Consider the following 144,179-nt stretch of genomic DNA (forward strand, 5'->3'; position numbering starts at 1 on the left):
TGAGCTGCAAGTGGGGAGGGGCGGGGCCTCCGGGAATCAGGGGGCGGGGCCAAAGGTGAGAGTCAGGTGCTGGCGATTCAAATATGGCGCCTGCCTGCCGGCTGTGCGGGGAGGACTCGCCACAGGAGCCATGGCCTCCGCCAGCCCTTCTGCCTGGGAGGAAGCCGCCCTCCGCCTCTCGCCCGATTTCAGGCAGGTTAGTTCCTCCCCGAGTGTCCCAGGTCCTTTCAGGCCGCTGCCCGGCGCTGGGCTCAGAGGGAGCGTCCGAGTGAGTCCATGCCGGGCCCTTTGAGAGGAGGTGCTGGGGCTCCCACAGCCTCCGAGACCCTCAGGGACAGTCCCCGCTGGTTTCACAGCCCGAAGGTGTGGGGACCTGTCTCCCGGGCCATGGAACCCTGGGCTAGGGCCTGCTGGGACCTCCTCCAGGAAACCTCCACCATGCAGATGTCCCTCCCGGGTTTCCCCGCGGCATCGGGTGTGGGCCTGCGGCCTGTCTCCGGGATTCAGCCCCGACCCGCCCGCGTCTCCCCCTCCTCCCGGTCTCGGTGCTTCCTCAGTTCCCTGGTTGTGGGGCTTTTGTTTAGCCAGATTTCAGGAGGTTCTGAGCGATGGTGGTTCTGTATTTTTGTTTAATTTTGATGTGGTTGCGGGAGGCGGCGGGGGAAGCTGTTCCCTACGCCGCCATCTTGTGTCTCACTGATTGTTTCTTGAATGTAGTTTTCTAAAGCTGGAATAAAAATGAGCTATGTAAAGTCCCCGACAAATATTTCTAGATTAAGTTTCAGGAAAGTTGTATAATATTAGACCCACATCAGCAGTGAATATAAATTTCTTTTTCACCACACCCTATACAAAGTTGTATTTTTATTTTTATTTCTTTGATTATAGTGAGTGTTGAGTAATTTTTCACGTCTGTTTGTCAGTATGTTCTGTGAATTCCTGTTCAGGTCGTTCACACATTTTCAATATTTTGTTTTATTATGGATTTGGAAGGGTTCCTCATCAACTATTTTTGCCGCACGTGACTATAGTATCCCAAAAGATGACTAGGTATCTTTAATTATTGGGGCGATTTTCAAAAATCATGTAATCAAATTTCATTAAATGTGGAAGGCCAATAGCACAATTTAGAGAAAACAAAGGGATGGAAATTATACTCTTGGAGCAAAAATGATCAAGAATCAGCCTGGCTGGCAGGCCTCGGCAGTTGAGCATCGACCTCGGATCCAGGAGATCAAGGTTTGATTCCCAGTCAGGGCACATGCCCGGGTTGCGGGCTCCATCCCCAGCAGGGGGCGTGCAGGAGACAGCCGATCAATGACTCTCATCATTGATGTTTCTCTCTCTCTCCCTCTCTCTGAAATCAATAAAGAACATATTAAAAAAAGAATCAAATATATTTAAGAGATAGGAACGGCTGATAAAGATATTGAGAAAGGCATGGTATACATTACAGGGTCAAAAGAAATCCTATTCAAAAGTTAATAGTATTCTCCTTAGATCTGGGGTATGAGCGATTTCTGTAATGGAAACATGCATTCAAACTTTTAAGATCCATTCTGCTCTCAGTCTAATGAGTAATTATAAGTAACTAAAAATCACTTAAGGCAAGCAACAAAGAAGGCAAGAGATAGAGGAAAAAGCAGGGTGCTGCAGGAGCTCAGAAAGTTATAATTACTACTGATGACAATCAGGAGAAGGTTCATAGAAGAATTGGCATTTCTACTTGGTGATGGACATTAAGTAGGATTTCTCCAGGTGGTGAACATAGAAAAAGGTCGTCAAGAAAGGCTGGGCAAAAAGCACAGGAGTCACACAAGGGAGGAGGTTCTGACCCAGGCATGCACCCAGGTCCAACCTATCACTGGTGGAAATAACATAAAACAGCACCTAGTAAAATTGGTTATAAATGAAAAGAAATGGGTGAAGAACTATTTTAACTCATTAAAAAATTTATATAAAATACTGAGCATGGAAGATTTAGACTCCATAAAAATAACACAGTAAAACTGGCAATGGCAAAAACTATACAATGAAACATGTAGTCTTAGGTTAGGCTCCCCAGAAGCTGACTCCAAGATGAGGATGAAAATGTAATTTTTTATTTCTATTTCTATTTCTGTTTATTTTTATTGTTGACACTATTACAAATGTCTCCCATGCCCCCCCCGCCCCCCCCCCCCCCCCCCCCCCCCCGCTTTGCCCTCCTCCTCTGGCCTTCACCACACTTTTCTGTGTCCATGGGCTGTGCATATATGTTCTTTGGTTAATCTCTTTACCTTCTTTCTTCCAGTTCCTCCCACCCATCCACCCCCTCCCCTCTGACAGCTGTCAGTCTGTTCCATGTATTTATGCCTCTGCTTCTATTTTGTTGGTCAGTTTAGTTTGTTCATTAGATTCCACCTATGAGTGAGATCATGTGATGTTTGTCTTTCTCTGCCTGGCTTATCTCACTTAGCATAATGTTTTCCAGTTCCCTCCATGCTGTCTCAAAGGGTGAGAGATTCTTCTTCATAGCTGCATAGTATTCCACAGTGTAAATGTCCCACAGCTTTTTTATCCACTCATCTACTGATGGGCACTTGGGCTGTTTCCAGATCTTGGCTATTGTAAATAATGCTGCTAGGAACATAGGGGTCATATACAGGGTGTCCCAAAAAATGCATACACACTTAACAGCTGATAGCTCAATTGATGTCTCTTTCTTTTCAGATTTAACCCACTGGAATTAATAATTATTCAAAGTGTGTATACATTTTTTTGGGACACCCTATATTCTTTTTGTTTAGTATTTTGGGTTTCTTAGGGTATGTTCTCAGAAGTGGAATTGCTGGGTCAAAAGGCAGATCCATTTTTAATTTTTTGAGGTAACTCCATACTGCTTTCCATAGTGGCTGCCCCAGTCTGCATTCCCACCAGCAGTGCACCAGGGTCCCCTTATCTCCACAACCTCGCCAGCACTTGTTGTTTGTTGATTTGTTGATGGAGCCATTCTGACAGGTGTGAGGTGATATCTCATTGTGGTTTTAATTTGCATTTCTCTGATGATTAGTTACCTTGATCATTTTTTCATGTGTCTCTTGGCCATCTGTATATCCTCTTTGGAGAAGTGTCTATTCAGATCCTTTGAGAATTTAAGTAATTTTTTTGAGAGGCCATTCCAGAAAGCCTCAGCGGGGAGTGGGGGAGAAAAACAGGGACTCGGTGAGCCAGTAAAGGTACATCATCAAGTAGTTTTCCACTGGGGGCGAATGGGTTCAATCCCCTCTCCAGGACAACTGGGTGAAAAAGGTGTAGAACATACCTCAGAGTAATCCCACCAGAGGACGAGGAGCTGGGGTGTTTATGCTCCAACTGCCATCTGTCATTGGCACACTAACGCCCAGCACTTCTGGCCCAGGGTGTCCAGGCTGAGAGAAAGCTCACGTGGGGAGTTGCAGGTCTCTGCACTCAGAGGCCAACTCTTGTGTACTGAACAGTGGGTGCCAGCGGGCCTTGGGGGGCCACCACTGCTATCTGCTACATTTGTTACTGACTCAAAACTATCAGAAGAATCAAATCTTTTTTTTTTTTTTTTTTTAAAGTCTTTATTGATTTCAGAGAGAGGAAGGGAGAGGGAGAGAGAGAAACATCAATGATGAGAGAGAGTCACTGATCAGCTGCCTCCTGCACACCCCCTGCTGGGGATTGTGCCCGCAACCTGGGCATGTGCCCCAACCAGGAATCGAACCTTGATCTCCTGGATCCTAGGTCGATGCCCAACCACTGAGCCATGCCGGCCAGGTGGAAGAATAAAATCTTGACAAAACTGAGGCCCAAAAAATTTGTGCCACAGGAAACTGGTAGACATAATTGCCATAAAAGTAAACTCACTTGTAAGAGGTTAAAATTTTTAAAAAATTTTGGACAAATCTTAAAACAAGTCTTCATGGTGACATTTTTATGAATAAACATTATCCAGATGAAAATAATTTCAGTAATTCTTAATACCTTCACAAATTGGTAGTTACAGAATAGTTATGGGAATGTAAAGTACAGCATAGGGAATGTAGTCAATAATATTGCAATAAATATGCATGGCACCAGGTGGGTACCAGAAATATCAGGGGGAACATTTTGTAAACTATGTGATTGTCTACCCACTATGCTGTCCACCTGAAGCCAATACAAAATAACATTGCAAGTAAACTGTAATTGGAAAAAAATTTTAAAGCAAAAGAAAATTTCAATAAAATAAAATAATACTAGAAACATTTAACCTGAATTATATAGAAAATTGATATCAAGAAATTAAATTGATTTGAATTTTCTCAGGAAAATATGTTCTTCATAAAATATCATCCATGCGGGCATGATTCTGATTAGGGTGTTTTTACTCACAAACATGGAGTCACAGTGTCCTCAGGCTCAAAACATGAGCAGGATAGAAACATCCTGTTCTTGAGTAGCTAAAGGCCAAAAACTGAAGAGGATTTGTGCCAGGGGAAATTGCATGGGTAAATGCAGAGTGGAAAAGCATATGGAATGCTTTGGGAATGATGAATTCCTCACTGACAGAGCTATGGGAGCAGATGTTAAGCAAAAAAAAAAAAAAAAAAAAAAAAATCATTCATGAATATTCTGTGGATCTGCAGATTTCTTTGTTGAAAGAGGATAAGAGAAAAATTGGATCTTACAGCCTCCCAGGGTAACTCTTCAGAACTTTTCACTAAAATATCCCCATGACCTTACAGGAAAAGAATAAAAACCCATTAAAAAGACTGAGAGATTGCCCGGCTGGCGTGGCTCAGCAGTTGAGCATTGACCTAGGATCCAGGAGATCGAGGTTCGATTCCCGGTCAGGGCACATTCCTGGGTTGCGGGCTCGATCCCCAGCAGGGGGCGTGCAGGGGCAGCCGGTCAATGACTCCCTCATCATTGATGTTTCTCTCTCTTTCTCCCTCCCTTCCTCCCTCTGAAATCAATAAAAATATATTTTAAAAAATAGAGTGACAGGCAGCATAATGTAAAATTGTGAGCAGCCTTGCAAAGAACCCTAAGGCAGGTGGAGTTTGAGAATACAGCCTCCGGAGTACCCAGGCTTTCCTCATGAGAGAGCAACCGGAGAAAGAGTTTTTAAAGGTGCAGTGCTCTGGCTGCACCCGCCGCATCCCGACTCAGAGATCCAGGCCTTTACTAGCCCGAGGACTGGGCAGTCACCGCTCTTGATCGCGAGGAGCTCTACTGTGAGGAGGCAGTTTTGTTCCTGAGTTTTGCCCCTTTTCTCAAAACCCCTCAGTGCCCCCATCTCTCACCCCCTCTTGCCAACAGCGCTCACCGACCCCCCCCCAACGTTTTTACATTGAAAAAGGACTGCCACAGCAGTCAACTAGGCCGGAGGGAAGGGCAGACTGGCCGTGGTTAGGCGTATTGTCCCTCACTACTCTAGCTATAGGTGGCCGCAGGCATAGGAAGAGCTGTGTCACTGCCACTGGCTTCCAGTACCAGAGAAGGAGACGATGAGAGGAGGGCATAACCACCAGAGCACAGAGGGGTACAGCAGAAAGCCCACTAGAAGCTGCAGTGTAGACCAGAAGTTGTGCCCATCTACTAGCCCCCTGTCCGGTTGCAGATTGATCAAGGGGGTGGAACTGCTACCCAGACGGATAGAAGCCGGGACTAAAGGCGACCCACATGTTTCTCTGACATGCTGAGTCTGTGGGGTCTTCCCCTGTTTATGAACTAAGAGAAAGGACAACCTGGAGTCTGCAAGCAAAGACTATGGGATAAAAGAAACGGAAGACTCAGAGAAAGGAATTATACTTGTGGAAAATTATTTGCTTTCAGAGCCAGAAGAAAAAGTAAAAATTATTAGGCGTCTTCAAAAACTGCACAAGAAGCAAAAGGTCATAGGCAGATGTAGAGAAGTTGAAAAGGTAGTTGACTCAAAGAAACACTAAGAGTGTCCCAAAGGCAGCAGCAGAATGAAAATCCATATGCAGTCAGTAGGGCACAGGAAAGATGGTGTAGAAAATGCCCCTGCTGGTGTGACAGGCGCCCTTGAGCTGCTTCTCCAGAGCGCAGATAAAAATAACAGATCCAGCTCTTCACCACATGCTTCATGCACGCCTACTGTGTGCCAGTCTCCGTGCTGGGCGCTAGACCTAAAGGCTTTCACAGTATCCATCCTCAGCGCGAGAGGCAGTCAGTCAACCCTCAAACACAAATTAACGACTGCAAATCGCTCCGGTTGTTGCCTCCACTGGGAACCGGCTCTGCAAGGACAGCCACATGGGGGAAGCAAGTTCCCATCTTGCGGGTAGAGAAGGTCTCTAAAGAAGCAGTAGAGAGTGGGAGAGAGAAAGGGTGGCCGAGAGAGAAACGACGCAGAGAGAGAGGCCAGGGCTGAGTGGCAGCAAAGCATGTGCAGCGGAGACTGAGCGAGGGCCAGGGCCCCTGTTCGAGGCAGGGCAGGTGGGGAAAGTGGTACAGAGTGTGACCAGAGAGCCCCTGGGGCCAGGCCTCGCAGGGCAGGGCAGGGCCGGGCCGTCTGAGGCTGGGTGAGGAGTTACTATGTTATTCTGCGGGAAATGGAAAGTTACCGACGGCTTCTAAGCAGGTAGCTGGTTTTAAAAGGTTGTCTGGTGCCTGGAGCGGGGTAAGGTTGGAATAGGAAAGCTCGCGGAGGGGGCCAGGGCAGTGTGAAGGGTGGTGATGACCTGGACAGCAGTGGTGGCTGACACGACTGACAGACGTGAAGGGAGTTCACACATGCTCTGGAGGTGACGACTGGTAGAGCTTGGGTATGAACTGGGTACAGGAGGCACTGGATGGGATAGGGGAATGGACGACCCCAAACAATTCCCGGGTCCATTCTGGACACATGAAGCCTATGACGTTGGCATCAATTACCACCGGAGAAATGGGTAGAAGAGTTTGGGGAGGGGACAGCAAGAGCGCAGGTTCAGGCTCATTGCATCTTACATGCCTGCGAGGTGTTCAGAGGGAAGGGCTGAAAACATCGCAGGACACACAGGCCTGGCTGAAGCTCAGGAGAGACGTTGGAAGGGACAGTCACCCGCTATACAGGTAGCACTTGTTTTTTTGGGCTTTATGTACCCTTTCCTTATGAGAACACACAAAGACACACAAAAGCAGAGTGAATAGCATACTGGATCTCCATGTCCCCATCAGAGTACAAGTAATGCGCCATGAAATTGTAAGTCTCCTAGAAAAAGAGAAAAATCCCAACTACTGCAGCCTGAGTGTCCTCAAATGACAGGTGGGACTATTCTAACCGACCTTGTTGAGTTGTGGTGAGAACGGCGTGAGAGTAACCATGTTGACAGTGCGCGGTAACCAGTGTTAGCCGTTGATATTTTGCTGTTTGGGGCTGGGCAGTATTGATCCAATATTGGAGAGGGAAAATATATCAGGGTTAGTGAGTGGAAACAAACTGAGCTAACTTTATAAACTCAGGAGAAAGTGATCAGTTCATGGAGCTCTTACAGAGAGAGCAAAACACAAGCTGCTGGACACAACTATGGCAAGTTCTGGAATTCTTGCAAGCCGAGGACATAAAGAGAGCAAGTGGACTTAATCAAAGTTTCTATAAAGTGTGAACTGTGCACAGGACTCCTAGGTGCCCCGGCAGTGGAGCCCCCCTCTATGGTCATAGCACTGTATTGAGGGAAAATTCACATGAAAATTAAGGAAGTGGTCAAGTGACAGCATTACATGGTCTGGTCTAGTGAGTCAGTCGGGGAAGGTTTTTGCTGAAAACGATGATTTTGTGAGAGAAGCAAAAAAAAAAAAGATTATGAGTAAAAGGTTCAAACTGAGCCTGGGCTCTGGAGCAGAGCTTCTCGAACTTTAATGGGCACACAGGCCCCCTGGGGATGCTGTGAAAATGCTCCTTCTGATGCAGGATGGGGCCCCAGGGCCTGCACTTCCAAGGAGCTCCAGGGCCATGCTGAGGAAGCGGGGATCTCTGCACCCCTGCAGAGCTGTTGCCCCCCACCCTGACTCTGCATGAAGTCTGTCGCTGAGAAATTCTGTAGCGCAAATACCTGTTGGCACTGCTGCTAGAAAGGCAGTGGGACACGGACAAGCAGAAACCCTTTGGGAGCTGGCCTGTGGCAGTCAGTGGCTTAGAGTCCTCTTGTGGGCATGACATGGCCCAGGAGGGCTGAGAAGACAACAAGGAGTCGGCAGCTCCTGGCATTGACACTGGATCGCCCACGTCCATGCCCCCAGGAACTCAATGTTCAGATGTGGAGGAGAGAGAAAGTGATGAGAGAGATGACACATACGAGGACAAAGAACAACAAATTACAGGTGCGTGATGTTCCCGGCCAAGAGCTACATGATGAAAAGTGTTTTATTTTTGAAACTTTTACTTAATGATTTTAGAGAGAGAAGAGGGGAGGGGAAGAGAGAAACATCGATTTGTTGCTCCACTTATTTCTGCAGTCATTGGCTGATTCTTGTATGGGCCCTGACTGGGGATTGAACCCACAACCTTGGCGTATCTGGACAATGCTCTAACCAATTGAGCTACCCAGTCAGGGCATGAAAGATCTTTTAGAAAAAGGTGTTTCTAGGTTTAAGGGAGATCTCCTTTTGTAGACTGAAAGAACTTACCCCATTTCAGGGAAAATTCACTATCTACACACATATGGCAACAAGTTTTATCTACAAAAGAAGACAACCTACAATCACCAAGACAGGAGAAAACAAATCAGCATGTTCTGCACACTTGCTTGAAGCTTTACGTGAATTCTCTCCTTGGGCCTCAGAGCATCCCAATACAGGGTAGTGCTGACCTTTAAGGTGACCAGATTCAGGGGCTCGAACCATGTGGCCAGGATCCCTTTGCTCTCCAGCTGCCTGCGCTCTTTCCATCCTTCTGGGGGCGGACAGGCTCCCTCCAGACGTGGCACAGGCAGCTCCGGCTCACATTATCCTGGCTCAGTAACCCCAGAAGAAAGAGATGGAGTCTCTCCTGGTTTCACTATAGAAGGCCTCCAGTTGTCTTTATGCTATGTGCTCGCCCTTGGGTCCATCACGGTGGCCAAGAGAATGGAGCAAGATAACTGGCCAGGGCAGAATTAAAAGGGTGGAGAGAGAAAACAAATAAATAAAAGAGAGGTTTGGCCAACAAATGCAAAGGGTCCGCGACAGGGAGGTCTATGAGTTGCCCCACTGTACAGATGATGAGAGCAAGGATTGGAGAGGCCTAGTGACTTGCCCAAGGTCATACATCCAGTATACATTGAGGAGGCGAGGATTCAAACCAAGGCAGTTCAATGAGCGCTCTTAACCACTATGCTATAAGGCAACAAAGACTGTTTGGTTTCAGACTTCTCTGCAACATCAGCTTTCAGAAGAAAACAGAGACACAGCTAGACGTCTTGAGAGAAAGAGATTGTAAGCAAAGATTTGTACACGCCACGTTTTTCACAATAATAGCTAACAAATATTAAACACGCACTGTGTGACAGGCACTGCTCTAAGTGCTCTATATATACAGAGAGAGTCATTCATTTCGTGAACAACCCTGTAAGACAGGAACTCTTATTATCCTCATTGTACCTGAGAAAACTGAAGGCCAGAGCAAACTTACTTCAGAGTTAGGACGGAGCCTCGGCAATCTGATCTTCTGAGGCCATGCTGTGAACTGCTCTTCCATGCACCCAGGGTTCAAACCATACCAACACCCACTTCTAACTTTTTTTTTTTTCAGAGAGGAAGGGAGAGGGGGAGAGATAAACATCAATGTTTTTGTTTTTTTTTCCAAATATATGTTTTTATTGATTTCAGAAAGAGGAAGGGAAAAGGAGAGAGAGACAGAAGCATCAATGATGAGAGTCACTGATTGGCTGCCTCCTGCACACCCCCCACTAGGGATCAAGCCCACAGCCCGGGCATATGCCCTGACCAGGAATCGAACCGTAATCTCTTGGATCCTGGGCTGATGCTCAACTGCTGAGCCACCCCAGCCGGGCCAACACCCACTTCTTTAAAAAATTTAATAAAAATATACACCACAATAATAAGAGATCAAAAAACAATACAAAAATGAGATCATGTGGAAACCACAAAGTTAGTTTTTAAAAGTCTAAGTGATTAATCTCTATCTAAACCTAAGATTTTCTTAACAAAGAGAAGATGGAGGAAAGTAAAAGTGAGCTCAACTTGGCTGAATCAGGAGGAACTAGAACATTAACATTTCAGTTTTAAAATTCTGATAATGTAAGAAATATAGGCAACAGAATAAATGCTTTTTAAATTTTTGTTCTCGAATATTTTTTTAGAAGTTTTCTGAATGTCGCTGGTGCCATAAACTCTTCTGTAGGAAAACAATGAAGTATTATTATTATTAAATATGTCTTTATTGATTTCAGAGAGAGGAAAGGAGAGGGAGAGAGAGAGAAACATCAATGATGAGAGTCACTGATCGGTTGCCTCCTGCATGCCCCCTGCCGGGGATCGAGCCCGCAACCTGGCTTGTGCCCTGACTGGGAATCAAACCGCGATCTCCTAGATCCTAGGTCGATGCTCAACTGCTGAGCCACACTTGCTGGGCACAATAAAGTATTTTTTAAAAGAAAGGTAAATAGTAGGGTGTGTTTTTTTTGTAATATGAACTCAAGGATTCAAACTTATTTGATGTGTTTAATCCATGCAGTTATCTTTACTGATGCTCAAATTATCCCAACTGTGACTAGCTGGAACTTTAAGTAGGCTCCTGAGTCCTTTTGCCATGACTCAGTAGTCTCTGAAAGCTTTATTGCTATCAAAAAACTCTGTACAGCCCACCTGGAGGGGCTCAGTTGGTTGAGAGTCTTCTCGTGCACCGAAAATGTTGCCACCAGTTTGATTCCTGATCAGGGCACGTGCCCAGGTTGAGGGTTCTGATTGATGTTTCTCTCTCACAGCGACTGTCTGTCTGTCCATTTCTCTTCCCCTTCCTCTCTCTAAGCATGTGCTCGGGTGAGGATTAAAAAAACAAAAGACCTTGTACGTGTCTTTCCCCAGATCCGCAGAATGTTTAAAGGTCATACTTACGATTCTAAAAGGTGTATATGTGCCTTCCAAAGCACAGAGGATACAAGCAAAGAAAATCCTCATAGGAGAGAAACCAATCATAAAGCAAAAGAAATGGCAAAGAAAATGATGAAACATGATAAGCTAAATGAGTTAGTTATAATGAGAAATATAAATGGATGCTACTCCCATATTTAAAAATAAGCTTTCCCATCCCTGGCCGGTGTGGTTCAGTGGTTAGAGCATCTGCCTGGGCACCGAAGGGCCTTGGGTTTGATTCCTGGTCAAGGGCACGTATCTGGGCTGCAGGCTCGATCCCCGGCCCAGTCGGGGCAGGTGCAGGAGGCAACCAATTGATGTGCCTCTCTCCTATTGATGTGTGTGTGTCTCTCTCCCCCCGCTCCCTTCCACTCTTTCAGTGGAAAAAAATATCCTTGGGTGAGGATGAACAACAAGAAAAATAAAAATAAACAAACTTTCCCAGACTGGATTTAAAAAAATTAGTGCTATGGTATTTAAAAGAATCACAAAATGGCACAAAAAGATCTATGTAAGAAAATTGGGAATATATGCAAAACAGACACACATGAAGGGAAACCAAACATCAAAATACTTAAATTAGAATTTGAGACCAAAAAAACCACACACACACACACACACGACATGGAATAAAACGGCATTGAAATGTATAAAACCAAAATAAGATAAGAAGGCGACTCAATAATACAATTAACATCTTATTTAATGGCTTCCTGGAGGAAACATGCGCGCTAGAACAATATGCCTTTTTTCCATGGAGCACTTATGAAAATTGAATATACAGCTGCACACCACTCACAGTGGCACTTCAACAGGGTTCAGTCGCTGAAGAAGGGACCCAAAAGGACAAAGCTTTCAAATGTGCAGTTTATTACAGGGAAAGGACACATTATAGCAGGAGCCTGAAAATCAGAATAAACGTCGCAGCATATGACTCACAGCAGGGGTCTGGAGAGGCCACGTGCAGGCTGCTATTGTCCCCTTTCTCTAAGGGCCAGGCCAGATGTCCGTGGACCGGGAGCCCGTGCTGTGCGCACAGAACACTTCGGAACCAGGAAGACAAAAATGAAGTCTGCTGAGGTTGTTTATATCTTGCTTGTCACCGAGGCATAGCCCTGCAGAACCCTGGGCGGGGGGCTGGTGACTATCACACCCAGACCAGGTGCAACTCTCCAAGTGCATTGTTATTAATAAGCAATGTTGACAGGCTGGGTCAAACTCCCCTGAAACTCTTTGGACTCATAGTTGCATAGACACGCTATACATCAATGCTTCATGCTTTGACCAGGAGCCATGCCAGCCAGGAGCTTTAATTTAACCAAGCAGCTCAGGTTAATTGTAGACCTGCCGTGATTACGCTTTCGCTTTACAGCACAATAGCAAAGCAGAGTCTCTCACTGATTTCCAAAACACTGCAGCCATACAAACTGTATTTTTGGATCACGCTTCAAAAAATGAATCAATATGATAAATACGAAGTAATCAAAATGCAAATTAAAACAAGGTGCTTTTTTTAGACTATAAGTCTGACGAAAATTAATAAGAATGATCATATCCAGTGTCGATAAGGAATCTAGGGGAATCTGGCCTCTTTGTTCACGGCTCCTGGAAACATACATTTGTAGAATCTTTCTCAGGCACATCTTGGTAATCTCGATCAAAATCCTTAAAAAGGTACATTCTCTTGGCCCAGAAATTACATATTTGGCATTTCATCATGAAGAAATGATTGAGGATATGAGCAGGCAAGAATGCTCATTGCAGCACAGTGGATAATAGCAAAACGTTAGAAACAATCAAAATGTCCAGCAATATGGGGACTGTTTCAGTGAGTCATAGCCATATCCAATTGTTCAAAATAATTTTGTAGAAGTCTGTTTGTAGCAGGATATGTTAGTTGCATATCTAAAATTGTCTCCCCTGCCCAGCCGGCGTGGCTCAGCGGTTGAGCATTGACCTAGGATCCAGGAGATTGCGGTTCGATTTGCGGTCAGGGCACATGCCCAGGTTTTGGGCTCCATCCCCAGCAGGGGGCATGCAGAAGGCAGCTGATCAATGACTCTCTCTCATCATTGATGTTTCTCTCTCTCTCTCCCTCTCCCCCCCCTTCCTCTCTGAAATCAATAAAAATATATTTAAAAAAAGAGTAAAGTTGTCTCCCCTCTTCTATAGTAACAGAACCCAGATACCGTTTAGGGCAACAATGTTCACTGCTCCAGGCACAAAATCATGACAGTCCTGTTCCCACTTGCCAAGCTTCCCTTGAACCCAGGAGCAGCCATGTGATCCAGTTCTGGCCAATGAAATGTAAGAAGTCTGCTGGGGGTTTTGAGAAAGATTTTGCTTTCCTAATAAAAGGGAAAGATGCTGTTAATGCCCATAATCATCTACTGCAGATCTTATAGTAAATGAAAAAAATTAACTAGTTGTTAAGCAAGAGTTGTTTGGGTTTTCTGTTATTTGGAGCCCAAAGAATCCCTAACTGTGGTGGATACTGTGATGTGCCTCACCAGGCCTCCCCCAGGATTCCCAGACACTAGGAGTGCGAAATGCTGACAGTTTTCACCTGCCAGCTATCTCCAGGAATTCCAGGAAGTTGGCTGCCTGGCCCAATGTCATGTCCCTGTCCTGGGAGGCAGTCCATAGGAGTACAAAGGCTCAGCCTTCTTTCTTCAATCTGGGACAACTCTTCAGGGTCCCCACCTCCACAGTTGGAGCCCTTGTAACTACTGCACCATTGCCTAACTTCCCCTTGTGCCTAATCCTACTTTATTCCCAACCCAATGGTATTGATCTTAAGAGCACTTCTTAATAAATTTCCTGCACTCAAATCTTGTCTCGGAGTCTGTCTCCTGGGTAACCCTATCCACAGCATCACTGACACATTTATTCATGTAAAAAGACATTCAAAATATATTGCTAAATGACACAACAACATGTTATAAAGCAGTATGCATGGTGTGTTTTCTTATACCGATTATATAGGGGTGGGCAAAAGTAGGTCAATAATAATAATAATACAATAATTAATAATAATAAAATAAACTCTGTTTTGCAAACTCACAACTGTAAGCCTACTTTTGCCTGGCCCTGCATATCAGCATAGTAAAAATGCGAAGGAAAACACACTAATACAGTGGTACCTCGTTTTTCGAACATCTCCGTGGACAAACATTTCGGGTTACGAACGCCGTAAACCCGGAGGGAAGTGCTTCAGTTTTCGAACCCGCCTCGGAAGTCGAACGTGCCCCATGGCTTCCACGGAGGGCAAGATCCTGAGGCCCAGCTGTCGGCTGTGGATCCCTCGGTTTTCTAACGTTTCCGAACTCGAATGGGCTTCAGGAACAGATCACGTTCAAACACTGAGGTCCCACTGTATTTTAACACCAGGACTTGTGTTTCCAACAATATGCTGGACTAGATGTTTAGAGAAACTCCGTCTAGTTCAGAACACATTAAATGCCAAAAAGTAAGTTTTAATATTTTAATACAGAGTAGTGATGAGAAAGTAAGGAGATTCCAGGGAGGGGGGCGCATAGAAATGATAGGAAAGCACAAATCCTCCCACAAAAGCTAAATATCACATTTACTCTGGAGGTAGCTGCTGATTCCTGGTGGCCTAGAGCCAGGTTTTCATGAGCCATCGCTGTGGGAGCTGGGAGACAAAGCCTAGAGCTTGAGCAGTGGGAGAGGTCAGGATGGAGACCCTCGAATTAAGGTAGGAGAGCCAAAGAGCAACAGCCTTAAGAAGTTCAACTGGAAAAGCCCACCCTGCAGATGGTGCTGGGAGAAGTTTGCTCCATGGGAACAACCAGGCATGAGCAAGTTCACATGGGTGTGGGCCAGATCTGAACCGGGATCTCTGGGGCTCCAAGCCAACCCTATGCCAAAGACAGAGTTCAAAGTGGTCCTTGGCAGAAAACTGACAGAAGAAAACAAAACGTTTTCTTTGGAGGAATGCATTCATAGACTTCATAGAATTACCATATGTTTCTGAACTACAAATTCAGAAAAAAATTGCTAAATCCGTGAGGGTCAGCAGAAATATCACACTTCAGAATCAGGCACACACACTCACACACATAAAAAAAACTATAGATAGTGAGACATTCACATAAAAAATATAACAATGCTGTTTATTGTATATAAAGAACTTAAGATGGGGTTGATAGAATAAGGGCACAGAAGTTATCATGAGGTAGATTTGCAAGAAAATCATACAGGAGTTTATAAAGTAAAAAAGTAACTTAAATTAGAAACACTAAGGATGTTATACAGCAGACAGAACTAAAGAGAAAATTAGAGAATTAGAAGATATATCTAAATAAATGACCGATATAGGGCAAAAGGACAGAATGATAGAAAATATTAATTAGAGGTTAAGAGAAATTAGAGCATAGAGAAGGTCCAAAATACTCTGTATGTTCCAAGTGGAGTTCCAGAAAAAGGCCAATAGCAGAGAAAAAGGCAATAACAGAGAGGGTTTCAGAAATTATGAATGACACTTCAGATGCTGAAACCCAAGAATTCCAAGCAGAGTAATTAAAAGAAATCCACAGTTTAACACATAGTAATAAAACTGCAGAATACCAAAGACAAGGAGTAAACTTTCCAATAAAAATATGAAAAACAATTTTATTTACAATAGCATAAAAATATGAAATACTTAGGGATAAATTTGCCAAAAGATGTGAAAGAGCTGTACACTGAAAACGACAAAGTATTGCTGAGATTGATTAAAGAAGACCTAAAAAAATGGAGAGATATACTTAATTCATGGGTTGGAAAACTCAATATTAAGATGCCAATCCTGTCACATTGATCTATAGACTCAATGCAATCTCAAAGTCCCAGCAGGCTTCTTTTTCTACAGTAAAAAACTGACAAATAGATCAATGAAAAAGAATAGAGAGTTCAGAAATAAATTCACACATATGTAGACAACTTCTTTTTTATAAGGGTGCAAAGGCAATGCAGTGGCAAAAGAATACCCTTTTCAATATATGGTCATGGGGTAATTGGATATCTACATGCAGGAAAAAAATGAGCTTGGATCCATGCCTCATACCATATGCTCACCACATACCAAAATTAATTCAAAATGTAAAATATACCTAAATGTAAAACATAGAACTATAAAGCTTCTAGAAGAAAACAGGGGAAAATCTTTGTGACCTTGGGTTAGGTGAAGATTTCTTAGCTAGGACAACAAAAGTATAATCCATTAAAAAACAAACTGATAAATTAGACTTCAGTGAAATTAAGAACTGTTCTTCAAAAGACACTTGTGATAGAATAAAAAGATGAGCCACAAACTGGGAGAAAATCTGCAAAGAATATACCCGACAAAGGACTTGTATCCAGAGTACATAAGGACTCTCAATATCCAACAACAAGAAAACAAACAACCCAATAAAGATATGGGCAAAAGATTTGACCAGACACTTCACCAAAGAAGATAGATGAGCTTTGGCTGGCGTTCTCAGTGGTTAGAGCATTGGCTAAGCACCAAAGGGTCTCTGGTTCAATTTTCAGTCAAGGGCACAAACCTGGGTTGCGGGTTCACTCCCCACCCCTGGCCAGGGTGCACACGAGAAGCAACCAATTGATGTCTTTCACATTGATGTTCCTCTCTCTCTCTCTCTCCCTCCCCCCTCTCTCCCTCTCTTCCACTCTCTCTGAAAAGCAATGGAAAAAATATCCTCAGGCAAGAATTAAAAAAAAGAAGGTACATGAATGGCAAACTCATGAAAAGATGTTCACCATCATTAGGCCTAACAGGGTTGGGCAAAAGAAGGTTTACAGTTATAAATACACAAAACACAGTTTATTCTTGTATTATTATTAATTATTGCATTAGTTTCCATATGAACAACTGTAACCTGCTCTTGCCCCACCCTGTATTAAACCACATGAGATACCACTTCACACCTATAAGAATAGCTAAATTAAAAAGACTGGAGCTCTTCTCTAAGCACGCCCAGACCTCCCTTTTTCTCAGATGTGTACTTTGCTTCTTTTCTCTTAAGCTTTAAGGGTCCCAAGGAGACTTGCACACAGGGGCTTGCCTGGGATCCTGTCTCCATGGGCCCTTCCTTTGCCTCACTATCCCAGGCTTTAATAAACGTACTCTCATACTCTCACTTTCACCTGGACTTGTGTCTGTCTTGAAATCGTCCCTGCATGAGTCAATAACCTGCAGGTGGCCTGACACTGAAAGGTCCTGGGCCTTGCCTGGGCAAGACCAGCCCTTGGTGCGGAAGCAGCCCGGTAACATATTTGCATCTAAGATAATATACCTTTGAAATGTCAGTAATTTCCTTTTCCAGACTACTCAGGTCACAAAAAAGAAAAAGAAAAAAAGACATGGTATCAAGTTGAGGAAGTTCCACTATATTCATAATTTGCTGAGAGTGTTTATTATGGATGGGTATTTAATTTTGTTAAATGCTTTTTTGCATCAATTATATTATCATGTAATTATTCTACTGTTGATATGATTGATTACACTGATTGATTTTTGAATATTGAACCTTTATATCCTGGAATAGACCTCACTTGGTCCTATTATAAACTTCTTTTTATATATTGCTGAATTCCATCTGCTAAATTGTTTTGAGAATTTTGGTGTGTAAGTTCATGCATGCCGTTCTGCAGTTTTCTTTTTTGTAGTGCTTTTGTCTGGTTTTGGTATTATATTGTCCTCAAAATGAGCTGGAAAGTACTCCCTCCTATTCAATTTTCTGGACTAGTTTCTATAGAATTGTTGCTAAAACTCAGAGAATTTTAAAGCTGGAAGACACCCTGAAATCACTAAGGGCTGACCAGAAACTTGATTGGACTTTAGAGACACCAGAGACCCCTTTTAACACTCTCCAGGCAGCCAAATTCACCTGGAGGCTTCCATTCCTTGGAGGGTTAGCAAAGAATTAAATGGTTTTTCTTGACACGATATAAAAAGAAGAGAGTCGGTTCAGAAGGAGCCAAAAAGTCATTTCCTAACAAAGCTGACAGTTGCTCTCTTCACTGCACTATAAAGCCAGGAAACAACACAGAGTAAACCAAAGCAGTAAGAGCTGCTGAGTCTTTGGTTTTCCCAGAGGCTGACTCGGAGGCAAGGATTCCAGGGCAAGTAGTTTATTTAGAAGGTACAAAAAAACCCTAAACAAACACACACACACAGGGAGTTACTGGGGAAGTGAGACAGGAAGGCAAGGCGGCCAACAGAACAAGTGCATTACCAAGCCGGGCGGCTGAACTGAATCGTGGCGGGGCAATTCCGAGGGCCAGTGTACCGCACACATGCACACCTCAGTTATTCCACAGAAGACAGAAGGAGCTGGGATATTTGTACACCAGCTTCTTGCAGGAAGAGGCAGAGCCAGAGCCACTGCCACTGCCGAGGGGCATGGATTCCTTGGCCCTTCCCGCCTGCCCCATAAAAACCAGCGGAGCCAGCTCCAGCCGCCAATGCCCTAAACAAAAGCCAGTCTGCTTACCAAAAGCAAAAACAGAAACCAAAGCAACTGTTTTACCTGTTGGTTCCAATATTGATTCCTTTTCCAGGTTTTGCATTTGTCTCTTGATCCATCCACTCTTCTCTCTGTGGTTCTTAGAATGTCTGTCTATACTGACAATTTACGAAATCACACTTTCCCAGGTTTAGAAGGATGCGACATGGGCTGAGGGGTTGAGATGGCACAAGCAATGTTATTTCAGCTCCCTTAATAAAATGTGGCAATTATTCCCCCCAAATAAAAAAAATATAAAGATGTTTACCGTCAGTACATCGCAGGAGTCTTCCTAACAATGCTGCTAAATGTGAAAACAATTTTATAGAGAAAAGGAAAGGTGGTCAGGGGCTGGTAAGCTGGAAGTTAGGGATATGGGCAGCACATCTCCAGCACCTGCCACAGCCTGGGAGGGGAATCACATTTGAGACAGGGAGAGAAATTACCCTCCGGATAAAGGCTGGTATGACTTTAGAAGGGAACTATAAATACCATGATTTCATTTATTCCAAAATTACTCAAATGACAGAAATCTATTCCTGGGGGTGACACTGTAAAATTTTTGTCAGAAATCATACTCATTTGATGCTGCGCCTTTGGAAATAATCTGTGAAGGCAAAAGGCACGGGCAGCATGTAGTCTCTCGTTCCCTTTAAATGAATGCAAACCTCGGTATCATCATCTGACCCTATCTTCCCAAGCGTGCTCAAAGAATTACACTGGCTTATTTGTGCTAAATGAGAAGGCGCTCTGAATGAGACAAAAGTAATGGACTGCATGCCGAGAATAACCTATGGATTAATATTTAAAGTTTCTCAAGAGATGATGTCATAACAAACCCCCCTGGAACAGATAGTATAATGGCATTAGTCACGGATTTCCGGAAATGCTGACCCAACAACTTTTAATGCTGGAGGTTTTTTATTTATAGAAACCTGTAATAATCATTGATCCAAAATAAGCTCAGGTTGTATCTGAGTCTTAGTATTCTGAGATGGAATGGTGTAATTTTTGGAATTTAGTTTTTGAGTCTGGTCCATAACTATCATAACTTGATTATTTCACTTTTAGAAGTTTCTCATACCTCTGCAAATGTTAGAGAATATAATTTGACAGGTTAATTTTAATGCCAAAGATTGTCATAATTTAATATTACCAGGGAGAAATGAATATTCACTTTTCCAAAAATACAGGAGGAAATGACTTACTTTTGGAGAACTTTAAAAAAATGACACACATGAATATTTTAAACTTAATGTCGTTTCTATGAATCATAGCTGAATATAATACTGTAAATTTATGGAGTAGGGTTGAAAATTTTTGGTTTGGGGGCAATCTTCATTCTCTCATATCTTCCTGGTCTACAAATCTGAGCATCCCCCCTTACTTTTAAGCAAATAATTAATAGAAGTGAAGTAAGTCTTGTTACTAAAACTTCATTAATTCTATAAACATTATATATAACATAAAATGTTCACTAGTACATTATGAGAATAAGCCACAAAACTATTTAAAATTAAAGCACACTTTAAATATTTTAGCCAAGTTCTGTTCATGAACAGGAAGCCTTCACGTTTGATTTTTAAGCAAATCAACATTTCTTCAAGTTGCCAATATTATTCTAGTAATAATTAGCATTAGTTAGGGAGACTGTAATATTGGTTCGTCATAGGAAAAAGTTATAGAATCTTATTATTCTGTGTCCTTTTTAAAAAAAACTTAAGGTTCTGATTATTTAGAAATATGTATTGAAATTTCCTCTTCTTTTTAAAAATACTTTATTGCTGAGTTCCTACCAACTGTTCCTATGAAATCTGCAATCATTGCCAGTGATATTGGTGAATGTACCATTATTAAAACCAGCCTTGCAAAACAGGTTTCTATACAAGTGGTTATGTAGTTGATAATTTCTTCCGGAAGGCATTGCTGTACTCTGTCTATGTTATTGTCAGGAGTCCCTTCATCAGTTAATATATATTTCACATATAAGGTCTAACACTTTTGGCGATGCTTTCTGAGTTGGCAACCGAGCTAATGCTATAGCATGAACTATAACAATCTGTCCCTCAAAAAGATTCTGTCGGTTGCCTTAAAAATTACTTTGTATTTTTATAACATCTCATTCAGGCATGTAAGAAGTGCTCGATATATGTTTGCTGAATTAGTGTTTTTGTTGTCACTGTTGTTAATAGTAAGGAATGTGCCTCCAGGTCCACCTACTGATTTACAGGAAATGCAGCAGGCAGAAGAACATGTTGAGCTACCCCAGAGGAATGCAATCAGCAGAATCCAGATCATGGGAGATGCCACAGATAAGCAATCCAGTTTTTCCAACAATTGTAAAAGGAAAGAAAAGAGGTAGACAGGGAACCTACAGATTAAAAAGAGGTAAAAGCCATATAAAAATAATAGGTGAAATTAAACCACAGTGTTTATGGATGCATGCTTAGGTGACGAAACCATGAAGTCCTGAAGTGATTACAGTACAAGTCAGAAGTATGGTTGCTCTTAGGAGAGGGGGAGCACATGGAGAGCTTTTGGGGTGGTTGGTTGGCCACAGTTCTTTTTCTGACATGGATGGCAGTTACAAAGGTGTCTTACCTTACAATTATTCATTAAACTGCATGCTTGTTTTATATGGTTTTCTATAGTTAACAATAAAAAAGTTTAAGAAATAAACAACAAGAAATACATATATTTTCAAGTTACCAACATGGCATCAGACAGGTCCAGTAAACACAACATCAAGATCATAGATCACAGTAAAATGCAGTAAAATAATTAGGAAGTGATACTAGCTGTGCTTTTATTTATTTATTTTTAAAATATATCCATTGATTTCAGAGAGAGAAAGGGAGAGGGAGAGAGAGAGAAACATCAATGATGAGAGTCATTGATCGGCTGCCTCCTGCATGCCCCCCTGCTGGGGATGGAGCCCGCAACCCGGGCATGTGCCATGACCGGGAATCTAACAGCGATCTCCTGGATCCTAGGTCAATGCTCAACCGCTGAGCCACGCCCGGCCGGGCTAAAGGAGGTTTTAAGTGTATACATTAGGATAAAGAAAAAATGATCCCAGAAGGAAGTTTGAGACTTATAAAACAGCAACAATGTCTAATTTGGAGGTGAAAAGCAAGATGGTACTGAAATAATCAATAAATAACTTTTAAGATAAGAGGGTAGTGGTGATTAGCACTATAACACCCTTGGGTAGTTCGGGGGGGGGGGGAGGGGGCAGGGTGGAGCTCTTTTGATTTAGATTTTAAGTACATGCTAAAATTTAAGAGTAATCACTAAGAATAGAAAGAGTGTATAACTTCCAAAATAGAGGGGAAAATATGGAATCAAAAGAACAATCTGCAAGAAAACAGGAAAGGGGGGAAAAACATAGAAAAAGCAGGAGAGATAGCACAAAATAAAATGGTCAAGATAATTCCATATATCAACAATGAATATCATAGTAAAGTGTAAATGGTGTAAACTCACCAGTTAAAACAAAGATGTCTTCAAATTGGAGCAAAACAAAGCAAAACAGTCCAGATACTTGCTGTATCCTAGAGAAAATCTAAAATACAAAGATGTTATGTCAGAATAGTTAATGTTAGCTACTGTAACAAACAATCTCTAAAATCGTTGGGGCTTCACACAACAAAGTTTATTTCTTGCTCACATAAGAGCCCATCAGGTCAGGTTGCTCCTCTGGCTGTCACTCTTTCAATCAGTGATATTGGAATCTGGGGTCCTTCAATCCTAGTTCTATCACCTTGGAGTTCTTTGCCTCTAGACATGTAAACAGGGGAGAGAGCACACAGAAAATCATGTATGAAATTGTTGCCAAGCCTAGAAGTGCCATACATCACTTCTGCCCGTATTCCTTGGGTGGCCCCAACTGAATTGCAAAAAGAGCTGGGAAGTGTAATCCTGTGCTCCTAGGAAGAGGAAATGGAATTAGTGAGCACCTAGCCAGCCTCTGACACATAAAAAGGTTGAAAATAAAGAAAGATGCAAAAGCATATGCCAGGCAGACCCTACCCAGAAGAAAGCTAGAGGAGCTCTGTTCACATTGGACAAAATAGTCTTCAAGGCAAAATGCATTATTAGAAACAAGGATGGTAACTACATAAAGATAACAGATTCAATTCACCAGGAGGAGATGCTAATTCTGAAATTATATGTCCCTAATGATATCTTCAAATAACAAAGAGCAAAAAGTGACAGAATGCTGAGGAAAAACTGACAAGTCCACCACCATAGAATTTAACATATACCCTTCTCAGTAACTGATGTCACACAGCCCCCAAATTAGCAGCACATAGAAAATAGAAATAATACAATTAACAAGCTTGATCATAAAAGGGCACGTATAGGGAAAAGTTTTCAATTAGTAATAACTGCACCTTGGATAAACCTCATTGGCTGTGATAAGGCCACTGAGCAATGCTGAAAAAGGGACAAGTGCAGACTCTTGTACCAGTGACAGAGAATGCCCATTTTTCTTTCTCTATCCTGGGCATTTTCTTCCTTAACAGTGCAGAAAACATTTATCCAAGCTGAACATACACTTGACTAGAGAGCCAGTCTCAACGAATTTCCCAGAATCAGTATCACACAAATTATGTTCTCTGATTACAATGCAATTAAGTTAAAAATAAATAACAGAAAGATAAGCAAAGAAAGAAAACTGTGCATGAAGATGTTTACTGTAGTGTTAATTACCTACAATAGTGAAAACTTAGAATCCCTGACATATCCAATGATACAAGTAAATTATGCCTCATCAACCCCATGGGCTAGCATGTAGCCATTAAGATTATTTTTTAAATGGACTATGTTTAAGAGACAATATTAAGTGAAAAAATAAATCTATAGGGGTGGGCAAAAGTAGTTTTACAGCCTGGCCGGGCCTGGCTCAGCGGTTGAGCGTTGACCTAGGATCCAGGCGATCGGGGTTCGATTCCCAGTCAGGGCACATGCCCGGGTTGCAGGCTCAGTCAGTGACTCTCTCATCATTGATGTTTCTATCTGTCTTTCTCTCTCCCTTCCTCTCTCTGAAATCAATAAAGATATATATTTTTTTTAAAAAAGTAGTTTTACAGTTGTAATACAAATAACATAATAATAAATCATAATACTAGAATAAACTGTTTCATGTACTCACAACTGTAAGCCTACTCTTGCCCCCTCCATGTTACTTATGATTACAATCATATGAAAATATGTGTGCATTTAGACAGATTAGAAACATATAAGCAAATTAAAACAATTGTTATATTATAGTGATGAGATTATGTATAATCCTACTTTTAAAATAATTTTCTGTGATGTGGTTACAGTGTTTAATGTGTGTTGAAAGAATCAATAGTAGGCATGTTCTCCAGCAGCTGATGCTAGTTATGTCTTTTTTGTGTGCTAGCTATGTCTTAATGTCGATTATCCCTTTCTCTTATGACAACAGAGTTTTAGTGTGGAACATAACTGCCGGAAACGAGTACATTCCCAGCTTCCCTTGTAGCTAGGGATTACAATGGGATGAAGTTCTAGCTAATGTGAGAAGGGGCTGCCCTTAAACATGGAGTCTGCTCTTCCTGTCCTTTTCTTTCACCTTATCTGAAATTTCCCTTCGCTTTGCTATTGTACATACTATGGGTGGACTGAATCTGATATGCATTTCATTGAAATGGGGACTGCTTCATAATTTAATAAATGAGAATATGCATGACTCATACAGTAAATACCTGTTTTCTATTCAAACAGTGTCCAGTATAAGCTTTGAAAACAAGGGGATTATCTGTCCCATTTTTGGAGATCAAATGAGGATATATTAATATTGAAGAGTACAGGCTTAGTGCTCTCCCTCCCAGGGGCACGCCCGAACCTTTCCCTTCCCCCACAGGTGTGCATCTCCTAAACTCTAAGGGTCCCACAAGACTTGCAACCAGGGGAGCAATGGGCAGTGGCAGCTCCTCCCAGGCTAACCCCTTGAGCCTGTTCCCAAGGCCCCCTTAAGCTCCTTCTATCCTAAGCCTTTCCTTGTTTCACTGTCCCCAGCTTTAATAAACGTACTCCCAAAATTAAAAAAGTACATGTTTATGTTAAATATATTCTAGTGAGAATCATACACATTGACTCCAATATTCTTCATCATTTAAGGGAATGTTTTAGCAGAGAATGAGATCCATTTATAGCCTGCTTGGCCTGAGTTAAAGCAGCAACCAACCTCCATATTTTAAACATTAAACAATATCAAAAATTGTATTTTTAAAGTTAAATAAATAATGTCCTTTGTTTAACTATCACAGCCTCTGGTAAAGTTTGATATCATCCACTACACTGGATCACAAAAATATCAATACTTTGTACTATATCAGGCATGAGAATTTATCAATTAAAAGGATATTGATAAATACTACTCAAAACAGCCTTCATACTTGGAAAATATCCAGAGTACAACATTTGAGCAGATGCAAAATTCTGTCCCGACTGTTTGCAATGCTCAGTAATGATTACATATGCTGTGTCACACTGAATGTAGCAACAAATTCATTATTAATTGTATTATAATTGAGAATAGGTCAATCACAAGCTGTTCTATAAAAACAATATGCTACTAAAAAAAAAAAAAAGACACTGCAGGCTGACTACAGAGCAGCCTTATATTCTGCAAATTCTAATATTTATGCTATGCATGGCTTGTTCAGATACTTTTAAAAAATGAAGGAAAATCAAAATTGAATAAAAGTGCCAGGGATTAATATACTCATCATTTCTCGAACAAAACTGTGTATGGCTAGTTTGAGGGCATCTAGTTAAAATAATCTATTCAGGTTAAAATTCTGCCAGCAAAAAATATTTGTACCCATGGTAATACAAAAAGGGCTTAAAACTCTGTCGCACGTTTGGTTAAGAGAGCACACTGAGGCCGAGTTTGTGTTGTGCTGGTCTTTAGTACTCATACTCATCATTTACAGTCGCACAAGCCAACCAGGCAATCACTTGGTCTTCTTTCAATTGGCTGCTCATTAAAATGGTGGGTAACGATGAATATACAATTCTTGACGCCACGCAAACGGTTCATCTTTGTTTTTCCCCAATCTGTCATCTGACTTGAGTTCCTTAATTTTCACTATGTCAAAAGATGGGGTGGAGAAGACAACCGTTCGTTGTTCCTTGGTATCTGGTCTGCCTGCCCGAGGTCCCTAGGTAGAATTAGAAATGAAAGCAGAAAGTATTTTATAGTTGTTTTTTACTACTTTGTTTTCATATTTAACTTTTGCTATTTCGCTCCACCTCAAAAAAATTTATAGCATATTTTTAAAAAACTACAAAGCAATGCATGAGTACATGTTCATTATAAATATTCCTATGATGCAGGGGTATACCGAGGCAGAATTTACACACTACTGTTTTTTAACTTTATTTTTATTGTTGACACTATTACAGATGTCCTCACCCCCCCACCTCCACCCAGCCCCCGCCCCTCTTCCCTCTGCCATCGCCACACTGTTGTCTGTGTCCATGGGCTGTGCATATATGTTCTTTGGTTAATCCTCTCACCTTCTTTCACCCAGCCCCCCACCCTCTCCCCTCTGACAGCTGTCAGTCTGTTCCATGTATGCATGTCTCTGTCTCTATTTTGTTCATCAGTTTATTCTGTTCATTAGATTCACAGGATGGCTTTTAAGAAGTTCAGATAGAAATGACTTCCACTCTGAGAAAAGCACCATTAGAGACCTGCTGACTCATCAGTGTCAATATACACAGGGTTGTTGGATTTTTTGCCAGCTCATGCTGATGTGAAGCCAAAACAGCTGGTATTAATCAGGTTTAAGAATTTCAAAACTATGCGTTACCAAGAGAAATGTAGCTTCATACTATTCAAGGTATATAACAAAGGTGTTTCAGCCTTGAACTTGTAGGTTAGAATTACTAATAGAATTATTTACAGTTTGCATACCGTCAAAACAATGAATTCAGTACAAGCTAAACTTACAGTGCCCACAGAAGTGTTTGCTCCTTTCTCCATCTCATGAGCTTTTCTCATTTTTTCATTTTTCATTTGCGCTTGCTTGGACCGGAGACCCAGATGTTTAACTAGACTTTGCGGTTGACAGGGCCGATATAAACGTTGGCTACTTGACAGCGATGAGTACCTAGGAAATATTTATTACAGACAGAAAAATTGCACAAAGTAAAAGTTAAATGTACAGCAAGTTCCACCTTTTATTAAAGCATCCTCTAGCAAATATATCAGAGATCTCAGTACTTGCACCAATACTGTGTATATATTTTTAGGCCAAAGTTTTCATTTCTGCTTGAGTTACATAGCACAGCTCTTTATGTGTCATGAAGACACTGATGATAATAATGATAAAAATTCTAAAACGTGGTATCAGTTTTCCTGGAAGATACCATGTAGTAGCCATTTGAATCTTGTTTTTAAACCATATACTAACACAAAAAGATATTAAATTTCATAATGGCTGAAAAAAACCCAAACTTCTAAAATCAGTGTTGGGCTCAGACATAGTTGGTACCATGCCCATAGGATAGTCCCCTTGGCCTTACCACTGCAGGGCACATAGGCCCAACTTCCAACTGCTGGCACTGACCTCACTCAGCCTGAGAGCTTTCTTGTGAAAACAAGAACCCATGTGCAGGGAAACTGCCAGAGAAGTAATACCTCTTCTCCTAAGCAACCCTTAACCAGTGACCAATGGGTGCTGGTGTGCAAATATCCCAACTCCTTTGCCCCCTGTGGGATAACTTGAGTTGCATGCTCTGTACTGGCTCAGGCATTCCCAGGAGAGATTCAGCTCCAGTTACCTACAGTGGGAACCTGCTTGCTAACACACACTGTTTTGGCTGCCTGCCCTTCCCTGTTTCACTTCTCTACCCCGTCTTATCAGTGGTTCCTGGGATCACCTCCCAAGTAAACTACTCATATTCAAATCCTTGTCTCATGGTTTGCTTCTGGGAGATCCCAAACTAAGACGACATTCAAAGGAGGCTTTAGGAAAGTCCTTCCCCCCCTTCAATTGATTTAGAACTTGGCTATTTATTTGGCTCTATAAGGCAACTCATTCTTGGATAATCAGTAGCATGAGTCCAAATAGCAAGGAGTCTAGGGTTATATATGGTGGCAGAGAAAATGACATCATTTATTTGACCTTGGTGGTAATAGGGTTAAGTTCTATATTCAGTGTTTATATGGATGAGTGAGAGAAAATCTATTTCATGATGACAGACTGCACTCTACACCAGGCCATCTGTCTGGCAAACATATAGTCTTGCTCATAAAAATAAATGGGCTAAATTATGTTATTGGGTCAGCAACACTCATCTCTACTCCTGAAAAAACAACAACAACCCTGTGTGTTTGTGTGACAACAGGTCACCAGTGTCTTCTTCAGGTACTAATGGAGTATTTTTCATTTCAAATATGACAGTGTGAAAATGTACTACCAATCGGTCCTCTTTAGTCTCCTTATCTCTTTTTCTTAAGAAAGCAAGCTTAATCTGTAAACAAGACGGGCTAGGTGAGACTCAGTAATGGGAAGAAAAAAGAAATATAATTGGAGCAGGCATATTCTGTTCATGTTATTTCAGATCATAATACAGTCTGTTTTGCTGCAACACACGTTTCTATAATGTGAATTGGCTCACATGCTATTGGTAAAGAAGGGGATAATGCCACTGTAATTTATTTGCAATTTATCCTTGGCAAGGCGAGCCAGAATAGCAACAGCAGAATCATAACCTTCAGGAGAAAGGAAAAAGTCCTTAGCTCTGTGCAGCATGGGCAATGGGAGCCCTCTGGCTGTGTTTATAAAAACAACAGTTAGCACCTGCACCTAGGGCTCTCTTCCCAGAGAGGCACCCCACCCCCACAGCCCACCCTTACTGTCCTCCATCCTGCTCCCCACCTTGGGTGGCTCTTGCTTCTTGGCAAGTCTCACTGCCTCTCATATCCACTTAAGAGGCAACCACTGCCCGGCCGGTGTTGCTCAACAGCTGAGTATCACCCTAGGATCCAGGAGATAGTGGTTTGATTCCCGGTGAGGGCACATGCCCGGGTTGTGGGCTCGATCCCCAGTGGGGGGTGCAGGAGGCAGCCGATCAATGACTCTCTCATCATTGATGTTTCTGTCTCTCTCTCTCTCTCTCCCTGAAATCAATAAAGATATATTTTAAAAAAAAAAGGCAACCACTTCCATCTGCACTATCTCAGTGCCCACTACTTGTTCTAATTAAAGAGTTGCCAGCATCCCTACCCTATTGTACATTTTTTACATATGCCGTGGTGCCTCCAGCCATCCTGAACTGCCTGTCCGCTGGTACAAGTTATCTCCCCCAGGCAGCAATGGTCCTTTTTGCTGCTCTGTTTACAAAGTTGCATAAGTTTTGAGCAGTCTGCCTCACTCCTATTTTTCCCATGTGCCCTATTATTATCTTCCGCGAGCTATTTGGCAGAATGGGAACATTTTCAGAAATGTGCCTTGTATTGTAGCCTCAGTGAGGGACCACTTTTACCTAACTTCAGAAACAATCCGCAGCTGGTTCTGACGCATCTCTTCTGTTCGCGGTCTCTGTAACAGATACTTCATTTCTTTCTTCAGACGGTTTGAGATTACTCCAGACTCTGCATAATCAACTATGTCATACATTATCATTGTCCTGGGAATGTTCCTGAGGCTTAATCTTCTCCAACAGTTATTTCTTCCACCAGAAGATGCAGGGGTCTTATCAAGAAGACTGGAATACTGCAGGGTCAGACAAAAGTAGGTTTACAGTTGTGAGTAGGTGAAACACAGTTTATTCTTGTATTATTATTTCTTTTATAAAAAATATTTTAAAAATTGTTTTTTAGAGAGAGAGGAAGGGAGAGGGATAGAGAGATAGAAACATCGATGAGGAACATCATCCATCAGTTGCCTCCTGCATGTCCCCGACTGGGGATCTAGCCCGCAACCTGGGCATGTGCTCTGACCAGAAATCGAACCATGACCTCCTGGTTCAGAGGTCAATGCTCAACCACTGAGCCACCCAAGCTGGGCTATTATTTCTTAATTATTGTATTATTTTCCATATGAACAAGTGTAAACCAACTTTTGCCCCACCCTGCATATGGAAAAAAAACAATTAAGAATGATTGGTTGTGGGTGCTCTAGAATGGTTTTAGACACATTTCCCAAGGTTCCACTCAAATGTCACTTCATTCAAAAAGCATTCCTTGCCTGGCTGACATGGCTCAGCACTTGATCGTAGACCTAGGATCCAGGAGATCGAGGTTCAATTCCTGGTCAGGGCACATGCCAGGGTTGAGGGCTCAATCCCCAGTCAGGGGTGTGCAGGAGGCAGCCGATGAATGACTCTCTCATCATTGATGTTTCTCTCTCTCCCCCTCTCCCTTCTTCTCTCTGAAATCAGTAAAAAAAATATATATATATATATATATATATTTTTTTTAAAGAGCATCTCTGAATTTTATTGGCATCTCTCTTCTATGACTCTCATTACTGACTACTTGATGTTTTAGCTGTCTGTGTACATCTTAGCTCCTCTCTGGGAAGGCAGAATCCCTGTCACACGGCACCACACCCACTACATATTTCTTTAATGCATAAACATTTTAATGGCAAATATAACTCAGAGAAATTAAACGCAGGATGAGCCTAAAAACTGGTAATAGCTATGTGATCTGCATACCTGGTAGTGCTCCTTCATGACATGCTTGGGTTGAGATGACATTTGCCTAAGCCTTTTTAGAAATAATGAGCTCATCTCTGGTGCTAAGCGGTAAATTTCACTATTTTCATTTGAAATATTTATAGAAATCCCTTTTCTTTTAAAAATATTTAAAACATAAGATTAGGAATTTTAAAAGTGCAAATATGTATAATCAATTGAACCTCATACATGGTCACCTAAGAGAGAGGAATAAAGAAGAGGGATCTATGATGCTGGGAAATGGAATAGCAGCTAGGCAGTCAGGGTGTGCACACGCACGCACACACGTGCAGATAGTTCTCCCTTTGTGCTATTTAGGCATGCATGAATTTCAATTACCACTATTTAGTTGAATAAGCCCAGTCCTCCAACAACATGGTTCAAATTTCAGTTACCACAGTGTAATCGAGCAACTGCATAAAGGAAAACTCTGCTGCTAGCTCCTCAGTCCACAGATCGCTACATAAATAACAGATGTGGATGGTGATTAGTGACCAATCACGTCCCTTCTTTCCAAGTGTGTCAATGACTGGTTACTGGGGATCTGTTATTTACTTCACACACAGACAGCAAAGTATGTAGCTGTGTTGCCTCTCTGTCTCCCAGTGACAAGAAAAATAACAATCAAAAGAGGGAAAAGCCAAAAAAGAAACAAAAAGTGGTAATGCTGGAAGTGAAATTCAAATAGAATGTAAATGGAGTTGCAGAAGAAACAGGTGACTGACTGCGGGGATGTTGATGCTGCCACCATTCAAGGGACTGCACACAGGCAGCCCGAAGAGCCTGGTGACTGACAGTGAACTTACCAACATAAATGAGGAAAGTGGCTGGAACAAAAAGGGTCAAGCTGCCCCGGAGGAAGCAACTCCGGCAAAAAAGACACTTCACAGTAAAAGGACTCTGAGGTATATCATAGCACTTAAAGTCCAAAGGCTAAGCCCTGGCCGGGTGGCTCAGCTGGGCAGCGCATCATCCCCACGCGCCAGGGTTGCGGGTTGAATCCGAGGTCAGGGCACATACAAGCAGCAACCAATGAATGCATAAACGAGCGGCCCGACAAATCGATGTTTCTGTCTCTCTCTCCCTTCCTCTCTCTCTCAAATCAATTAAAAAATTTTAAAGTCCAAAGGATAAAATGTTGCTGGGTGATCCAAACTTAAAAAAGAAGTATGACAACTTGCCAAGGCACAGAGAAGATGCTCACTGGTATTGTAAGTTGTATAAGAACAGAAGACAAGCACTTTAAACTACTCTCAACTGGCTTTTAGTAGCTTTATTGAGATTTGCATCCCTTACAATTCGCCTATTTAAAGTGTATAGTTCAATGGTTTTCAGTATGTTCACAGTTAATAAGTTTAAGTTTTTTACAAAGAAATGGAACACTTTACTTCTCAATGTTTTATAGTATACTAACTAAATCTTTTGGGTTTTATTTTTTTCATTTTCCTATATATGTACAACAGATAGCAAGAGAGCTTCTAATGCTTTGATGAGATTTTTTTGAAGGCATGGAACAATCACAATTTTCCCCATTGATTATAACATTTGCTTTGCATGGTTTCAGCGTGCGTGGTCATTTTTATGGTCCTGCACTACTGTGTACAGTGAGGACTGCCTGTATATTTTATTTCCCTAGAGTGGACTAGTCAGATGGGTAAACATCTCAGCACTGCTCTGTACTTATTAGCTATGTGACCTTGGGCAACTTTTAAAAATCTCATTAAACTCAATTTTTCTCACCTGTTAATGGGTCATATAATTTATAAACTTGAAGATTAAAGGAGATAATATGCATATAAAGAGCTAAAATCTGTGCTGTCCATAAAGGGCTCAATAAGCATCAGTAATCACCATCTCTCTCTCTTCCAGTATGTCAACCTGAGGACTTCTTTTTATGTCACTAATCTTTGGCATAGTCACAATCGGTTAGTATGAGCCCCATGTCCTTGGCAAAGATAGTTGGCACCCCCAAGCTCGACTTATTTCCTGGTCCAATGCCCTAATCTTCTAGGTTAATGCTTTAGAATAAAGAAAAAAGAATTGGGAGTCTCTAAGCACTTTATTAATTTCATGTTTCACACTGAAGCAGATGAGTGAACAGTTAAGGCCATGTATTGTTATTATGACCTAGGATTTTGGGATCCCTTGTTCTTTGGAATGTGTGAAATGGGGTAATAATAGTACCTATCTCTTAGGGTTGTTATGAGGATAAAAGGAGTTGATATTATAGTCATGCACCACATAATGATGTTTTGGTCAACAACAGACCACATATATGATGGTGGTCCCATAAGATTATAACAGAGCTGAAAAACTCCTTTCACCTAGTGACACTGTAGGCACTATATCATCATAGCACAATGCATTGCTCATGTGTTTGTGGTGATGCTGCTGTAAACAAACTTACCGCACTGCCAGTTGTATGAAAGTACAACACATAAAATTGTAGCAGCAAGCTACACCATCTAGGTTTGTGTAAGCGCACTCTATGATGTTTGCACAATGCCCAAATCACCTAATGATGCATTTCTCAGAATGTATCCCTGTTGCTAAGTGGCGCATCACTGTACATTAGCATTTGCTATGATTATTATTAAGGTATCGAGTTTAAGTTCCCTGATTCAGCACTGCTGTCCTATCAGTTATGCAAACCAGAAAGCTAGGTGCCATGTTGGTTACCTTCCTTTAGCTTACCGCCCTGTCACCAAGGCCCACTGCTTTTTAAAAAAATATGTTTTTTATTGATTTTAGAGAGAGAGAGGGAGAGGGAGGAGGGAGGGGGAGGGGGGGAGGGAGGGAGAGAGAGAGGGAGAGGGGGAGAGAGAGAGAGAGAGAGAGAGAGAGAGAGAGAGAGAGAGAGAGACTGATTGATTGATGAAGGGGAAACATCAACATCGACTGGCTGCCTCCTGCACACCCTACTGGGGATTGAGCCCGCAATCTGGAAATGTGCCCTGACAGGGAATCGCACTGGCAACCTTTTGACGCATGGGATGATACCCAACCAACTGAGCCACACTGGGCAGGGCTATGCTGTGTATATTTTACCATAATAAAAAAGGTATTATTCTTGGAGGACAGGGTCAGAAGGCTTTTTGTTATTGTTGTTTGTTTTCAATATCTAAATCTAAATTCCTTACTTTCATGTAATCTTGCACAGTGACAATATCTATTTCATCAGTTATTTTGAACTTCTGGGAAAGACGTTCATCTTCCATAATTTGTTCATAAAATTTCTTTCTCCCCATTATTTTGAAAGCATCAGTTGAGGCCTATAAAGAAAACAGAAAATAGACTTTTAAAATAGTAGTATAATAGCAATAATTATCAGCATACACTTTACATATTTTTCTGAGAAATACATCAAATATTCTTTTTTTAATTTTTTTTTATTCTGAATCCTGCGGTTTTGACTATTTCACTGATCCAAATATTCTTCCTTTCTTCTAGTAGCTTGCTATTCAATATGTGAACTGTATTTACAAAGAAAATATTATATAGGGATTTAGAAAACCACTTAAAATTTGTTTCCATAACCATATCTACAGTTTATTATTATTTTTTTTTTAAATATATCTTTATTGATTTCAGAGAGAGGAAAGGAGAGGGAGAGACAGAAACATCAATGATGAGAGAGTCATTGATTGAGCCCGCAACCCGGGTATGTGCCCTGACCGGGAACTGAACCCTGATTGCCTGGATCCTAGGTCAATGCTCAACCGCTGAGCCACGCCTGGCCGGGCTATTATTATTATTTCTTAATGCTCACCCAAGGATACTTTTTCTATTGCTTTTCAGAGAGAGTGGGAGAGAGAGAAACATCAATGTGAGAGAAACACTGCTTGGTTGCCTCCCGCATGTGCCCCAACCAGGGCCAGGGATTGAGCCTGAAACCGAGCTACATGCCGTTGGCTGGAATAGAACCCAGCACCCTTCTGTCCTCAGGCCAACACTCTAACCACTGAGCAAAACCAGCTGGGGGAGTCTACATAGTTTTAAAATGTAGCTAGAGGAGTAGCTGAGTCTACAATCCTTGGAGGACCAGCTTTTAAATTTTTAATAATTCTCATCCGAGGATGTTATTACAGATTTTAGAGAGAGAGGAAGGGAGAGAGAAAGAAATATCGATGTAAGAGAGAAACATCTATTGGTTGCCTCCCCTACCTGCCCTGACTGGGGATCGAACCCACAACCTAGGTGTTTGCCCTGACTGGGAATCGAACCTGCGAACTTCCTGTGTTCGGGAGGTTGCTCCAACCAACTGAGTTACCTGGCCAGGGCGAGGACCAGTTTTTAAAAGATGTTTTTTACCCCCTGAAAAATATTCTTTCCCCTTAAAAAACCAAACAAACCGATAATGCCATTTGTGCTGTTCATGCAGAGAAAATTTATCTGGTTATTAAATAGGTTGGCCTACGAATTGCAATAAAAGGTGTTACTGGGCCAACTCTCTTTTATGTGTTAGTTAATATATGGCCCCCAAATGGAGACATGTTCGTTTCAGATTGCTCAGACCTCCCTCTTCTTCAGACTTCATTCTCAGTAGCCAAAGATTGGCAAACAAAAGGTTTTTTACATTTGGTACTCAAGGAAAGGACGTGAGAGGGCAAAGATGGAAAAATCACAGAACATGCTGAGGCTCAAATCCTGCCTGGCCCTATCTGTGCCAAACTCTTCCATGCACATCTCTCCTTGGGCTAAGAGCTATACACGGACTGTGAGTAGAGCCTTAAGGACTCCCCACCCTCCTTCCCACTCCCTCTAAGTATGTGCTGCCTCTTCTAGCACCTATCTGTACTACGTGTCTGTGCTTCTGGCCACAAAGGGTATGCTTATGGGAAGGGAGACTGGCGTAGATGAAAATTCAAATACCTTTTCATTCCAGATCAGTCTCTCTTTTCCTTTGTATCTCACAATGTGATGTCGGTGCACGTACGGGAACTCTTGTGTTATATGTCGCTGATACAAGGCCATAGAGGAGTCATTGAGACAGGACTGAAACTCAGAATCTGTTCTTTTTACTCGCCACACAATACAACAGCAAGCCTTGATGTATTTTCTATTTCAATTCTCACTTTTGTTATCTAGAATATTCCTTTTTTATTTTTTAAGTTTCAAAGCTTACAACACAGACACATATGAAAAATAAAATACAGGGTGGGGCAAAAGTAGGCTTACAGTTGTGAGTATGCGAAACACAGTTTATTCTTGTATTGTTATTTATTAATTATTGTATTCTTTTCCATACGAACTGTAAACCTACTTTTGCCCTACCCTGTATTCAAATGGTTGTAGTTTTATTTCTAATGCACTAAAGGGAGAGATAGTTTACTGAAAATGTGATGGAACTGCCCTTTAGGCAGACCGTTTTGGTTTTCCATTGTATTAGCTTCTCTCTGCACTATGCAGCTAAACTAAAGGCAGCATTGGCACATATCTCCATTATGCTTTCCTGCAATTAATTTTCTGTGGGTTCTAATGAACGATTCCCACAGTGCCACTAAAGGTAAAAGCACATAGACACTGAACAGGTCTGGAAAACCATTTAACTTCTGCTTCGAGCATTTCTTTAGATATAATTATATTTGACTTTAGAACAAGTGACTTAAAAAGACATTTCTTGTTAGTTCCTCCCTACTGTACTCCACTCAGCCCCCCCCAGTCTCCCGAAGCCTAGTTTATTTGTACGGTGCCTCGGCTGTGTGGCTCAGCTGTGTCAGGCCCAGCCCAGTCTCTCAGCCAGAAAATCCCTACACCTGGCAGCACGGGGCAGGCTTGCTGCCGCGGGTGACAGGGGTTTGAAGAAAGTTTGCCCTCCAGTGGCCAAGATGTTCTTTCCCATACATCTACTACGTGTGGCTGGTTCAGGAAAGTGCTTCTGGATGGGAAGGGCTGGAAAGAAGAGTGTAGCCCCAAAAGAAAGGGAAGGGTGAGTACTAAGCAAGGATTCCAGGATAGCTGCCAGTCAGACTAGGGCTCAAGAGGCAGGTTCCATTCTTAGTGGGCGACTCAAAGGGTCAGAGGGGGCATCTCTAAATTTGACACCTCCCCTGATACCCGGCCTCAATGTGGCCCAGAAGCCCCCCCAGCCCTGTGGCTCCTTGCTGGCCTAGATCCATAATTGGGCTTATCAAGTTACTCTAACATCTCAAGTCTCTTCCCCGCCCGGCTGGGAATTCTCCCTCACGGAGGCAGTGATGGCTAGTACCTCTGCACGAGAAGTTTCTTGGTTTGAAACAGTTCAATTATACACAGGCTCAGAATTAATAAAACCACCATAAGCGCCTCAAAATGTGCAGAGTACATGGAGAAGTGTCCGAGTCTCAGTTGTGCCCTGACAAGCCTCTCCGAGTTTCAGCTTCCTCACAGGAAAACGGGAACATGTTATCAGGGGCCATATGAGAGCGCACTCAGTGGGCTTCCTGACTCAGCAGTGGTTAAGGGCATGGGCTCTGGAGTCAGGCTCACTGGGTCTTGATGTCACTTCCTTCACTTCCTAGTCATGAGACATTAGGCAAGTTACTTAATCTCTTTAAATTTTTTAAAAATATGTTTTTATTGATTTTTAGAGAGAGGGAGAGAGAGAGAGAAACACCTATGAGAGAGAAACATCACTGATCGGCTGCCTCCTGCATGCCCCCCGTGGGGGACCAAGCCCGCAACTAGGCATGTGGCCACCGGCCATCGAACCGGTGACCTCTTGATTCATGGGTGGATGCTCAACCACTGAACCACACTGGCTGGACTAATACTTAGTCTCTTTAAAATGAAGATAATAACAGGATACATTCTAGAGTTTATGAGAATTAAAGAGTAATGCACATAAAATGTTTAACATCATACTTGATGGTGTTCAATAAGGGCAGCTATTACTAATTTTTTCCTTTTTACATAAATGCATGATCCTCAAAAAGAACAGGATCTTCAATTTAAAATAACAGTTACTGAATGTTAATGTTTAAAAATTGTCAGGCCCTAGCTGGTTTTGCTCAGTGGTTAGAACACTGGCCTGTGGAATGAAGGGTTTCGGGTTCGATTCTGGTCAAGGGCACAGACCTTGGTTGCGGGCTCCATCCCCGGCCCCAGCCGGGGCTCGTGCAGGAGGCAACCAATCAAGGTGTCTCTCTCACATCGATGTTTCTCTCTCTCTCTCACTTCTACTCTCTCTGAAAAGCAGTGGGAAAAAAATCCTCTGGTAAGGATAAAAAAAAAAAAGAATTGTCAGTTACCCAGAAGTTTTCCAGGCCATGGTGGGGGCACCTTTAGGACAGTACTCGTCAAAATATATTGTGCCCACAATCACCTGGGAGTCTTGTTAAAATGCAGATTGCTGATTCAGTGAGTCTGGGGTGGGGCCTGAGAGTCTGCATGTTAATAAGTCCCAGGGGATGCCAGTGTTGTGGGTCTGTAGACCACACTTTGAGTAGCAAGGCTTTAGAATATTCTAAATATAGTTTGTGGACTAACTACAGTGACAACCCTCTGTAAATAAGCATTGCTCTGAAAATAGATCATCAAAGTAGGTAACTGAAACAAGATCTCTTTTTTGTACACATGGCTATCCAATTGTTCTAGCATCATTTGAACTGCCTTGGCATCTTTGAGGAAAATCAATTGATTGTCTATGTGTAGGTCTATTTCTGAATTCTCTATTCTATCTCATTGATCTGCATGTCTCTCTTTATGTTATCACTACACTTCCGGGATTACTGTGGCTTTTTAGGTTTTAAAATCAGGTAATGTAAATTTTCTGAATCTGTTCTTCTCCTCCAAAGTTTGTTAAGCTATTCTACATCCTTTCACTTGTTTTTGCTTTTTGTTTTTCTGTGTGTATGAATATATGAAATATGCCATTGGAAAATGATAAGAAGCCCAGCCAGTGTGGCTCAGTGGTTGAGCATCGACCAGTAATCCAGGAGATCAAGGTTTGATTCCCAGTCAGGGCACATGCCCGAGTTGCGGGCTCAATCCCCAGCAGGGGGCATTCGGGAGGCAGCCAATCAATGACTCTCATCATTGATGTTTCTCTCTCTCTCTCCCCCTCTCCCTTCCTCTCTCTGAAATCAATAAAGACATATTTTTTAAAATGATAAGGAAATGAAACTAGAAATGGCAATAAAAACAAGAAAGAAGCTGGGACAACAACAACAATCTGTGAAACACCCCTCCTTTGTAAGTGAACTTAGATTAAACATCTGAATGGACTAAAACTGACTTATTTCTTTCATATTAAGAAACAAGTAAACTTAGGAAAGTTGGATAAGTTTGCTAAAGACACAGTTTCTACATTCAAAGAGCAAAGGAGCTGAGTAAACTTATAGTGAGAAAAATTCCACTTCTATCAACCATTAATCCAAGTGTTACCAGAGTTTGTTTTGAAGTTAAACTAAAGGGAAAAAGGAACCCTAAACATCCTCTCCAAACTGGGTATGTCCTAATCATTTAAAACCCTTATAATGTTTAGTGAAAAATTCAAGCTGAATGAACAATAAGAACAAAAAATTTAAAAAATATATTTGTGTGTGTATTTTCATGGGCAAAAAATGAAGGCTACACAGCAAACTGTTAACAGTAATCACTCCAGGGTGAAAGTTGCAGCACAGAGAAGAAATGCAGAAGGGCATATTTTTTTTCCTCCTTTTTTTTTTTTTTTATCCTCAGCTAAGAATATATTTTTTCCCATTGCTTTCCAGAGAGAGTTGGAGAGAGAGAGAGAGAGAGAGAGAGAGAGAGAGAGAGAGAGAGAGAGAGAGAGAGACATTGATTGGTTGCCTCCCACATGTGTCCCAACCTGGGCCGGGGATTGAGCCTGCAACTGAGGTACGTGCCCTTGGCCCAAATCCAACCCAGGACCCTTTAGTCCATGGGCAGACGCTCCAACCACTGAGCCAAACTGGCCAGAGCAGGCATACTTTCCTTTTTAAAAAAAATCTCTGCGTGATTTCCTTTTAAAAAAGTTACTTTGTAATTTAAATAAAATTTTAAGTTATTATACAGCATTTTTATGAGTTTTAATATACACACAGCGCTTTCCAGTCACAGCGTCCAAGGCTCTCGTTTGCTCCAGCCTGGGGACAGTAGGGGCCTCCAGGAGCTGACCCAGGAGAATTTCAGTTCCTGGAAAGGCCCCATTACGTAACCTCAGAAAAGCAGCAACTGATGCTATTTTATAGGCGAACTCTAAGCAAGCTCATTCTGTAGATAAATGTGGTATGAACGTAGAATAAACATTTACTTTCGCATTTGAAGTCATCCTATATAAATGAACAAATATGAATGTTTCTGAAACACCATATTCTACATGAAAACACATAATCCACTTGATACATTTCTGAAACTGAGTTACATTTTCTATGACGTAGCCTTACAACAGAGAAAAGCAGTCTCTTTTCCTTTTCTAATACTCTTCGGAGAATAAATGCCACACAGGCTAGAGCTGATCAGAAACTGCCAGGCTGTGTGGTCTTCTATCCTGAATTCATGCCATTACTGATTATTTCAGATGGGCCATACTTTTCATGTAAAACACTTCCAGAAGGCTACAGGAAAATAACCTTTGATTTATGGTTTATAAAAGGCTAAATATGAGAGTGTACACATTTATTTTTACTCATTTATAGTCCTATATAAGGGCCAAAGGAGAAATACCTGTGCTGTAGATCCCTGCTATTAAAAGTGTGGTCCAGCTAAGCCGGCGTGGCTCAGAGGCTGAGCATCGACCCAGGATCCAGGAGATCGTGGTTCGATTCCCGGTCAGGGCACATGCCTGGGTTGCGGGCTTGATCCCCAGTGGGGGGCATGCAGGAGGCAGCGGATCAATGACTCCTCATCATTGATGTTTCTATCTCTCTCCCTCTCCCTTCCTCTCTCTGAAATCAATAAAGACATTTAAAAATAAATAAATAAATAAAAGTGTGATTCACTGTCTGGCAGGTATGGCTCAGTGGCTGAGTGTTGACCCAGGAACCAAGAGGTCACTGGTTCGATTCCTGGTCAGGGAACATGCCCAGGTTTTGGGCTCGATCCCCAGTAGGAGGTGTGCAGGAAGCAGCTGATCGATGATGTTTCTCTCTCATCGATGTTTCTATCTCTCTATCCCTCTCCCTTCCTCTCTAAAAATCAATAAAAACATATATTTTTTAAAAAGTGTCATCCATGGACCAGCAGCAGTGGCAGCACCTGGGAGCTGGGTAGACTGAGGCCCCATCCCAGACCTACTGAATCAGAAAGTTCAGTTTAAACAAGATCCCCAGGGGATTCCTATGCTGTAGACATTTTGCTGAATAATCATGAAACTTAAAAGTATAAGAACGCATATGAAAAAGGATAAACATTTTAAAAGTTCATTTCCAATAATCCAGCGCTGGTTTTCTAAATATGCTACCAGAATTGAAGAAACAATGATAAAATGTCATTAAGACAAAACTGCATCAAATGTTGTGCATAATTTTAAAGCCCTGACCAACTGGCCACTTTAGTCCATTACAGGGGTGGGCAAAAGTAGGTTTATAGTTGTGAGTACCGTTTATTCTTGTATTATTATTATTATTAACCTACTTTTGTCCACCCCTGTATTAACAAACCAAAAATGTAATACAAAGAATACCATTGGATATTTTCTACGGTCTTATATAGTAATTATTCCAAATCTTTTTTAGCTAATAAACAGAGATGCTTTGAAACATATGCTTAAAAAATACTAACTGCCTACTGGGATGTTTAATGGTAAAATAACTTAGTCCGTATACTTAAATGCAATCCAGATACTACATATCTATGTTATGATGTTAAGATATATAAGAAGCTAAATAATATAAAATATACATCGTGAAACATCACCTTACTTGACGGCTTTAACATATTTTTTCCGCTGAAATACTTGTAACCATGGCCTCCAGTATGTAGAAAAATTTTAAACACAATAAAAGGTGGAAATGTTTCACCACTAAATCTGAAATAAGACCAAAAATGTGTCATTTGGCATCAGGTTTGGGGCCCAGTTACTTCTCCCCCGTGTGCTTAAGATAGTTTACATAGTTTCTTGCATGCAGAGTAAAGGCTATGCCAGAGCACAGAACAAAATGGTAATGAAATAGGTTACAGAAGATGAAAGAGCCACATTTACGTGTGTGTGCTCACAACTATTCTCATGTGTGTCAGACTGGACACACCATGGGATGTGAGAGCCACTCTCAAGGCAGCGTTTGGCCCAGGAGTCATGCATGCCTCAGTTTCTTCACATAATAAATGTAAATAAGAACGCATTTGCTCTGGAATTATATACTGAGAAGTTATGAGGACTTAAGAAAATAAATTTCTAAAATTTCTTCATATTAACCAAGTACTTCTTGAAATAAATCAGCGTAGAAACATTACCTGAATCTAACTTTACACGTCATGCTAGGATCTTTAACAAGCTTGGCCTCTAAGGGGCAAACATTCTTCAGTATTTCATGTGTCACACAATATTCCTGAAACAGATGATGGTGCCATAAATGGAAGGTGATACCCTGCCCAGATGCAATTGACTGAGAATAACAGAGGCGGCATAACGTGAACAGTACACCAGACTTGGAGTTCTGAAGACCTGGGTTCTAGTCTTGGCTTCTCCACTTACATCTCAGTTGCTTCACGTAATAAATGTAAATAAGAACGCATTTGCTTTGGAATTATATACTGAGAAGTTATGAGGACTTAAGAAGATAAATTTTGTAGCCTGGAGCCAATGACTTCATGCTTTTGGCCTCCCAGTTCGGGTGTGTGTTCCTCCTCAAGACCCCAGGCACTGTTCTCTCCAGGTATTGTAATTAACTATAAACTTTTTATCTCCTACTCGACTGTAGGCTTAATAAAGGTAGGCGCCGTGTCCTTCTTTCCCACTGTATTCCCAGCATGTGGGACAGGGCCTGGACCACAGCAGGTGCTTAACAACCATTTGATACTGAATGAATCATTGTAAAATGAGGCCGATAATAGTACTCCTCCTAGCTTTTAAGTACTTTTCATATACCACATACCGCGTTAGGTGCCTTATATGCATAACCTCATTGAATCCTTACGGCTCAGCAATAGTCCTTGAATATTATCATTCCCATTTTACAAATGAACAGGCTGAGGCTCTGGCAGTGTCTGCAACTTATCTAAAGGCATGCAGGTAGTAAGTGGGGAAGCCAGGATTCAAATGTTGATCTGTTTGACTTTGAAGTCCCCACTTCTCCCCCCATATGACCCTGCCCAACATTTATGCCTATGACAATCACATAAAAATGTACACCAAAGGGCTTTTAAAATGACAAAGCATTATTAATGTAAGGTAGTAACTTGAAGCATTAGGATAACAGATTTTTAAAAATTATTCATTTCCTTCTTTCTGTTACTAAAAGAATCTAAAATAACAAAACCAGTATTACGATAGTTAAATACAAGTTCCATACGGGAAGACAATGGACAATGAACCTGCAGTGTCCCAAGTTGACCTGGGTGGGTTTTCACTGACATCACAAATGGGTCTGTGGGTCAGATGGTGAGGAAGTATACACACTGCTCAGATTTTATGACTTTTTCAGAGGGGCTAAAATCCCCTTAATGTGACTATTACTAAATATAGACTACTGTCATAATGAGTGATTTTATTAGGAGAATATTTGGTACTATATGTAGGAAGTCCTAATATTCTGCCAGGTTTGCCAGAGTTGTTTTTTGGGGGGTGTGGGGGGTATGCATTTTTTACTCAAAGAGGACCATATTATTCATATTCTTCTGAACTTGCCTGTTTCATTAACACAATATCTTAGCCATCTTTCTACTGCAGAACCATAGGCAAAGCTTTGAGGTTTAACACCAGGATAGCACCAACACTTATTTACCCAGCATCATATGGATGAACATTATATGGTTTACTTTCTTTGCCGTTACAAACAATGCTGCAGTGAAATGGTACATATATTGCAGAAGAGAGTCCTAGAAATGAAATTGCTGGGTGGAAGGTGAGGGCACTTTTCATTCAGAGATTTTTCTTGTTGGATGATCACTGTCTCACATCTTCAAATAAGAAACCGAATTTTACAATAAATATCATGTGGGTTTCAGAAAAAGAAGTAACAGTCACCTATGTTAAAAATAAATCCAGAAATATCCATTTAGGGCTAATCAAAGAAGCAATCTCAGAACCCTATGCAATAATATTGGATTTAAATTGGAGAGAAAAAAAAAGGTTACATGCTTTATCCTTACTTAACAGATATTTTAGCTTGATAAGTAATTAAATCTGTCAGCGAAAACACAAAACAAAATACATACGGCTGCACAAATTGTGTGCTTTAGGAGTTGAAATATTGTCTTGTCCATATGAGATAGCCAGGCTCTTTGTATTGTTAGAGCTGAAATATCTTCATCAGTTCTGAGAGGGGGGGAAAAAGGGGTTAAGATTTGTGAAGTCGCTTTCATTTTCCTAAAATCTTGGGGAACTCTGAATTTATGCTTCCTTCTTCTGCACCTCCCCACCCCCCACCCTAAGGCTGACCTAATGAGGGACATTTGGATGTGGTAATTGGAACTGGTCATTTGCAGAATCTAGTTAGAATGAGGATATGAAATACTTGAGAATATTTCTCTTGAGATTAAAAAAACATCCTGGCTAAAACTTTATCATCAAAAGGCACATATATTATAAATAACGTGTGAGGAGACAAATTTGTTTTCTAAAAACATCCATGACCTAAAATGATTCCGCTGCAGTTAGTTCTTAAAAACACCGTCCAACTGGTTCCAGTGCTAAGAAAATAGAATGTGGAATCGCTGAAGTTTACAGTAGGCCCAATTCTCTTCTGGGAGCAGATGACCATGTTCTGGAAAAGAAACTCCTCTGTGATCTACGCTTGAACCAGGGTCATCCCAGCCAGGTCAGGGAATTACTTTACCTTGATCATGTCCCAGCACTAACTGGTAGCAGGGATCTCCCCCTCCCCAACCCCCCAACCCCATCATTACCCAGTACAGGCTAAAGCGCAAAGAGAGGTGTTGTGTAACTTCACCATTGGCTGGCAAAATGCAGACTACAAGGCGCAGAGTAGAAAAGGCCTGGCGTATGGAAACAAGCCTTTGAATCTGAGCCAATGCCATTTATTAGCTGTCTAGCCTTCTGCAAACCACTTACCTTCTCCCAGTTGTGGCTTCCTCACTTATAAAATGTAATAATAAGACTGCTTCACAGGGTTGTCAGGATCAAAGAGATGTGCATTAATATGCTTTGTAAATTATGAAATACTATAATTATAATAATTATTCAATTTGAAAGTAATTTTAAAACACACAAAAACCCCTATAATTTACAAAATAAGAAGTGTTTGATGTTAGCTAGGTAAATACTGTATGTAAACAATTTAGTTGCAGAAAATGATACAAGGTGAGAAAGGTGGCTGGCTACTTACAGTGATACTGTCTTTGTCTCTTCAGTATTTGACAAAGATATTTTGCGGCCTTTTACCAACCTTGGATGAAATGATTTCTGAACACCAGTGATGGCTACCTTTGTGGAATGATTCATTTTTCTTATAATGAAGCACTCTGAAAGTACATAAATTAAGCATTTGAGGTTATAATCTATATTATTACACTGCTTGGATGAGACTCAAGTGTTCCACTAATTTCAGAACCCCTTAAAAAGGAAGGCATTATGTATCCCTTAATATTGCTTACAGTTTACAGTCTTTGTGTATTAAAAATATTAGGAGGAATGTGGGAAAGACAAGGGGATCTATCCAGTCGCCTTCTAACTGGTCTTCCTGTCTCCAGGCTATTTCTCCTCCTGTTCATTCTCCACGCTACAGCTGGAGTTAACTTTTTAGAGCAATAATCCAACCTTATCACTCCCCAACTTAAAATCTTTCAGGAACACCTCATTTCCTCTAAGCTGAAGTCCAGACTCCTAAGAATGCCGTTCAAGCCTTTTCACAACCTAGTTCCATTCTTTCTTTCAAATCTCAAAATATCAACTTGCATCAACATTCCTCTCTACAATCTGGGAGAACAAGAACTTCTTGCCAAAATCAGTCAATGTTTTACAGCTCTGGACCACTGGTCATGCCATGTCCTCTACCTGGAATGACTCCCCTGCCACCAGCAAACATCAATTCATCCTTGAAGACCCCAGCTAATTGATGCCTCTTCTCTTGTTTTCCACCTCTTACAGAATTGCTCACTCCTGTCTCCAAGGTCCCATAATACTGCATATGTTTTTCTTTTACAGTACTTCTCATATGGCATTATAATATGTTTTCTTGGCTGTCACCCCAACAAGCTTATTGAGGGCAGGAGGCATCTTGCTAACTATGGGACTCCCCAATGCCTAGCGGGGGGGGGGGGGTTACATGCTTGTCTAAAAATTTTCCACCCTGGTTGTGTCATGGAATAACTGAAACTTTGGGCAAGTTTCTTAACCTCTCAGTAACATAGGTCCTGCCTTGGTAAAGTGAGAAGGTGTGTACTAAATGATCTGATTCCATCTCTGTTTTTCTATCCTTTGATGCATTACTCTAATTTGGATGCAGTTCTCAAATTCTTAGGATGAGTTGATGTTTGCTGGTGGCAGTCACTGCTTAGTTTCTTCTATTAAAGCAGAGGCTCTTTATCTTTTCTTTTGGTGTGTGGATGGACCTCCTATGGACAGACTCCTTCCAAGAACTATGCTTTTAAAAATGCATGATTGCCTGGCTGGCATGGCTCAGTGGTTAAGCATTGACCCATGAACCAGGAGGTCATGGTTCAATTCCTAGTCAGGGCACATGCCCTGATTGCGTGCTCAATCCCCAGAAGGGGGCGTGCAGGAGGCAGCCCATCAATGACTCTCTCTCATCATGACTCCCTCCCTTTTCCTTCCTCTCTCTGAAATCAATAAAAAGTATTTTTTAAAATGCATAACATAAAATATAGGATTACAAAAAACTCCAATTATATTGAAATCATTGTTGCAATATTTTCAAAAACAAAATTATAGAAATATGTGTTTTTATGCATTAAATAAAATGAGAGCTCTAATCACTACTGTACTTGTGAAGTGGTAATGAGTAGAAATGTTATCTCAAGAAATTGTCCATGACTAGAACATGATATGAAGATATCTGTGCTTTCTCTATAGCTAAGTCACAGGTACTGCTGATATTACTGTGGTTTGTTGCCTACACTATAATTGAAAGAAATGCTAAAGTTCAGTTGGAGGTTAGTAAAATAAAGTTGTAATTTTTCCCTGTCCAAGTTCACATACTTCCTGAATTAAGAACTCCTGTCCTAATTGATCACTATGCTTCACATTTTTATATACATATGTCATTCCACTTCTAATGTAGAGCCTTCAGAGTCTTCTCAATATTTCTCCTTAGGGCTATAGATGGGGGTGGCATGGAATATACAATTCACTTGAAGAGAAAAGCAGCCCTTAACATCTGGGAGCTGGCCTAGCACTCAGCTGGGGTTTGGTGTTACCCTGGCTTCCTAAGGACACCCAATCCAGAGCAAAGCCCCGCTTCCTTGACCTCACCCCCAAATCACCCAAGGAAGCCCAAATGCTATAATAGATAAATCATCTAACACCCTCTTACGGAGATGCCCCACTGTTTCCCAAAGTGTATGTTTTCCTAGAAGCAATAAGAAATAAACCCAACTTGTTCAACCACAGTGGTGTTCCAAGTGGCCTTTGACTAGAGGGCCGTGACACTAGAGGGCCACCATACAAACCTCCCCAATCTTCCGGATGCCCGCCTGGATGAGTTTCTATGGAGTTAGGAAGTGAAATACATTATGAAATATGAAACACACACCCCCCCCCCATTATGACATACTGTAGCAATTACGCGAGATCACAGGCTTTAAAGGCAAACTACCTAGTTTTGGATTCTGGCCTCCCACTTTCCTTCTTTGTGGCCTTGTACAGATTACTTCTCTGTGCCTCAGTTTCCTCATCTATTAGGTCGGGAATAATAATCGTGCCCACCTACTTTGGTCGTTGAAAAGATTAGATAAGCATGTGTAAGGGGTTTAGGACTGAGCTGGGCACGTCGTAAACGCCACGTTAGTGCTTACTATTCTCGTTAATAACATAACTGTCCTTATTACTTATTTCTACTAGAATTAAGGGACCAACATTTGATTCCCAGCGAGGGGCATACACTTCGGTATATCAAAGAGAAAACAAGGGACTACAGGCCGCAGCAGGTTAGTTTAAGAGCTCAGAAACGGTAAAGAAAAATTCTGAAAACCTTTCGCGAGGAAAATCCAGGCCCCGAAGTCAGCGGCTTCCGGCGCAGAGGCTTCCCGAGCCGCCCGAGGCCCATCGGGCGCCCCCGCCCGGCGGCGGCGCGCAGAGGATTCCCAGCCCACGCCGCGGGGCTGCCAATCAGGCCGGCGAAAGCAGATTCTCAGCGCCGCGAGGCGGCCGGCCGTCCCTCCTCGCTCCGCCTGGTGTCGCCCACGCCGAACTGGCGCTTTCTGGCCGCCTAGCAACCGCCGGCGCAGGGGCGGAGCCTCCGGGAGGCGGGGCTTAGCTTCGCCCGTCGCGCTAAGCGCGACGCGCTGCAGCTTAGCGACGTCGCTTCTAGCCCCACGCTTCCGAACTAAGCTTTCGCGGGATCCACTCGGCTGTACCGCGGTCACCCGCACCCGCAGCCCGTTCGCGGTAGGAAGAATCAGGACCCTAACCGGCCGCCGTAGCCGCCTCTCTGTAGTGGGCGGGGTCTAGGTCGGGGTGACCCCGCCAGAGCCGCCGTTGCCAGCGACATGTTCAAGGTGAGAGCTTGGAGCCCGGTCACTGCTGTCACCGCTCCCTCCCGGTGTCCCGGAGCCCTCCCCGCGCTCTCGTGGGCCTCTCTGGGGACTAGGCCCTACTCGCCCTGAGGCTTTTCCCGCCTCCGGGCCGGCTGCATCTTGGTCCCGCGGTTCATTCACCTGTCCGCTTTGAGCCGGCTGCTGCCGGGCGGAGGCGTGAGACTCCGGGGCGGGTGGGTGGGGCCATTTGGGTCGTTTTCTCGTGAATAAAACACTTTGAAAAATCAAAGTACCCCCGAAAGTATCCACCCTGTCCCCGCTGGTGCCCTCTTGGGTTTGTGGGTAGGGTGAGGCCATCTCGGGGCACTGCGGGGGTTCGTCTTTGGTTGCTTGGCCGGGTCCGGTTTCAGAACCTAGTGTATGAATGGGGGAGGGCCACCCTCTTGAGCTGCTGCAGGATGTGGGGTTTGCTGGCTTAGGAACGGCTGGGCGAGGGGGGAAGCTGGAGCGTTGCCCCCCTCCTTAGTGAACATTATTTAGTATGGACAAGTCGACCTCTTTCTTCACATTTTGCGAATTCGTGTCCTTTGAAAGAAATCGACTTGTACAGTGAAGACTTTGTTCGAAAATCTGCATTTTAACGTAAAGTTGTTATTCTATTAAGAAAGTAAATGGTAGTTTCTATCATGAAAAACAAATCACAAGCTGCCAGAAATTAGTTTGCAAGAAGCATTACACCCATAAACTAATGCTAATGCAATTTCAAAAATACCAAGAAATTTTTTTGAGTTCGTGCAATGTGCTTTGGGTGCATCAGTACAGGCTATAAAATCAGGACATAGATTTCTGCCTTCCAGTCCTGGCACTGCCACTTTCTAGCTGTGTGACCTTGAGCAAGTCACTTAACCTCTTTGTACTTGGTTTCCTGTTGGTGAAATTGGGGGAGTAACATCTGCCTCATAGGGTTGTTATAAGGAATAAATAAGTTCATATGTGTAAAGCACTTGGAAGGGTCTCCGGCACATAGAAATACCATCTAAGCATTCACTTTTATTTTGTCTTCAGGCAGCTCACAGTTTAGTCAGGATGACAGATCCAATAAGCAACTTTCATTCGTTTGATTAGCTTGTGTTGAACACCTATTATGTGCTAGAAACTCAGTTCAGCTTTAGGGTGCAACGACAAAGGATATGCTGTGATCAGTTTACATAGGTATCAACAATGTACTGTGGTAGTAAAAAGGAGAGCAGATCTACTCTGCCTACCTAACCTGGGCTTCTTAACCTGTGGTCCTCAGCCCCTCAGAAGTGTCTGGATAGAATCCAGGGAGTCCCTGATCTCTGGTGGAAAAAGAATTTTTATTTTCACCAACCTTCAACTGAAATTTAGCAATTTCTTCAGTCATGAATGTAGGTAACTGTCTGTTATCTGTTGCTGGAGAATGAGCCACTGCAAGCCAGTGCCTTAAAACAATGATTTATTCTCATCATCTATAGGTTAACTGGGCAGTTCTATTGGCATCCCCCAGTGGCTGAATTCAGCTGGTGGCTACACTACAAGGTGGTCTTACTCCCATGTCTGGGGGCTTGGTACCCCTCAGTGGGCCTAAGTTGAGCTTCCTCACATGATTACTGGGTTCCAAGAGGGCAAGTTTCAATGTACACACTTATCTGCTTGCATTACATTTGCTGATATCAAGACAAGTCACATGGCCAACACCAGGGTCAATGTGATGGGATACTTCATCAAAGCATGGGTGTGAGGAGGCGTAGTTCACTGGGAGCCATTAACTTAATAAGCTACTATAGCAACAAATCACAATATTATTAACAGTACCTGTCACCAAAACCAATGCAAGTCAAACATTTTCACATCACATTACAGTTGCAGATGTCATTTATGCTCATCACTACTTCAAAATTAAAGTAGTTATAGGACTTACTGTTCGATCTTTTTATTTAATGAGCTAATAAGGAAGCACATATTACTATGTCAGATTGGGGGTTTTAAAAATATTTTTGTAACTATTGCAATATAATTGGTATTTTATGCAATTAGAAGCATTACTTTGAGAAGGAGTCCATAGGGCTCACCAGACTGCCAAAGAAGTCCATGGCACAAAAAGGCAAGGAACCCCTGGGGACTTCAGGAGAGGCTTCACCAAGGAGACATTTAAATTTACTTGAAAGACAAGTAGGAGTTCTTGAGGTGGATGAGCTGGGGAACATCAGCACTGGTATTCCATTGGGGGAAGTGCCAGGAACTCAGTTCTGCTGTGTCAAGGGAAAGATAGAGTGAGCTGAAATGATTCAAACATGTAGTTGGAGTAGAAAGACGCAGGAGACCTTGGAGAACACCAAAGTACAAGGAGTAGGCAGAGGAAGAGGGGACACCAGAGATGTTGGAGAAGCAACTTTCGAGAAGTAGAAGCACAAAACAGTGATGTTTAGAAAATTAAGGGAGGAAAGTTTCAAGAAGGATAGGCTGTGTTAGGATGCTTTCAGCTGGGAAAACCCAGTTGCTTAAATAGTAAGGAAAATTATCTCACAAAGTCCAGAGGAAGGGTGGACTCGTGTGGGTCAACAATGTCATCAAGGACCCAGTCTCTTTTCTTGGCTTTCAGCAATAAGTTTGGTTCCCCTATGTTGCAAGATTACTGCCTGTAACACATGCTTTCCCATTCACTAGAGCAAGAGCAAGAGAGGGCAAAACTCCTTCAGTCTGATTGGACCAACTTAGGTCAGGAGTCTGCCCATGACCCTTTAGTGATCGCTAAGGGAATGCCATGCTCTGCGTGGCTTAGACACAGGATCATCTCCAGATAGGGTCACTTTACCTTAATCACATGGGAGAAATGAGTTCATGAACACAGTGGGCGAATGGAGACTGGATATGTAACCAACAGTGTCCATTACAGAAAGATGAGTTAGGTGAGTTTGGAGAAGTGGTCATTGATTTGGGCAATTTGGAAAGTTTTCATGATACGTTTGGGTTTACTGATGGAAGTGAAAGCTAGGTTATATGGCTGGTGACCAAGAGATGTGTAAATGTGCACAATGATCGATAAGCTTGACTGTCAAGGGAAGGAGAGAGAATATGCTAACTAGAGGGACACATTGGGTCAGGATTCTAGAGTTTTGTGGTTGTGGCAGTATTCAAGATCTGGCAGTGTTTATGGCCTAGGGAGGAATTGGGGAGGGAGCGTTTACAAGAGAGAATTCTTCAGCTTCAAAAGGAGGAGAGAGAATCCCTCCCTCCTGTGAGATGGTAGGAGAAGGATGGGAGTGACAGTAGACCACTGGTTCTCATCTGGATGGTGCCAACCCCCTCTGAGTACTTGGGTGGCTCTTCACATCTTTAATTTAGTTGGGTTGAGCATTTGTATATTGAAGTATAATTCTTATAAATCTTTCCTTTTTGTTCTCCATTATGTTACCATCAAGTCAGTCTACTGGTCTCTTTTTTTGGACTTACGTGTGTAAGTGGGTGAGAAGCTTTGAGGGCTCTGCTGAGAGCTGCTAGGGCAGGTCTATCATGATTGCAGCCTGGGAATGGAGACAGAGCAAATAGTAGGATTGATCTGGGTTTGGGCATTATCAGCTTGGGTCACCTAGGACCCAAGGGTGAAGGAGCTGATAGTATAGGTGTTGGTGGAAAAAGTACAGTGTGTGTGACTAGTTATGTGCATATACAATTAAAATACTTGAGCTGTAACCAGTTTTGATTTAGCTATTCATCTTCAGGTCAGCAGAGGGCACTGGTGGATTATAAAACACTTTTGAAGGGCCGCCCAGTATTTGCATTTTATTGCAGGAAGCAGCTTTTCAGGGTGCTGCTCCTGGAAGTGTGGATATCGAGTACATGCACCCAGCCCAGATTCACATTACTAGATTTCATTCATTACACAAATGCTTACCATGTTCCATCTATGGGCTGGGCACTGTGCTGTACCCTGGTGGGTACAAATGAAAAGACTCAGTTCTTACCTAGGAGAGAGTCCCTAAATTTGTCTGCATATCAGAATTAGTCAAGAGACAAATAGTTTCCAGGGCCCTGGCCACAAATCAGGTTTAATTTATAAGTGAGATCCAGGAACCTCTTTCTAGTTTTGAAAAAAACCCCAGGTGACTGAAACTTCCATTTCAGGAGCTCACAATGCTGTTAGCAGCACATACATAAACAGCCCATTCCAATGCAGTGGGGTAAGTGCTCTGATAGAAAAGTGTTGGGGAAATATAAATATAGAGCAGTGTGTCTCAACCTTGACTGCACGTTAGAACCATCTAGGGGGCTTTTATAAGTCCTGATGCCCCAGACCAATGCCATCAGAATCTCTAGGGTTGGGATCTAGGCATCTAGGTTTTAGAGCTTGCAGCCAACTCTGAGAACCATTGACATAGAGGAACAAGCACCAGCAGGGGGCATCAGGAGACTTTGTACAGGAGACCGTGCTTGCGCTGACCTTTGAAGCTGGACAGAAGGTTGAAAAGGCCTTCCAAGTAGAGGAGAAAAGTGCTTGCAAGGACACGGTAGTGAGAATTCAGCACAGCATTAAGACCTTACCGTGTTACTGTGGGCAAGATACCAAAGTTCTCTGTAGCTATGTCCCCATCTGTAAAGCAAGGATGAGACTAGCACCAACCTCAAATTGTGTGGATTAAAGTAACTCAGACCTAAAGTTTAGCATGGTGCTTGGTACAAAGTAAGTATTGATAAATGCGAGCTGTTAGTCACTTTTACTTGGCCTCTTGTAGGAGGCTGCTACAGTAGTGGTTTTTCTCCTTTTTACTTACAGCAGTAGTATGGTGGTGCACATTCATGGGGCTTTCTGAAAGTGTTTATTCAAAACTTGGTAGTTGACTGGATGTGGCAGAGGAGAGAGAAGGACAACTCAAGGATACTGTTTAAGCTTTTGGCTTGGAAAATTCAGTGACTGTTAGAACCATTCATTGAAATGGGAAAGTGGAAGAAGGCCGAGTTTGGTTTGGGGGGAGATGATCATTTGATATTGAAGAGTTTGGGCTTGTTGACATATCTGTGGACAGTAAGAAGCGATATTCAGTTGAGATGGAATCCAAGGGTATGGAGTTTTCATGAGAGAGATGTGGGCTGGAGATGGGAGAAGCCTCAGATGCCTCGGCTCCAGAAGTGAAAGCTGGTCTGCATCAGTTCTTTTACTAAGGACAGAGATGTGACCTGTACTCAGAGCTCCCTACCCAGAGAAGCCTGAGGTGACCTTATCTTAGGCTCTAGGGCATTATTACTATCAAACCTCGAACAATTTGGTACTCAAACAAAGGGGAGAATGTGCCAGTATGAGTGAGTTTACCTCTAAACCGCCTATTGTTAACAACTCAGGAAGTTGTGCTGTGAATATTTTTGTGGTTTTTTTGTTTGTTTTTTTGCTTTTGTTGCTGGCAAAATGGAGTATTAGAACAATTTTAAAACATAAAGAGGCCATCAAGAGTGCTAATACTGCTAATGGTGTGAAAGAAACTGATCACAGGCAATTGAAGAGGTAGAAAAACTGTTGTTGATTTGGATAAATGGAAAGCAGTGGATGCTGCAAGCTTACCTGAAAGACACCCCTGGAACGAGTGCGGAGAGTGATTCGTTTAAGGCTAGTAGGGGGTGGTGCGATAAATTTAAGAAAAGAAGTGTTTGTTTATAGATTAAACAGTACATTAGACATGTACTGTATATAAGAAAGGATAAAACGGAATCATTTGGGGGTCTGGAATGAATTCAATTTATATTATTTCTAATGGGGAAAAATGATTTGGTTTTCGAACAAGTCGCTTCTCGAACAGCCATCTGGAATGAATTAAACTTGAGAACCGAGGTTCCACTGTACCTCATATACTCTTTGTGGCTGTTTGGTCTTGATGCCTTTATTGCCTATCTTACTTTCTTAAATTAATTTTCTTACCATGAATAATATGTTACAGCGGTACCTCGGTTTTCGAACGTCTCCATGGACGAACATTTCGGTTTACGAACTGCTGTAAATCCAAAAGGAAATGCTTCAGTTTTCGAACACGCTTGGGAAGTCAAACATGCCACTTGGCTTCCGCTGAGGACAAGATCCTGAGGCCTCCCTGTCTGCTGTGGATCCCTCGGTTTTCGAACGTTTTAGAACTTGAACGGTCTCCGGAATGGATCATGTTCGAAAACCGAGGTCCCACAAACTGATGAGAGAATTGCACTGCTAAATGGAAAAGGGACATCATATGTAAATTGGAAAAGAAATATTGTAACTTCATTTTACTCAAATATTATTTTAAATGCCACATATTTTGAAAGACGATAAAGATATTTTCCCCTACAATTTAAGCATCTTTGAGGGAATTCTTGAGGCATTATAGTGAGTCCATTTTTACTCACATGACTAACATGAGGCGGAAGGCAATTGTCGTCAGTGAATTTGGCATTCTTTGTGCACATAGTGGTCTATTAGGAAATGAAACCTATTAGGAAACCTTCTCTGTGTACACAGTGATCTATTAGGAAATGAAACCTAGATAGACTTTGACAGAATAGCTCTTCCTCTTAGAAAATATAGATTTTTTTTTTTTAGTTGCTTGAAAAATATAGAAGCATTTGAAAGGCAAGTCTTTTTTAAAAATATTTTTTTATTTCAGAGAGAGGAAGGGAGAGGGAGAGAGAGATAGAAACATTGATGATGAGAGTCATTGATTGGCTGCCTCCTGCATGCCCCCAACTGGGAATCAAGCCCACAACCTGGGCATGTGCCTTGACCAGGAATTGAACTGGGATCTCCTGGATCCTAGGTCAGTGCTCAACCGCTGAGCCACGCCCGGCTGGGCTGAAAGGCAAGTCTTGATGTAAATAGTCCCCTGTGATTGTTTTTTCCCCTACCTATATTCCCTTAACTCAGAAAAGAACAAATGGATTTTGGGGTGCCATTCCAAGAGAGAAAATATATATGTTTTTTGGAGATTTAGGTAAGCAGTGGTAGGTTTCTGTCTGGATGAGGAAGTTCAAAAATATTCAAAACGTGGTAAATTACACGTCATCTGTATTCCAACCGTATGAAACCAGTATAGCCCAACCAGATGAGTCAAAACCTGTCTGAAGAAACAATTATCTCAGTCTTTGGCCCTGAGGTTTCCTCCCTATCTATCAGTCATATTTTTTATTTTTCTGTGTGAATTTTGCAAAATCTGATAACTGTTTTTAATGAGTAGGAAGTGAAACAATTATAGATGAAATGTAGTTTCTTTGCTTTGCCAACCTCATTTTCTGGTGAATTCTGCTCTCCAAAGATAAAATAGAAGTTGATTTTCTGTAAGAAAGAGATAAATGTTAATCTTGAAAACAGCCTCAGTTTTTTCTTTAGTCATCTCTTTAGATCACAGTGTGTTCATAGTGGATGAAGAAGAGCTAGGAAGTATCAGTTACTCCAGTACTGAGTTGAAAGTTTGTCATGAAATAGTTCTGTGTTTGTCATAGTTGGAAGACAGTTTTTTCTTTCTGTCGGCTAAAGTCTGAACTCTAAAATGTTGGTGTGGAACAGATTGAAGTGATTGTGGTTTGTATTGTTGAAGTGTAAGTGCTCCCGAATGTGTACATTCAAATGAGTGCCCATCAAAACTGTCTTTTTGAGAGGACAGATTTAATTATTCTGTCAATATATTTCTCCCAAACACAGTCACTGAGCAATATACTTATTACAAAAATATCACTGATCAAAACATTTTTCCCATCTTCTTTTGGCGTTATCTTCATATTTTGTGGTAAATTCTTTAGAATATCCTCAGGAGCTAGCTCTTTTTGTTTTTTTCATATCACAACACAAATCAATATTCATTGGAAAAACTTCAGGAAATGCAGATAATACTAGAGACTCCCACTATTTATAGAAAACCACTGTTAACATCTTTTCAGACTTGTTTCTGGGCATACTTATATATGTTATATCCTCAATTTGATGTTTTTTTAAAAAAAACTCACATGCCCGGCCGGGCGTGGCTCAGTGGTTGAGCGTCGACTAGCATCCAGGCGATCGGGGTTCGATTCCCGGTCAGGGCACATGCCCGGGTTGCGGGCTCCATCAATGACTCATCATTGATGTTTCTATCTCTCTCTCTCCCTCTCCTTTCCTCTCTCTGAAATCAATAAAGATAAATTTAAAAAACCAAAAAACTCACAAATTCCCCCTTTTTAAACAGATACAATTTTCTAATCTTTCTCATTTTTATTTCAGATATATTGAGACAGATTTTCTTACAAGCTGAAAATTTGATCTGAAGGCATTTAGAAATGGAAGCCATAGGATCACATATTGAAAGTAAATTTCGTGTACTAATTTGTTATATAAATAGTTGCAATAAGTTTTGACTCAGTATATGATCCATCAAGATTACTACTTTGAAGAAAAAATACTTTTTTTTGAGGAGGCATACTGTTTATTTTTCTTTCTGGCTGTATGGATTTTTTTTCTTTCTTACCATCTTAACCATTTTTTTTAGGTTTTTTTTGGTGCTAAAAAGTTACATAATATAAAATTAGCATCTTAATCGTTTTAAGTGTACAGTTCAGTAGTGTTAACTATATTTACACTGATGTGGAAAAGAGCTCCAGAACTTTTTCATGTTGCCAAACTGAAATTCTATACCCATGAAACAACTCCCATTTCCTCCTTCCCCCAGCTCTTGGTAACCACCATTTACTTCCTGTTTCTATGAATTTGACTACCTTAAATACCTCATATAGATGAAATTATTCAGTATTTGTGTTTCATGGCTGGCTTCTTCACTTAGCATAGTGTCCTCAGGGTTCTAATATTCCACTGTACGTATATACCACATTTTTTTTACCTGTTCATCTTTCCATGGACACTTGGGTTGCTTCCACTTTTTAAAAAATCCTCACCCAAAGATATATTTTTATTGATGTTAGAGAGAGGAAGTGGCAGGGGGGAGAGAAACATCTGTGTGACAGAGAAGCATTGATTGGTTGCCTCTTTAACACCCTCCAACTGGAGATCAAACCCATAACCTAGGTATGTTCCCTGACCTAGAATTGAACCCACAGCCTTTTGGTGTACAGGACGACAGACGCTCCAACCGGCCGAGCCACCCGTCTGGAGCTTGCTTCCACTTTTTGGCTATTGTAAATAACATTGCTATGAACATGGCTGTGCACATATATCCTCTGGATAAATACCCAGAAGTGGAATTACTGGATCATATGGGAGTTCTATTTTTAATTTTTTGAGGAAGCTGCGTAGTGTTTTTCTTTATGGCTGCACCATTTTACAATCCCACCAACAGTGCCCTAGGGTTCCAGTTTCTCTCTATCCTTGTGAACACTTGTTATTTTCTGGTTGTTCTTTTGACTATTTTAAGGGGTATGAGGTGAGAAAATACCTAATTTAAAAAGTGTTTAAGTAACACTGAAATAAATTCCTTGAAAAAGTCAAAACAGTACAATTAAGGTAATTATCAGGTTTCCATTGTCTGCTTCCCTCTAACCCCCTTCTCAGAGAAAGCCTCTGTTACCAGTTTGGTGTGTGGCCCTCCAGATTACACAGGATTGTCGTATAAAATACAGTGGTGCTTCGGTTTTCAAGCGTCTCCGTGGACAAACATTTCCGGTTACGAGCGCCGTAAATTCGGAAGGCAATGCTTCGGTTTTCGAACCCGCCTGGGAAGTCGAACGTGCCCCGCGGCTCCCGCTGAGGGCAAGGTCCTGAGGCCCAGCTGTCGGCTGCGGATCCCGTGGTTTTTGAACGTTTCAGAGTTGGAACCATCTCCCGGAACAGATCACATTCAAAAACCGAGGTCCCACTGTATAGGTACTTTACTGAATGCTCCTTTTGGGAGTGAGGGCACATTTTTTGGTATATCAAGAATATGGACTCATTTAGTTTCTCTTTTTATTTTTAATTCAATTTATGACACATTAGTAAGGACAGTGATGTAGCCTGATCTGGGCATAATTGTTGATTGTTTGAATCATTTTGTTTTACCCTAAATTCTTTCACATGTTTATTTTTGTTTTATGTTCTGTTTTTTTTTAGAACAAGAATAACCTCAAATATATTGTTAGTTTTCAAAGACCTTTTTGAAAAAAAATCCATTTCAGATTTTTACTTATTAAATAACTGAAAAGAATCCAATTAAAAGCATTTTGTTTTTAAATGAAAAATGCTTTCACATGGAAATTATTGCAGAAAAGGTTGATTGAAGATCAAAGAGCCGGTGTAGCATGGTGGGTGATACATAATTGTGCCTCATTTCCTGTAAATAGGGGAATATCTAATTTTAAATGGCATTAACTTTAAAATGTCCCCAAATACATTTATTTTACAAAATGATAGATATAAAAATGATCTTATGCAATAACTGTGGAAACAGCTGCACATTTTAATGTGCAGGTTATATAACAGCTAAAATGCAATAATTAAAGCTTTAGATTGCCCTGGCCGGGTGGCTCAGTTGTTTAGAGCATTGTCCCGTACACCAAAAGGTTGCGGGCTCAATTCCTGGTTGGGGCTCATACAGGAAGCAACTGATTGATGTTTCTCTCTCTCTCCCCCCCTTCCTCTCTCTTTAAAAATCAATAAAAATATATCCTCAGGTGAGGATTAAAAAAAAAGGCATTAGATTTATTTATGCAGTTTTTGATACCAAATTATTTTGAGTGGATTATTGTCAAAAATCCTACTTGACCTTAATATTAAAAGGGAACTTTTTGATTTAGGATGTTTTTGAAATTAAAGTAGCAGCCATGGTTTATGGTTGCTTTTATTTGCTCTGTATAGCAGTCGAATCTACCACAAGCTGAAAAGATTGTGGTATGTCAGAAATCATCCTCATGTTCCAAACCTTTGGTTTCTTTTGTTACTTCTCTTTACTGAGCCTGTTCCTAGTGATGCTGAGTCTTAACATCAGCCTGTTGGGTGACTGCGAAAAGATAGAAAGGAGGGTGGCAGGAAGGCAGGCGGAAACTTTCCGATTGTTGATTCCGCCTTCTCTCTGCAGTTTCCCAGAATTTCTTGTTGTGGTATTATTCCGTTTTCTTTGTCACTCCTGCCCCTTGTCTGTTAGTGCACTTACACAGGTGGTGTAATTATTTGTTTATCCGCTTTATTAGGCTGTGGAGGCAGTGACCACATCTTATTGTTTTCGAAGTCTGTTTTCATTAAAGAGTTGCTTTGAAGTTGTCCTTTGACTGTGTGGCTTGTAGGGCCATTAAATGAGGTAGGAAAACTCAGAGAAAAGTAGGTTTTGGAGAAAGAAAATTCATTATGAGGTAGTAATTGAAAAACTTGGTGCAGATGCCCGTGGGGAGTTAGACATACAAGCTTGAGGCTTAGGAGAGGCCCTGGCTGGGAATACTAATGTGGGCATCAATAGCGTAGGGTTGGAGTTAGAAACAAGACTTAGATTTAACCGAAATTGCTTGAAGTGAGAAGAGGAGAGGGTGTGAGGAGACGGTCAGGGGTTCATGAACTTCGAAGAGCCAGACAAAGGAAGACAAGGCCTACAGAGCTTGTAGGATGGAGCTAGAGGAGAAACTTGGAACAGAGGAAGAGAGAGGTTGAGGATGGTGGGGTGGCCACCAGTTTCACGGTGCAAGCAAGGTGCCAGATGTTCGCTGAAGTTTAGATAACTGGGAGGCCTTGGAAAGAGCGGTTTTAGGCACCTTGAATAGTGAAGGGAGGACGGAATAAAGTAGAGAAAACAGTCTCTATAGCTTGGTGTTGAAATATAACACATACAGAAAAGTGTAGAGATCACAAGTGAATTTTTGCAAACCGACCACTCTAGAATCCCTTGTCAATGTAAGAAACGTCCAAACCGGTAGAGAATTTTTACAATTTTATTTTCAAACTGACGATTGCCAGGAAGCCAGATCTCAGCAGATTGAGAAAACGCTCCCCAAAATGGCAGTTTTATCTCTTACTTTTTACATCAGAATCCAAGGAGAGGACTTAAGGGGGTTACATGAAAGTCATTGGTGATAGATTAGGGAGGCAGGAGAAAGCAAAGTGGGGAAATCCTTGAGATTGGATAAAAAGTAGCACGAATAGACACTTTACATTGTTGGGTACAGGATCGTTAACAATTAACATTTACAGCACATAGAGATGGTATGCCTGGAACAAGGTGACAAAGAGGGGTTCTATGGTCTGTGCTCTGGTAGAAGGTTGTGCCCTGAGGGGTCTGGAAAACAGAAATTACCCTGACATTCCAAAGATTTGTTATCATAGATACAAAAAGACAATAGACAGGCGCAGTTAAGGTTTACATTGACCTTTGTCAGGGAAGATCTAGGCCAAGGACATGACTACATGGCATGACTCACTTTTAGTTAGGAGGTTTTCATTTCAGACCATCCTATGTGGTTACTTTAGGTCCCTGAATTTGTAAGGCCTCCCCGAGCTCCTCAGGTTTAGTGTGTGTGTGGCCCCTTTTTTCCCCACACCCTCATGGCCCTTCTAGTCACTCAGTAGCTTGCTAAGGGTATCCACTATTCTACCTCCTAACCGTGGTCTATTTTTAAAATAAATTTGTCAGTGGAGGGAGATGGAAGGATAGGGTGGTAGTTAGAAAGGGAATTAGGGGTAGGAGGTATTAGTTGTGTTTTGTTTAAAGATTTTCTTGAATGTTAAATCCTGTAACTTCTCTAGCTGGTGGCCAGTCACTATTTCTTTTTATGTTTGGGACAGTTTTCATTTTACTCTTTCAGATGTCTTTAAAAGTAAGTATGTTTGGAGTATTTATACAAATTAAGTGGAATAACTGTTCCCTAAGCATCTGCTGTGCAGTAGTGGTTTTCTAAACTTTGCTGAACATGGGAATAGGTTCTTGGGCCCCTCTAAGGTTTACTGAATGAGATACTCTGGGAATCTTTGCTTCTAAAAAATTCCCCGGTGATTCTGAAGCCTCGTGTACACAGTCCTGCAAAGCAAGGCTTACATTTTATCAAGAAGGAAACTGGTATATATTTTAAATGAAAGATCTAATAAGGTAATAGTTCTAGAATTGTGGGAAAATAAAGGGCCACCCTTCTTAAAAATGGGAGAGACTGTATACTGGATTCTCCATAAAGTTGAAAAAGAAAGCAAGTTGTTAGGGTTTTGAGACCCAGCATTATTAAACATCCTAAAGGGTAGCTTATTTAGCTTGAAGCTTTTGTTTTTAAAGCAGTTTTACAGGGACTCAATCAGAAAGAGGTCCGGGAGCCCTGGCCGGGTGGCTCAGTTGGTTGGAGCATCGTCCTATGCGCAGAGAGATTGCAGGTTCAATTCCTGGTCAGAGTTATAAAAAAAAAACAGTGGTCCTGGATCTAGACTTCTGGGCCAGAATTCTGGGCAGTGCACTTTTATTGCAAAACAAGAACTACTCCCAAACCTGGTGTTCAGTTTTCATTAACAATTAAGCCCCCTGTGGAGATACTTTGCTAGGGAACAGAATCAGACAGAAAGTTTAGCCACGTGAGCCAGGGAGCTTAGAGACACTCTCCAGGAGGTTTGCAAAGCTATAAGGGTCACCAACTCATCTTTGTTTGAGCCAAATTTTATTTTTCCCTATAACTATGGGTTTCTTACACCTATATTCAAAACCAACACAAAAACAAACCAATACATTGGGGTCCCTACTTTGAGACCCCCAACCAGCTGAATTCTAGGAGAGGCATCTAGTAACTGAAGGGTACACTCCAGAGGATAGGCTAGATATAGAGCAACACAGCTTCTGGATCTAGTTAGTCTGTTGCTATAGCTTAGCACTCATGGAAGATGCAGCTCTTAACCTAGCGGGCTTGACTTTGATCCTGCAAGCCAAACTCATCTGGTCCAAAGTCCAACATGTCTAATGAGCCTTTGGAAGGTACGTATGTACCCAGTGGCTGAGCCAAACCACCTGCCCTGGGGTAGAGAGTGAGCCTGGCAAACAAGGATTCTCAAGAACTGTCACTTGGAACAGTGAGTGCTTAGGCCATGGGCATGTGCACGTTAGAGGTTCCAGCCCTTCATCAAAAAAGTTCCAGGGGAGAACTCACTTCCCAGGAGGTATTTTTAATCTGGTTGTACCATAATGGGTCTCATGGAGAGAGAACAGCTTTATGTTCATGTTTCACAAGGCAACCCAACAGGAGTACCGACGGGAGAAAAGGTGATAAAGGCCAGAGCTCTGGTGATTATGACCCACATCGAGGTAGCTGGTTAAATCTTTCTTCAAAACACTTAACTTTCAGATCAGTATTCTCTTACTTCCTTGGGGAGTCAAAAGATTGAAGAAAGTGCCTCTGTTGCCCTCACACTTACCTGGGGGTGACCTCTGTACATTTTGACAGCCTTTCCCTTTTTATTTTTTAAAAAAATGTATCTTTATTGATTTCAGAGAGAGGAAGGGAGAGGGAGAGGGAGAAAAACATCAATGATGAGTCATTGATCGGCTGCCTCCTGCACGCCCCCTACTGGGGATTGAGCCGGAAACCCAGGCATGTGCCTTGACCGGGAATTGAACCACAATCTCCTGGATCATAGGTCGATGCTCAGTTGCTGAGTCATGCCAGCCAGGCAAGCCTTTCCCCTTTTAAATTCTGATATTGAATGGATTAGCCTGAGTACTTATTATGAACTCTAAGAAATTTAATGATAGCCACCCGGCAGGGGTCCAGTGTCCACAATTCCCATTTGTGATAACATCTGGTCCAGCCCAGGTGGAATGGGGTGGTCTTTTCCCAGGAAGAGCCCCCTTTGATGCCAGAAAGGAAAGTGAACCCCTCAAGATGTCGGGCAGCACATAAGCATCAGGCTTGTCTGCCTATGGACCTTTTACACAGGCTCCTCCTATGGTTTCCATCACACATTCAGTACCACCTGCTCCTTACCACAGTCAGGTGTGTGGCTGACTCTGTCCTAGGAATGACCATTGGCCTGCAGTTGCCACCCATATGTTGGCATGGATTTGGCACCACTTAGGTGTGCATAGATCCTTTTAGAAATATAGTTTGCATACAGTGAGATGCACAGATTTTAAATTGTACAGATCTTACAACAATTTGAGTTTTGACGTCTCTGTACACCTTCTGTAACCCTCACCCCAATCAAAATATAGATAATTTCTTTCATCTCAGAAAGTTCCCTTGTACTCCTTCTCAGTAAGTCACCCCCCCCCCCTCCACACTTTACCCCCAGGCATCTACTGCTCTGATTTCTGTTACTATGTATTAGGTTTGAAGCCATAGAGTTTAGAACATACAGAGTTTCTTAAAGTCTGCATGGTAAAAGATGTCAGCAAATAATATTTATTTAAGTAAATTAGTACTTCTCAATGGGGCTGGGGGATGCCCCCCAGGAGACTTTTGGCAGTGTGTGGAGACATTTTGAACTCATGCCAGGGGATACTCCTGGCATCTAGTGGGTAGAGGCCAGGGATGCTGCTAAGCCCCCTGCATGCACAGGGCAGCCTCACAGCAAAGAATGATCCAGCAGCAGATATCAACAGTGTCCTGTCGGGACTGAAAAACCCTGAAGTAAAGCATGTACTCTCTGCCCTGGGGAAGATTCACCCAAGTCTCCCGGGATGACCTTTGTTTTGCTTATTTGTTGAGAACGTGCAGGAAGCTAAAAGGGTGACTGCTGGAGGGGGCTTCGTTGGGTGCTACCAACCTGTGGGCACAGTTCTTGCCGTTGAGGGGGAGTGAGGGCAGGCTAGGGGGTAGACTAACAGGAGGAGTGGAAGGAGAACATGACTTGGGCAGTAAAGGGGCAGGCCTAGCACAATATTAAAATGAGAACAGTGGAAAAGAGGAAAAAATAAAGTAGAAATTAATAATCAAAAATCCAATAAATTGTTAAATTTTAAAAATAAAGTTGAGATTGAAAAGAAAAGATGAACAGGAGAATAATTATTAAAAACGTAAAACGTGGGAATCTGAATTAAAGTGAGAGAAGGCCATGAGATGGAAAATGAAATACGTACATAGGATTAAGGATTGAAGGCAGGAATCAAGACTTAAGAAGGTCAATGTAAGGCATTATGTCCAACGAGGATGAAGCTTGGGGTCAGCATGAACCTAAAATGCCTGGAGCTCCAGTCCTGGGTGGGGATGAAAGGGGGGGAGCTACCAGCTATTGCCCATGAGGAAGGGCATCAGAAGCAAAGTCCAGGGTGGGGCCAGCTGGCTCAGTGGAAAGTCCTCAGCTCAAACAGTGCTGTTAGTAGGTCATGGGCAGACTCAGAGGGCAGAGAGCACGAATTCACACCTCCAGATACCAGTAGCCTAGTGCAGGGAGGGACCACACTGACTGGGTCAGCAGTAGCTGGCTAAACTTCACCCTGGAAGCAAAAGAAATTTGTAGCAATATTTCCTTGAAATTAAGACCTTTCAAGATGAACACATAATACTTGCAGGATGTGTTAATTATTTTTAAACCAGTTAAAGTAATAACCACTTTAAAAAAATAACTTCTATCTCTTTGCTTCTGAAATACGGGAATTTCCTTTGTGTGTGTGTGACTTCAGGCATGCATTTATTTTTGTTTGTTTTATCTTTATTGTTGAAAATATTACAGGTGTCCCTCCTTTTTCCCCCCCATTGATCCCCTCCACCCTGCACCTGCCCCCCCCCCCCCAGGCCTTCACCACACTATTTTCTGTGTCCCTGGGTTATGCATATATGCATATAAATTCTTTGGTTAATCTCTCCCCACCCACCCTACCCACCCCCGCCTTCCTTCTGAGATGCGTCAGTCTGTTCCATGCTTCTCTGTCTCTGGATCTGTTTGGTTCATCGGTTTATTTTGTTCATTAGATTCCACATATGAATAAGATCATGTGATACTTGTCTTTCTCTTACTGGCTTATTTCACTTAGCATAATACTCTCCAAGTCACACCATGCTGTCTCAAAGGGTAAGAGATCCTTCTTTTTGTGGTTGCATAGTATTCCATGGTGTAAATGTCCGAGAAGATGCTTGATATGATTTCAATCTTCTTGAACTTGTAGAGACTTGTTTTGTGTCCTAACATGTGGTCTGTCTTTGAGAATGTCCCATGTGTACTTGAGGAGAATGCATATTCTGCAGCTTTGGGATAAAATGTTCTGTAAATGTCTATTGTCGATTAAATCCATTTGATCTAGTGTGTCATGTAGGATCACTGTTTCCTTGTTGATTTTTTGTCTGGAAGATCTATCCAGTAAAGTCAGTGGGGTGTTAAATTCCCCTACTATGACTGCATTGCTGTTGATCTCTCCCTTAAAGTCCTCAAGAAGTTTTTTAAAAAATATATTTAGACGTTCCTATATCAGGTGCATATATGTTTACCAGGGTTATATCCTCTTGTTGGATAGATCTCTTCAGCACTATGTGACTTTTGTTATCTCTTGTTACGGCCTTCAATTTGAAGTCTACTTTGTCTGATATGAGTGTTGCTACCCCAGCTTTTTTTTTTTTCATTTCTATTTGCATGGAAAATTTTTTTCCATCCCTTCACTCTCAGTCCAGACATACATTTCAACAGACATTTTTCTTCTGTTCTGTCTATGTTTTGTGGGTATTACAGAATAGCCTAGTCTTCACAGTACAGGCACTGCAAATCTCAGCACTGGGATTTCCGTGATGCTAAGTCATGCCGAAGTACTTAGAACAGGTCAGCTGCTCCCTTACTTTTCACCTCTCTTCTGTCCATTTAGGCAGGCAGTAAACAGTTCCTGAGCATTTCTTACATGCTAGGCAGCCATGGGCACTAGAAATACCAAGTAAGACATGGCCCTATCCTGAAAGGGCTTTCAGTCTAGTAGGGAGAACTTGATAGACGTAAATAAATGGACAGATAAGAAAAGCAATGACTCTTCCTGCTCTTAGGCAGTGGTACAGAAAGACAAAGCAAGCATAGGCAGAGGACTCAGCATGTGCAAACCCACGAAGCTGGGAGACAGCCTGGGAGAAGTATAGGAAGTTAAGTTTTGTGGGAGAAGGCAGAATGATAGAGAGATGAGGTTAGAGAAGGTTGGGGTGAGATTGTAACGGGCCTTGTTTGGCCCACATGAAAGTCCTAGGTAATGAGTTCCAGAGGATCTCAAATAAGGATAGAAAATAATCAGGTTTGTAGTTTACAAAGATCATTCTTTCACAGTGTGGTGGTTTGAGTCATCAAGAGGCCAGGTGAGCAGTTAGAATGCTGCTAAAACAATCCAGGAAAGAAATGAGGGCCCAAGGGAAAACTGTACAGGAGGAGATAGAGAGGGTGAATTGAGATTATTCAATAGGCAGAATGAAGAGGACTTGACCAATAGAATGGGGGTGGCGGTGAAGGATGACCTCAGAGTTTCTGCTTAGGTTTTCCAGTTGGGTGGTAGCACCCTTTCCCGAGGGAGAAAGTAGAGGAAGTGGGACAGGTCTGGGTCAAGTGCTGTGTAAATGTAGGGGATAATGGAGAAAAAGCTTCCTGACTTGATTCACAGCACACATCCACCCATCAGGCCTAGTGCGGACTTGGAGGCACAGATGAGGTCCTGATGAGTTAGTTTTGGACATGCTTGATCTGGGGAGCTTGTGTCCCATGCAAGTGGAAATATCCAGAAATCAAAGGGTGAGTGAGTTGGTAACTCAGGCTCTGGACTAGAGCTGTGTATCTGAAAGTCACTGGGCATGAATGACTCCCAGTAAGGGAGAGCAAGTCACAGAAAGAGACTGAGTTTAAGAATTGAAATTGAGAGAGACCATCTTTGGATGGGAATGGAAAGGGGAAGCTTCTGAAAGTTTGATTAGCAGAATTACAAAAATAACCTTCACTCTATTCAATGAATTACTAGGTGAGATCATTAAAAACTCCTTCCCTTGTTGATGTGTGTGTGTATCTATACCTATATCTGTATCTGTATCTGTATCTATCTCTATCTATATCTCTTTTATTTTATTTGAAAAGCTAAGTCGAAAAACTTAGAAACTACTGTCTTTGGGAAATTAAGATAAAGGTGACGTGAAAATTAAGTCCACGAGAACCTGTTTTTTAGGTTCTGACTTCCATAAAACTTCAGGAACACATTTATTTCTCATAAAGCACAGGAAGCCTTTCAGGGCAGGAGTGGCTGAGGTTATGAATATGCTCATGTTGTGCACATTCATTTCATAATGTTGAGCCAAGGCTTAAGATTGCTTCTGTGTTTCAGGTAATTCAGAGGTCCATGGGGCCAGCCAGCCTGAGTCTGCTCACCTTCAAAGTCTATGCATCACAGAAAAAGGACTCACCTCAGAAAACTTCTGTGAAGGTTAATGAGGTAACATGCTGTTCATCTTGGGATGTATTTTGAGCATCCAATTTACTTACCATGGGAAGTATACAATTTGTGTATCAGGAAGATATGACATTTTAGAGGACGTTTAATAGGAGGAAATACATTTCCTTATAGTTTATTATTCTTTGTGAAGTTACTAACCTGGCTTTTTCAACAGATAAACTTTAATTAATGGTACTTGGCATAGGGCATAATATTTCCTAGATTTTTACTGGGGAATCTGCTGTGTACCAGTAGATTGTAAGCACAGTTCGGTTCTATGTGATCTGCCTGATTCAAGACTGCTTATCAAGCCAAGAAAACAAATTGATTTTTCCTCCCTCTTAAAAAAAAAAAAAAAAATTAAAGACCTGGCCTCATTTTGCTTCTTCGCCAGATTAGAGGCTTATAAGTAGATGCTTAATGAATACTAAAGAAATAAAACAAGAAATCTTCTCTCCATTCACATCTTTTTTTTTTTTTGTCTGTACTTGCCACTGATAATTTTGGATATTTGATTTCTGTTGCCTGTGAGTAAAGTGACATGGACGTCTGCCTTCAGGCATGAGCAGGGTTACTTGAATGGTGTTTATATAAAACTAAATAGCTTCTCTTTTGCCCTTTAGTCTCTTCTTCTCAGGCCTTGGGGCAGTAGAGTTTTTGAGGGTGAAGAAGGCAGCCAGTAGTGGCTGTGAAGAGTTTCTTCTCTGGGTGGGAAACAAACCTGCTATCCTGCTTTGATTAGCATCAGACTGATCATTTCAACTAAGTAACATGTTCTCCAGTTACTCTCAAGCTTTTATTTTTAACCCCCTCCAGCCTACCCTTTAGAGTAATATTATTCTTTTTCCAAACTAAATCTAAGGCAGAATATCAAATTTCAGTATACAAAACAGACAAAGGAAGGCTGCTTTGTCTGCTACCGGGGGGGGGGGGGGGGGGGGGGGGGGGGGGGGGCCAGTAGAAGGCCTCATAGCACTGCCCTCTTGGCCTTGGCCTTATTGATTAAGGAAATAAGTAAGGTGCAGAGATCCTGTGAAGCAAGGTTTAGGGTACATGTAACCCTTAGAGTCCTGCAGTTCATGAATTATTAGAAATACAATGCTTACAATTTTGGTAATTGATGTTGTTTCATTGCTGTATAGACACTTCTATTTTTTTGTTTTGTTTTTTTAATGTATCCAGCTTTCACTCTACTCCATTCCTGAGGAGGGTCAGTCTAAATATGTGGAGGAGCCAAGGACTCAACTTGAAGAAAGCATCTCACATCTCCGACAGCATTGCGAGCCATATACAAGTTGGTGTCAGGTACAGCTCTTCTGAAAATGGAGTGAACACATTTCTGTTTAGAGTCAGTACTGGAAAGTGTGTATCAGCTGCATGTTTTCAGAAAAAGGCTTGATAAAGCACCCCAAGTTAAGAGTACCTAACTTACACATGTTCATCAGTGTCACCCCTGGGGGGTGGGGCAGAGAGCCGTAGCTCCCTGGCGATGGCTGTTGCCCTAGCTGCACAGAGAATTTCCCTCCCACCGGGTGGGTGCAGCACCATGACTAGAGTGGAGGGCTGGTAGTATCTTGTTGGTCACAGCTATGAAAACACTATTGTCTACCAGTAGAGGATACGGAGCTGGAACTCTAGAGGAAGGAAAAGGGCACAATATAACCATTTATGTCAAGATTGGAAAGTCCCCTCCCACTTAGAGATTCCACAAATCAGTACCACTTTAAACAGTAATGGTTACAGAGCATTTTGAATGCTATAATATGAAGATAAATAACTAAAAGAGGGTAGAATTACATATTTGAGTACTGAACTGTTTGCCCCAGTAACCCAAGAACTACTTAAACAGATTGGATTCTGTCACTGCTCAGGTTTTAGATCAGGCATTTGTCATTATGTTTATGAAGGCATTTCTGTGATTTTTAACATCTAAAACCGAAGTTTACAATTTATAGAATGCTGTCGTGGGCTTTGATACATATGTTTGCTATACTTGATCTTGATTTTGAAAATTGATGGAAAATTAGTAAAAAGCATGTAGATGTGTGTGACATGGTCTAGATTTATTTTGCTTGAAACTTACAAACTCAATTTTCATCCAGAACTTATTTAAAAATTTTAAATTTCCGCTGTCTATGTCAGTGCTTAACCAATTTAGAAAGAAAATAGTAAGCATAGACTCTATCAACAATATGAATTAGGCCATTATACTTAAGTATCATAACCATATTATTGAGTTATATAATACCTAACATCTATACATAATGAGTTGTAAAACACTTAGACTTTATTCTCTTGTTCCAGAAGATTTTTAAGCCATCTGCTAGTGGTTAAGATAAGGTCAGCAAAGTTGTGCAAATATTTTTGTATCATGTAGGCATGACTACTGTTATTTCTCTCTCTCTTTTTTTTGTTTTGTTATGAAAGTACTTTGCCTCTAGCTTTCAACCTAAGATTGCTTTTTGTTTTTTACTTTTTCGTCAGTGCAGCAAAATACCTCTGTAGATGATAAAATAGTTATCAACATGTTTATTTGCACTACTTCTAAATAAATTTTGTGTGATTATAATGGTTTTATTTTCCTGTAGGATAAAGTCTTCATGAATAGAAATATCTTTAATTCTAGCCCCTTTCTTCAAGAACTAATTTAATTTTTTTTATGGTAAAAGGTTATGCCAGCAAAAGAAGTGGGCAGTCACTCTCGACATTAATCTGTAGCTTTTTTTTTTTTTAATGGGGAGCAAAAATCAATAATGAATTTTAATGAAATGATATTCAGTTGTTTTTTTTGTTTTTTATGTCCCTCTCCAAATTTAGCATTTATTATTTAAGTCCATTTAACAGTATTAGGATAACTTGTTCTGACTTGAACTAAATTATATAAAATGAATCCTTTTCCAAGTGGCAACTGGTTCTGATAACTTCTGATACCCACACGTCTCTTTTCTCATCTTCGCTGTAGACTTCTTGAAGGTGGTTACCTTCTAGGTAGTTTTTGGGATCATCTGATGTTCATGTCCAAAGCCTTTTTGTTGTTGTTGCTGTTTTTAAGGGAATATTAACACTTCATTTGCTTTAGGACTAGGGTAACTGTCTTTCCAAAACTTAGATATATAGACTCCTTTGTTACAGTAAAGCTAGTCATTCCTACTTCAAATGAGCAGTTTTTAGATATAAGCTCTAAAATCATGGCAATCAGGAATTAGACTTAATATGAAAGACAGATTTAATCTCACAGGGAAAGGATTGATTATTGAGGGGACTGTTTGTCCATTCTCTTCAATTTTAATAGAGAATGACAAGGCTGGGTTGTTGAAACCACTCTACTTGAAATCTTTGCTTCCTGTGGCAATCATAAGCCATTCTGTGAGCAATTTGCACTGAAGGGGAGATTACAAAAGAAAATAAAGAACACAAAAAACCCAGATAGACACTATGTTTTTGTTTGAAAAGTGTTGATAACATCATAATTTATTCAGTAAAGACAAATATGTTTATTGTTACTTTCTAATCAGCAAATCCTACTCATTCATTTTCTTTTCACCTTTTTAGGAAATGTACTCCCAAACTGAGCCCAAGATGCAAAGTTTGGTTAAGTGGGGGTTAGGTAAGTTGATTTTTAATGAAGTATCATCAGTTTCTTCATTAACATCGGACTCTAACCCGGGTTCCATGGATGGGCTTCAGGAGATCTGTGAATTCCTTAAAATTATATGCAGAATTTTAGAGCTTTGTAGATTTTTCTGGGAAGACAATCTATTGTTTTCATCAGATTTCAGAGGGTTAATGTACCCAAACACTCAGGTAAGTCTCTTCAAGATCATTAGTATTTTGGGGCTAGCAAGTGCAGATATACTGGATTTTTTTCTTTAAATCTATTCCAGGTGCAATGTCCCTAACTCATGGTAACCCACACTGACCCATCAATAGGTTTTCAGAATCAGGAGAGCTCTTTTGCACAGCTATTAATACATTTTATAGAAGTTTAAAGGCAGGAAGAAACTGGGTTGGTGTGCCTAGGAAAGGCCTTATTGCATAATTAGTAGTGTTCTTACATTTTCATTAGTTCTTATTTTTTTCAAATTATAAAAGAAAGTTTATTTAGAAAGTCACAGAGGTAGAAAAGGTGAGCCAGCTGGGCTGCATGGGCTCAGGAACTGAGTTACAGAGGCAAAAGAAGGGCCCTTGGCACTTTGGAAAAAGAAAGGCAGAGAGAATGTGCCTGGGGGAAGGACAGGGGGAAAAATTCAGGCATATGAGAGAGAGAGACAGAGAGAGAGAGACAGACAAACAGACAGACATGCCCTGGGGAAAGAAGGGGGTGTGTAAAGGCATGGGTGTGCTCAAGAGAGAGAAAGTGCACCTTCATTTTGTTTTTTAATTGTTGACAGTATTACAGATGTCCCCTACTTCCCCCCTTTGTCCAGGTTCTTCATTGTTTTTTACTGTCCTTGATTGTTTTCATAAGCATTTATCTCATAGACTCATAAACTGGGTTCACAGTCTATGTTTTGACTAATCTCAGTCAGGAACTGGTAACATTTTATTTCCCTTTTTGGACATCTTGGCAAATCAAACTCTTATTTTTACAAGTGTTTGTTTCCATGACAGAATAAAATAAAATGAGTATAGTTTATTTCTGTGCAAAGATCATGATAGAGTGTTGATGTGCTGATAGCCCTGAAACTACCAGATAAATAAATTTTTCATTTCAAGACAGTCATATTAATAGCCTACCAGTTCTTTAAATTATTCATGCATGTTAATAAGTAACATCTTAATTTTATTAATTTCATAAACACTTATTTAGTGCTTATTATGTACCAGGAACTAGTCTAAATACTTTAAAAATATTAATTTATGGCCTGGCCAGGTGGCTCAGTTGTTTGGAGCATTGTCCCATGCACCAAAAGGTTGTGGGTTCAATCCCCATTTAGGGCACATACGGGAGGCAACCAATCAATGTTTCTCTCTCACGTTGATATTTCTCTCTCTCTCTCTCTGTCTCCTCCTCCCCCTTCTTCTCTCTCTAAAATCAATAAAAACATATCCTCAGGTGAGGATAAAAATATATTAATTTATGTATAATCCCCACAACAACCCTGAAAAGTACTTTATTACCTTCATTTTTTTAAATCCTCACCCAAGGAGTGAGGATATTTTTTCCATCGACTTTTAGAGAGAGTGGAGAGGGGGAGAGACAGAGAGAGAAATATTGGTATGAGAGAGAAACATCAGTTGGTTGCCTCTTGTATGCACTCCAACCAGGGATTGAACCCACAACCTGAGTATGTGCCCTGACCTGGAATCGAACCCACCACCTTTTGGTGTATGGGACCATGTTCCAACAAACTGTGCCCCACCGGCCAGGGCTATTACCTTCATTTTTTATCTGAGGAAACTAAAGAACTCCTGATCTTTTATTTGGTCATATGTGACTGAGGAGATCTCTTCATTGTCACCTGTTATTTCCCATTGATTCAGAGCAGTAGGCATTATTAGCAATATGTCATTTTTTCTTCTCTTAGACTCATAGTCCAAGAGCAAAGCTCTTAAGAAGAAACGTTCCGTTATGAGTTGTGGTGTTGTCTGCCAAGGCAGTCAGTCCATTTCCTAGCAGTCACAGCCAAGTCATGTTACCAGAATCTGGGCTTCAGCCTCAGTGCGGTCTTATAGCATATCTCCTTTCCCATTTCTTTGTGATTTACCCCCTTCGGCCCAGCTCACCAAGGCCATCTGGTTGTCCTATCAACTACTCCGTGTGTATGCCTAGAATTGAAAACACCATGGTAATAGGCAGAAATAAAGGGAAGCAGATGTCCTGGCTGGTTTGGCTCAGTGGTTAAAGCGTCGACCCTAGGACTGTAGGGTCCCGGATTCGATTCCGGCCAAGGGCACGTGCCTCGGTTGCAGGCTCAATCCCCGGCCCTGGTGGGGCTTGTGTAGGAGGCAACCAGTCGATGTGTCTCTCTCACATTGATGTTTCTCTCTCTCTCCCCCTTCCACTCTCTCTGAAAAGCAATGAAAAAATATCCTTGGGTGGGGATTAAAAATAATAATAATGATAAAGGGAAGTAGAAAATTGTCTCAAATGACCCAGGCAAAAAGATGGAAACTTAAAACCAGGTTAAAGGCAAAGTAAAATGCCAGACAAGAATTAGTACCAACAACACAAGCCCTATAGTAGGATTTAAAATGATCACCACATTTCGCAAAGAACCCAGGAAATGGAAAACTGGCATGTGCCTGGTATTATCTGGGGGAGAGAATTATTGAGTATTCCAATTAGTTCAGTTCTGCATAAGTCACTGTAACGGCAAGCATTGAAGATCAAGGCTGATTAAGACAGTGGTCCCAACCACTGCTGCATATAATAAATTATTCATTATTAGTGCAAACACAGAGATGGTCACAGACCACTATCAAAGGTACAGAGGAAGGAGATTAGTTTAATAGAGATTAGGGAGATGGGAGCAGTCAGGGAAGGGCTTCTGAGATAAGCCTCGAAGAAACAGAGGTAGCCACACCAAAACATGGGGGTAAGGCTGTGCGGCATTCCACACAGAGGGCACAGCTCGATCCAGGCCTGGATGTATGACTCAGTGTTGGGTGCGCTGGGAGCTGGAGGCAGATAGGGAGCATTGAAGATGAGGTTGAGAAAGAGATGTGAAGGCTTTTTAAGTCATGACCTAGCTAAAAGCCATTCATTAATTCCTTCAGTATTCATCAGCTCCTAGCAGTATTTTTAATAAATTATCCGTTGAATGAACACCCACTGGTACCACTGAGGAAAGTAACATAGAAGTCTGAGCAGTGCCCCATTAAGGAGTGTATGTGCTCCTTGTTGAGACAAAATACACCCCTGGCTAATTAAACACAGTTGCTGTAGAAGTAGGCGCCAAGTTATGGTACAGAGAAGAAATATGATGGGACTTTAGAGGAAGAGAGGTGTGGGCTGATGAGCATGGGAGAGGCTCTTCTGTGCAATTAGGACTTAAGCTGGCGGTTATTTGGTGGGATTGGCTCAGTGGAGAGGAGAGGAGATGTGGCATCATGCAAATGAGGTATAAGGCATGTTTAGACATGGCCAATAGGCCTACGTGTTGCCTTTATTTTTATTTATTTTATCACTATCAGCAGTGACTATTTCCCGCATATACTTGCACTACTAGTTTCTTTCATTATCCAAATTTATTCTGTTCTTGAGTTCAAATAATGAGTTCAGATAGCAAAGGATACTTTCCCCCTGAGTCTAATGTATTTGGTTCCTTAGTTACAGAAAGCAGGCCCCAAAGCGTCAGAGAGCGATAGATTTACCCAAATCTACAGGCATACCTCATTTTATTGTGCTTCACTTTATTGCCTTTTTTTTTTTTTTTTTTTTAAACACAAATTGAAGATTTGTGGCAACCCTGCATTGAGCAAGTCTGTTGGTGCCATTTTTCCAAAAGGCTCAGATGATGGTTAGCATTTTTTTTTTTTAGCAAAAAAGTATGTTTTAATTAAGGTATGTACATTGTTCTTTTCATCATAATGCTACTGCACACTTAATAGGCTGCACTACAGTAAAAACATAATTTTTACAGGCAATGGGAAACCAAAAAATTCATGTGACTCGATTTATCATGGTGGTCTGAAACCGAACTTTCAGTATCCCTGAGGTACTCCTGTATTCTGTGTTTCTGTGTTTGATAACAAGTTTGGATGGCAGGGGATCCCTGTATTTGTATTTCTCCCCATGTGAATAGAGTCAGGTGTGTAGCCTTCAGGAATATGAAGGGAATCTGACATTACTATACTGTCAGTAGGTTGTCAGGCCAGAATGCTTGAAAATTGGATACTTGGTATGTGAATAGTAAATCATGTTTATCATAGAAAAAGAATGTGTTGAAAAGAAGCATATTAGCAGAAAGCCAAGAATACATTATTTGAAAAGCATTTAATACTATATATATTAGTTAGATTTAAGATTTTTTTTTATAATGAGAAATTTATGGAACTGTTTCCTCATCTGATTCTATTGTAGACAGCTATGAATATCTTCAAAATGCACCTCCTGGATTTTTTCCAAGACTTGGTGTTATTGGTTTTGCTGGCATCGTTGGACTCCTTTTGGCTAGAGGTAGGTACAATTTTGTGGGTTTTTAAAAAACAGCTCATAAGGGAGAGAGAAGATATATAGTTGGTTCTTTCTTTTCATTCATCAGTTTTCAGAATAATGAGTTGGATCCTGAGTATGGCCTTCTTAATATATAATTTATATGGTTGTTTCCTTCAGGATATTTGATTTTAAGCATACATGGAAAGTGTAAAAAACATAAAATGCAAAATTGTATACTCTTGGTTGAAAAAAGAAATTAGTTATCCTTTATAGGCACATTTACTTGTTCAAATTGCTGTTGTTCTTTGGTACAGAAAGAGAGAATGTTTGTTACCCAAAGTCTGTGAAACCTGAGACACTGATTTAAAATGTTTGACTATTAAGATCAGGCTATTAATCACAGTAAGTAGAACAGTGATTTCATAGACATTTTATTAAATTGTTTGATGTGTTATAGCTTCAGTCCTTGAGGATATAAAAAATTTTAAACACTTAAAAGCTAACAAATGCCAACTTAAATATTAGTATACTTCTGGATTATAAAACATTTATAGGAAATAAAGGATGGTAAAACCCTTCACAATAATGAAATGGATCTCTTATGAACTACTTGAATTTTCACTGATTGTGAAATCCAGACTTTACAAAAATTCCTAAAATAGAAAGTTTATGAACCTTGTAATCAGATCCCCATAAAAGATTAGTGTAGAGACTAGTTTGGTACCCATTCCTCCAGTTTAAAAAATCTCTGCTGTACGTGCCTTAACCATAATGTTAGAATCTGGAGAAGCACTATTAGTGCCACTCCCCAACCTGTGGAATGAACTCTTATTGGAGTTTCTGTGCCCTCCTCCCATCTGTGTAAAAATTAAATTTAGAGTTCATTTTTCCTAATCAGCTTGAGAAATAGTTGAACCAATTCCGCCCCCCCCCCCCCCCCCGTTTCTGTAAAGCTGTCCAGAAAAGCATTCCTGTCTTATTTAGATAGTGTTCAGAATTTATGAAGATCCCAAGGCCAGGGTATTGGAATCTTGGCTACTAATTAACATATCTTCTCCCATAATTACAGTTTTGTGTGTGTGTGTGTGATGAGAGGACTTGAAATCTTTTCTCTTAGTAAATATCCAGGATTCAATATTATTAACTATAGGTACCCTGCTATACATGAGCTCTCTAGTCTTATTTTCTGTTTCTTTATCCATTCATCCATTGTCAGACACTTAGGTTGTTCCCATGTATTGGCCATTGTGAATAGTGCTGCAATGAACTTGGGAGTACAGATAACTCTTCGAGATACTGATTTCATTTCCTTTGGGTATATACCCAAAAGAAGGTTTGCTGGACCATATGATAGGGTTTCTTGAGCATATCTGCTAAGATAGTCTGCCTTAGTTGATGAGGATGGCCATGGCTGTGGTGGTGACAAGAGAGGGGAGTGCATGATCATTCAGAAGAACTGGGCCCGGCCAGGCCTCTCAAGATCTGGCAGGTGGTTGTTGCTTGCTCTTGTGGCCCTCTGGTGACTCCCCCCAGCCCTGGCAGCCAGTGGTTCCCCTCTGGCAATGCTGATAGTTACAGCTCAGACCACTGGCTTCTTGGGAGGTGTGGGCATGGAGATGACGGAGGCAGGAGGTTGCATTTCCTTCCTGAAATTCTGGGGTCCCTGCTCATTGTGTGAACCAGTAGGAGCCGGAGGCCCGAGAGCTGCTGCGTATCGGCTTTCCCTGGAGGAGTGAGAAATGGCAGGCTGGCAGGCTTGCTGCCCTTCACTTGGTCCTCAGCTGTGTGAGCCGCCCAGGTGCTGAAAGCTTCGTGTACAGGTGGGATCCCAGGGGTGTGGCAGGCTTTTCTCTTCGGGAGTAATTATATCCTTTCAATCAAGGCAATAGGACAGGGAGAGAAACATTAATTTATTAAGAGTCTAGATTGATAATATTTGTATTCTTTTCTGCAACCCCCATTCCATCTTTGGGGATTTGCCTGTTTAAAGTTAAAAACCAATAAACAGCACTTACACATTATCCTGTGTAAGCGTTAATAACATACATTGCACTAGCATCTATAGGGTGTCCCAAAAATGTATATATACACTTTGAATAATTATAAAGGCAGTGTTTATTAAAATACATTTCATTTTCAAAACTGAGCTATCAGCTGTTAAAGTGTATATACATTTTTGGGACATGCTGTATATGCATCCCATTATAAAAACCTGTGCCTCTCAGTGGAAACTGTTTCTCACATCAAGTTCATTTCAAGTGTATTTTCCTGTTTTACCTACTACCTGTTTTTTTAACCTCATTCTCAGGTTTCTCCCAGCTCTCCGTCCTGTTCAATTCCCCTTTTCCCGAGGCAGCATATCCTCTCAGTCTGGACTGATACTCAGCACAGCTGTTGTCTTGGGACAGGGCTCCATGCTCTCTTGGGTGTGACCCTCTTTTCTCGTTCCATGTCATCATTTCCTTGGTTTGCTCTGCCATGCTGTTGAACTACATGCTTAAGTCACTTTCAAAAAAGCCTATGTTGGAGGTAAACTTTCCAGGTCCTTGCAGGTCTGAAAATTACTTTTTGCCCTCATACCAAGTAATAGTTCTGTTGGGCCTAGAGTTTGTTTTCCGTCACAACTTTGAAGGCCACTTCTTCTAGCATCAGGAATTGCAGATGTGAGTCAGCAACCAGCATGGAAGCTTGCTCCTTTGGAAGTGATTCATTTTTTTTCCTGGAAGCTTTGAAGATCTCTTAATCTGCAGTGCTCTGAATTTCCATGGTGCTGTGATTACATATAGTTTCATTCCTGGTTGAGCATTTTGGTGGCTTGCAGTCTTCAGCTGGAGGAAGAGATCTATCTTGTATTTCTTTGGAAATTTACTCTCATCTTTTTCCTTCCTGAACTCATATGAATTAGCAATTGAGCTGTTTAAACTGACCCTATATGTCTCATATTTTCTTGATTATTTTATTTTATTCTTTTTAATTTTTTTTACTTGGTCATTTCCAAGACCTCATTTTTGTTCTCTGATTGTTCCTTTTTCTTAGAACTCTTTTTTTAAATGTAGTAGCTTCTTGAATTTATTTGATGATACTTAATTACATAATTATAGGTTTAGTTTTGTTTTTAACTTTTGTTTCCTATAGGGTCATTTTTTTCCTTCTTGCTTATCTTGATCTTCTCTCTCTCTCTTTTTTTAAAATCTTTACCTGAGGATATTTTTTATGTTGCTTTTCAGAGAGAGAGGGGGAGAGAGGGGGGCAGGGGAAGAGAAAGAGAGAGAGAAACATCGATGTTACAGAGACACATCAATTGGTTGCCTCCCGCATGTGCCCCATCTGGGGCCGGGGGTCAAGCCTGCAACCAAGGTACATGCCCTTAGCCGGAATCAAACCTGGGAACCATCAGTCTGAGGGCTGATGCTCTAACCACTGAGCAAAACTGGCTAGGGCTCGATCTTCTCTTTTATATTTATAGGCTTTCCTCAAATGACTAGTGATCCTTGGTTGTACAGTCATGTTTAAGAACAAAGCAATTGAAATGACAATAGGAACTTTTGGAGCATAGATGGGGCTTGCTGGCAGGCAGGTTCTACGTCTGGGTGAGCTGAATGGAAACTGACCTTAATATGGGAGGTGCCTACCCTCAGTGCCCGAGTCAGGAAGGCTCTACTCTCAGGCATTTACATGCAGTACACACACACCAGTGATCTTAGTTCTCAACAGAAATCCATGGCGCTTCTTTAGAGATACTCCATCCAGTTTTTAAATTTTTGCCTGGAGAGCCGCCTGGCCACAGGCAGTTTTGCCCTGGACTGGCGTGGGGGAAGGAGAAAGTCAGCTGGCCCATGCACGGAACTTGCATTTATACCCCTGTCTTGATCGCTGGTTGCCCTCTGCACCCTTCCTAGTACCTGCCATCTCTGGGCTGCTGGGACATCCTGTTCCCTCCTCCACTGCAGCCCCTCCCTCCTCAGGACTTAAAGGCTGTGTGTCCTCTTGCTTCCATCCACTCGCCATTTTCTGAAAATTGGTTGATACTTACCTGTCAGTGCCCCCCACACATTTTCACTTTGCTGTGGGCTTGTCTGTATCTTATTCTTACACTGTTATTATCATGGAGTATTAGAAAGAAGAAGAGAGGAATACTTGTGTTCAGTAGGTAAATAGGAAGCCAGTTTACTATAAAAGAACATAAACCTTAGAAGCCAAAATAATGTGTTTTTTCTTTGCAAAACATTCTTTTTTCCTGCTTCCTTGAAAATGGTGGCTCTCTTAAACATTGCGCTGATGAAAGAAGCCAGTCGCAAAGAACATATATTATATGATTCCATTTATATGAAATGTCTGAGTAGGTAAATCATTAGAGAGAGAAAGTAGATGAGTGGTTCCCTAGGGCTGGGGGCAAGAGGAATTGGGGGTGACTGCTGATGGATGTGGGGTTTCTTTTGGGGTTGATGAAAATTTTCTCAAATTGCTTGTGGTGATGGTTGCACACCTCTATGAATATCCTAACGCCACTGAATTATACACTTTAAAACACTTTGAACAGGTGAATTGTATGAATTCTATCTCACTGAAGGTATGAAAATGTAGTGGTCCTTTTTGATATGTTTGATATTGTTGGGCACACTCTGTCAGTCTAGGACCGAAGAAGTTTTACTCAGTGTTAGGCAAATTGTGATGGTAAAGATGGAATCATTTAACAGTGTCCACAACCTTTTATTAATAGGTTCAAAAATAAAGAAGCTGGTGTACCCACCTGGTTTCATGGGATTAGCTGCCTCTCTTTATTATCCACAACAAGCCATCGTATTTGTCCAGGTAAGTTAGACCCAGTAAGTTGTGTCCTTATCAAGCTTAGGTATGTATGGGTTTCTTGCTTAATTTTATTTTATAGCTTTTATAACACCAGACTAAAATTTGTTTGCACATATAAATGAATACAGCAGATTTAAATGTCTTTCTCCACTATGAACTTTAGTTCTGCATTCAGCGTTATATCAGTCATATGGGCCTTCAGAGAATGCACACTAATTTGAATATTAATAAAAGAAAACTTAAGATACTTTTTTTTGCCTATTGACATGGAAGTCCAGAGACTCAAATTCCAAAGTTGATAGTTACGGTCCATTCTCAGTTTGGGTGTATCTGGTCACAACCTGCCCTCCTTGGAGTTGCAGGCCCAGGCCTGTGCTTGGCCCTCCATGTCTTCTCCCTGGTCCTGGAGCTGGCCTCGCTTTCCTTGCTGGGGTACTTCAGGGAGTGCAGGCCCCTCTGCTGGGAGCACCCTTCTCGGGGCTCTCATTTGGCTGCTCCTTTCTCACCCTTCAGGCCTTAGCTTGATGGCATCCTGGCAAGTAGAACACAATGGCAGGCAACATGGTTAAAGCTGATGTCTTAGTCAGCTTGAGCTGCCTTAACGAAATATCACGGACCGTGGGGCTTAAATGACAGAAATTTATTTCCTCACAGTTTTGGAGGGTGGAAGTCCAAGATCAAGGTGTCAGCAAGATTGGTTTCTCTTGAGGCCTCTCTCCTTGGCTTGCAGATGACCACCTTCTCACTGTGTCTTCACATGGCCTTTTCACTGTACATGTGCATCTCTGGTGTCTCGTCCCCACCATACAGTGACACCAGTCATATTGGATTAGAGCCCCACCCTTCTAACTTCATTTGATTTTAAAAGACCCTATCTCTAAATAAAGTTACTCTGTGGGTTAGGGTTTCAACATATGAATTTTGGGGGGAAGTAATTCAGTCCATAACCACTGAACCAGCAGGTCTCAAAGTATGGTCCTTGGACCAGCAACATCAGGATCACCTGGGAACTTGTTAGAAATGCAAATTCTCATGGAACCTGCAGGAACCAACCATGTGGACAAATGAAAAATGCCTTTTGTCTACAAATTGCAGTGATCCTACATAAACATGGAAGTCTCTGTCTGGCTTAGGACAGCTGACTAATTCTGATCGTTCCCCTCCATACAACCTTTAAAACCGGCACTCCAGGTACTGCTTTCCTTGCCACTTCGTTTAATATCTCTGCTGATTGAGTGCACTGGATTATTAATATACAACCAGGTGAGGTTGCTTCTGCATCCATCTTTTTTTTTTTTTTTTTTTTTTAATATATCTTTATTGATTTCAGAGAGAGGGAAGAAGAGGGAGAGAGAGAGATAGAAACATCAATGATGAGAGAGTCATTGATCGAGCCCACAACCCGGGCACGTGCCCTGACCGGGAATCGAACCCCGATCGCTTGGATCCCAGGCCGATGCTCAACCGCTGAGCCACGCCCGGCCGGGCTTTTTTTTTTTTTTTTAACCTGACCAGGAATCGAACCATGATCTCCTGGATCATAGGTTGATACCCAACCGCTGAGCCACGCCAGCTGGGACTGAATCCATGTTAACTGATTTTTGAAAATAGGAGTCCACTGTGCTGACTGCTGCTGACAGTCAGGGTACAGTTAACGTGCTGGAGTTGATATGAAGGGTTTACTCAAGTTAAATTGTACTTGATACTGCTGAAATACAGAAGACAGAAACTGTCCTGTCATGTCTCTTCCCAAAGTCATCATGGGTTTTGGATTTGTTTTAAGTATTTTTTCTTTTACTCTTTTCGTCCTGCATGGCCTTTGGGACATGGAAATATCCAGGGAACACAGTGTAGCTCTGCAGACTTTGCTGCTGTTGGTGGTGTAGTCTTCACATTTTTGTGATAAACACATTCTTTTGTGTTTTCTTTTAATAAAGATTTTTTAAAAATATATTTTTATAGATTTCAGAAGAGGAAAGGAGGAGAGAGAGATAGAAACATCAATGATGAGAGTCATTGATTGGCTGCCTCCTGCACAACCCCTACCGGGGATCGAGCCCTCAACCCGGGCATGTTCTCTGACCAGGAATCCAGCTGTGACCTCCTGGTTCATAGGTCAATGCTCAACCACTGAGCCATGCTGGCCGGGCAGAAACACATTCTTTTGGATAAAAATAAGTAACAAATTTTTTTAAGTTAAAAAAAGAAATGCAAATTCTCAGGCCCCAACCCAGACCTCCTGACTGAACTTAGTGGGACTCTAGGCATAGAATCCCATGGAAAACTGGCAAGAGCAAAGCAGGCTCTAGGTTTTGAGTTCCTGGACAGCTGATAAAGAAAGGGACCAGTTGCCAGAACTTCCATATCACACAAAGACTTGTGGAGGAGGAGGAGCAGTGCTGTCACCACAATTGGGCTCTGAGGGCTCTGAGCCAGGCTGACATGACACTGAGCTCCCTGGAGTCCTCGTGGCAGGGTTGAGTCTAGATTCCTGGATCATGCTACAGTTGTAGATGGGACCCTAGTGGCTCTAGCTATGGGAAATTGATGGCTTTGGTGGCAAATTCCAGTAAGATCCCTCTAGCATGGTCTTGATGTTGTTTGTAGCAGCCCTGGAAGCAGACACTGTTTTGCCTGTTTCAGCCCCAGCTCAGGAACAGGATCATTCTGCCTGCTCTAGATCATAAAAATAATCTAACATCATGTCAGCCTCCTATAGTTTAAACAGTAAATGGTTAGGGTGGGCCTGGCAGCTGATTGAGAAGCACAGGTGGCTGCCCCTTGGAGTAGGTCTTTTAAAAATCTTCTATGCCATAGCATATGTTGAAAAAGATCTTTTGTGTTCACAACCAAGATAGTAGGATGCAAATCTGAGTTGCATTCTAATTTATTTTTTAAAGTCAGTGGGAAGGAGTTTTGTCATTTATTTTGTACCTAGGGTAAGCCAGAACAAAACAATTAACTTTATTTTCACTAGGTATAAAACATTAATGATCTCTTTGGGATGGTGAAAGTGTTCTAGAAATGGATAGTAATGATGGTTGCATAACATTGTGAATGTATTATTTAATGCCATTGAATTGTACACCTAAAATGGTTAAAATGGTAGATTTTATGTTACGTGTATTTTGCCACAGTAAAACAAAACAAGCATCAGTGATTGAAAAGGATTTTCTGATATTATTTTAGTATCATTTGGTTCCTGTTTCACAGTTTAAATTCTTGTGGTTTTTTAATGAATACTCTCACTTTGGACAAGCCCCTTAATCACACACATTTTGTTTTCTGTTCAGTAGTGTTTGGATAAAAGTACCGTAGAAAACCTTTAAAATGATAGTGAATGTTATTTTCCTCTCAGAAATTTATAACACCAAAAACAATTTTGTATATGTGGTGAATGCTCAAAATGGCTCCCTATGGGTCCAAGAATCTTACCTTATTTTAAGAACAGTTGGAGCAACTGAAAGAATATGACTTGTAAGAAACCAACAGGTTACAACAAGCGCTGGCTTTACTAACGCCATGACCTTAGACAAGTCACTTGGCCTCTGAATATTTCCTTATCATCTTTGCTTACTTACCTACCACACACGGTTGTTATATAGAATGGAGATAATTCATGTGAATGTGTTTTGTAAACTAATATGTTATATATGGATAAATTATTATAAAAATTAGGAATAAAAGAATAACTTCAGAAATTTGCGTTACTGTCATGTGGAAGAGTAATCAGCATTCTTTGTCATAAATAGGACCAATGAATGCAAATTACTGGAAGCATGGTTTTTAAAGAAAGCTCAATACTTTGAAAAATGTTTCCAACCACTAAAGCTAGCTAGCCAGAGGTGGACAGGTTCCTTTTAAGGTACCTGACCCCCAAATATTCTTTGACCCTGGCGCCTATATCTTAGGATGTTGTAGAAAGGATTTGGGGTCAGGAGGCAAAATCCCTGTAGCAATTCGAAGACTTTATGTTTTGGGGACCTGGGAAGACTGGGAGCGTCTTCATTGGGTTCACCATTTTTTTATCTAAACCCTAAAATGAATGATTGGTTTTCAGCTTGGCGAATGTGACTTGGTTGGCTGTTATGTGCTAGGTGTGGTAGGTACAAGTCACCTTTCTGCATCTGCGTTTCAGGAATTTCCCATACCAGCAGTTATCTCCTACATTTTTTTCCTTGAAATTGTGAAAGTTTGGAATATACACCTGATTCATGGCAGATTATTTTAAATGATAACTACATACGACCAAACTATGTTTCTTATTCTGTTTTTACTGTTTTTTATTTGCCCATGTTGCACAGTTTTAATGTGTATGTCTCCAGACTTCTATAGCCATCATATGTTTAAATACAGTTCTGTTGGGAAAAGGATAGTGGAGAATTCTGTTCCTTACCAGTCACATATGGACCAGCAGTGAATCTTTTGTATTTTGTTTCAAGGTCAGTGGGGAGAAACTGTATGACTGGGGTTTACGAGGATACATAGTCGTAGAAGATTTGTGGAAGGAGAACTTCCAGAAGGTGAGAAAGAGCTTTTTCATTGTCTTCCTTTTGCTTTAAATGTGTAGTTTCCTAGGGTTTTGTAAAATTCTTGATAACCCTGTCGCTCAAGCTGGCCTTTTCTGTTGATTTGTCACGCCTCTTGCTCAGATTCTCTGACGACCGATGACCGTAGTGGAGGAGCCAGAGAACTTCTGTGCTCTTGCTTCTTAACAGCAGGGCTGAAGAGGTGGTAACCATAAAATGCCTTCCGCAGCAGTCCTAGACCATAATTGCCCCTGTATTGTATTTATAATTTGCTCAAAGTGTAGCATATTATCTGAAAGTTTTATCAAAACTGGATACAAAGGGAACATACCTTGCTCCCCGACAAAGGACAAATAACCAAGACTCCTTGCTCTTTCACTCATTCAGCTTCAGGCCAAGTTCTCTGTGCTGGCTGATGGACAGGTGACAGGGAGGAAGTTGCGAAACTGTAAGGAGGTGTCACCTTTTATCTCTCCTCGCAGCCACATCGATGATTGGATGTTGCCCATGTTTACTGGAATTTTCTCTCTCCCTGATCTGGAGGACTGAGTACAGAACAGGCATCATGTCTCCTCCCAGCGCTCAGAGGCACAGCTAGCTAAGGAAGAGTTAGAACGCTTATATTAACATACCTTCTACATTGTAAACCGAAGGAAGTTTATTTTGACTCCTATCTCAAATCACAACACTCTTTTAAAAATATAAATAACTGTCTCAAAGGTAAAATCCAGAACTTGGAAATCTGGAAGTAATTTATAGAATAAATTAAAAGCCCTCCTCATTGAATACATAAATAATCTTCCAGTGAAATCTTTTTTTATCTTTGTTTTCTTTATTGTTGACACTATTACAGATGTCCCACCTCTGCCCAGCCCCCACACCCCTCCCTCTGGCCATCACCGCTTCCAGTGAAATCTTGACTAATTTTTGTACTGGTTTCTAAAGGAATTAGTCTCTACTGAGCCTATGTAAACTAGCTCTTGAGTAGGAAGTTCTGTATTAATATCAAGTGCCCTTTGGTAATCCCTTTTAAAGAGTGAACGTTCATTGTGTTACTTTCATTTCAATGACATTTTCTTTGGAAGCTTCCTTTCCTGTTTAAAAAATTCCTTAAGTCCACACTGATTTTTGTGTGTGTGTGTGTGTGTGTGTGTGTGTGTGTGTGTGTGTGTGAATCCTTACCCGAGGATATTTTTTCCATTATTTTTAGAGAGAGTGGAAGGAAGGGAGGGAGGAGTGGGGGAGAGAGAAACATCGATGTGAGAGAGACACATCAATTGGTTGCCTCCCTCACTTACCCTGACTGGGGCCAGGATTCAAACATGCAACCAGGTATGTGCCCTTGACCACGAATCGAACCTGAAACCCTTTGGTCCACCAGCCAACTCTCTCACCACTGAGCCACACTGGCCAGGACAAGTCCACACTGATTTTTACATGGGAAAGAAAATAAAAGAATGTCAGGGAAGCTCTACACAGCCCTAGAAAGAAGTATGGAAAGTGAAACCCAGCCTCAGTTCTGAGTGTTCACTGTGTTGTCAGGCAGACACATGCACTCCAAAGCCAAGTAGGTTGCCCCTGGAGCCTCTTGCTTGGAAATAGTTTTTTCTGCTCTGATTCAGCCCAGTGCACAAGCAACAAGACTGTGGTTGGAATGCAAGTCAAACAGGCCAGCATTTTTTTGATAATTTGAAAATGTCAGATTTTAAAGCTACTCAAATTTATATGCTTGCGTTTGGGGAGTGAGATGGTTAAGGGGAGTGAGACAGTCAAGATGTCTAATTAGCTTGTGGTTGCTCTACACTTCTTTCTCTCGCCTCCTAAGCCCTTGCCCTCTTCAGAGTCATGAAGAACTTACATTCTGCCATTTGTTTACTTTCAAAGCATAATTTTCTTGACAGCTGTCTGTTCTCAGTAGGTAATAAAGTCAGTGCTGAGCACATAAACATTTAGCACAAGTTTTAAATGAAAAATAGAAGGCTCTATTAATTCCAGATTTGATATACTTAGAATTCAGGAATTATTTTATAGTGAAATGCCATTGTTTTTTATCGATTCCCCTACCTTCCTTTTGTTTGATTTTGTCAGTTTCAGTGTTTTGTTTTTTTGTTTTTTGTTTTGTTTTATTAATGAGAACAAAGATTTAAGCTACCCTGGAACAGGAATCTTTTAGGGCCCAGGAACTGTCTTTCTCTCTCTCTCTCTCACCTGAGGATATTTTTTCCATTGCTTTTCAGAGAGAGTGGAAGGGGAGGGAGAGACAGAGAGACAGAGAGACAGACAGAGAGACAGAGAGACATCGATGTGAGACAGACACATCAATTGGTTGCCTCCCACACGCGCCCCGACTGAGGCTGGAGATCGAGCCTGCAGCTGAGGTGAGTGCCCTTGGCCAGAAACGAACCCAGGACTGTTCAGTCCAAGGGCCTACACTCTAACCACTGAGCTAAACTGGCGAGGGTGGAAACTCTCTCTGATGGAAATTGGGGAACACTTTATGAAGGAAAGTTTTATTTGTTTCTAAGCTTGTTTGGAAGTTGGTTTTAAAGTCAGGATTCCATTACCAATCTCTATTATGAATTATGTAATTCATAATTGTTTGTACTATAATGATGTAACAGATGTACATGATATTGATCACAAATAGTCAAAGAAATTTTTGGACACTCTGTGTAAAACAAGGCCCTGAAATTTTAAGTGGTATTAATGATGGCTCAGTTCTCAATTTTATTATTTCCCATAGAGCTGTATTACTCTCAAAGACCCTAAATAAGTCTGTGGCATTTTTCTGTTCTGCCATATCCCTTTTCCATTTTAGGAATTCTAAATGTTTGCACTGAGTTCTGTAACAGTGAAGTTTGGATGAGGTTATCTTCCGTGTCAGTCATTGTCATTGGTCGGTTAAGAGAAATTTGTGTGCTTCAGCTAAAGTGAACTCTTTGTCAGAACTGTGAAGCAAAGATGGTTGTGTCCAGAAATATTGTCATTCTAGGGTGGTCTAGGGTTTGTTTTTGTTTGAGATAATAGAACATATAAGCCCTAGTCGGTTTGGCTCTGTGGTTAGAGCGTTGGCCCTTGGACTGAAGGATCCCAGGTTCGATTCTGGCCAAAGGCATGTACCTCAGTTGCAGGCTCGATCCCCAGCCCCAGTCGGGGTATATGTGGGAGGCAACCAATTGATGTTTCTCTCTCACATCTATGTTTCCCTCTCTGTCTCTCTCTCTCTCTCTCTCCCTTCCACTCTCTCTGAAAAGCAATAGAAAAAATATCCTCAGGTGAAGATTTTAAAAAAGTAAACATAGAACATATAATATACGGGTGACCCGTGAACAACACTAGGATTAGGGGCGCCGACCCCCAACCTAGTCGAAAATCAGTGTATAACTTTTGACTTGCCCAAAACTTAGTTGTCTTTCGCTATCTGTGGGGGATTGGTTCCAGGACCCCCTGAGGATACCAAAATCTGTGGATGTTCAGATCCTCTATGTAAAATGGTATATAGATCAATGCGTAGTGTCGGCTCTCTGCATCCATGGACTCCCATCCTTGGATCCAAAACAGTTCAGGTGTTTACTGGAAGAAATCGCATGTAAGTGGACCCACGTAGTTTAAACCTGTGTTGTTCAAGTATCAATTGTATATATACAGTTTAAAATCAAACAATTAAACAACCACACATATACCAATCACCCATCCACCCTTAAAAATAGAAAATTACCAGTGCTTTTTAAGTTCTTCATGGGCCCCTCCATTTCCCCAGAGGGAACTACTATCCAGAATTTTGTTTTTCATTTGTTTTTCTTTAAATTTTTCTCTTAATTTAACCACATATGTATATATTCTAAAACACTGTAGTTGAGTTTGCCTGTTTTTGCCTTTATAATTTAAATATATATATAAACATAAATCAATATATAGAGTTTATCTAGAGGGAGTCTTACTATATGTGCTATTTGTAACTTGTTTTGTTCCCTTAACATTATGTTTATTGCCTGGGTGTGGCTGTAATTTCTTCATTTTCACTGCTGTAGAATATTTCTTTCTGGGAAAATGCCCATGTTGATGGCTAGTTGGGTGGTTTTCATTGTATTGTTGCACACAGACCTGTGTGCATTTTTGTACATGTGCCATGGTTTATTAAGAGTTTTACAAGGCCGAGATTCCTAATCCAGAGGGTCTGCACATCACTTTTACTAGATTGGACATGTGAGTGCTCAAGCACACTTTTATTTTTCTGAACCATTTGGGTTAGTGCAGGTATCATTGCCCTTCCCACCCAGCGTGCCTTTCTAAAGCACATGGACATTGTCTCATGTAATCACAGTTTCATTATCTTACTGAGGAAAGTTAACATTTCATTGTTTACACGAACATTACCTAGTGTACAGTCCACATTCCGATTTCTCCGGTTACCCCAAGAATGTGCTTTCCTTCAACAATTTAATTTTTTTACAGCTGAGGGAATTATAGGGTAAACACCCTTGTATCCATCATCTAGGACAAAAAACTAGAACCTTGCCAGCCACCCCAGAAGCCCCTGAATGTAGCCCACCCCAGTCACAGCCCTCTTCCCCGGTCTAAAAATACTCCTCTTCCTGACTTTTATACTGATAACTCCCTCCTCTTTCTCTGTGGCTTTTTCACCTAAGTATTGATCCCTGTCACTTTAGTCTTGCCTATTATTATTTCTGACTTCATATATCTTTTATGTCTGTTTCTTTTTTCTTCTTTTTGCCTTTTAAGTCACTTTTAATCTACAGGCTCCCCTTCTATTCTTTTATTTTCCTTATAATGAATCTGTTAAAAGAACCTGTCCTGTTGGACCTGTAAAATTTCCAGCAGTTTGGGTTTTGCTAATTGCACACTCAGGGCGCAGTTGACCAAGTTCCTCTCTTCTCTTCTCTGCATTTTCTGCAGATTGGCAGCTGGATCCAGAAGCTGCTTAATCAGGGTTATGTTTGATCCCGTTGACAAGGCAGTAGGTCTATGTAGGCACATACGTCTGGTTTTTTCTTTGCTATTTTGGTGTTAGCGGCTGTTGATGCTCAATGCCTAGACCCATTGGTTCACTGGACTTAGAAAATGGTGTTTTTCTACTTCCATCATTTCATTTTCACATATTAGCTGGAGTACTTTACTAAGGAACCACTTTCCCTCATCTACAGTTTCGTTAGTTACCCAGTTATGGGAAAGACAGGACGAATGCTTGATTTTTAAAAATCTTATTTATCCAGTTATAAAAGTAATGAATTGGTTCCCTCTCACCCTCAGAAGGTCACCAGTTTTTTTAAAATATCATTATGAATTTGTAGATTTAAGCTTTTGGGGTTTGAATGCTTTGTAATTCTTACCCTTATTAAAGTTCAAATTGTCCCATTTTTACCATTAGAAGTTGGCTCTGAGTCTTTTTTTCTAACTTTAAAAAACATGTTTTTATTGATTTTAGAGGGGGGGGCAGAGAGAGAAAAACATCGATGTGAGAGAGGAACATCGATCGGTTGTGTCCTGTATGCTCTCTGACCAGGGATCGAACCCGAAACCTGGGTATGTGCCCCAACTGGGAGTTGAACCGGCAACCTTTCCGTGCACAGGATGCTGCTCCAACTAACTGAGCCACACCAGCCAGGGCAAGCTATTAGTCCTTTTGATGCGACCCAAGTAATCTGTGGTCGCTTCCTCATTTTCTGGTATGACAAAATGGTCCCAGAATTTCTCATTGTTGTTTTAATGGACATTTCCTTGATTACTAGTGAGGTTGAGCATCTTTTCATGGGTTTATTGATTTCTTCTTCTTGAAGTGTCTGTTCATGTCTTTTGGCCTTTTTTTTTTGGCCATTTTTTATATGGGTTGTTTGTCCCTCTCTTAATGATTTATAAAAGTTCTTTATTTTTTCCCTTGATACTAATATTTTTGGTCACATATTTGCAAATGTCTTCTCCCAATTTGAGGCTTGTCTTTTCAGTTTTGGTATCTTTTGATTATCAGAAGTTCTTATGTAATTGCTTTGTTGATTTTTTCCATTATGGTTTTCATTCCTTGACTCTAGGAGCTTAATAAAAGCATGGGACTATTTATTGACTGTCCATTGCTAATTTGAAACTCTTTCAGAATAGTTCCAGTCTGAGTATCAGAGATGGAGGCCAGTTGTAGGTGTTAGGCCCAGGGATCACAGATGGCTCTTTTGGAGTTGTCCTATAATTAGCCAAACACAGCAGTATGTCTCAGTAAATGTCATGTTTAGTTTTTACTAGGTTTTTAAAAGAAGTTACAAGTTACTATTAAAGAATTGTAGAATGACTGTTAGAGTCCAACACTAACTAAAAAGAAAAATCTTAATTCTTTAAAGGGCAGGAAAATATAAGGAAATATATAAACTCGTTACTAACTTGAAAACTGAGTCGAACTTCTGAAGCTGAGTTTTAAATAGTTGTATTCAGGCCCTTGCTGCCTTAGTGGGAATATTAAAGGGAAGCAGAAGCCACCACCCTGTGTAAATATGTCCTGCTTTCTCTTCCTCTATTTGAAATTCTTTAGCCTTCTAAACACACTCCAGTATAGCTATAAGTTATGCTATTTAAATGATTTAAAATAATCATCTTTGAAATAAGCCAGTCACAGGAGAAATATTGCATAATTCCACTTATATGAAGTATCTAAAATCAAACTCAGCAGAAGCTGAGAGTAGAATGGCGGTTGCCAGGGGCTGGGGCAGAGAGAAATGGGGAGTTGTTCAGTGGGTATATAAGATAACTACCTTCTAGAGATCTGCTGTACAACACTATGTCTATAGTTAACACTACTGTATTATGCACTTAAAATTTGTCAGGAGGGTAGATCTTATATTAAGTGTTTTCACCACAATAAAATAAAAACAAAAATAAGAGCCTGGCCGATGTGGCTCAGTGGTTGAGCATTGACCCATGAACCAAGAGGTCACCGGTTCAATTCCTGGTCAGGTCACATGCCTGGGCTGCGGGCTCGATCCCCAGTCAGGGCATGCAGGAGGCAGCCGATCAGTGACTCTCTGTCATCACTGATGTCTCTCTCTCTCCCCCCCCCTCCTCCTTCCCTCCCTCCTCCTCCCCCTCTCCCTTCCTCTCTGAAATCAATAAAGATATATATTTTTTAAAAGTTTAGTAATCCTGAAAAAAATGATCATCTGTTTTGAAAGGTATACACTTTTGGTATCAGAGAAGGTGGACCTGGAGACCAAGAGAGTGGAATCCACAGTGAGTGTGCCAGGCTCTCTCCCTGCCCCACCTCTTACAAGACTGGAAACCTTTTGCAAACTGCTCCAGAGCTCTGGGAAATCGGGGAAGTAGCTCATGGGGGCCGTTTTGAGGATTAAGTGAGATTAGCCATGTGAGAAACACATAAAATGGACAGACTAGCAAGCTAGCCATGATAGATGTCATATGACACTGCACATTTTCACTTCTGCCTGACAAGATAACATCTGATGGAAAAGGAAGCCATAGGGCTTATCCCCATTAATCAAGAGTCCTCCTATCAATGTTTTAGATTTTTATTACTGTGTAACAAATGACCCCAAACTTACTGGCTGAAAGTAATACAAATTTATTATCTTAGACTCTAGGTCAGAAACCTGGTGCTAAATCAAGGTGTCAGCAGGGCTGCAGTCCCTTCTGGAGCGTCTAGGGGAGAATCCTGCTCATTTAGGTTTTTGACAGAATTCAGTTCCTTGCACTTATAGGCCCAAGATCTGTTTTTCTGTCAGCTGAGGGACTTTCCCCAGCTTCTAGAGGTTGCACAATTCCTGGGATCATAGCCCTCCTCCTCCATCTTAAAAGCCAATTACTGCAGGTTGAGTCCTTTTTTAAATGTTTTTATTGATCTTAGAGAGGAAGGGAGAGGAAGAGAGAGATGGAAACATCAATGAGAGAGAAACATCAATCGGCTGCTGCCTCCTGCACGCCCCATACTGGGGAACAAGCCTGCAACCCAGGCACATGCCCTGACCAGGAATCAACTGGCAACTTCTTGGTGCATGGGTTGATGCTCAACCACTGAGCCACACCAGCCTCACTTGAGTCCTTTTTATTATAGAGAGGGAGAGAGAGAGAGAAAAATATCGATGTGAGGGAGAAACATCTATTGGTTGCTTTCTGTACGCTTCCTGATGGGATCAAATCTACAACCTGGGCATGTTCCCTGACTGGAAATTGAACCGGCAGCCTTTCGGTGCATGGGACAACTCTCAACCAACTGAGCCACTCCAGCCAGGCAGGTTGAGTCCTTTTTATTTCCCATTTCTCTGACCCCATCTTCTGCCTCTGTTTTAGACTATAGGAATGTATGTGATTCCATTGGACCCACCCAGATAATCCAAGATAATCTCCCATTGTAAGGTTAGCTGATTAGCAACCTTAATTCCATTACCACCTTAATTCTCCTCTGCCCTGTAAAGTAACACAGTCATAGGTTCCAGGATTAGGATGCAGACATCTTGCAGGGGAGGGGGAGCATTATTCTACCTGCCACATTTAGTGAACTGGAATTTCACTGGAGTCTTTAACAGGTCATTTACCCTTTTATTTTTTATTTTTTAAAATTTATCTTTATTGTTGAAAGTATTACAGATATTCCCCCTTTTTCCCCCCATTGATCCCCTTCACCCTGAATACACCCTGCTCCCAGGCCTTCACCATGGGTTTTGCATATATGCATATAAGTTCTTTGATTAATCTCTCCCTACCCACTCCCCCACTCCTTCCTTCCCACTGAGATTCATCAGTCTGTTCCATGCTTTTATGCCTCTGGATCTATTTTGTTCCTCAGTCTATTTTGTTTATTAGATTTCACATATGAATGAGATCATGTAAAACTGAATCAGGAAGAATCAGAAAACCTGAATAGGCTAATAACAACTGATGAAATTGAAGCAGTAATAAAAAAAACTCCCAGCAAACAAAAGCCCTGGTCCAATGGCTTCACAGGGGAGCTTCCTAATTCTTTAAGTTGTAGGGTTAGATAGTTTACTAAATTTTTTTTTGGCCTTTTGAGGTAGGCCTGCAGTGCTATGAACTTCCCTCTTAGGACTGCTTTCACTGTGTCCCATAGATTTGGGGTTGTTGTGTGTTCATTTTCATTTGTTTTCAGGAAGTTTTTGATTTCTTTCTTAATGGGTTTCTTGTTGGAAACCCATTCATTGTTTAGTAACATGTTATTTAGCCTCCATGTGTTTGAATGTTTTTGAGTGTGTTTACTGTAGTTGATTTCTAATTTCATGCTCTTGTGATCTGAGATGCTTGATATGATTTCAATCTTCTTGAATTTGTAGAGACTGGTTTTGTGTCCCAACATATGTGGCTTATCTTTGAGAATGATGCATGTGCACTTGACAATAATGTATATTCTGCAGCTTTGGTGTGAAATGTTCTGTAAATATCAGTTAAATCCATCTGATCTAGTGATTTAGTCACTGTTTCTGTGTTATCTTTTTATCTGGAAGATCTATCCAGTGGAAATCAGTGGTGTGTTAAAGTCCACAACTATGACTCTATTGCTGTTGATCTGTCCCTTAAAGTCCTTAAAGTTATTATGGATAGCTCCTTATTTATTGCCATTTTAATTCTTTATGCCTGTTTCTCTATTTCTTATTATTACAGCAGTCCCTTTAACATTTCCTGCAATGCTGGTTTGGTGGTGATAAACTCCTTTAGCCTTTTTTTTGTCTGGGAAGCTCTTTATTTCACCATCTATCTTTATTTCACCATGATAGTCTTGCTGGATAGAGTAGTCTTGGTTTCAGATCCTTGTTTTGCATTACCTTGAATACTTCATGGCATTCCCTTCTGGCCTGTAGAGTTTCTGATGAGAAGTCAGCTGACAGCATTATGGGAGCTCCTTTGTAGGTAACAGATTGCTTTTCTCTAGCTTCCTTTAATATTCTCTGTTTTGAACTTTTGGCATTTTAATTATGATGTGTGTGGGTGTGGGCCTCTTTGGGTCCTTCTTGCTTGGGACTCTCTGTGCCTCCTGAATTTGTGTGACTTTTTCCTTCACCAGGTTAGGGAAGTTTTTTGCCATTATTTCTTCAAATAGGTTCTCTAACCCTTGCTTACTTTCTACCTCTTCTGGTACTCCTGTGTTGCTAATATTGTTACATTTCATGTTGTCCCATAGCTCCCTTAAACTGTCCTCTGGTTTGTTAATTGCTTTTTCTTTTTGGATCTCTGATTGAGTGATTTTTTTCTACCCCGTCCTCTTAATTCACTGATCTGATCCTCAGCTTCCTCTAATCTGATGTTTATTTCTTCCAATGTATTCTTTGTTTCTGCTGTCATTCTTAATTCCCTTCATAGTTTCCATATCTTTTCTTCATGCTGTTGAGCATTCTTACAATCAGTATTCTGAACTCTATATCTGATAGATTGCTTATCTCTGTCTCATTTAGCTCTTTTTCTGGAGACTTCTCTTGTTCTTTCATTTGGGGCTTGTTTTTTTGTCTCCCCATTTTGGTGGCCTCTTTGGGTTTGTTTCTATGTATTAGGTAGGCCTGCTAGGAGACTCAGTTTTTTTGGAGGGTCCCTGGTGCAGGCCAATGTCAGACGATGTTTGTGACTAGCCTTGAGTACTCTGTTTGGAGCTATCAACAACCCACGGCTTGAGGTCCTCTCTGTTGGGGCTGGGTGCATTTGGACAGGACCAAGACGCACACCAAAGTCTGCTTTTCCAAGGCCCAGGTCCAGAATCAGATCAGGCAAAAACTCAAAGGACCCTGAAGTCTGCCTCCGGCTGTAGGCTAATTAATCTGATTCTCTTAATGAGCCTCGAGCTATAGAAACTCCTCTGGGTAGGGCGAGAGGTTTTCCAGCAGGGTGGGGCAATCGCTTCCCCCTCTGGCAAAAGCTTCTTGGAAGGTATGGGAGAATGACTCAGCACAGGAATGCAGAGGGGTGCCCTCTGAGCTCTGTCTCCAGAGCCCAAAACCCTGGATTCTCCTCACACTGCTCCAGTCCATTCTTCCCTCCCTCTGCTGGAGCTCAAGGTAAGTGGCTGCACAGGAAACTTTGTGCATTAGCCCTTTAAGAGGGAACCTGTGTTTCCAGCCGTCTCTCCCTGGCAGACAGAAACCCGGCTGCTTTTCACAGCCAGATGTTATGTGGGCACCTTTCTCAGTTCTGGTGCTCTTGGCTGGGAAGCCCAGTGTGGGGTTTAGGCCCCAGAGTCCTCAGTGGGAACCCCCCTGGCTGAGATCTCCCCCGGGACCTTCAGCTGCTGCCTGTGGGAGCCCAGCCAGTGCTCTTGCGCCTCCACACTTCCTACCAGTCTCTGTGCGGTCTCCCCTTTTCCTCCTTGGTTATGAGGGTGCTCCCCAGCTCTTCTGCAGTTGCAGTTGATTATTCAGGGTGATTTTTCTGTATTTTAGTTGTAATTCCTGTTTGGTCCTGGGAGAGTGTCGAGGTAGGTCCACTCCGTCTGCAGCCAGCTTTAATCTCCTCTGTCCTTTTATTTCCTCATCCAAAAAGCTAAGCGGCCTGCCACCTAGGAAAGATAATGTTTGTTGAGCACTTGCTGTGAACTTGGCCCTGGGCGCCGCCGAACTCTGCTCCTGAAGAGTCCATGAGGAAGGTTCTGTTTTTATCCCAGTTTCCAAATGAGGAAACTGCATTTTGGAAAAGTTAAGTCATTGATCAGAGTAATTCATCTGGCGAGAGACTCAGACAGTTCCGCGGACTGCTGTACGCAAGGGTTTGGCTGGAAACCCCTCTTCACATGGCGGCGCATGCTAATTAGAAAGAAATGTTTTGATTAAAACAAACGTTTCAGTTTTGCTAATAAAAATTATCATTCATGTTTGTGGACAAACACGACTTTTCTGCTGTGAGTCTTCTGCTGTAGGGTAGCTCAGTTGACACATAAAACTAACCATCCCAGTGCTGTTTAGCTTACTCCTCTCGCCCTGTGTAGTTCACTGTGGCAGCCACTAGCTGTTGAGTACTTGAACTGTAGCTAATCGGAATCGAGGTGCGCTATAAGCATAAATCCACACCGCAGCAAATGTAGAAGACACACTAGAAATAAAAAGAGTGTGAACTGTCTCATTATTTTTACATTGGTTATATGTTGAAATAATATTTTAGATATGTTGGGTTAAATAAGTGTATTGATTACTAAAAAACAATGAAACCCAATATGTATTTAAATTAGAGTATAAGGAGAATGATCGAGTTGTAAAATATTTTAAATAAAATTATTTTTCTGAAAATGGCTTGTGCTAAATCACAAACTGTCTTTTGAAGTCAGAAGGTTGTTTTTTCTGAGATCATGGAGGTTTCTGCCAAGAGAGATCTGGTTTGTAGTACAGTGGATGGGCTCAATATTTCTTTAGTGAGATACTTGAAAGTCATGTTTTGTTATACTATAAGTGATATGTAACCAAACAAGAACAATTTTCCTAGCAACAGAGTTGTTTTCCTCAACCAGAAGAATGTTTTTATGTGCCCATTTTCTTAATGTCCAAAAGATAAAAAAGCTTATGATTTTAGCATTGTATATTTTTGAGATTAAGATGCTGGCAAGTATAGATAGTAGAATATATAAGAATGTCACTAGAAATATTTGACAAGCATTATGTTAAGGTAATTCAGACCTAAAGTATGTTTAGCTCGGTAGAGAACCACATAGTTTTTATGACAGACCCAATTGTTGGACATGGTTATCTCACCTCCATGAGCCTCATTTTTTTTTACCCTCACCCAAGGATATTTTTTCCATCACTTTTCAGAGAGAGTGGAAGGGAGAGTGAGAGAGAGAGACACACACATTGTTGGTTGCCTCTGGCACACGCCTCAACCGGGGCCGGGGATAGAGCCTGCAACTGAGGTACGTGCCCTTGGCTGGAATCGAACCCGAGACCCTTCAGTCCACAGGCCAACGCTCTAACCACTGAGCCAAACCGGCCAGGGCTCCATAAGGTCTTTTTAACTCCTTTTGTTCTTCATTAATTACATGCCCAAGCTTTTTTCATACAAATGTTTGAATGCCGTGTGTTAGAAGACACTAGGGATATTGTGCCCTCATGAGGCTTATGTATTAGTGAAGGATTCAGACGTGAGTGAAAGATTTACACAGGTCAGGAAGCTCGTGGGTGCTGTGAAGATGAATGAAAGGTTCTTCTCTAAATCAAAGGGCAGCGGGCAGGGGAGAGCCCATCTAAAGGACGAGTAGCATTTAGCCAGGCGGAAATCAGGACTGGTCGGTTAGGTCAAGGGGTACATTTTGTAAAGGTCTCATCCCAGGAATGAGCTTGGCAAGTGGGAAGGGCAATAGCAGGAAGGCCTCTGTGGCTGTGTGTGTGTGTGTGTGTGTGTGTGTGTGTGTGTGTGTGTGTGTGTGAGAGAGAGAGAGAGAGAGAGAGAGAGAGAGAGAGAAAGTGTCTCAGGAAGAATAGAGTAAGGCACACGGGCAGAGAGTCCTGTAGAACCCTGTTCAGAGCAACAAGTAGGCTGGGTACATATGGCCTTGTTCTCCAGAACTCAGTCTTCAAGTGGATATGGTTTGTAGATAGGGTGACCATGTAATTTATCATCCCAACTAGAATACGCTAGAGAGCAAAAGGAGGCGCTATTAATTATGCTAGGACAGTGGGTATAAACCAGTATAACTTGGGCACGCCGGGGTGTTTGATCCCCATGCTCAGAGGCCATTTCTCAACCACTCCAGTAAGCCTGAAGCTGCCTAGAAACCATGCTCGGAACTTATAGGATTAGTCACATGTTTGCGCTTTCTCACCACCCCCCTTCACCCATGGATAGGAGAACCTGCACCAGGTCTGAGCCACAGATCACAGCCCCATTGCCCTCTTAACTGTAGCTTAGTGTTTTTCAGGTTGCCATCTCATGAGAGCTCAGATCCTTGATGTACGTGAAGTCTTACTAACGTGTTTTTAGAATTAAAGTCTTAAAAACATAGAGGAAAGAAAGTAAGGCTTAAACATGTAGCACATAAACTTCGCCCACTAGAAACTTTCCTACATCGCTTCTCATGGATGACATGACCTAATTATATGTTCCCAGATGGCAGTCAGGCAGAATGGGTGTGGTCCGATTATAAGCTCTTTCAGAATAAACATGTTTTGTGATTTGGCCCCTATGGTGGATGATACACAGAGCAGAGCACCTACAGGACGCATCCCCATAGTTATAAAACCTTTAACAATGACCATAGAATGAAGTAGTAAAGGAATCTTTTCACTATTGATTTGATTTTTTTTAACAGAATCAGCTGTTGGCCTGACTTTGTATAGTGAGATTTGATGGAGCTTTATTTCCTGTTCTCCTCTGTGCCTAAGTCACTCTCTGCAGCAGGGCCCTCCAGGAGTCTTAGTAATTCCTTAAGTTTACTGAGAAATGGGTCACTTTGCATTATAATAATATTTAGTGTTTATATCAGCCAAATGCTGAAGACTGGCACTTTGAGGTGTTCTTCTGTTTCTTTAGAAGTTTCACTATTTCTTTTCAAACTGTACTAATATTCTTACTTTTTGTTTTACAAGCCAGGAAATGTGAAGAATTCACCTGGAAATAAGTAGAATACTCCATGTTCTGCCCATTTGAATCAGGTAAAGAATAGGAAAACTCTGTGGTTATTTTTAGCATTGTTAGCACCAGCTAAAATGAGCTGTCTTTAATTAATTTAATTCTATAAATTAATTATAGCAGTTTCAACTTTATATGGAAACATAGGGTCAGGACAATGTTTCATTCCATCTTTAATTTCTGGGTTTAAGTGCCATGACTTATATAATTGTGTTTGTTCCTGAGATTTACCTGGGTTTTTTGGACAAGCCAGAACTTGACAGTTGTGATTTATGATTTCAAACAATTAAAAAAATGCCATTACTTAGGTTTCTTTTTTTCAAACTTCACTATAGTTAGTACACTTGTACTCATCTAATAGTCATTCATTATACATTTGTTGACTGTATGACTGTTGTAGAGAAATTCAAAATTATATAGAGATGTTATTGTAATTGACACAGGGAGCTCATGGGTGTAAGTATTCTGTAAAGATTGAGTAGCCTAAGGCTGGAGAAATTTAGGATGATATCAGATGAAGTCAGAAAATGAGTTTTATTTCTTCTGGTCTCATACTCAATTCACTATTTTCATTCATTTGTTTAATATTTACTCATCGAGTACCTACGTACAAAACACTGATTATATTAATATTATTTTGTGTGCATATTAAAAATTGTATGCTAGCCCTTGTGATTTCCTGGTAATTAGACTGTATTGAATTTGGAAACAATCTAAATATTCAACTGCAGGCAAATGGCTCAATCATGGTATATCCATAAAGAGGAATGTTACTATGTTTTAATAATATTTAATTGCATGGGAACATGTACACGATTGTTAAGTGGAGGAAGAACAGGATAGTATGATACTTTTAAAAAAAAATTTTATTGATTGATTTGAGAGAGAGGAAGAGAGAGAAACAGAGAGAGATGAGTTTGTTGTCCCACTTACCCATGCATTCATGGGTTTCTTCCTGTATGTGCCCTGACTGGGGATCAAAGCCACAGTATTGGTGTATCCAGACGATGCTCTAACCAACTGAGCTAGGGTGATAGTATGATGCATTTTTAGAAAGGGTAAAGACCGGGAAATACAGCAAAATATTTAAGTAGTTCCTCCTTATCCACAACTTCAGTTTTCATGGTTTCAGTTACTTTTGGTCAACTATGGTCCAAAAATATTAAATGGAAAATTCCAGAAATAAACAATTTACAAGTTCTGGGCAGTGTGATGAAATCTTGTGCCATCCTGCTCTGTCCTGCCCGGGACTTGAATCATCCTTTGGTCCTACTTATCTGTGCTGTACCTATAGTACAGTAAGATATTGGAGAGACTATGATCACATAACTTTTATTGCAGTATTTTGTTCTAATTGTTCTATTTTGTTATTGTTCTTGTCAGTCTCTTACTGTGCCTAATGTGTAAATGAAACTTTATCATAGCTATGCATATCTAGGAAAAAGCATAGTATATATAGAGTTCAGTCCTATCCCCAATCTCAGGCATCCACTGGGGGTCTAGGAACGTATCCCCTGCAGGTAAGGGGGACTACTGTATATATCTTTTTATATTAGAATTATAGATGATTTTTATATTTTTTCTTTTATATAACTTTCTGTATTTTTAAATTTTCCACAATGAATATGAGTTTTCTTTTATAATAAAACATTTTTATATTAGTGTTACATTTATTGTAAATTATGGCTGTGATTTAAAATTCATGAAAGCCCCAGGTTTGAGGATTTTCTTTCTCAAGCTCTCTCCCTAATTTTGGAGACCTAGACAATCATATAATCTTTGAATCTGAGAAGGGTCATCTCGCCCAACTCCCAGCCTCAAGTGTGTGTTCCCACTTTTCACCTCCACTGATAGAGAACTCACCTCACAGGGCAGCCATCTTTAGATAGTTCTGATTTTTAGGAAGCTGTTTCTTATACTAAGCAAAAATATGCCTCCTTTTAACTCCTACACAGTGGTCCTGATCCTGCATCAGGGTCCACAGAAAACAAATTCAGATCCGCTTTCACATGACGGCTCTTCATATAGTCACCCCAAGTCAGCAGGTCTCAAATTATGTTATACAAACAAATTACTTGGGGAGCTCGTTAAAAGGCAGAGGCCTAGGCCCCGCCCCAGAATCGGCATCTCTGGCGAGTGGGACCAGATGTGCATCCGATGTGCAGTTAGAAGACAGACTAGAGGGCGAGCAGTGAGGAAGATACACTTGTCCTCCAGAGAGTTTTCACTGAATTATCTTTCTGTACAAGGACAATGAGACATGGCATAAAGGGAAACCGTGTGAAAAATATTCTGGGCCAGCCTAGATGGCATGGCTCAGCGGTTGAGCATCGATCTAGGATCCAGGAGATCCTGGTTCGATTTCCAGTCAGGGCACATGCCCTGGTTTCTGGCTCGATCCCCAGTCGGGGGCGTGCAGGAGGCAGCAATGACTCTCATCATTGATGTTTCTCTCTCTCTCCCTCTCCCTTCCTCTCTCTGAAATCAGTAAAAACATATTAAAAATTCTGGGCCAGAGTTCAACTTATACATAGCCTTGATTTCATTATTTTTTTAGATCTTTATTAGAGATGTATTTTTAATTATACAAGTGATATATATTTATGTAAAGAAAATTTTTTAGATAAATAGTTTTAAACTTGCCTTTTCTTCCTTTCCTGGAGGTAATCTCTTAATATTCTGTTACATCATCCCAGCTGGTTTCCCTGTGGGTGAATATGCCTCTATACATGCTTTTGCTTTTTTGACCGAATGCGATCATAGTCCTTGTATTATTTTAGGAGAACACTGGAAACTCCATGAGGGCAAATATCACAATAGTATCACACCTGAAGAAATTAACATTAACTCCTTAATATCATCTAATAACCAGACAGTATGCAGACTTCCCTGATTGTCTCATTAATAACCTTTATACTTGGTTTGTTTGAATCAGGATCTAAGCAAGATCAGCTCACTGCATTTGACTGATAGGTCTCTTAAATCCCTTTTAAACTGTAATAGGTCCTTCTCCCTCATTTTTCTCTTGGCGTTTATTTGTTGAAAACCTCGGCTTATTTGTCCTTTAGAATTTCCCATGCTGTGGCTGTGGCTGAGCACATCCATTTAGTGTCATTGTGTTTATCTCTTGGTTCCTCTCTTCTCTGCATTTCCTATAAACTGATGGATCTAAAGGCTTAATCAGATTTAGGTTCAATTGTTTGGTAAGAATACTTCATAGACAGTGCTGTGTTTAACTATATGGAATGAATGAACTTGCCTTTTTTCACTTAATATATTGTGTACATCCTTCCCTGTTGGTACTTGTAGATCTACCTCGTTCCTCCTTTAGCTGCATAATAATTTCCTAGTATGGACTACCATGATCTATAGAATCCTTATTAATATAGGTTGTTTCCAGTTTATAGTAATTTTTTGTTAATTTTCACCCGAGGATATTTTTTCCATTGATTTTTTTAGAGAGAGTGTAAGGGAGTGTGGGAGACACAGAGACACAGAGAGAGAAACATCGATGTGAGAGAGAAACATTGATTGGTTGCCTCCTGCATGCACCTCAACCAGGGATCGAACTGCAACCTGGGTATGTTCCCTGACTGGGAATTGGACCCACCACCTTTTGGTGCACAGGACAACACTCAACCAGCTGAGCCATACCGACCAGGGCTAGGCATTTATTTTTTATTTATAAATCCATCCATCAGTTTAATTAGCTCAGGTACACAGCCAGTCAAGAATCTGAATGTAGTATTGATGAAACACAAAACCTTTCTGACATTTAGTTTACCTGTCTGTAAAATGGGAATAATTACACTTTGCTCTTGCTCCTTATGAGCCTCATGGTCATATAATGGTAATGTAAATATTTGTTATGATTTCTCTATGTAAACCTAAAGAATTTTCAAACTGCAAAATTGTAGAGTTGTTTTTATTTTTTCTGGCACAGTTTACTTATTTTTTTTCTTTCAGTTGTAGGTGAACATTGGAAACTCCATACAATAAACCAGTATTTCTACAGAAGAATGGAAGAGAAGTCAGTATTGAATATAGCAACTGGCTTTCTTCTTCAGGAAAACCTAAACTAGGCCTCTTTGTTACCTTGGGTGATGCCACATAACAAAGGGACTAATCTGAAATCTTTTCACCTACAGAATGTACAAGCCTTAGAACTTCTTGTTCTCATGTTGCTATTTATGTACATAATTAAAGTTCCAAGTTAAAAAAAGTTGCTCTGCTTTTTTCTATTCTGATATTATGGAATGACAGTTTAAGTGTATCTAGTGCCTGTGTGTATCTCTGAGTATACATGTATGTGTGTGTGTATATCTGAGTGCATGTGTGCACATGTATGTGGTGTGTGTGTAATGTGTGCCTCTGAGTATACATGTATGTGGGGTATGTGTGGTGTGTATGTGGTATGTCTCTGAGTGTATGTATGTGTGACATGTATTGTGTATATCTCTGAATGTACATGTGTTTGTGTGGGGGGGAGTGTGTGTGAAAACCATTAACTCTCCTTAGAGCAGTATCAGCTGGCAATCTGCAGTCTGTGCCCAAAACAGAGTCGAGTCAAGAGCAGCTCTGGAGCCAAGAGACAGCGCTTCGATAGCCAGCACAGGGAACAAAACCTGTAAGTAACAGCCTGCCTGGCACTGATGAGCAGGCATACCAAAGAAAACAGCGATGGGAGCCCGTGTGGTGTTGCCTCGGGCCCGTACAGAGCTCCCACTTCAGTGCCAGTGGGAGAAGCCTAATGAAGTAGGCTTTGTCTTCTGCTGGTGTGGGAACGGGAATGCCCTGTGCTTGTGTGTGGGGGTTCTTTGTATGGTGGCCTCATGTTCGCCTTTGTGGCCCCGAATGCACAGCTTATTGAACTCCATGTTCCCAGTGCTGGTGGGAATGGCAGGCGCCTCTTTTGACGTGTCAGCCAGCCAGGAAGGATGGGCGGGGAACAGTATGTGAAAGAGAGTTGAGAATTTCCAAACTTCAATCCGATTTGGAAGTTAAAAGTCATTTTTATATTCCTGTAACATCAATTTAATTCCTAATTATTGACCTTCCAGAATTGATAGCAGTTGGTAAGACAGTAATATGCAAATAGAGTCCGGCCGGGCGTGGCTCAGCAGTTGAGCATCGACCTAGGATCCAGGCGATCGGGATTCGATTCCCAGTCAGGGCACATGCCCGGGTTGCGGGCTCCATCCCCAGTCAGGGGCGTGCAGGAGGCAGCCGATCGATGACTCATCATTGATGTTTCTCTCTCCCTCTCCCTTCCTCTCTCTGAAATCAATAAAGATATATTAAAATATATATGTGCGCAAATAGACCGTGCACATGTTAATATTAAATATATTTGACATTCAAAATAGCAGCAATGGTGCCAGCATTGTTACCGGATTAATGAGTTGAAGCACTTTGATGCCTAGAATAATCCTGCTAGTGACCCAGCAGTCTTTTACTTCCTTTTATGCTGAATTACTTTTGTGTTACTATACTAATCATTTCAATATATTAAAGCTGTACCTAAATTATAATATCTCATTATATTGTTATTTCCAGCCTTTCCCATTGGCTTGGCTCCTGCATCACCTCCAGAAAGTACAGATTCCATGAGTTTCCTCGTTCTTGAGATTGCCTGATCTAGAGACGATGAAGAAGCGGTCCGCATCACAGCACGCTCAGGGTCAGTAATCAAAAGGTGTTTGAGCCCTGTCCGGTCTTGCTCAGTGGTTAGAGCATTGGCCCGTAGACTGAAGGGTCCCGGGTTTGATTCTGGCCAAGGGTACATACCTCAGTTGCAGGCTCCATCCCTGGCCCCAGTGGGCGTGCACGTGGGAGGCAACCAATTAATGCGTCTCTCACATCAATGTTTCTTTCTCTACCATTCTTTCGGAAAAGCAATGGAAAAAATATCCTCAGGCCTGGCCCGTGTGGCTCAGCAATTGAGCATCAACCTAGGATCCAGGAGATCGGGGTTCAGTTCCCGGTCAGGGCACATGCCCGGGTTGTAGGCTCAATCCCCAGTGGGGGGTGTGCAGGAGGCAGCCGATCAATGGCTCTCTCATCATTGATGTTTCTCTCTCTCCCTCTCTCTCCCTCTCCCTCTCCCTCTCCCTTCCTCTCTCTGAAATCAATAAAGACATATTAAAAAAAAAGATATGTATTACCTTTATGCCAGTAAAACAGAACAAAATAAATAATAAATTTGATTTTTTAAAAATATCCTCAGGTGAGGATTTAAAAAAAAGGTGTTTGAGTGCCTCCTAACTGTAAGGTATTACTTCCCCTTTTTAACCATTTATTCAATATTGAAACATGGCCTTCAAACCTCTTAACTCCAAAGTGGGTGTAGAGGTTGAGGTCACAGAGCCGGCTCCTGGTGGTACCTGGCCTGTATCTAGGACAGCAGGGGACTCACCTCCCAGCAAGTGTAACTCAGTTACCCTTTATACTATGGTTTTTCCCTTTTGTCGTTTTTGTGTCCAGCACTGCCTTCTTTTGTATTTAATGCGTTTTGCATGCCTTCCATGAACACCCAACTGTAGGGAGTATAAAATTTGCATATCATAATATGTTGCATTTCTCCAGCTCTTTTTACTTTTCAGAGTGCTATTTTACACCTGTTCTTCCTCGGCTTACTCCTGACCTCAGTGTGTTTGTACTGCTTTTCTCTTTCCCGAAGAAATACTCTACTTAATGTTTACCCTTTTCGTTGTTGTTAATCCTTACCTGAGGATATTTTTTCCATTGACTTTTAGAGAGAGTGGAAGGGAGAGAGAGGGGGAAAGAAAGAGAGAGAGAGAAGCATTGATGTGAGAGAGACACATCCATCGGTTCCCTCCCTCACGCGCCCCAACCGGGGCTGGGGATCAAACCTGCAAACCAGGTACGTGCCCTTGACCGGTAATCGAACCTGTGACCCTTCAGTATGTGGGCCGATGCTCTAACCACTGAGTTACACCCGCGTAGGGCACGTTTCTACTTTTTATTCTGTTTCTTATGACCATTTCTCCTTATAATAAAACTATGAATCTCAATCCAGTTTATCTGTCACCTAGTCAACATAGTTCCATTCGAATAACTTCAGGGAGTTTGGAGGGAATGTTCCCTACCATGCAGAGTGATTTCAGCTCATCTGAAGGGACAAATGTCTCAGCGATAATGTGGTAATTGGAGTCCTAAGAAAAATTAGTTTGTAGGAAATCAATATTTAAAAGCAATTGCTTCAGTGGGGAAAAAAGGGAGTAGCAGCACTAAAGAATGTCTTCATCAATCTTGTCGCCTGTGTCACCTCTTGGGACAAATCAAAACAGTAGTAATAGGAAGGAAGGACCCCCCACCTGGGCAGTGGTGTAGCAGGTGCCTGGGCTACTGGGTCAGCAGTTTTTGTCCTAAGTGCGCTGCTGGATCGCAGCCCAGCAGCACTTCCCTGATGGGTCATTGACATTATGTTCCGGTGGCCTAAGGAAAATTCAGAGTCAAGGCAAATGCCTGTGTTCACATACCCAGATGGAAAAATAGGGCTTGTTTGTGGTTTACTACCCAGTCAATGACAGTTAAAGGTAGGCCAGGTAGTATTACTGGTTTTTATTAGTTTACAGATAAAATTCAGAGTCCTTGAATTCAGTGGGAAAAGAGACAGATTCTGTTCTCGTCATTGTCCTGTCATCTTTTGGGGAAGGCTTGACATTTAGAGAAACCAATTTTCTTGTCATTAGTAGTGTCCATGCAGTACGCTAAAGTTTTCACCTCCTAATTCAATGCACCCACCCAGTCTAATGCAAAAACCACTGTCAGGGGGACCAGCAATATATTTGTGGGACTAAACTCCCACCCAAGGCTTAATTTTAATTAAGGTAAATATTTGAAATAATGGTTTCATTCCCCACTGTTTGGAAGAAACTTCCTTGAGGTTCTGGTTTTCGCCCTGCATACCTCCTGTCTGATGTTTTGTTTCCCTTCTGTTAGGGTTCAAATTTCAAGTCAGTAATTAGCTGGCTCATAGTTCTAAAGGTACAATTAGTTCAAACTCCACACATGACCGAAGTTCAGGCTTATTTATGTTTGTGAAATGATAGCCAAGGAAATTTCTGGAGGGAGAAAAAGCTTGTTTTCATAAGGCAAGCGTTTCAGCATTTCACATTTAGTTTGCTGAGCAGTGCCGAATGAGCCGCCTGTATTTCACATTTAAGGGCCACTATGCTCTTAACCAACTCTAGAGCTTTGTTGTTGGACTTTCGCTGGGGCTCTGGAAGGCAGAAGGGTAGCAAAGGAAGTGACTTCTCCCTGCCCACCCACAACCTGTGAAATAGTCTTCAGACTCAGTGTTTGCAGACTCAGTCAATCCTTCCGCACTGGCCTGTCTTGGGAGTGATAGGACAGGACAGGTGGGAGAAAAAGACAAAGGCAAAGATGGAGAGAAATAGGATTTAGAGACTGCTCCGGACACTCAAAAGTGAAGTCCTAGTGAGTCCTGGGATTTTGTTACCCCAAATTTGAGTGTGGTTGGAGGAATGGTTTTAAATGTTTTGTTCACTACAGGGAAAATATGAGCTGTCTAATTTATCTTCTGTATCTCTTCTACATGATAGTGTATCTCTTCAAGTAATGATAGTGTAAGAATACGTACATGACTTTCTCCTGAACCCCCAGGAATACAAGAGGAGGGGAATTTTGAAGATGGCATTAGCACACGAGGAAGGGATGGAAAGAGGGAGGCAGTGGCATTCTGTTTTTTGCAACAGTTAGTGGTAACTGTTTGACTTTTTAAAAATTGTTGACACTATTACAGATGTCCCCCATTTCCCCCCCTTTACCCACCTCCACCCACTACCCACCCCCGCACCCCCCACCCCTAGCAATGACCACACTGTTGTCTGTGTCCATGGGCCGTGCATATCATTTTTAGCTAATCCTGTCACCTTCTTTCATCCAGTCACCCCCACTCCTCTCCCCTCTGATCTCTGTGCCATGCATCCATGCCTCCAGTTCCATTTTGCGCGTCAGTATTTTGTTCATTAGATTCCACATACAAGTGAGATCATATGGTATTTGTCTTTCTCTGCCTGGCTTATTTCACTTAGCATAACATTCTCCAGGTCCCGCTATGCTGTCCCAAAGGGTACAAGATCCTTCCTTTTTTTTTTACAACCACATAGTATTTCATGGTGTAAATGTCCCACAGCTTTTTTATCTACTCATCTACTGACGGGCACTTGGGCTGCTGTTGTAAATAATACTGCTATGAACATAGGGATCCATACTTTTTTTCTGATTGGTATTTCAGGATTCTTCGGATATATTCCCAGAAGTGGGATCGCTGGGTCAAAAGGCAGTTCCATTTTTAATTTTTTGAGGAATCTCCACAATGTTTCCCATAGTGGCTGCACCAGTCTGCATTCCCACCAGCAGTGCACTAGGGTCCCCATTCTCCACACCCTCATCAATACTTGTTTGTTTATTTGTTGATGGAGCCATTCTGACAGGTGTGAGGTGATACCTCATTGTAGTTTTAATTTGCATCTCTGATGATTAGTGACGTTGAACATTTTTTCATATGTCTCTTGACCATCTGTATGTCCTTTTTGGAGAAGTGTCTGTTTAGGTCCTTTGCCCATTTTCTAATTGGATTTTTTTTTTCTGCTGTTGAGTTGTGTAAGTTCTTTGTAAATTTTGGAAGTTAACACCTCATCAGATGTGTCATTAACAAATATGTGCCATACAGTGGGCTCCCTTTTCATTTTGTTGATGGTTTCCTTTGCCGTGCAGAAGCTTTTTACTTTGATGTAGTCCCATTTGTTTATTTTTGTTGTTTTTCCCTTGCCCTGGGAGATATATTGGCAAAAATATTGCTCCAAAAGATGTCTGAGATTTTACTGCCTATATTTTCTTTTAGGATTTTTATGGTTTCGCAACTTACATTTAAGTATTTTATCTGTTTTGAGTTTATTCTTGTGTATGGTGTAAGTTCGTGGTCTGGTTTCACTTTTTTGCATGTACCTGTCCAGTTTTCCCAACACCGTTTATTGAAGAGACTGTCTTTACTCTACTGTACGGTCTTGCCTCCTCTGTTAAATATTAATTGACCATAGGGGCATGGGTTGATTTCTGGGCTCTCCGCCCTGTTCCACTGATCTATATGTCTGTTCTTATGCCAGTACCAGGCTGTTTTGATTACAGTGGCCTTGTAGTATAGTTTGATGTTAGGTAGTGTGATCCCTCCAACTTTGTATTATTCTTTCTCAAGATTGCTGAGGATATTTGGGGTTTTTTTGTTCCATATAAATTTTTGGAATATTTGTTCTAGATCTGTGAAATATGCCATTGGTGTTTTAATAGGAATTGTGTTGAATCTATAGATTGCTTTGGGTAGTATGAACATTTTAATGATGTTAATTCTTCCTATCCATGAACATGGTATATACTTCCACTTATTTGTATCTTCCTCAGATTCTTTCTTTAATGTCCTATAGTTTTCCAAGTACAGATCTTTTACCTCCGTGGTTAAATTTATTCCTGGTACCTTATTTTTTTGTTGTTGCAATAGTAAATGGGATTGTTTTCTTAGTTTCTCTTTCTGGTAGTTTGTTATTATTGGTGTATAAAAATGCCACCAATTTCTGAATATTAATTTTGTATCCTGCTACTTTCCTAAATTCATTTATTAAATCTAGTAGTTTTTTGGTGGAGTCTTTAGGGTTTTCTGTGTACAATATCTTACTTGTGAATAGTGAGAATTTTACTTCCTCTTTTCCAATTTGGATGCCTTTTATTTTTTCTTCTTGTCTGATCGCTGTGGCTAGGCTTCCAGTACTATGTTGAATAAGTGGTGAAAGTGGACACCCCTGTCTTGTTCCTGATTTTAAGGGAAACGCTTTTAGGTTTTGCCCATTGAGTATCATGTTGGCTGTAGGTTTTTCATATATGGCCTTTATTATGTGAGGTATGATCCCTCTATTCCCACCTTGCTGAGAGTTTTTATCATAAATGGGTGCTGGATTTTATCAAATGCTTTTTCTGCATCTATTGATATAATCATGTGAATTTTATCATTCATTTTATTTATGTGATGTATCACATTTATTGGTTTGTGAATATTGTGCCTGCCTTGCATCCCCAGAATAAATCCCACTTGTTCATCGTGTATGATCTTAATGCATTGCTGGATCCGACTTGCTAATATTTTGTTGAGGATTTTAGCGTCTATGTTCATCAGGGATATTGGCCTGTAATTCTTTCTTTGTAGTGTCTTTATCTGGTTTTGAAATTAGGGCAATGCTGACCTCATAAAATGAGCGTGGAAGTCTACCCTTCTTTTGAATTTCTTGGAATAGTTTGAGGAGGACAGGTGTTAGTTCTTCTTTGAATGTTTGGTAAAATTTGCCTGTGAAGTCATCTGGTCCAGTACTTTTGTTTGCTGGGAGTTTTTTGATTACTGTTTCAATTTCATTAGTTGTAATCTTTCTATTCAGATTTTCTGATTTTTCCTGATTTAGTTTTGGAAGATTGTATGTTTCTAGGAATTTGACCATTTTGTCCAGATTGTCCAATTTGTTGGCATATATAATTTGTTGGCATATACAGTGGCACCTCAGTTTTCGAACGTGATCCGTCCTGGGAGACTGTTCGGGTTCTGAAACATTCGAAAATTGAGGGATCCACAGCCGACAGCTGGGCCTCAGGATCTTGCCCTCAGCGGGAGCCGCGGAGTATATTTGACTTCCGAGGCGGGTTTGAAAACTGAAGCATTGCCTTCCGGGTTTGCAGCGTTCGTAACTTGAAATGTTTGTCAACCGAGATGTTTGAAAACCGAGGCACCACTGTAGTTGTTCATAGTATTGGCTTACAGTCCTTTGTATTTCTGTGGTATCAGTTGTTATTTCTCCTCTTTCATTTCTGATTTTATTATTTGGGTCCTCTCTCTTTTTTTTCTTGATGAGTCTGTTTAAAAGTTTATCAATCTTGTTTGTCTTTTCAAAGAACCAGCTTTTGGTTTCATTGATCTTTTATATTGTTTTTTCAGTCTCTATGTTATTTATTTCCACTCTGATTTTTATCATTTCCTTCCTTCTATGTACCCTGGGCTTTGCTTGTTGTTCTGTTTGACTTTTTTTCTTTTTTCTCATATATCTTTTTTATTGATTTCAGAGAGAGGAAGGGAGAGGGAGAGAGAGAGATAGAAACATCAATGATGAGTCATTGATCAAGCCCGCAACCTGGGCATGTGCCCTGACCAGGAATCGAACCCCAATCGCCTGGATCCTAGGTGGATGCTCAACCGCTGAGCCACGCCCGGCTGGGCTCTATTTGACTCTTGAAACCCTGTGCCTGTATAACATTGACACTAATAAAAATGACCAAAAATTTAAAAATAAATTCTAAGGAAAGCAAGGAAATTAGTATTAAAAATCTCATTTAGTTTGTAAACTTTGGTTCCACATGTCAAATGGGCCCCTTCCTGTAATGAATGTAGTATGATACATTTCTTTCCATTTTTTAAAATTTTAGAACGTTATGGTGTATCTTTGTCTCTGTTGCATGTGGGGGTCGTATGTCTAATTCATTTTCTGAATCCTTCTTCAGGAAGGCAACGCTCAGTTACAGCATTGCTCAGGAAGGAGGCTGTGATCTGTTTGGGGGCATGGTCCCTGGTGTTGTAAATCAGGTTGTTTCCATGAAGAAAAGCAGAGACTGCTTAGTGCATTGTTAGCCCTGTAGAGGCCTTTCAGAACTGGAACTGGCCACGGCATCCCAGGGCCTGTCCTGCACTGCACCCCACTTGCCTGTGTTGCTGAGGGTGTAGAGGAAAAAGTGTCCTTTCTGCACCTCTCCTCTCTCCTGTTAAGCAAACCTGGCACTGTTTTCCACTCCTCACTTGGTGTTACTGGCTCTTTGTGGTCTCATTGACCTAAAGATGCTTAACTTATTTCTAATAGATTTCTTTATGTGATTGCTGTTTTCCCCTGGGTCACCTTCTGCTCTTGTTGCTCATTTCAAGTATCAAGATGTGAGATTTAGGGAAAGCCTGCACGCTTGTAAAACCTTTTCACCTTGCTTGTACCCATCTTGAATTCACCATCACTCTTATATTTGTGAAGAACTGAATTTCCAGACATGAAAACCTTTTCTCTCTAAACTCCTGGATCACTTTCTAGACTTCTTATTGCCTTGTACATGTTCTACCCTTGTTAGTTCACACTTGAGCTCTAGTAGACTATAATCGCCTGAGGCCAGGGCAACTATTTTTCTTCTTAGTGTACCCACAGCGCTGACCTAATGCACTAATGTCTACATTGCAAAATGTATGCTGAGTGAATTCTTTAAAGTTCAGATTTTCATTACGATTTGGTTTCAGTCGAGCCTTTGCAGGTACCCATAGGCATTTATTTAATTGCCACCAACCTGAGAGTGTGTGTCCCTGTGTTTCTGACTTCCAAATCTAAAACCAGAGGTGGTTGAGCTAGGTATTCTATAAAGGTCTTTAATCTCTGTGGCTCCCCTGCCCCCCAGATTTATTAAGTACCGATTAAATGCATATTCTGTTATGGTGGTCAGGGGGCAGAAATATGTTTACAATTCAGATACGAAGACAAAGGACAGCAGCATCATGACATACAGATGAACTACTTGATAGCAATTCCAATATTGGTCTTATGCAAAGAAGCACCCAAGGATATTTATCTAAAACATGAATTTAATGTACCTAGGCAGTGGGTTTTTATATTTTTTTTGTACACTAACTTTTTTAGAGAAGGAAAGAGAGTAGTCAGAGGAAACAAGTCTGATAAAACAGGAGCCATTGGCTTTGGATGGATGGTTTTACTTTGACTTAGACCCCAACTCACGCTCTCTTTGCATGATCACTGTTTTCCCTTTGGGACACCTCTGTCCCCAGCAAGTCCAATGAGCCCAGGGTTGGGCTTTTGAGGCCTTGATGTGTTTCTCTAGCTCATTCCTTCATGTTATTGTCTATAGGCAAGATTTAATGTCTTATTACTTTCCATAGAAATTTTTTTTAATTTTTTTTTTTTTCTTTCCATAGGAATTTAAACATCTGGCTAAGGGTAATACTGGTTGAGATCCTGTAGGTCCTGCTTTAATGAAAAGATATGTTTAATTTAAAATTAATATCTGTTTGCATAATAAGGTATACCACTGTCCTTTAAAAATCTTTTAGTAGCTTACACATGCCATAATTAATATAATATAATATAACTAATATAATATATAATATAACATAATATAATAATATATTACTGTTGTAGTATACTTATTTATTCATAGATAGGATAAACTTCAACCCACCAAAATAATGACAAATTTGAATGTTTCCTTAAGTAGTATTTAAATTAGAGCGTGAACCCAGCCAGTGTGGTTCAGCAGTTGAGCGTTGCCCTATGAACCAGGAGGTCACAGTTCAATTTGGGGTCAGGGCTCATCCCCGGTTTCGGGCTCATCCTCAGCAGGGGCAGCCGATCAATGACTCAGCATTGATGTCTCCATCTCCTTCTCCTTCTCCCTTCCTCTCTCTGAAATCAATAAAGATATATTAAAAATAAATAAATTAGAGCATGAGTGAGTGCCGTGGCTGCTGTGCAGGTCATAGAGATTGTGCAATGATGTGATTTACGGCAAGCGCCTGATTTCCTCCTGGGATTCAGGAATTTTGCTAGTTGCTGGGCAGGGTCTGCTTTTGTGACCAGCCCCCAATAAAAGCCCTGGATGCTGAGCCTCTAATGGGCTCCCCTAGGCAGAGCATTGCCCATGTGTGGCTGCGGTTTTTTTCCGTTGAGAAAGGAACATACTCTTCCTAGGCTGGGAGGTAGAGAGCCTCAGAAGCCTGTGCATGGATTTGCGCAGACTGTGCCTGTGTTTTCTATCCTTGCTGGACTTGTCATATACCCTTTGCTGTTAAAAACCTAAGCCATGAGTGCAACTAAACTACAGGGTGTCCCAAAAAATGTATACACACTTTAACAGCCAATAGCTGTTTTGAAAATGAAGTGTATTTTAATAAACACTGCCTTTATAATTATTCAAAGTGTGTGATTACATTTTTTGGGGGACACCCTTTATATGTTGAGTCCTGTGAATCATTTTAGCAAATCGCTGAATGTGTGAGTAATGTTAGGGGCACCCCCCCGAAACAGCATGTTGAAATGGAGTTTGGTTTTATTATGTTATGCCATCTTCCCCTCAGCTTTAGAGGAAAAACATAAATACAAAGACTATTATATTTACATTAAATAATTCCAAGTCACAAGACATTAAAAAACAGTTTTTATTCATCTTCCTTGAGCAAAGAGAAAGTAGTTTTTGAAAGCCACAGAAAACTCTAAGCTCCATTGTTTAGACCAAATTAGTGATTGGATTTTTTTTGATTCTCACAATAGAGTCTTTCTTCCTTCCCTCATGCTATGGAGGCAAGCTGTTTGGGCTGGTTCATAAGTAAATAGGTCATCAACTTCACTCCATTCAAAAGTGACGTACTTATGAAAGCATTTATTTGTCCTACAAAGAGAGCACTGGCTCATTTCAAATATTGTTCTCAGCCTAGATCAGAATGCTAAAGAGCACACATCACATATTTTGTTTTAAACACAATAGTCTCATTGTTTGTGGGGTTGTTTTTTTTTTGATGGTGCCACAGATATTTCCCTGGGAAAGCACTACCAAATAGGTAAGACTTTTAGAAGACTGTGTGGGATCATAGACCCAAATGTACAAGCTAAAGCTAGAACTCTCAGAAGACAACACAGGAATAAATCTTGGTGAAGAGTAAATCGTGACCTTGGATTTGGCAGTGGTTTCTTCGTCGCAACACCAAAAGCACAAGCAACAAAATAGAGATGTTGGACTACCTCAGAATTCAAAAACTTTTGTGCTATAAACAATACTATCAAGAAAATTAAAAAACAACTCACTGAGTATGGAAAATATTTACAAGTAATATTTGATAAGAGACGGTATCCATATATATAAAGAATTTTTATAACTCAACAATAAAAAGAAGTCAATTAAAACTGGGCCAAAGATTTGAACAGACCTTTTCTTTTTCCAAAGAAAATATATAAGTGGCCAATAAGCACATGAAAAAGATGCCCAACATCATTAGCCATTAGGGCCGTGCAAATGAAAACCACAGTGAGATACCGTTTCACATCTGCTAGGATGGCTGTAATGAAAAAGGCAGACAATAACAAGTGTTGGTGTGGATACGGAGAAAACAGCCCAGCAGTTCCTCAAAATGTTAAGCATAGAGTTATGATATGACCCAGAAATTCCACTCCTAGGTGTATACCGAAGAGGAATGAAAACATGATCTGCATAAAAACTTGTACCCAAATTTCCATTGCTTCATTATTCAAAACAGTTGAATAGTAGAAACAAATAAACGTCCATCAGCAGATGAATGGATAAACAAAATGTATTTTCATGCAATGGAATATTATTCTGTCGTTAGGAGAAATGAAGTACTGATACTTGCTACATCGCTGATACTTGATAGCATTATGCTAAGTGGAAGAAGCCAGTCACATATTGTGTTGTAAGACCACATATTGTAAAATTCCATTTATTTGAAATGTCTGGAATAGGCAATTCATAGAGACAGAAAGTAGATTAGTGGTTGCTTAGGATTCTGGAGGGTGGGAGTAGAGTGGAGTAAAAAGTATCAATCGGGGTTCAACTAGAGAAAACAGCAAGTAGGATATATATTGAGAGGTTTATTGCCAGGAGTCGGCTTAGGTGATTGTGGGAGTTAGCGAGGCAAGTCCAAAATCCATAGGGCGGGCCATCACGAAAAGCAGGCTGGGACTCGGGCGTAAGCTGAGGCCGTCCACAAGTGGAATTTTTTCTTCAGGGAAATTTCAATTCTGATCTTAGGCCTTTCGACTGATTGAGTCGGGCCCACTTACTGCTTATGGATTTTGATCACATCTCAAAATAACCTTCACAGAAGTACCTGGATTAGTGTTTGAACACTTGAGGACTGTAGTCTAGCCAAGTTGACACATAAAACTGACCATAAGGGGTTGGGGCATGGAGGGGGAGTGACTGCCAATGGGTTTCTTCTGGGGGAGATGAAAATATTCTAAAATTGTGATGGACAGCTCTGAATATACGGAAAACTACTGAATTGTACTCTTTAAATGGGTGAATAACAAGGTTTGTGAATTATATCTTAATAAAGATGTTTTTCAAAAGCCTGTGTATTTGCAAGCCCATGTCCATAGCAGCACTGTTCACAATAACCAGAAGGTAGAAGCAACCCAATTTCCCATTGAGAGATGAATGGATAAACAAAACGTGATATATATCTGTACAATGGAGTATTAGCCTTTAAAAAGGCAGGAAATCCAAAACAAAAATTTAAAAAATCCTGTCACATACTACAATGTGGATGAACAATGAGGGCATTATGCTAAGTTAAATAAGCCAGTCACAAAAGGTGTGATTCCACAGGTGCGAGGTATCTAAAATAGTCAAATTCATAGAAACAGAAAGAATGGTGGTTGCCAGGATCTGGGGGGAGGTGGAGACAGGGAGTTCTTATTTAATGGGTACAGTTTCAAATTTGCAAAATGAGAAAGTTCTGGAGATTTGTTGCATAACAATGTAAATGCATAGGGTGGGAAAAAATAGGTTTACAGTTATTCTTATAGAAAATAACACAATAATTAAATAATAATACAAAATAAAACTTTCACATACTCACAACTGTAAACATACTTTTGCCCCACCCTGTACTTAACGCTATTGAGCTGTACACTCGGAAATGGTTAAGATGGTAAATTTTATGTTAGATATTTTTTATCACAATTTAAAAGATGAGAAGAAAAAAAAAAACTGTCCTGCATTGCCCAAGCAGCACCCTGTGATCTGAACTCTTTCCTGACACCCTGTTCTGTCTCATACAGTGTTGTACATACTCTGAAATGAGAATGGTGGGATTTCTTAAAAATGTAATCAAAATATACTTAGAGAGCCTGGTCGGGCGTGGCTCAGCGGTTGAGCATCGACCTAGGATCCAGGAGATCGGGGTTCGATTCCCGGTCAGGGCACAGGCCCGGGTTGCGGGCTCCATCCCCAGCAGGGGGCGTGCAGGAGGCAGCCGATCAATGACTCTCATCATTGATGTTTCACCTGTCTCCTCCTTTCCTCCCTCTGAAATCAATAAAGATATATTTAAAATACACACACACACACACACACACACACACTTAGGGAGTTCAAGTGATATTGGCTCAGTTGTTTCTCTTTGTACCTTATTTAATTTCATTAACCTATTTCTTGGAAGCTGATGATATTTCGAGATGATGAGTCCACAGGATAAAAAGCTGAGGTAGAGTTGTTAACATTTATTTCTTGCTGATTAAGACAACTGCTGAAAGCAACTAAAAATCTGGTCCTCAATGATAGAAAGGTGGTGGACAGCAGGGGAGCCCTCCAGGGACGTCCCCTTCACAGGCCCAGCCCTGCGGCGCCCGCCTCACTGCCCTGCTCTACTCTCAGCCCGTCTGGCCCTGTTTCAGGAGGTGAGGGGGAGGAGCGGCCGGTGACCGAAGCGCTGAAATAGGAAGTACTCCCACTTCCTGGTTTACCCTTTTTTCTCTAAGATCTATTTTCACTTGTCACAGTTGGCAAAATACAGCAGAAGGAGGGACAACTAGAACTGGTGAGGCCGGGCAGTCTGGAGGCCTTGTTCCTTCTGCCAGGAGTGCTTTTGCCTGAGCCCAGTGGTTCTCAATCACGTGATTCTACCCTCCAGGCACACTTGACAATATCTGGAGACATTTTTGGCTGCCTCAGCTTGGGAGGGTGGATGCTACTGGCATCTTGTGGGCCAAGTTCCATTGATGCTGCTAAACTTCCTCCAACACATGGGACAGCCTCACAACAAAGAATGACCTGGCCCCGAAAGTCAATAGTGCTGGGGTGAGCAACCCTGCTCTGGACCTTGGCAAGGCTAGCCCCTTGTCATCCAGGTCTTGACCTAAATTGATCTTTGGGTGGGTGGGCTCTGATCAGGCAGCATAAATGTAGTTTTATTTTCCTTGTTGCACTATCACTATATTATATATTTTCTATCTTTTATCTATATCACCTTGCCCCCAACTTACCCTCACGTACAATATAATAATGATTAATATAAATTACAAAATCTGCAAAAATTAAGAGACTTTGTTCCTCCTCACTGCTGTATCCTTAACTTCTTGCATAGTGTTTGGGACCTAGTGAGATATAATCAATATTTGTTTCATTCATAAATGAAAAGAATTTAACTTGCTCTAGTAAGTCGGCCTCCAGCCCGCACCTGTGAGAGTTTCAGCCCTGCCACTGAGGTCGCCAGTCCAGATACCCCCGGGGCATGCCAGCTCCTCTTTCTCTCTTAGTCCTGGAGCCCCGGGCCCCTTCTTACCTCCCCAACCCTTCTCCCATGGTGGGAACAGGGCAAGAGTGAAACTCCCAGGTGCCCCTGGGGAAAGCAGACCTGCAGGGCTCAGGGGAAGTCTCTGGAGCATTCACCATCAGAGGAGTGTGTGAGAGAAAGGACTCAAGGGAAATTTAAAAAGCTAAATGGAAAAGGGTGGGGTGGGGAGTCCGAGAGTGCCTGGCCATGCAACATTTTTGAGTGGGAAAGAAAGGAACTTAAGATTTAGTTGAGTGCCTTTTAGGTACAAGGCAAAATAATCACATTTAATTCTTTTAATAATTCTGAGATGAAGACACTCAAGTCTGGCACAATCAAATAATATATATGTAAAGCCACACAACTAGGAAGAGTTGAGATTTAAATCAAGGGTTGTGTGATTCCAAAGGCCAAGCTTGTAAGTCATTTGGGGAGACCAGATAAGACGAGTTATGTCCTCAGAAGAGCTTCTAATTGGGGGGGAGGTCGGGCAAGCCCACAAATTAGTATATGAAAGTTGTAACAGGTATGACCTCTTCACCAGCTTGGAAGTACACTTGTCACTTCCTTGTAATCAAATTAATTGCTTGAACACCTACATATGCAAATTAGTAGGCAGTCCAGTATTTCTCTCTCTCTCTCTCTCTCTCTCTCTCTCGTACACACACACAGCCACCCCCCAAATTGTATTCAAGAACTCGAGGGGTTTACAAGGTCTGAATTGGTCAGTCCTAAATGAAAGACACACATGTGGTCATTACCACCTGGTCACTACTGAAATTATCATTGTAAGGTCTGGAGTGGTGGCCCAAGGTTATTACCACTCTTCATACTCATATAGCTGATTTATACTCATGGGCCCAGGTGTTGTCCCAAAGGGTGGTTTTAGCTATTATCCCAAGGTGGTTTCAGCCTCGGGCATGTACCGCCAAACCTGTTATGATCCTATATGGCCACAGCTATATTTCTGGTTCTACATGTTCTTGTAGAACCTGGTTATCCCTCCCACCAAAACGTGGAGACTAATTCTCCTCCCTTTGAATATGGGCTGACCTTAGTGACTAACGCTTATCGAAATAGATGCAGCAGAAGTGATGCTGCATGACTTCTGAGGTTGGGTCATAAAAGGCGATGTGGCTTCCACCTGGTTGCCTCACCCTCAGAGCCCAGTCACCATGCAGTGAGGAAGCCCAGATCACATGGAGAGGCCGTATACAGGTGTTCCATTGACAATTCCAGCTACGATCTGGGCAGAACAGCCAGCACCAACTAGTGAACATGGGACTGAGCTAGCCTTCAAGTCTTCCAGCTGAGACAAGAGGAGCAGTGACAACCTGTCCCTGCTGTGCCATGACAAAACTGACGACTCACAGAATCCACAAACATAATGGTTGCTTTTATGCCTCCAAGTCTGGGAAGAATTTGTTTTGCAGCCATTGTAACTGGAACCCCACCCCCACCTGGGAGAGTTGCAGCCCTGCCATTGAGGTCACCAGTCCAGATACCCCGTCTTCATTGTTTTTAAAGGCTTAGTTAAAGGTCAACCTTTGTGTAATCATTCTGTTGCCTCCTAGGGGGAAGTCATCCGTTTTGCCTCTGTTTTGCCATAATGTTCATCATACTGTATTAAAGCTACTGTGTCTGCTTCCCAGGTCAACTGTGAGCTGTCTTAGAGGACGGGCCCACATTGTATCCTTTCTCTTCGCTGGCACCTGATATATGGCAAGGCTAACAGGTCCTTGTATACTCATTCCATGAACCATACACTCAACACTCGAACCCCTTACAGTATCAGATAGCTTCAGTAGCTTTGTTTATGTATATATGTACATGGGGGTGTATGTATGTATTTCTTCTTTAAAAACAATTCCTATATCCATCTATACAATGGGACAGTATTCAGCCTTAAAAATGAATGAAGTTCTGACAGGCTACCATGTAGATAAGCCTTGAAGACATTACGCTAATTGAAAGAAGCCAGACACAAAAGGATAAATAATGTATGATTCCACTTGTATGAGGCACCTAGAGTAGTCAGATTCATGGAGACAGAAAGTAGGCAGGTGGTTGCAGGGCTGTAAGGAGGGGAGTGAGGAGTTAGTGTTTAATAAGGTGAGGCTTTCCGTTTGAGAAGATGAAGAATTCTGTGGCTGGATGATGGTGATGGTTGCAGAACAGTGTGAATGTATTTATGACACTGAGTTGCATGCTTAAAAATTGTTAAAATGATAAATTTTGTGTTACATAAATTTTACCACATCAAAAAATAGACTTCTGTATAAACTGTTATTTCTCAATATCACCTAAGAAGATACAGGACTCATACAGAAACTCAGCCCTAGAAGAAACAATAGAAATACCTTCTGGACAGTTTCACCTCTGCCTAGGGAGCCTTCCTGAAAGAGCCACATGAGAGAAGTCATGTGCACACAATGTGAGCTGCTTCACTTTCTCATCATGTGCCACTCAGCGCCTTTGGGTTGAAAGTTCAGCCTGTGATCCTCTCCACATGCTTCCCGCTCCTGTGGCTTCCTGTGGCTTCCAACGTGCTCTTTGTGGTGACCTTGGACTTGGTAATACTGATTCTGAAGTGGAGTGCTCAAGGTGCCTGACCCCCTAGCTTGAAGGGGAGAATGCTGAACCAGGAGCTAGAAGGCCTGGATTCATGTCCCAGGTATGTGCCTCACTGTTTGTGTGACCTGGACACGTTGTTTCACAACCACGTTCCACCCTCACTCTCCCCCACCTATTACAAATGCATTCTGAATTACATATTTATATAATGCGTGCCTTCCTACCCTTCTCCCCAGATTAAGACTACAGCAGTCCCCCCTTATCTGTGGTTTCTCTTACTGTGGTTTCAGTTACACAGTCAACCATGGTCCAAAAATATTAAATAAAAAGTTTCAGAAATAAACAACCCCTAAGTTTTAAATTGCGCACTGTTCTGAATAACATGTTGGATCTCACACCATCTGTTCTGTCCCACCCGGGATGTGAATCATTCCTTTGTCCAGCATTTCCATGCTGTGTACACCCCCACCCATTAGTCACTTAGTAACCATCTCAGTTATCAGATTGATTTGTGGTGTCGCAGTCCTTGTGTTCAAGTCTCCCGTATTTTACAAAAATTATGGAATAAGGTCCTCAGATGGAACACAGCATTAAGGTCACCCGTATGATCACCACAGGATTACAACCTCTGCAGCAGCACTTCAGTGAGTTAAAAAGAAAGAGAACAACTTCTGATTATAATGTTCTTCCAAAAGGTTTTGGCAAAAAAATCTCCAATTTTCGAGAATCCCCACCCAGCAACATCATCTGTTCCTGGCATCCAGCTATCAACATTGTCGTGGCTCAGTGAGCCAGAGTTACCTGAAGCAGGTGATTCTCTTTCTGATGTATCATCAAAAAGTCATTAGGAGACTAATGCTACTACAGTGCCCACGTCATCCACCTCATTTCATCTCATCACAGGCACTATATCATCTCACATCACAAGAAGGGTAAGCACAGTGCAATAAGGTATTTTGAGAGAGACCACATTCACGTAACTTTTATTACAGTATATTCTTAAAATTGTTTTATTTTATTATTAGTTATTGTTAAGCTCTTACTGTACCTAATTTATAAATTAAACTATCATAGGTAAGCATGCATAGAAAAAAACATAGTATTAATGGGATTCAGTACTATCCATGGTTTCAGGCCTCCACTAGGGGTCTTGGAACATGTCCCCCTCAGATAAGGTGGGGCTACTGTATCAGTCATTCACTCTCTTATTGGAAATCAGTTTAATCAGATTGCAAGGGGGTGTTGGACAATTTTGCCAAATGGAGAAGGCAGGCCTGGAAGAGGTTAGGAGTGAGGGAGGCAGATAGGCCAAGGGGAGTCTTTGGTAAGCAGCATGGCTTCTAGAAGCAGGGGAGAGGAGTCAGGAGCTAGGAGACTACCAGTCAAGTTAAATTACCTTTGCTGTTATACAGGAATATATTATGAAAACAATCTAAGCTGGGATGCCTTTGTGAGGCAGAGGATTGGAACCCTTCCTAGACTGAGTTTCGTGTCTTGAGTAGAGAAGGGGGAGAGAGGACGTAAGTTGAGACTGTTCCCCTAGTTCTGTATTTTCTGAGGTCACAGCTATATTAGTTAGCTGTGAGTAATAGAGACCCCCAAAACTAGTAGCTAAAAAGACAGAAGTTTATTTCTCAAATAAAAGAAGTTTATAAGTAAGCAGTCCAGGGCTGATGTGATAGCACCATGTTCATAAGGGACCCAGGCTCCCTCCAGCTTTTCACTCTGCCATCCCTAGGATATGGTCCTTATCCTTATGGTCTCATATGGCTGCTGCAGCTCCAGCCATCACATCATAATCTCAAACAACAGAACGGAAGAAGAGAGGAAGGAGCACATGCCACCTCTCTCCCAGGACTTCCCAGACCGTCCAGCCATTGCTTCAGCTTACTTGTTGACTATAACATAGCCTAGCTGCAATGGAGTCTTACAAACGTAGTCTTTTAGCCTGGAAGCAGTACCCCAACTGAAAAGAAAGAAAGAAAGAAAAAAAAGGATTCTTTTCATTTGAGAGAGAATTGGAGAGTAGATATTTGGTAGGCAGCTACCACAACAGCCTGAAAGACAATAGCTGGCAAGGTTACTAGGAGATCCAATTCATTCCACCACACACTCCCTTAGCATTTGTTGAGCAGTCATAAAGCAACAACCACTTTCACTTTCAAACTTTTAGCTCCTTTTGATGTGTTGTGTATAAAGACACCCGAACATTGACTGAGTAGGACACGGCTGTGGAGCCTTCCCTCGCTTCCTCACCACTGCTCCTGCACATAGATTTGTGCTGCTTACCCCAACTCGACACACTCTCGTTCTGCAAACAGCTGTGACCCGCACCGAAGGGGAACTCTCAGTCATATGTTGTGGGGGAAGAGAGGAGGTCATGACATTTTAGGCAACACTGTGAACCCAGAAAATATGGAATGCAGTGTGAATATCTATTGTTCCAAACTGAAGAGAGCTGTTTCCCTGAAAAGGAAAAAGTTAGATTTAGTACTAAGAATAGAGCAAGAGAAACATCAGCCCAGGGCCTTCAGCTGAGAAATGAATTTCATTAGAGTCACTGTTATTGTCTATTGTCCCTGTTGGTGGTTCTGGTTGGGCTGAGATCTGATTTCCACTTCAGTTCTCACAGTTGGCATTATTACTTCCCTTTGTAACTTTTGGGAAAAAATTCAATATGAATCAGATTTTGTTTTTAGTTCTCACCAAAGGGAGACTTTTTTTAATACAATGAAAACAGACTCAGACTTAGATCAACATACTTATCACAATGGAGTATCTTTTAGGCGTACTGCTGATCCCTCTGCCTTTCATTGTTTCTGAGTCTGTAATCGCATGACTGACTGTTCCTGTCCTAATTTAGAATGGAGTGCACCTGCTGCCTAAACCCTTTGACTTCCTTTAGCTCAGCCTTCCTTAGTTTTTTGTTTTTCCGTTTTGTAAAATTTACAAGCCCAAGATTTATTACTGGATGCTTCCCAGTCAATGGGACGCACAAAACTCTCACACTTCAAGGGAACACCCAATTTCCTGATTCCCAGTCTTATTTGTTCTTACTGCCAAAGTTTGGATCTTCAGACTTCCCAGAGATTCCATGAGCGATCAAATCGTTTTCCAAAATTTTCTTCCTTGAAGGTACCCAGATTGAAACCAAGATTTTTAAAAATTGTGGCAAAAACATAGAATTTACCATCTTAACCATTTTCTCCCTCTTCTTCTTTAGTGTTTATTTTTTCCCTCTTTTATATTTATTTTTTTTAAATATGTTTTTATTGATTTCAGAGAGAGGAAGGGAGAGGGAGAGATAAAAACATCAATGATGAGAGAGTCATTGCTCGGCTGCCTCCTGCACGCCCCTGACTGGGAGTCGAGCCCACAACCGGGGCCTGTGCCCTGACTGGGAATCGAACAGCGACCTCCTGGATCCTAGGTCGACGCTCAGCCATTGAGCTACGCCAGCCAGGCATCCCTCTTTTATATTTCATTATTCAATTAGGTTACACAGGAAATATTTTAATAAAAGTTTTATTTCTTAGGTTATACAGATGATTTGTCGTTATCTAGTTCAGGATGGGAAAAATAGTGAAGCGAGTAGTTTACCAGATGGCCAAACCAACCAACAAAAGAAAGTATGTGGGGAATGTTTTCAACTCAAGAAAAGAGGAGCTTTGTCTCTAGTGATTAGCCTACAGATGGAAACCACAGCAAGGAATAAACCAGGAAGGTAATGCTCCCAGGGGACACACATACACAAGGGAAAGTGGCTAACAAAACCATCTTCACCATTTTTAAACATGTAGTTCAATAATATTAGATATATTCGCACTGATGTAGAAAAGCTCCTCAGAATTTTTTGTATCTTGAAAAACCAAAACTCTATACCCATTGCATGACAACTCCCTGTTTACTCCTTCTGCCAGCTCTTGGTAACCGCTTTCTACTTTCTGTTTCTATGAATTGACTACTTTAGACGCTTCATATAAATGAAACCATATAGTATTTGTCTTTCGAGACTGGCTTATTTCACTTAGCGTAATGCCCCTGAGGTCCACCCAGTTGTAGCCTGTGGCAGGATTTTCTTCCTTTTACAACCTTTGTTTGTCCATTCATCCGTGATGGACACTCGAGTTGCTGTTACTCTTGGCCATTGTGAATAGCGCTGCTGTGAGCATGGCAGGGCAGATACCAACCTGAGACCCTGCTCTCAGTTCTTTTTGCTAAACACCCAGAAGTGGGATGGCTGGATCATGTGGCGGTTCTATTTTTAACTTTTCGAGGAAACTGCATTCTTTTCCTCTTTCAGCCTTAATGCAGAGATATGTGAGTCTTAATCTCCGCAGGTTCTGATGTGTATGTGCATCAAGGAAACACCAATGTTTCTGGAAGATGCAGAAGAAAAAGGTGGGGCAGAATTCCTATCAAAACGAAGTTATAGCCAAGTCACAGCAGTGAGCCTTTCATTTTGAGATCGGACTCTTGAAAATTGTCAATCTGATTTTCACTTCTTTTTACTAATGTTGGCCTTTTCTCATTAAAGCTCACTTTCCTTTCCTAGAAAGAGTTCTCAGGTAAAGATCACTTTTTAAAGATAGAGATCACTTTTTTCTTTCCTAGCTCTCTTGAATTGTTAGGCAGGTGAAATAAAACTAGACGGAAGTCGAAGCCTCTGCATGTGTGTTGGGTCAGACAGTGCTAGCAGTGAGTTTGATGGCAGGCATTGCTGTGCGACACCCTTACACCAGACCACTGCACACATACAGCATCCTGTCTCCTAAGCAGTCTAATTTTAAACATTTATTTTGTCCTGGGGGACCCAGGCATCAGCATTTTTGTAAAACTCCTCAAAGCTGGCAACCACTGTGCTGAAGACAAAGAGCATATTGCTGCTGCTTTCCCCCCAGCAGCATGATCTCTAAATTTACCATTTTTCAGTTAAATTGACTGGGGTGACATTGGTTAATAACATTATATAAGTTTCAGCTGTTCACTTCTGTATCTATCATCTGTATATTCCATTGTGTGCCCACCACCCAAAGTCTAGCCTTCCTCCGTCGCCATATGTCCGACCCCTTTTACCGTCTTCACCCTCCCTCCACCCCCTTGCGCTTCAGGTAACCACCATTCTGTGGTCTGTGTCTATAAGTTTGTTTGGTTTGTTTGTCCATTTGTGGCTTTCTGTTTTATATCCCCCATATGAGAGAAATCATATGGTTCTTGTCCTTTGCCTTCTGACTTATTTAGCTTAGCATTTTAAATAAAAAATGACAAACTTTCATTTCAAAGTTAAAGTGCCACATAATCTGTATGATCTGTGACGTTTATGGTCTGATAAATATAAGAGCAAGGATCCCTCAAGGATTTTTCTCTCTGCAAGAAAGAACAAATGGCCCAGCCAGGCGTGGCTCAGCAGTTGAGCACCCAGGATCCAGGAGATTGGGGTTCGATTCCCGGTCAGGGCACATGCCCAGGTTGCGGGCTCGATCCCCAGGAGGCAGCCGATCGATGACTCTCATCACTGATGTTTCTCTCTCTATCTCTCCCTCTCCTTTCCTCTCTCTGAAATCAATATATATATATAAAACATTGTCTTTAAAAAAAATCATTTTTCCATCTTAGGAATATTTGCCCTAATTATGGCTTATGTGTTTATTTCTCACATTTGTATGGCACTTAACACTTTTCAAAGAGCTCTAGGCCTCTCCTACTGTGGGTGTCCACTGAGGGTTCCCACACAATTTGCTGTTTGTGGTTCTAGTGAGTATTGAATGCTTGTGACTCACTGTCACTGGAATGTTGCCCCTTATAATTCTTTTTCACAGCCAGCCTCCTGGTCTCCTTCCACCTTTGATGTTAACTGGCTAACCTTGTGCTTCATTTCCTGTTATTTGCAACTTTGGATTTAAACACATAAATGAAGTCAAAACAATTGAAAAGATAGTCAGGTCAGCTATTTTGTTACAGGTCACAGCTGCAGTTCTGGAAGGTTCCAGTGAAACAACTGGCTTGTCCTCCCTCCATTCCGTGAACGGAGGCCTCTCCTGTGGAGGCAGTTACCAAGGCTGGCCAAAGTCTCTCAGAAACCGTGTGATTTGCGTGAGTGGTTAGTTTCTCTACTCTGCATCACACATTTTGTTGCTGGGGAAATTTATTTGATGAAAGTCAAGCAGATGATTTGTTCCAGTTTATTTAGCATGTAAGGCCTTGTCCTTGAGCATCCTTTATCCCTCAGATAACAGGAATAATAATATGGTGCAAATTTGCTACATGTGCTCGTTGACAGGCGAGTGTGTGTGTGTGTGTGTGTGTGTGTGTGTGTGTGTGTGAAGAGGAGGTGTTATAGGCAGTTTGTTCTCTTATGCAGAATTTAGAGTCAGAGGTGCTTGCGTTTGTTGCAATTTATAACTCAGTTCAGAATTCCAAGGTCATAAACTTCAACACCCACCTCACAAGTTGGTTGTGTAGAGTAAAGGAGATAACGTAAGTTATGCCCAGTAAATGTTTCTTTTTTTTTTAAATGTCTTTATTTTATTCTTATTTTGTAAATATATTTTTATTGATTTCAGAGAGAGGAAGGGCGAGGGAGAGGGAGAGAGAGAGATGGAAGCATCAATGATGAGAGAGTCATTGATCGGCTGCCTCCTGCACGCCCCCCACTGGGGATGGAGCCCGCAACCCGGGCCTGTGCCCTGACCGGGAATCGAACCTCCATCTCCTGGATCCTAGGTCGATGCTCAACCGCTGAGCCACGCTGGCCCGGCTAAATGTTGTTTCTTAAGCAACCACGTAGTGTGATCACGTCGTACAAAAACATTCTGGTTTTAGTTTACTTTCTATCACTGGAAAATAATTGAATTGATCAAGTCTTACCTATGACCCTACTACAGGCCAGGGTCGTGCTGTCCTCGATGGCAGGCAGGAGAAAAGGCCATTTAGGACGTAGGTGTGGGATGGATTTAGTAATATGAGGCCGTCTATAAGCAGGGGCTGTGGTGTGAGTTTGAGTGGGGCTGACCCCTACGGGCTGGGGTGGAACTTCAGCTGGGAGTTCAAGGATGGAGACTGAGTAGGAAGGCCGGGAAGGGGAAGCGTCTCAAATCACTGTGCCGTTCCTTCAGTGCTTGGCTCTGAAGCCCACAGGCCTCAGCTGCACTTTGCAGCAGGTGCTCCTCGAGGCACTGAAGACTGCAGCCAACAGCCCCAGGTCTCCGCCTCCAGCCTGTGGACTATCTGGAAACAGTGGGAGCTGTGGAACATGGGTGTACCCAGCCCTCAGCCAACTCTCCGGTTGGGGGAGTTTGGAGAGGGGCAGGGCATCAAGACTAATAATCTTGCCCAGCTAGTGTGGCTCAGTGATTGAGCATCAACCCAGGAACCAAGAGGTCACCGGTTCGATTCCCGGCCAGGGCACATGCCCGGGCTGCGTGCTCAATCCCCAGCAGGGGGCGTGCAGGGGGCAGCTGATCAATGATTCTCTCATCATTGATGTTTCTCTCTCTCTCCCTCTCCTGTCCTCTCTTTCTAAAAATCAATAAAAACATATATTTTTAAAAAGGACTCCTAATCTTACCAGGACACCAGGACCATTTAGGTGGAAGGGAAGTTCTACAAACGAACAAAAAAGAGAAATGGGGAGTGGGCTGGGCCAAAATTGTAGCTACTACAAGCCACGGTATTTGGAATTCTGATTTTTTGCTTTCCAGGCAGAAAACTCAAAATCCAGACTTCCATTAAAAAAAAAACACACACAAAAAAGAAAGAAACCAAATAACTCTCCATGTAGTCCCCTGCACTCTCTACATGATGTGAGGTTAATGTCACTGTCACACCGACCCCTGTGCAATACAGACACTTCCCACAACGTTGGGCATGTTGCTCACCTGCCCGCCCTGCGGCCGGCGTGGGGCCTGGGATTTCTCACAGCCCCTCCCCCCTTGCCCTCCCCCTTCCCTGCCTGCAAGTCCTGTGAATCTATTTTTAAATGCTTTTTCTTTCTCCTCATCTTCCTCACCATATCCTCTTTTGGACTTTTTCTAAAACACAACACTAAGGACGAAAAACTTCCCTGAAAGTTGTTAGGATGTTGGGTGCAGCGTATCCTGGGAGAATTGGGACCCCGACTCCTGGCCCCCCCCCAGACTTCACCCTAAGAGCCCAGGCGGCAGTGTGGAGATTGTGATGATACTGTGATTCTGTTTTTCAAAAAGAAAGAAGTTGGGCTCGAATCTCACAGCATCAGCTGGAACGGTTTCAAAAATAGATCTTCCATATAAATACTCATTAAAAGGTCTTTTTTTTTTTTTCCCAGTCAGGACAAATAATCCCCTTCTAAACCTTTAAAATAATCCTGAAAATATATTTGCTATTGCCCAAATACGCATGCATGTGTTTTATATTTTTCTGTGTTTGTCAAATAGTAAAGGCAAAGGTTTAAGTTCTGAAGATACTGTTCCCTTAACAGGAAATGAAACTGCCAGTGTCCCAGAGAGCAGACAAGTACCTAATTTGATGAAGAAATCTCGCTGATTCACCAAAAGAAATGGTCTGAAGCAAAATCTAGTGACCATTTGTGTGTGAGTGTTTTTAAAATTCATTTCCCTTAAGAAAATAAAATTACTTTATAGCAAAAGTCATGTAATGGCATGATCCACAATTTAAAATGTATTTTAGGAATTTCTGACTTATGTACTGATTAGAAAACACACAAGTCACGACCATTTAACTTTTAGGGGTAGGGCAGTTGGAGGTGGAAGTGGAAAGAGGAGTCATTGTAAAATTTTAAGAACAAAGCAATGCCCAGGCATATATACTACTTTTTATTTTTTGGAGAGGCTGCATTTTGTGGTGAACTGTTTATATTTTTGCTTTAACTCAATGAGAAAGTTGCACAGTTTTGCGCAGCATCAAAGGTTTGTTTTGTTTAAATAACTACTTTGTTGGCTGATAGGTTAGTTTACTTCGCAGTCTCCCTAATTACTTTTAAAATTATAGCTTGTAATTCTTGCAATATATGCTTCATCACTTTGCCCGCCTTATACCCATGACTTGAGTAACTGGAAAGCAGAATACTAGAATTCCCAGCCTCCCTTACTGCTTAGGGTTGCCATGTGGCACATCCCGGCCAGTGAGGTGTAGGTGGAAGTGCTGGAAGATGGCTTTCTTCAGAATTTAAAAAAAGGCCACCCTTGCCCTGGCTGGTTTGGCTCAGTGGTTAGAGCGTCAGTCCCTGGACTGAAGGGTCGCGTGTTCGATTCCAGCCAAGGGCACGTACCTCGGTTGCAGGCTCGATCACATCGATGTTTCTCGCTCTCCCCCTCCCTTCCACTCTCTCTAAAAAATCAATGGAAAAAAATATCCTTGGGTGAAGATTACAAAAAAAACCCACACAAACAAAAACAAATTAAAAAGGCCAGGCTATATGAGGACAGGCTGTGTATTTTACCCTCTGCCTTCCCCCTTTCCCTGTGCAAAAAATGGGCATATTGCTTAGAGGTGCTGGGAGTGACGTTTAAGCTGATTGCTGAGGAAGAGGAGGAGTTAATTAGGTGAAGGGGAACAGGGATCTTCAAGAAATTATGTTAAATAAAGAATGATTGAAGGACTGCATATCTAACATGTCTATCTTGGAATCATCAAAAGCCCACTCAGTGGGCGAGGGGCTATTCCAGCCCCAGTGGCAGAGTTAAGGAAATAGTTGGGTGAATGGGAACAACAAAGAGACTGCTTCCGATTGGAAGCCAGCTGAACTTTTCCGTAAGTGGAGCTTCCCAGCAATGATTTGAGCAACCGTGTTGGTAGGAATTTCCCCATCACCAAGTGTGTTCAGCAGATGCTGACTGATGACCACCCAGGAACAGTGGAAGTGCCTGAGTCCTGCATTCATGTAAGGATTATACCATTTCAGTTTCATTCAAACATTTTGGCTTGAATATGCCCTAAAAGAATTTTGAACACTTGTGTAGCCCCTCACACATTATATTTTGTCTTTTAAATTTTTAAATGTTCCCTCAATTTCAAACTGACATGTTTGTAAAATCATAGGTGAATAGCAAAGAATGTGATTATGCACATACTTTAAATCTGTTCTTATTGCTTCAGATTCTTGGCACAGCTCTTTTAGCTCACTCAACTAATGGAAAATGCCTGCTTTATAACCTAATGGCAAAGCCAGTCCCCACTGTCAAACCAATCAGCCCAATCAAACCAACTTTTAAAGAATTGTGCAAAATGTTAGCCCTCTCCCTGCTCACCATACAATGGTGGACCTAAAGCTGACATGATTCTTGCCCTCATGGAGCTTGTGCTCTAATAGGAGAGGCAGATCTTAAGCAAAGTATTTTATAAATAAACAGTAAATCACAACTGGAAACAATGCCGTGAAGGGTGGTCTGGGAGGGCTTCCTGGAGGAAGTGACATTTAAGCCAAAAGCTGAAAGAAGGGAAATGGAATTCCTTAATGAAAATCCAACTTCATTTTTCAATTTAAATAAATGTGAAATGTTATTTCACGTCTACTTGTAATGCCCAGATAAAGCAGTTTGTCACTGGATTAAGTAAGTTGCCATTTCTATCACTATACTTTTTCAGGTCTTGAGAGAGAAAATTGTCCCAAATCTTGTCTGGGATAGAACTTTTTTATCTAATGTAATTTGTGGTCCTCTTCTGGGAGATAATCAACCATCCTGATAAAGTGCTTGAGCAATCTCTCTGTGGAAAGTTCTGGTTCCCCGCCCCCCAAGCTGACTGCTGACACTCTTTAACCAGTAGTTCCTTTATTGTACCACTTATATCTCTACTAAAAGAGGACCTTTGAATTGGCTTGCTCAGGAGCCTCTTTTTTTGTGGAGTTTAAAATAAAACCTTAGTTTGTGCTCCTAAGCAATCTGAGAAGCTGGTGAAGGGGATCAGAATTTGCAACCCCAAAATAGGCTCTTTGGCATAAGGATTATCTTGAGCTGGTTGTTTTTAAGAACCAGCAGACATGGGAGAATCTCTGAAAACTTGAGTAGAAGTTACCCTTTGTAAGAGACATGGACATTTATAAGGGAATCTCCATTTGTCAGGGTGTCTCCCCATCTGTGCCAGGAAGAGGAGGTGACTCTAAATCTCTAGAAACAAGATCTTATCACTGGAGAAGGCAAAGATTTAAATCTACATAACAACCTTACCCTTGTTTACTGTGCTTTTCCTGGTAAGCTCCTATAACTGGTTCCCCGCCCCAACATCTTTTGTCTTTAGCTGGGGATAGTATTTAAGGTGGAGGCTGGGGCCATTTAGGGAGTTGCTCAGTTTTCCCGGGTATCTCCCATGTACACAGAAGGTACCCATGTTATTAAACTTCTGTTTGCTTTTCTCCTATTAATCTGTCTTTTATTACCAGGTGTGAGGTGAGTGTCTCAGCCAAGAACCTAGAAGGGTAGAGGGAAAATTATTTTTCCTCTGCAACACTGACTTAACTCTCAGGGAACTGTTCCCTCAGGAGCTGTACATTCCCGGATTATTCTTTGGTTTGGTGCCCAGAGGTTTTTACACTTTAAGATAGCACACTTGGCTAAGATTCAGGGTGGATAAGGCTTACACTTTTTGTTTGTTTGTTTGTTTTTTAGGCAAGTGGGAGAAGGGTAATTGTGAAAGGGGAGGTCGGCAAACAGAACCGAGCCTGACCTCTTCACCTCGGGCATTGTCGGGCAGATTATTTACAGAGAAGTTCAGAAACTGAGTTCCTAAAAGTCAGAGTCCCCTGGAAAATTCTCATATACCTCAAGTGGCAAATGTTTCCCAGTTTGAAGGCCTTAAACTAGGTGACTCCTGTAATGCTTGGGGCAGAGGCTTATATAACTGACCATAGAGAGTGACTTATCAGAGATCATATCAAGAGATTATTCTAAGGACTGGGGTAGAGGCCCCTGCAGCAGCGTCCTACGTCTTTTAGAGTTTCCTCAAAGCCCATTCTTCTCAGTGGCTGCTTTGAGGGCAGAGTGATTATTATTCAGTGGTTATTGCTGCAGAAAGATCATGTGGCGCTTTAGTCTGAAATGCAGGCCTTGATGAAACAGACCAGACAGAAACAGAAACTTTTCTGAATTTGTCCCCTACTGGTTGGAGCATTTGATACCTAAGGGTTTGTTTTGAAAGCTAAGTCTCAAATAATTATCATTTCAACTGAAAGACTGTGTATATTCACTGAAGAAAAGAATGTTCTTTTTAAAAAACAAACAAACCTGGTTTTGTCTTATCACTCGTAAATGTCAACTTTCAATTTTCACTTCCTTTCTTGATCCAAATCTCAGGAAGATACTCTTTCCTACAAATCATTACCAGGAAATACCTAGGTTTGAAAATGTACACTTTGCTTTTTCCCAGAGTTGTAGTAAGAAAGAATAATAAACTTAATGAAATTCAAACCTAGGACAATACAACCCGGAAAAATTCTAACACAATAACCTGGGTTGCAAAACTTGCTTAGCAAGTTTCAGCTGGAGGTTAATTAAAACCTGCTCAGAAATCTTTTCAATCACAGGCAGGACTGAAAACCGCACACACCACCCTCAGGAGCTTCCTCCCCACCACTTCCCTTGACTTTGGTGGGAACATTTCTCTCGAGTTCCATCTGGTCTGGCCCAAGACCACAGTGTCTGTGATCTTGGGTGTCCGTGACCATGGCACAAGCCCTTTCCTCCTGTGAGGGAGGGGAAAATTTCCCCTTTGTCTTCTTAGTTCTTCCGTCTGGTCGAATAATTAAGATGACATGAGACAGGTTAACAGAAGACAACTGAATTTAAGTCCTTAGGAACCTGGGGCCAGAGGACAAATCAGGCAGCTGAGGTCTTGAGCTAAGGAGATGCAGGGGGTGGCGTGTGGCTTGGGACTTCAAAGGGGAGGAAGGCACTTCATGTGGAGACAGAAAAGCCATTGTTTGGTAAACAAATGTTTGCTGGGCCACCTTTGACAACAGGACACCAGGGGACTTCGATCAAATGAGCCCCATTAGGTTCCACCCTGACTATCACAGCTAGTTCATGTTAAACTAATTTTGTCTGTAACGCTAGCTCCTTTCCTGGAGCAGGTCCTCTAGCTCAGTTCTTTTAGGCAGTTGAGGGGAAGGGAGAAAGTCAGAGGTCCTTCCTCAGTCTTGGTTTCTTAAAAATAACCATCTGGCCCAGCCAGCGTGGTTCAGCGGTTGAGCATCGACCTAGGATCCAGGAGATGAGGGTTCGATTCCCGGTCAGGGCACAGGCCCGGGTTGTGGGCTCGATCCCCAGCAGGGGGCGTGCAGGAGGCAGCCGATCCATGACTCTCATCATTGATGTTTCTCTCTCTCTCTCTCCCCCTCCTTTCCTCTCTCTGAAATCAGTAAAGATATGTTTAAAAAAAAATTTTTTTAAATAACTAGCTGAAAATAATCAACATCCCAAAGAGGCATATTTGGGGGTTGCAAACTCTGCTCCCCTCCACTGCCCTCGAAGGGGAGCAGCAGCAGGACGGTGGGTTGGCAGCCCCTCTTCTGCAGGTGTAACGCTACCTGCGCGCACCACTCCACGTACATTTTAGCTCCCCTGGGAGGTGGGGTGGTGTTAGGATCCGGGACTCAGGGATTGTAAGAATTTCCCCCAGTGTTTCATGCTTCAATTTTGTGTTTTAAGGCTGCGTGCTTTTTATTTTATTTTATTTTATTTTGTTTTTTCATTTTTTTAATCCTCACCTGAGGATATCTTTTCCATTGCTTTTCAGAGACAGTGGAAGGGAGAGAGAGAAACATCGATGTGAGAGAGACACATCGATTGGTTGCCTCCCACACACGCCCTGACCGGGCCAGGGATCGAGCCTGCAACCCAGGTACATGCCCTTGTCTGGAACCGAACCCGGGACCCTTCAGTCCACGGGCTGATGCTCTAACCACTGAGCCAAACCGGCCGGGGCAAGGCAGCGTGTTGTAAGATACAGAGCGTTGGCCGTCGGACTGCAGGGTCCCAGGTTTGATTCCAGCCAAGGGCACGTGCCTCAGTTGCAGGCCTGATCCCCAGCCCCAGTTGACAAGGAGGCAGCCAGTCAATGTGTCTCTCACATCGATGTTTCTCTCTCCCCCCTCTCTCTCTCCCTTCCACTCTCTGAAAAGCAATGGAGAAAATATCCTCAGGTGAGGATTTTTAAAAAATAATAAAAAATGAAAAAAGATACAGAGGAGTTGAGTGACTGTTCTGGGCAAGAGATCACAAGGAGAGGTCAAAGGCAGACCAGGAGAGGTAGAAATGCTACCTGATATTTTTGACTGGACTATAAGAGAACACTGAAGTGGCAGAACATTCTGGAACATTAGCTGTATGTGCTTTCAGGAGTTCCTCAGGGTTACCGCTATTATTCCTTTTGTCCAGGCTTGTTTAGAGCGATTGTCAGCTAACCCTGCTGGTGGATAAGCATCTGCATGATGGGCAGGAAACAAGGCCGGGGTATAATTATAACATAACACTTTAACAACATTGCACAAGACTGCCTCGGTATGGTGTGCCAGAGTCCACAGCGACGGGCTGGCTGACAGGCATTTGGATGGTGAGCAGGGTTGGATTGCGTCCTGGAATCAGGCTTGAAGCCAGAAAAACTGGAAAATGATTTTTGTTTTTCAACTCCTTGGAGGCCCGTGTGGAAAATTTCGGAGAAGCTAATTTTAGTTTCTAGTAACACAGCTCAATAGAACTTGAGGAAGAGAGAGTGAAGCGGGGTGGCTGCCGAACCCCCTCCTTGCCTTGAAGCTGGTCTTCTGTGGAGGAGTTGAGTTTCCTCGCAGAGCCGGCTGAGAAGTGAGGCGGGAGCAGGTGGGAGGAAGCCCACATCCCCTCTGGTTCCTCCAACCCTAACCTAAGCACAGGGAAGACCTTTTCCAGGTGACAAAGGCACAGTCAGCCCCAGAGCACCACCAGTGTCGATGACTCAAGGCCACTGTGTCTGGTTGAACTACAGAGTTGTGGTTCAGGAGGTGTGTGTGGATCTCGCTGTCCAGTTCAAATCTCAGCCCCATTCGTCACCTCTGGTTGTAAAACATGGAACGGGCTGCTTTGCCCCCTACCCTGGCTTTCTCATGCACAAATCCATGACTTTGTTTTAAGGACTAATGACATAAGCCATGTATGACGCTCGGGGTGTAGAAAGTGCTTTATAATTATTAGCCTTCCTGTTTTTCCAATCAAATTGCGACTCAAAATGGGTGCCTGTTACAAGTAAAGAATAATATTAGAGTTGATTCTAGCTCGGTTTCTCCCTAAAACTGGGGCTGGTTTATTCCATTTATTTTTCTAAATCCCCCCTTTTTATTGAATTTGTTGGGGTGACACTGGTTAACAAAATTATACAGGTTTCAGGTGCACAATTCTACATCACGTCATCTACACACTGTATTGTGTTCCCCACCCCAAGTCATTCCACTTATTTCATGAATGTTTACTAAGCGCGCACTGTGAGCCAAGCCTGGAACAAGGCCCTCAGGGTATAAAGATTATGGGACATGGGGTCCTTGCTCCCAAGATTAGGCCAGTCAAGGTCAATATTTTTGTTCATATTGTTATGGCAAAGGGTAAGTAAATAAGTCAGTCCGAGGTCAGAGAGTGTGGAGCAACTGCTTAGAGAAAGGGCAGGTGTGTGGTAGAGAATGCACGTTTGTGGGCACAGATCTGGTGGTCAGCCCAGCCCAGCCCAGCCCAGCCCAGCCCAGCAGCCCCGCAGCCCCTGCAGTGAATCCGAGTTGCTCAACTTCTCTAAGCCTGTTTCCTCATTTCAGAATGGGCTTGATTCTGTGGTGTGCTGAAGCTGGCTCCTGCTAGTTTGGAAGAGCCTATTGTTAAATATTTGGGAATTTTGCAAGCCAGTCGCTAAAACCATCAGCCTTGGTGGAAGTGTTTACACTGTGCTAGCCAGCAAGTCCTACAAATCTAGGCTTCCCCACCCCCACCTTCCGCTGGTTTAGGCACACCACTGGTATACGTGCAGAAGGCAAAACTACCTTTATTCTCTTGGGGTCTTTGGCTGGGCCTGAGAATTTAATTAACAGAAAACAGACTAACAGGAGAAAAGCATACAAATCTATTCAGTATAAGTTTTACATGACATGAGGGACCTTATAAACAGGGGTGGGGAACCTTTTTTCTGCCAAGGACCATTTGGATATTTGTGGGCCATACAAAATTATCAACTTGAAAATTAGCCTGCTATGTTTGGTCAAACATTAAATTAACTCACCCCTAATGTGATGGCTGGAACTGCTTCTCTTTGGTGAGGTCTTGGCAGGGCCAGGCCACATGGGCCGGACGGTCCCCACCCCTGCCTTATAAGGAAATGAAGACCCAAACAAGTGGCGAAGCCTAAATGTTATTATACTAGGTTGAACAAAGAGAGGCAATTGTGTAAAAGTCACTAAAATATATGGGGAGGCTAAAGAAAGGATTATTCTAACAAGCTCTATTCAGAATTCTCTTGGTCTTGACTCCCCTTTGATCGAAGAATGTTTCTTTTCTCCTGGGCCAGGGAGCCCATCTTTTCACGTGGGAGCTTTATCTCCTGTTTTCTGAAAGAGATTGGAGAGCCCTTTTGCATCTGCTGTTTTCAAGTGCCCTTAGCTCAAAAGAATCCTTATGCCAAAGTGGCATATTTTGGGATGGTATATTCTGCCACCCATCAAATACCCTACACTATCGTTATGAGATCAATGAAATAAAATCACCAGGGCATGTGGTACATAGGGTTCCTATCAGTATATATATCATGTAGTATATATTAATACGTAATGTACACCCTGTACATCCATGGTCATAATTTCATTTAATCCTTGTAGCAACTCTCAGGCAGTTTAATTTTAATCCCACCAATGAAGTTTATTTTTATTCCCATAAATGAAGAGGAGCCAGGTTGTCATTCAGTTTCCTTTGACTCCATGTGGGGTGTTCTTTCCTCCAGACCCAAACTGCCCCTGGGCCTCGTGTCTCTGCAAACAAGGACCATTGTCGTTGTGGATTTCGCTGTTCCGAAACCATGCTGTTGTTTTTATTGATATGCTGGATGAAAGAAAGCAGGATAAGCCACAGGTGGAAGGAGTCAGGCCTGGCCCGCGGCTGGTGGATGCCTCCCTGAGCTAAGCTGGAAGGGAGAGCCCCTGCTGCGCCTGTGTCATCAAAACAGGGACCTGTGAACACCGCTTGTCCCCAGTAAATGTTGCTTCCTTGGGAACCTCTGAAGCTCAGGATTACCTAGACACTGATGTCTGGTCTTGGGCAGGGGCAGTACCAGATGAACCTGGGACATCTTTTTTTTTTTTTAATATATCTTTATTGATTTCAGAGAGAGGAAGGGAGAGGGAGAGAGAGAGAGAACCATCAGTGATGAGAGTCATCGATCAGCCACCTCCTGCACACCCCCTGCTGGGGCTCGAGCCCGCAACCCCGGCATGTGCCCTGACCCAGGATCAAACTGCGATCTCCTGGGTCCTAGGGCAATGCTCAACCGCTGAGCCACGCCGGCTGGGCAAACCAGGGACATCTTAGAAGCGAGGAAGCTAACAAAGGCTTCAGGTCCAAAGGACTTGGAGAAGATCTCCTTGAACAGTATGGGCAATCTGAGCTCCCATAAGAAATATCATGAAAATGAGTTAGGGCACAGGAAGTGTTTAAAGTCCATGAGTTAATGAAAACGATACTTGGGGGAGGGGTGAGCCTAATTGGAAGACTCTGGAGAAGCTGGTTCAGTCTTTTGACACTTAGTAAATAGAAGGGAAGACTCAAGCATCTGTCCGGCCTTTGCTAGGTAAACTGTGCTTTAAGGTAACAAAATACAAGATGGGGGATGTTCCCTTTATAGAAGTAGTTCAGCTAGTGGAGAAGGAATGATAGAACTATATCATCACTTTGGAACTCCTAATGAATCGGACGGCCTAGATATCCATGGGAATGGCTGTTAGCATCGCAAAAAGAGACATCCAGACACTATATGCCCCTTAATGGGAAACAAAGCATCTATGAAATACTCTTGCTGAAAATCAAACCTGAACTTGATCAAGTTGGGGCCCGGTTGGCAAAATCTTACCTCTGACATCTTTGGCTTTTAAAAAAAAAATGTATCTTTATTGTTGAAAGTATTACAGATTCCTCTTTTAACCCCCATTGACCCCTTCTACCCACCCCCAGGCCTTCCCCACACTATTGTCTGTGTCCCTGGGTTATGCACATATGCATATAAGTTCTTAGGTTAATCTGTTCCTGCCACCCCCACCCCCGCCTTCCCTCTGAGATTCGTCAGTCTGTTCCATGCTGGTTTTTTGTTTTTTTTTAAACCAAGCAGAAGCAGCCAGTATTGCATTATGGTCACGGCAATAACTTGAGTAACATGGACCACTTTTAAAAGAAAGAATTCTCACAGACCCCCAGTGGTGATTGAAATTATTCTTATTATATTCCTCACTGCAGACATCCAACTAGATGTGAACATTTTATGTTCATAACTCCTGTCGAACTGTAAAACCAATATATATTTATAAATCCAAAACAAACAAAACTACCAAACTAATAACATCAAAATGAACACCACTGATTTAATGTGAGGGAGGGTGTTTGGCTGAAATGAGCTTGCTGCTGGCAAAGGCAATGGTACTGATGGCTGGGGCAGATGTTTCGGCGCTGTGCCCAGTGGGATGGCACAATTCTCCCACCATTTTCCTCTCAAAGCTCTCCAGAAGGTTCTCCTTCATGCAGTATGATGTCACTCCAGTTTGTCCTTGTTTGGCAAGAGCTCACTGTCAGTAACATGGTGCCAAGGTAAACAGCATGGTTGTACTTATAGTTCTGACTAGGATTGGGCTACGATGTGATTTTCTGCATGAGGAGCTGGCAACCCTGGCCTCGCTTTGGAATACTCATTAAAACGTAATGAAATGAGTCTCTGGGGTGGGGCATTTGTATTTCGTAAAAGCTTTCTAGGTGATTCTAACATGCAGCCAGTATGGAGAACTACTGATTTTGATGATCCAGAAAATGCTTATAATCCAAAAGAACACCAAATTTAATCATTCTTCTAGAGAATATGAGGTTTTCTGAAAATATGACAGTGAACGCCCAGGGCTTTGAGAAACTTGGTCTGGAGTTTGATTCCCAGGCCTAGTTGTGTGCCCTCAGACAACTTCCCTTCCCTGAGGTTCAGGTTCTCATTATAAGATGAAGCTAATAATAGTACCTACGTCATAGGATGTTTGTGAGAACTAGAAGAGAAAATAATATAGAGAAAGCTCTAAATATAATGTCTGGTTCCTGCCACAGTCAGGAGGATGGTAGATGGTTGCCCAGGGCATGGCCAGCTCCATCAGTTGCTACTGAGCAGCCACTTGCTTCAAGGAGCAATGATAAGTGACATCCATCTAGGCCCTGCTGGGACTCACGGGATAGGGTACAGTGGCTATAAGGCATTCGTAAATCATTAGGTTTCTTCTGAGTTGTTGCTTCTGCATTTCTGTGAAAAAGCCTCTACTTCCCTTCCCTGGAAAGGCTGTCCCGTGAAATCTAAGCATTTGATGATCTCAGGCTATGGTTGGGACAATGACAGACCATGGCTCTACTATGGACCTTTAGTCAGATCTGTAGCAGCATGTCACAAGCCTATTCTCGGACAAACCCAGCTACTTCCCTTTTTAAATAGTACAGCAAGTCCCCCTTATCCAAGGTTTTGCTTTCCACTGTTTCAGTTACACACAGTCAACCACGGTCTAGAAATATTAAATGGAAAGTTCCACAAGTGCACAATTCATAAATTTTAAATTGACATGGTTCTGAGTAGCATAATGAAATCTCTCCCAGCCCCGCTCTGTCCCACCCAGGACATGAATCATCCCTTTGTCCTGCATCTCCATTCTATGGATGCTCCCCACCCTTCAGGCACCTAGTAGCCGTCAGGGTGATCAGAGGGACTGTCACAGTATCGCAGTGCTTGTGTTCGAGTCACCCTTATTTCACCTACTAATGGCCCCAAAGTGCAAGAATAGTGATGCTGGTGATTCGGATGTGCCAAAGAGAAGCCACAAAGTGCTTCATTGAAGTGAAAAGGTGGGTACAGCACAGTAAGAAGTTTTGAGAGACAGAAATAGAGGTCACATTCACATAACTTTTATTACAATATAGTATAATTGTTGTTTTATTGTTGTTAGTCTCATGTGTCTAATTTAGAAATTAAACTTTATCATAGGTATGTATGTACAGAAAACCCCCCAGTATATTTAGGGCCTGGTACTGTCTGTGGCTTCAGGCAGCCACCGGGGGTCTTGGAAGTATCCTCCATGGATAAGGGGCGCACTGTAGCAAATATTTTGATTTTATGGGGTTTTTTGATTCATCGGCTTTGTTTTTTTACTTTATTTTTATTGTTGACACTATTACAGACGTCCGGACTTTCCCCCTTTGCCCACTTCCACCCAGCCCCGCCCCCCTCCCCTCTGCCATGGCCACACTGTCGCCTGTGTCCATGGGCTGAGCATATATCTTCTTTGGCTAATCCCCTTCCCTTCTTTCATCCAGTCCCTCCTCCCCCGATTTTATACGGATTTTTAAGGGCTAGAATAAACTTAGCAAATAACAGTTAATGAAAAACAACAACAGAGAAAACCCCCGAACATCCTTATGGCAAGCCCTTGGGCCTGAAGTACTATTCTTCCCAAATGGTTATGTCAAGGATACTGTTTTAGTAAAACAGTGATTTTAAGGTTATCTTTACAGAGGTGTTGCTTACATGGACTTTTCTCCTTTTCCAGGCTTATCATTGTTTAATATTTCCTTTCATGTCATTTTCCCAGAACATGTTTTCTTACTTGCCTGGTGATTTCAAGCTTTATGGATTTATCGTTCAGCTTTTAAAGAGGGGTCTTGTGATGGAGGTGAACATTTAGCGAGCTGAGGCTGCGGTGTTTCAGTTTCTAATATCAAACCTAAGGGACTTCTTTAAAATGGACTCAAGAACGTCACAAAAGCTTTTGTGGTGACAACACTGGGCCTTTGGGGTTAAGCTCCAACAATGAGAAAACAGAGTTATTATTGTAAGTTGCTTGGCTAATCTAAGTTATTCACATATTTAACCACAGCCAGCGTGTAGTTGTTTTCCTCAGAGGCTCACTTTCCAAAACATAATTTTCAAAATGTTTTCCTTCCCTATGGGCTCCTTGTGCTGTTAACCCTTTGCATGTTCGCTAGCCAGCGTCTCCACTGTCCACTCGCCACCTAGCAGGCCCCTGGCTGTGATGGGCTCCGTAGGCCTGTTTCGGTGGCCGCGGAGCCGCCAGTACATCCCAGATCTCCCCTGTATTGAGTCCAATGCGTGACTGCACTTGTTTAAGCAGCTGCCTTCTCATTTAGGAAGCCGTAACAGACACTGAAACAAAGGGGTGCAGGGCAAAACCCCGCTTCCACCGAGGAGCCCAGTATTTATTTCCTGGAGAACACGGGAGTCCTGTTTTTCACGTAGCTGTCAACTTCCTTTGGAAAACATTAATCTTGAAAATCAGCACAGTTGTTCTTATCAACCATGATTTTCCTCATTGTGGTAATTAGTGGGTTTGGGAATTTAGGTCAGTGTAATGAGTGATAAAAGGAGCTCACCTATCTGAAACTCTCTCTTCGTGCCCTTTCTGAATTTCATGTTTAGTCCTTGAGAAACTTACTCCCCCCCACCCCCATGGTTTTAAGCACGAATCCTAGAACCCCATTGTTTTAACAAACTGCCCTCCACATGGGATGCTGATTTCCCTTATTGTACTTGTGTCCAACTCCAGCCTGTTTGCAAATGTCCAGCAAAAATGTAGGCATTTTTGGTTCCTGCCTGATTAGCAAAGTGATCCACTTTTCCTTCTGAACAGTATTTTGTGTAGGATGAGATTGCCGTGGGCGAGATGTTTTTTCCCAATGTTTCAGAATCCCACCCCTTACTTGTGTCATGTATGGGCTTATTTATGGCAGGCGTCTGTTTCTACACTCTTGAAAATCCCACAGGTGAAATGTACAGTGTTATGAATACAAAGTTATCTTACAGGTGTTGGTACATATAAAACCTTGGAAATCAACTAGCTCCTTTCCAGATTTATTTAAACAATCACAGAGTTTTAGGTTATGTCTCTTGGCCATTTTTATTGCGAACTCAACAGTGAGAAAACTGCCTTAAGAAACAAAGGATTAGTAAAAATGCTTACACCAAACAATGAAATCAAAGGGTAGTTTATTAAAAAAGAATCAAAACAGAAACTCTAAGTACCAGTGTGTACATTGTACACATTTAAATGACTCACAAGAATGAAGTTTTTTCATATACATTAAGATTATACCACCCTGCTGTGTTATCAAAAGATGTTCAAGGATCAATCTGACTCCAAACTGCACTGCCATCTTAACGTGGCCACATTTCAAACATGCAACGACGCCACTGGTAATAAAGCTTTGGAATGGGTGCTCATTCTCTTATTTCACTACAAACATGATAGAAAGAAGGTAAGTTGAGGATTTTTTCTAAAATACAATGGAAGGTGTAGCGTACACGAGCACTCCGCACCCCTCACTCCTCTGCTGCCATCTTTAGCAAGTACTCCTTGTCGATCTTGAAGAGTCTCCATCCCTCCTCACTGGACAGGTCAGAGGCACCTCTTTTTTTGTAGAAGTTGATAGATGGTTTATTCCATTCTGCTACCAGGAAGTGCATGCTGCTGCAGCGACATTTCATCGCAACCTGTCATATATGGGGGAGAGTAAAACACCAGCTCAGTGACATTTTACCTGCTTTCCAGGACCTAGTTTTTTTTATTTGTTTTTTCTTAATTTTTGTTTTTTTAATCCTCACCTGAGGATATTTTTTTCCACTGTTTTTCAGAGA

At 41.6% G+C, this 144,179-nt stretch overlaps 3 protein-coding genes, 1 long non-coding RNA gene, 1 other non-coding gene and 1 pseudogene across 6 annotated transcripts in view; 2 read left to right on the top strand and 4 right to left on the bottom strand.

Annotated features, from left to right (window-relative positions):
• Window positions 1-14,306: 14,306 nt before the first annotated feature.
• On the bottom strand, window positions 14,307-24,290 carry LOC107539027 (uncharacterized). The gene is made up of 4 exons (XR_001603366.2): window positions 22,249-24,290; window positions 22,065-22,143; window positions 18,603-18,749; window positions 14,307-14,507 (listed from the first exon to the last, which is right to left on the bottom strand). It is a non-coding gene; the product is annotated as an uncharacterized LOC107539027 (long non-coding RNA).
• Window positions 22,890-23,020, bottom strand: LOC148090628 (U4 spliceosomal RNA; annotated as a pseudogene).
• Window positions 24,291-24,649: 359 nt separating the features above from the next.
• On the bottom strand, window positions 24,650-44,866 carry CXHXorf58 (chromosome X CXorf58 homolog). Of its 2 annotated transcripts, XM_016215402.2 has the most exons (8): window positions 44,735-44,866; window positions 43,605-43,704; window positions 41,682-41,776; window positions 41,145-41,256; window positions 33,446-33,577; window positions 29,109-29,338; window positions 26,569-26,728; window positions 24,650-25,774 (listed from the first exon to the last, which is right to left on the bottom strand). In XM_016215402.2, the coding sequence occupies exons 1-8, from the start codon at window positions 44,848-44,850 to the stop codon at window positions 25,598-25,600; spliced, it is 1,122 nt and encodes a 373-aa protein (XP_016070888.2). In that variant the 5' UTR covers window positions 44,851-44,866; the 3' UTR covers window positions 24,650-25,597. The 2 variants fall into 2 exon arrangements, with proteins under 2 accessions (XP_016070888.2, XP_016070889.2); XM_016215403.2 differs by lacking the exons at window positions 41,145-41,256; window positions 41,682-41,776.
• A 3,008-nt stretch (window positions 44,867-47,874) lies between these two features.
• Window positions 47,875-103,992, top strand: APOO (apolipoprotein O). The gene is made up of 9 exons (XM_016215401.2): window positions 47,875-48,083; window positions 67,217-67,324; window positions 68,507-68,629; window positions 70,877-70,931; window positions 75,351-75,446; window positions 80,146-80,237; window positions 84,677-84,757; window positions 99,286-99,351; window positions 103,295-103,992. The coding sequence occupies exons 1-8, from the start codon at window positions 48,075-48,077 to the stop codon at window positions 99,319-99,321; spliced, it is 600 nt and encodes a 199-aa protein (XP_016070887.1). The 5' UTR covers window positions 47,875-48,074; the 3' UTR covers window positions 99,322-99,351; window positions 103,295-103,992.
• Window positions 81,266-81,405, top strand: LOC148090629 (small Cajal body-specific RNA 3). The gene has a single exon (XR_015713779.1).
• Window positions 103,993-143,514: 39,522 nt separating the features above from the next.
• The window catches only part of SAT1 (spermidine/spermine N1-acetyltransferase 1), a 3,123-nt gene continuing 2,458 nt past the window's right edge, over window positions 143,515-144,179 (bottom strand). The window contains exon 6 of the mRNA XM_087813503.1: window positions 143,515-144,035. Coding sequence (XP_087669629.1) covers window positions 143,865-144,035 — 171 coding nt within the window. The 3' untranslated portion in view covers window positions 143,515-143,864. The remainder of the gene's footprint in view (window positions 144,036-144,179) is intronic.

Source organism: Miniopterus natalensis, chromosome X, assembly GCF_054644295.1.
Source record: "Miniopterus natalensis isolate mMinNat1 chromosome X, mMinNat1.hap1, whole genome shotgun sequence".
In the NCBI taxonomy this organism is placed as follows: domain Eukaryota; kingdom Metazoa; phylum Chordata; class Mammalia; order Chiroptera; family Miniopteridae; genus Miniopterus; species Miniopterus natalensis.

Coding starts and splice junctions, on each gene's coding strand:
- CXHXorf58 (XM_016215402.2), bottom strand. CDS start 44,850: ATGAATCATTCCACAAAGGTAGCCATCACTGGTGTTCAGAAATCATTT. Junction 41,257..41,681: donor ACGTGTAAAGTTAGATTCAG/GTAATGTTTCTA, acceptor GTCTTATTTCAG/ATTTAGTGGTGAAACATTTC. Junction 33,578..41,144: donor TGTTAAAGCCGTCAAGTAAG/GTGATGTTTCAC, acceptor TTTTCTTTATAG/GCCTCAACTGATGCTTTCAA.
- APOO (XM_016215401.2), top strand. Junction 68,630..70,876: donor CATATACAAGTTGGTGTCAG/GTACAGCTCTTC, acceptor TCACCTTTTTAG/GAAATGTACTCCCAAACTGA. Junction 80,238..84,676: donor AAGCCATCGTATTTGTCCAG/GTAAGTTAGACC, acceptor TTTTGTTTCAAG/GTCAGTGGGGAGAAACTGTA.